General features: G+C 47.0%; 4 protein-coding genes across 8 annotated transcripts in view; 2 read left to right on the top strand and 2 right to left on the bottom strand.

Annotated features, from left to right (window-relative positions):
- col5a3a (collagen, type V, alpha 3a) overlaps nt 1-5,231 on the bottom strand; it is a 52,755-nt gene extending 47,524 nt beyond the window's left edge. Inside the window, exon 1 of the mRNA XM_061845404.1 lies at nt 4,912-5,231. Within this exon, the coding sequence (XP_061701388.1) occupies nt 4,912-4,987 (76 nt within the window). The 5' untranslated portion in view covers nt 4,988-5,231. The remainder of the gene's footprint in view (nt 1-4,911) is intronic.
- Nucleotides 1-27,102, top strand: part of rdh8a (retinol dehydrogenase 8a) — a 154,599-nt gene extending 127,497 nt beyond the window's left edge. The window contains exons 1-6 of one of the 5 annotated variants that reach the window (XM_061845444.1): nt 16,709-17,011; nt 21,312-21,473; nt 24,560-24,739; nt 24,818-24,911; nt 25,259-25,442; nt 25,532-27,098. In XM_061845444.1, coding sequence (XP_061701428.1) covers nt 16,906-17,011; nt 21,312-21,473; nt 24,560-24,739; nt 24,818-24,911; nt 25,259-25,442; nt 25,532-25,759 — 954 coding nt within the window. In that variant the 5' untranslated portion in view covers nt 16,709-16,905 and the 3' untranslated portion in view covers nt 25,760-27,098. Of the gene's footprint in view, nt 1-16,708; nt 17,012-17,752; nt 17,772-21,031; nt 21,182-21,311; nt 21,474-24,559; nt 24,740-24,817; nt 24,912-25,258; nt 25,443-25,531 lie in introns of those variants that run through there. The other 4 variants (XM_061845449.1, XM_061845448.1, XM_061845446.1 and 1 more) reach the window with 4 other exon arrangements.
- Nucleotides 27,103-75,860: 48,758 nt separating this feature from the next.
- notch3 (notch receptor 3) lies at nt 75,861-114,256 on the top strand. Its single transcript, XM_061845403.1, has 33 exons — nt 75,861-76,444; nt 77,051-77,123; nt 85,010-85,152; nt 85,238-85,573; nt 87,565-87,687; nt 87,757-87,990; nt 90,006-90,161; nt 90,273-90,458; nt 91,376-91,489; nt 93,360-93,473; nt 95,643-95,876; nt 96,532-96,642; nt 97,665-97,857; nt 97,935-98,080; nt 99,160-99,393; nt 99,484-99,636; nt 99,712-99,940; nt 101,815-102,016; nt 102,132-102,288; nt 102,369-102,553; nt 103,888-104,020; nt 104,128-104,385; nt 104,614-104,723; nt 105,492-106,021; nt 106,312-106,638; nt 107,319-107,458; nt 107,538-107,766; nt 109,116-109,206; nt 109,293-109,461; nt 109,773-110,077; nt 110,174-110,321; nt 111,256-111,353; nt 111,444-114,256. The coding sequence occupies exons 1-33, from the start codon at nt 76,384-76,386 to the stop codon at nt 112,803-112,805; spliced, it is 7,284 nt and encodes a 2,427-aa protein (XP_061701387.1). The 5' UTR covers nt 75,861-76,383; the 3' UTR covers nt 112,806-114,256.
- A 1,360-nt stretch (nt 114,257-115,616) lies between these two features.
- cntnap1 (contactin associated protein 1) lies at nt 115,617-134,995 on the bottom strand. Its single transcript, XM_061845420.1, has 24 exons — nt 134,695-134,995; nt 129,356-129,457; nt 129,073-129,266; nt 128,177-128,330; nt 127,882-128,085; nt 127,607-127,791; nt 127,393-127,542; nt 126,868-127,129; nt 126,643-126,792; nt 126,392-126,566; nt 126,216-126,322; nt 126,006-126,128; nt 125,702-125,905; nt 125,476-125,632; nt 125,272-125,399; nt 125,022-125,195; nt 124,731-124,949; nt 124,417-124,656; nt 124,094-124,333; nt 123,886-124,013; nt 123,548-123,641; nt 123,229-123,459; nt 123,104-123,148; nt 115,617-121,511 (listed from the first exon to the last, which is right to left on the bottom strand). Exons 1-24 carry the CDS (start codon nt 134,753-134,755, stop codon nt 121,312-121,314), a joined length of 3,927 nt encoding a protein of 1,308 aa, XP_061701404.1. The 5' UTR covers nt 134,756-134,995; the 3' UTR covers nt 115,617-121,311.
- Between the last annotated feature and the right edge of the window lie 8,794 nt (nt 134,996-143,789).

Raw genomic sequence — 143,789 nt, 5'->3', positions numbered from 1 at the left:
TGTGACACTGTAAGTCCTCATGATGTGACGCGGTTTCCTCTAATGGTCTTGGGTCCGTGTGACGCGAACTCTTTGTGTCCTTTGTGACGCGGAAGTCTGAAATGTTTCAAGGATTACCTATATAAGGATGAGAAAGGTTGGTTCTTGTTCCAACCTCACCGCTGCTTGGAACGCTAACTACACGGACGCCTGCCACCTTTCATTTTTGGACCAGCTGGAACTTTAGCGAACCTGGAATACCCGCCGGGATGAATATTTGCTCGTTCGGGAACACGCGTTCAACAGTGGTGACTATTCGCCGTTGTGGCTCAACTACTCTGTTCTTGAACGCCTATTTTGTGTGCGCTATTTTATCGTATTTGTGTTGTGTTGATGTGTGTGCGCTTCAGTTTCTCCGGGGTGAGATATCGACACTCGAGATCAAATCAAAAGAAATCTGGGTGCTTGACAAGAAGATGGGGGTGGGGGGGGGTATACAAACGAGTACCAGCAACCTTGGTGAAACTTTTGAGGGGTTCATAAACCGACAAAGTTTTACAATGTAAAGCAGGCAACGCAAAGACTTTGGGATTTTGGATTTTAGGGCATGTCACACCGGCTGTTGGACCCGTCAGCCTCGTGATCACAGAATCAGCCTGAGGGGGCGGAAAAGACCATCCCGGGAGCCAGATGCGCTACCGCCCATCAAGCGTTAACGCATGAGTCGGCATTAAAAGACTTGACGGAAAGATTCTGCGTGGGGACAGCTGTTTAATTTATGTTACCCAGAAGACTGACACAAAAATCCCCATTTTCCTTGTTTTAACCTGACAAACTTCCAGTTTGCTGTTTTGCTTTTCCTTTTTTTTGGCCTCTTTTCGACCACATCAAATGTGAATTGAAGTTTATGCACATTTTCCATTGTCGCGCAAGTGCAGACAGAGATGATGCAAAAACAAACGGAAACTGAACCATTTTGCTGAGTGTCTGTGCGTTCTCAAAAGAATGAGGTCAGCAAATGTTAATAAAATGGCAGCAAATTCAAAATGGCACCTTGAAATTCCGAGTACATCATGTAAAGTGTAACTCTGCTGCCATTATTCACAGAGCAGCACTTTTACGATCCCCACGGAGTTTTTCAGGGTGGAAGCGCCCTTATACGGTACTACTGGCTCCTGGACACGCATCCCTGCACCATGATTGGCTGTTGTATCCCTGTAGGACACGCCCTCCTGCTTCCAAACAGGAAGAGATGTCACCGAAGTGTGGCGGTGTTTTTTCCAACTAACCTTAACCCACGCTAATCAGAATCAGAATTAACCAGAGCAATGGAGAGTTTGGTAAGGAAGTGAAGAAACTGGTTCAAGCAGGTTGGAACAATTGGCTGAAGGTGTCTGGTGTTCTATGTGACAGAAGAGTCTCCGCTAGGATGAAGGGCAAAGTCTATAAAACAGTGGTGAGGCCGGCCGTGATGTACGGATTAGAGACGGTGGCGCTGAAGAGACAACAGGAAGCAGAACTTGAGGTGGAAGAAATGAAGATGTTGAGGTTCTCGTTCGAATACGATTAGAAATGAGCTCATTAGAGGGACAGCTGAAAGTTGGATGTTTTGGAGACAAGGTTCAAGAGAGCAGACTTAAGATGGTTTGGACATGTTCAGATGCGAGAGAGTGATTTTATTGGTAGAAGCGTGCTGAGGATCGAGCTGCCAGGGAAAAGAGGGAGAGGAAGACCAAAGAAAAGGTTTACGGATGTTGTGAGCGAGGACATGAAGACTGGAAAAAGATGACTTGCTGTGGAGACCCCTGACGGGACAAGCCGAAAGGAAAAGACGAAGAAGAAACTGCTTTCATTTCTTGAAAAACGAACTTCAATCAGTTTTTTGCACGTCTCATCTGAACGTTACTGTCAAAGTAAACAAAGAGAATCACACGATGTGGATTCAAAACAACCACATGACCGCCACCAATGCATGCATGTATGCAAACAATTTCCATCTTTGCGGCAGTGTTGTCACTCCTTTAGGAATGAATCTCTCAACGCATACAGTAGCGTGACCCGTGCGGAGAGATGATGGAATAATACCCACGGGCGTGTATTCCTTATCCTCTGCAAAGAACGAATATTTCTATCCTGAGAAACAGAGAGGGGAGCATTTTCCAGCACCGTGTATTATGCTGCCCTCATGTGGCCAAAGTGCGCATAGCATAACGAGAAGCACAATGTACATCGAAGGAGGAAGTGTGATAATAGCTTTATTTTCAATTCTATTTAATTAAGGTATTACTGTATCATTTTAAAATAATGTATAATATTGTATACTGCTACTTTTCTAATTTCTAAGACACTGCAAAAGTTGTGTTTTTGTGGGCGTCTGGAACGGAATAATGACATTTCCATCCATGGCAGTTTTGCTTGACGCTTTCAGTGGGCTCTTTATGTAATATGATTAGGAAAATCAAAAATACAAAGCCAGCTCAGACTAAACACAGACGTGTAGCACCCGCACGCCAAACGGCGCCAACGACCGCGTTATCAGTCGGCGTCACCTGAAATCCGAGCGCTACGTCCAAGTCGGCGTCACTTCGCAGGCCCTCATAAGAGAGCAGCGGCAGCTGTGAACGCGGCGACAACGCTTGGCTCGCTTCCGGCATTTGTCACGTTATTGTTTCAGCCGCTGGATGGGAATTTTTTTTTTTTTTTTTAAATGTCAAGCTATTTGAAACATTGCCATCAATGTTGTTGAAGTTGAAGGACGTGATGTGCATTTGACACCACGGACGACTGGGAAAACAAATGATGGATTATGTTTTAAATATGTTTTTAATCAGGTGGGAGGTTCTGAAGACTTGCTTTCAAAAATACTGACTGGAGCCAATGTCGCTCAACTACCCATGATGTTATTTTTGGGGGCTGAACTAGTTGTGGGAACAACAGCGCCAAATAGGGGCACTTCCACAATTTCAATGTAATACTGTATAAAGTCTTCACTGAGGTGTTATTTTGAGTCCCACTTGTATTCTAGGTGGTCCTTTATCGCCTCTTTGCAGCCGCCAGTCAAATTCCACCGGGGAATCTCATCCCTATAACTGAAGTTGAATTCATCATGAAATCGCAACTCTTCTGTGGGCTCATCAGTGCGGTCATAATGTCAGTCGTTGAATCTGTTTGCTCAGGGGTGCTCAATGCGTTGATCGACTGCGGTCTTGGTTGATCGCGTGACGGCGTGTATCAGCCAATGTTCCCTCTTAGCTGCGCGTGTGCGTAATTGCGCGCAAAACAAAAAAAATCCAATGCAAATTGAAAGTATAACATACAAATATTCAGTTTGTGGCATTTTGCAATGTGACTCAATGAGTGAGGGCTGACTGGTTGTTACATCCAATGGCACAATTCACATACGTACTGTAAAAAAATGAAAAGAAGAAGCCACTGGTTTCTTTTAGGCAGCACACGGAACTTTCTCGAACGACGGCGCTGCTTCGCCACACTCTTTTTCCTAGTTTACCTGACACCCCCCTACCCGCTCTTAAAGACATACACTCATAATTACAAATGTTACAGTACTTACGCAGCCCATCAATGTGTTTTATAATGACAGCCTCCGCTACCGCTGCTTTAGTTAGCAACACAGTCTGGGCAATGTAGAGCAAACACGACCTAGACATGCTGCTTAGGTTTACTTTTGATATTAATTGAGAAATGATGTTGTTTTAAGATGCAATGACTGTCAGAATATGTGAATAATCGAAGAAAAAGTAGTTAAACTGGACGAGATGTTCTCTTTTCGGTCTGGTCCGAAGCCAAAGTAGAAAGTGCAGGATGAGATGGTGTGTCATTTTAAAATTCCACCTTGTTGCAGCCCGATCCGGGATGAAAGCACAGACGGTACAGTGCACAAAAAGCTAATTCTGTATTTTAAATATAGGAGGCAATGTAACATTAACCTTAAAACGGTTAACTCAAGATAGATGCTAATTAGCTTTAGCATTAAGCTAGCAGGGCCTTTACTCAAGCATTTTGGCTGTTTTAAATACACGGTGTATTTTATGTCGAATATGACAATGGCATCTGATAACTTGAACCTTTTTTTTTTTTTTCTTTTTTCAAATGAGTTGTTCACTATTTGCCGAACTGCTTCCGATTATAAAATGTTGCGTTTGTCCGTGCTGGCAAGTTTGGTGCAATGACGGCTTGTATCTCAAAAGACTTGTAAATAAGGTCACTTGTCTCTGGCCACTGTATTTTGTCAGCAGCAAGTTTGTTTATGAAGAACTCCTCCGCGGGACCCCTTGGCTTAGGCCTTTGCGTTGATCCGGCCACGTTTAAACCCCTTTGAGAGCGCCACAGACGCATAAACGTGTACCAGCTGGATGACTGCGAAGCGAAAAAGCCCGACGTTGCAAAATGACTCAAAACGGTAGCCGCATAATCACTAAATGCTGTTTTGTAGCCTTTGTTTAATCGGAACATGAGGACACGGTTGAGTGACTAAGACGCCGTCTGCGATAAAACGTGCCAAATAGCCCAAAGTGAGGCAGTTTTATACAGTGTGCGAGCACACAACGGATCCATGCCAGGAATTTTAATCTACTCCCTTTAAGTCAGTTGTTGAGCTCTTTCGCAAGCCAACGCGAAACTCTTTCGCAGTCAAGCGACGGGGCTCACACGCACACGCCAGCGTGACGTCAGGCCTTTGCACCGGCGCACACCTGACCCAGACCTGCGCGAGGAACTTCTGGATTGCCATTTTCTCATTAGCTTTGCCAACGTGTGAGTGAATTTTGAACAATGATACCAATAGTTAATAAACGGCATATAAATGCGTAATTAACACTTTAATGTATTATTGGCAAAATTCATACAAAAACTCAACTTTTGTTCATTTGTTGATTTGTGCATTTACATACATTTATTTAAACTATACTTTACCAGCTTGAGCAGTAGTGAAGTGCAGCAGAATAAAAGCCAGTAGTCGTATTGTCCAATTCCTTGAAAAATGTCCCATTTTCCCAAATCTGGAGGGAGGGGGGCAACCCCTCTTCCACCAAAACTTGTTGCTGTAAAAAGTTCCACAAGTTTGAGGCGCTTATTCAGCCATGCATGTACAGAAAATGTTTAAAAATAAAAAATCTAATCCAAATGACAAGCCAGTGGGTGTTTGCACTCGCTGGACTGTTGGAGAGGTCGTTTTGTTGTGGTGGCTCCTCTCGAGATCCTCTCAGAGGCTTCTCATTCAATCTCTCCTCCTCGCCATCACTCCCTCCCTCTGCTCCCTTCCTCCTCCCCCTCCCTTCCCCCCCCCCCTCCCCTCCCCTCCCATAGGTGGGCGTCTTGGAGAAGCAGCGTGTACAATCTCAGAGGAAGACCCTGCCGTGAATCACCTTCTTTTTTTTTTTTTTCAACCGGATCCTTTGTTAGGTCTCACTTGTTTGACCAACCTAGTCTGGTTTTGCTCTGCTGTGACAAACGATAATTTGAAGTAATAACCATAATTCCGTAGGTGATACCGCATTAAGTATGCGCTCTAAAATGGGGCCTCCGTATTCAGAATATTCATTAGAAAACACTCGTGTTAATAAAAGTTATCAGAGCGCAGATCATATATCAAAAATGATACAGCTAAACCTACGCCCAGTTTATCCCCCCGGTTATGAAGCTCACATCTGAAAAATGGAAGTCATATACAGTACATAAATACGATCGACACGATGAGCCGGTAAATATTAAAAATGAGGCGATACCATAAATACGATGCAGTGGGTATGACGTGATGCAGTACGAACAAAGTGTAAATACTGCACGATGCGATGGAGACAATTCATTTTTTTGCTGAACAGCAAAATTCACAGCTAGAGTTTGATCCATAAATGGAGCAATACGCTGACGGATGGACCTTTCCGACCTGCCAATCACTCGTACAATAATAGCCAATCAGATAGCCGCATTGTCTTAACCCCTGGCTTGACACGCCCCTCTCGCCGTATTGTCCCACGACCAATGCTGGTTGCCAGTAGTGTGCGCTTGGAAAAGTTAATGTTACGAAGAAAATGGTCCTCAGATGCGCTTGGGGAACGTGCGATTCTGATGAAATGTATCCTGCAAGGGGCCCGGTTGATTCATTTTCGAAAGCTTAAAACGCAGTTGACGAAGTGTCGACGATGGATTAAGGCTAGCGGAAGAGCGCACGTACAGCTAAATGCGAACAATATCAATAAACACAAGGCTGTATGTTCGAAGGTAAGTTTGGGAGAAGTATTTTCTCTGAGTTTGATTTAAGTTTGATTTCATTGCGTCCTGCTCTGTCCAAAATCTTAATTCTGTGTACATATCTTCGAGTGAAATAGTTGAGACGTCTCTGTAGGACTCTCTTGGACAAGTCTGACGCATTTGGCAAAAAACATACCCCAATATTATCTGGAATACGCGATAGAGAATCCACCTAAAACGTGTTTTGTTCCATCGCCATTTTGGAAGCTTGCTCTTAAGAGAAGGAAATTAAATTAGAAGGATGCAGGAGGGCCTTGCGTTGATCTTTACTGAGCTTGACGCACAACATCAAAATGGATTTTAAAAAGTGTAACTTTCACTAAACCACAAACTGAAAAAGACCCAATGAACATTTTCCGACCTGTCATTCACTCGTACAGTTATAGCTAATCATATAGCCGCATTGTCTTAACCCCTGACTTGCCACGCCCCTCTCGCCATATTGTCCCACAAGCGATGCTGGTTGTCAGTAGCAGGCGCTTGGAAAAGTTAGTTACAAAGAAAATAGTCCTCAGATACGCTTGGGGAACGTGCAGTTCTGATGATGAGGTTACAAGGGGCCCGGTTGATTCATTTTCCAAAGCCTTAAACACAGATGACGAAGTGTCTACGATGGATTAAGGCTCGCGGAAGAGCACTCGTACAACTAAATGTGAACAATATCAACAAACACAAGGCTATATGATGTTCTCTGAGTTTGATTGAATTATTATCAGTGCAGGAGAACAACTATGACTTTGTTAGCGTATCACTGACCTGCTGAATGAAGTGTTTCATGCTTTATGCCGAAGAGTCGGGTTAGCGATACGTAAATGCGCCATGTCATCACATTTTTAAGACAGAGCACTGGGTTCCATTACGAGCCAAGTCAAGACGACAATGATGTTACTTGTAATCTTTCCAAGTAAAAAGTACTCACCCTGCTTTACACGCGCAGTACGATTCCACTATTTTTGGACTTCAATATGACGTTTCTGAAGCGTTTCTGAGCAGTAACCCAAAAAGCCCTCGGCAGAACCGACCAATCTCACCGGATCTATTGAGGTTGACCTGGTGCGTAAACAGACGGGGCCGGCGACCTCCCGCCGCCGTCTCGCCCCTCACAAGCAGCGAAGGCCGACCCGATCGGGAGCCGCTTGGCATTCCGAGCGGCTTTTAGCAGATAGTTACCAAAAGTCCGGCGGACCGTCTGAGCCGCCGGTGACAAATACTTGTGCTGTGTACATGAAGTCCCACTCGGGTCTGATTTATTTGTCAGGTCAACAACAAATGTGGAGCAACTGAGCGATTCGTCTGCGCCCGTGCCAGCCGCCCGTCGCGTTTCATAAATCAGACGCCCGCTGATATGATGCATCGCAACGTTCGCTGTTACGGGATGACGCTCCCGTCCCCGATCCCCAATTCAGTCGTGAGGATAATTTCAAAACAAAACCGTGCATGTGGTTAGCCGAGGTAGTGTAGTACCGTAATTGCTTTTGAAATATCGTTCACGTGGAGAATGGACAGTTCCCGTTTTTATTAGTAATCACTCAGCAGAGACCAATAAAAGCTGTTTTTGTAAGCACATGTGTTGGGAAACTTGTAATGCGAAATGATACTCATGGGTTTAATTATTTTTCGGGGGTGGGGGGGGCATTTTTATTTCCTCATATTTTACTGTATGGTAGGAACATGACACTATTTACATTGAATGTCAGAGATGGCCGTGGTTAAATATTTGACCGCCGAGTGTTGCGAAATCGTCCATCTGGCCGACGTTATTTTGGTGAGGTGCGGACTGATTTTTTTTAAGACGATCAAGCGTAGACGGTGAGTGTCTGAGAATAGGAGAAAAACGTTAGTGTCTGGGGGGGGGGGGGGGGGGGGGGCATGCAGGAACAAGACAACAGGCAAACAGCCAGGGAAAATATGCCTGTGAAGGAAGGTTCGGGGGGTGAATCAGCTGGCGCCACAGATTTAATTGGAAAATGATTCATATGCACGTGTTTGATGAGAAGCTGTGGTTGTTTTCAGACGGGCATCCCGACTTAGCCGATTTCCTCAAGATGTCGTATACGACACGATAAAAAGCGGCCCGTATGCTCTTATCGCGACTCTGAGAGTTCCTCGGCTTGTCAGCAGCAGGCGCTTGGAAAAGTTAGTTACAAATAAAATAGTCCTCAGATGCGCTTGGGGAACGTGCAGTTCTGATAATGAGGTTACAAGGGGCCCGGTTGATTCATTTTCCAAAGCCTAAAACACAGTTGACGAAGTGTCGACGATGGATTAATTGATTGCTTGATTGACATGAAAGATAATTGTGTGTTTTTTAAAGGATAACCACTCATTTGCGAAGACCTAGCTGCTTTTAATTAGATCGACTACACCAAGGAAAAGCCTCGTAATGTCAAAATGTTGCATTAGTGCCACAAAATGGATTAAACTTGAAGGAAGTGCCGAGCTAGCTAGCTAGCTAACATCGAAGGAGCAAGCATGTTCACAGAACCATCAACAAAGCGTAACTTTAGCTGTCATCAAAAGTGAAGAAAGAGTCTTTTTCAACACTTTTACTCAAAGTCAAATATCAATTCTAGTGCGTCCGAGTCCACAATTTGTTGTTGATCATGTGTCCACATTGCAGCGGTGACCAGAGCAGTCTCGAATACTCTTGAAATTTAAAGAAGCGCTCAGCTCCCCTAAAACTGTTTCAGACAAAGACTCAAAGAATTCAAAGTCTTATCACGTTCGGTAGGGTTAAAAAGTGAAGAAACTCCATTTTTAAGATATGAATCATTTCAAGAGTATGATCATCAGTACTGTAAAAGTCGCTAATACAGTCATACTACCTCATAATGAAAGAGAAAGTCAACAAATCTTTTTGAGAAGAAAATAGCACTCCAATATTTTCTTCTGGTAGAAACATATTGTAATGTAATAACATGACATATTGGAATGTTTATCAGTAAACATAAACGACATTGCTACTCCTTCCGGTAACTGCAATTTGGCCACTGGGTGGCAGTTTAATGTACTTGCGCAAATAATACACATCTCCTGTATCTAACTGGACAACTGCCATGATATTAGTCGTTCATCGCAGAGGATAAAGAATACATGCGCGCTACGTGTTGATGAATATCTATTGCCGAAAGCGCTGGTTGATGCGATCTGTCTGGCGTTTCCCAATATTGGTTAGCGTTTAGCTTGCGGATTTATGTGGACGTCAACTACATACGCGTAGTTTTGTTTTTTGTTTCGTTTTCATTTTTTTTTTTTTTTTTTTTGGGGGGGGGGGGTTCTTGAAAGTAAACTAACAAAACCGTTCAAGAGCAGAAAATCTCTCCGGGACGTGAACTGATTGCCAGTCTCCTATTGGCTCATTCAAATGAACAGGTGTACCTAATATTATGGCCCACGGATTGTTTTCCATCCTATTAACTGAAATAACCTTTTGATGAGCTTTGCTGTGCTGTTTTTTAATTTCATCTGCTGCAGCTGTAGCAACACCCCACCCCCCCACCCCACCCCTGAACACTTCCCCACCTCCTCAGACCTTTATTCTGTTTTTAAGTCCACTGGATTACTACCCCCCACCCCACCCTCTCCGAGCAAACCCAACTACTTTATCCCTCCATCTTTCTTCGCATCCACTCTCGTGAAGTTTGCATTCCACGGCTGAAAAAAGAAAAGAGGAGAAGGCGCCGCTCAACTTCTTTCTTCGCCCGTTCACACCATCACAGGCCGTCGATCATCCTTCGCTCATCCCCCAAAAACTAGATCGCATGGAGATGCTGCCCACGGGAGAGTACAAAAAGTGCGTACCGTAATTCTCGGCCTACAGAGCGCACACAAAGAGTTTAATGCTAGGGCCGCGCTAACACTAGCGTTAAACACTTTCTGTGGAACAAGGCTGACCGCTAGTATTAAGCTCTTTCTGTGTACCGAGACTTATAACCAGGTGCGCAAACGCTAGCGCCGTGCTAACGCTAGCGCCGCGCTAACACTAGCAACGTGCTAACGCTAGCGCCGCATCACCGCATAAACCGCAGGGTTGAAAGCATGTGGGGAAAAAAGTCGCGGCTTGTAGGCTGGAAATTACAGTATATCTTTTATCTGGACATAGCTGGTGAAAATTAACAAAAGTGTCAAATACTACAAGGGAATTGAGTACCACGATAATTAATCATCATTTGAGGACAGATTATGAAAAAAAAAAAAAAGACTTGAGTCCTTACCTTAACCAATCGTGTAGGTTTAAAATTCTCACGAAATGTGGGCCGGCACGTGCACACATTTACCTCAAGCACTTGCGTTTTTGCACAATTGAAAAAAATCGCCACGTAGATGTCAAAGAAAAAGATTTGATTGGTTGCTGCTGAGTGTCGCCCAATCAGCTGTTAAGTTTAGGGAGTAATTAGGTTGTTTACATTAGCCTGAATAAATAAAATCACCATTTAAAAACTATTTTATGCGTACTTGTTTGATCTTATTTGAATTAAAACAAATTAAGTGGGAAACTATGCGGTAAAATGGAAATTTAACAAGGGGCGTAGCAAATACTTTTTCGTGGTAGTCGGCCATATTATTGCAATTTATTTATTTTTTTTATTATACGATACCAATTTTGATTCTGGGACGGGCAGATCAGGCTTAGGGGAATATTTCACATTGAATCAAGAAATAGAAATGTTTTTAAAAAATGTGTATTTATTGATTTTTTTTTTTTTTTTATGTATTTTTTCATCATTATAAGAAATAACTTGGTTTTGGTAATTATTCAGAGTACTAAAAAGCCCGACTGGCTGGCTGGCCCGGAGTCAGCCGGAGGACAGCAAAACTCTGCATGTGCATCTTTGATCCCTTCACAGGAAATTGACAATAAAGCTACAAAAGAGTTCTGGGATGGGGGGGGTGGTCTGTGGAGGGGGGCGGGGGGATCGGCAGATAAGGAGCGACTTCTCTTTTGAAATAAAAGGTTACGGACGATTGGAGACCCGCAGCCTCGGGGTAAAGAAGACGCTCGCCGAAAGCCCGTCCGCAACGGTGTCTCCGTGTACTCGGACTCGCGTTATCTCCCGGTCTTTTGTCTTCCCGGCTGCTTTCCCTCGCCGTCTCCGTCCGCACCTGGCCGCTTTTTCTCGCGGCGCAAAAGTATGCGAGGAACGTCCATAATCTTCTTCAGAGTCTTATTGCGAGGTGATCTCTCGAAAGCTTGTCAAGAGTCGGGCTAGCTGTTATAATTCGTCTATTTCAGTGAATACTTTTGTTTGTTTTTGTTTTCTACTTTCAGGACTCTCTTGGAAGCTTACCGTAATTTCTTGAAAATAATTTTTTCAAAAAACATTTTCGAAAAGTTGATACTGCGCGTTATACATAGGTATGAATGAAAAATAAATATTACATTGTTTGTTGTATACAGGTGCATAGAGTGGTTTAAAAAAAAAAAAGGTATACATATACATTTCGATATGATATTCGACGTCTTATGTTACACGTTTATATTTATTACGCTAATGTGCGCCCCCGACCTGAACTCTACGACCTCCTCGGCTAGCTTGCATTTTACAATCGTTAGCGTAGCATGCTTGTTGGTACCCCGCCAAAGATCAGAAACGACTGCCCGTGAGTTTGTTTTAACTTAAACCAAGACGGAAAAAATGGCGACTACAACGGCGAGCTGTGCAGCTGCTTTTAAAAGAAACGCGTCATCGCTCGTGCCGATGACGCCGCCATCCCAGAAGCTTTTTAAATGTGCCCATTACCCTCGTTTCTCCGTAGTTTGAGCCCACGTTGCTTTGATAGCCACCTGACGCCGTAGGAAAGGTTATGCGCTGCGGAAGCAAAACTCTTGGGATTCAAAAAATGTTTCCCCACAAACGGATGGATGGCACGGAGGATGACATGCTGTGGGAGCAAGATGGGATCCCTGTTCATGAATTCAGGAGGCACCAGAACTGGACCAAGTCACCAAAAGTAGCTACGATTGATATTTTTCAAATTGGAGATGAGTCAGATGTTGCATCTGAAGTCTTGGCCAAGGATGTGCAATGTAGAGGATAAACTGCGCTACGCACAAATATTTAATGCAAAAGTGTTGAATATTTTTTAAGACTGTAATATGTGTTATCAACAGTATTAATAAAATGTTATGCCATAACTGAGCATTTATTTTAGCCGGTTGAGGGATTCTGTTCTGCTTACAGGGACCAGGACTAGCGTGTCCTGTGCCCTGTCCTGAGATTATATTACAGCTACATCAGCATGTGCACAACGATTATTATTATTATTAATGATTGTTTTTATGAAAAACAATACAAGTACAAACCTAACAAAATATAAATGCAGATAATTCCCAATATTTTGAGCATATGTAGCAGCAAATGGGGGGGTGCGCATTGTACATTGGTAGAAGGGTTTTCCTGGTCTTTGTAAGTCAACTTTGGGGGTGCGCATTATACTCGAGGAATTACAGTACTTTTTTTTTTTGCAAATGCTCGCATCCTTATCTAAATGTTTCTATTTTGGGGGTCCCCGACATGAATTCCGAAAATCATTTTGTGCTGCCTCCTGGTTGTTTCGTGACCTCAGTTTTTGTTTTCTGTTTTGCCGATTCCTCCCCCCACGAGAGAATTGCATGTTCTGTTTGCGACGACGCGAAAACCTTCCTGCAAATCCCTGCGAGCGTCGTATTGGTTTGCTCCAGACGTCAGCTTGAAGACACCACGAGAGGAAGTGAAGCTGTAGCTGCTCGTAAACTGTCAGTCGGCCTTTTGTCGTCACAATAATCGAAGCTTCGGCCCGACAGCGGTGATTCAAAACCCGCTAAATGATTTCTTTTCACATAGCAAGGCTTACATTCTTTTTTTACTCCTCCCCCCCCCCCCCCGCCAGCAGCCCGCTTCGCGTGTTGACTCTCGATGGATCCGAATGGCCGTGTGAATCTCTCCTTTCAGTCCTGATGGAAATAAGCAGCTGCTCCCCGATTTAGCGATGGGGGGGGGGGGGGCTCCTTTTCGCGTAAACATCTCTTGGCCTTCGTGCCGCAGCTCCCGCTGGCGGCGTTGTGTCCTTTGCACGGTTCCAGCTCGCCCCCGCCGCGGCCAAATGATGACCTTGACTTGACGCGTCGCAACATTTTGTTGCTCTTATGTGAAGGAAATTAAAGCAGAAGGATGCAGGAGGGCCTTGCGTTCGTCTTTACTGAGCTTTGACGCGCAACATCATCGAAATGGATTTTAAAAAAGTGTAACTTTCACCAAACCGCAAACTCTTCATCTGAAAAAGACGCAATGGAACTTTCCAACCTGTCAATCAGCGTACGATAATAGCCAATCAGATAGCCGCATTGACTTGACACGCCCCTCTCGTCATATTGTCCCACAAGCAATGCTGGTTGTCAGTAGCGGGCGCTTGGAAAAGTTAACGTTCTGAAGAAAATGGTCCTCAGATGCGCTTGGTGAAAGATATCCGGCTTGCTTGCAAAGGGGCCCGGTCGATTCATTTTCCAAAGCCTAAAACAGAGTTGACGAAGTGTCTACGATGGATTAAGGCTCGCGGAAGAGCGTGCGTACAACTAAATGCCGACAATATCAACAAACACAAGGCTGTATTTTCGAAGGTAAGTGAGGGAGAAGTATCTTCTCTGAGTTTGATTGAATTATTATCAGTCCAGGAGAACAATTTTCACTTTGTTAGCGTATCACTGACCCGCTAAATGAAGTGTGTCATGTTTTATGCCAAAGAGTCGGGGTTAGGGATACGTAAATGCGCCATGTCATGCAAGAGAAAGGTCTATTTCCCCATTTGGATCACATCGGACTTTTAGACCAAAAAAAAAAAATGGGTTCCATTACGAGCCAAGTCAAGACTACAATGATATTGCTCGTGATCTTTCCAAGTAAAAAGTACTCACCCTGCTTTACATGTGCACTATTTTATCCTGTTGGATTTCAATATAAAGTTTGTGAGGCGTCAAACTTCTTTTGCATCGATCGCCAACGTTTCGCTGCAACTCCGACAATCGCGTCCTGCTCCGTCCAAAATCTGAATTCCGTGTACGTATCCTTGCGTGAAATAGTTGAGACCTCTCTGTAGGACTCACTTGGACGAGTCTGACGCATTTGTCGAAAAAAACGTACCCCATTATTATCTGGAATACGCGATAGAGAATCGACTTCAAACGTGTTCCGTTCAGTCGCCATTTTGAAAGCTTGGGGGACACGGCTAAGGGGGCGGAGCTTAAGGTCGCCGTCGGAAAGTTCCATTGAATGCGCAGGTGTTATTTACCGTTAATTTACCAGTTTTGTTTCACGACGGCAGTAAAAGTTTGACTTTGCTCCCAATACGTTGAAGACCGTGACAAAGTGTTTTCGTTAGCATGTTTTGGGTTTTACAAGCAAGTTTTTGTAGTGCAGGTAACAAAGTTTAACTGCGGCTGAATGCGTTAAGGAAGTTGAAGGACAGCAGATCGGTGCTGGTCTTGATGTAAAATCCGGATCGTGGACAGTCCCAGACGAGACCGAGACTTTTGGGATATGAGATGCGATCTCAAGACCAGTCGAGTTTTACAACGCTGCTGTGCACTTCCGTTTTGTTTCCCGAATTTTGCTTCAGGGCTCGTTGGGACGGACGTGAGGCTGTCACCGTTTGACGGCTTTGACTTTGCACGTTTTGTTAGCGTATCCCGTCCCCCTCGCGCGACGTTTTTGCTATCGCCGACTGCAATTCAGCGTCAGTTCGAGAAGCTTTACGGCTGTCGCGCCGCTTGAATCGCGCTTTTCTCGATGCCGAGTTGCGGCGCGGCTCACCGGATAAACTTCAGCCGCCGTCGCGAGAATACCTGTTCGTCGGAGTTCACTTTTTCGTCAGCGGGTTTACAGTCGTTGTGGCGTAGTGGAGCAGTTCTGGGTTCGACACCTGACTCACAACCCTGGGAAAAAGCAATCAAGAAAACGCGTAGGTTTCCAATTACGCCATCTTGTGTGTCATTGTGGTCAGAGAGCACAGGTGATAGGTGAAGCGTGACATTTTTTTTTTCTCTCGTTAATTGATCCGATTGGTCTAAGGACTGTGGCGACGTCATTGGAAACCTATCCATTGGGGGATGACATCATAGACCCATTGGTACGCGTTTAAAACTTTAAGCAGTTTGAGAAGTAGCGCATTAAATTTGTATTACAAAATAGTGAGAGGTGGATCATCACAAGAAGGTCTTTGTATTATATACTTTCCGATTGGAGATCATTTTTGGTGAATTCACTAGTAGGCGTAGGTAAGTAAGGTGGGGTCCGTCACAGCCTGTCGCCACAAGCCAAAAAGCACGGCGGCCTTAAACGCTTTTGCACTTTGACCTCTCCCGGTAAAGGGGAAAAAAATAAAGTCCCTTAAAGGCTCTTATCCGATGCACTTTGACCCCCATTCATCATCAATCGCGATTGCAACAAAACCGAAAAAAAATTGTTACTAATAACTGCAGCGGAATTTGCTGTCAGTTGCTTTCCTCTTTTTTTTTTTTTTTTTTTTTTTTTGATTATTGTACAGTGATTTCACTTTTTGACGAGATGATTCGTCAATGCTCGGATGCATACACGGAGCTTGTAGTATTCCAAATGGCCACAAGATGGGGGCATAGCCCAACCCGTTACGTGACTTTTGGACATAAATGTGAGAATGTTTATAAATGCTGAACACGGTGAAGACATAACCGCTTGTCAAATTGTGAATTTGAGTTGAATTTGTTGAAAACGTTAATTTGGGAAAATATTCTCACGTGTCGATGAAAGGAAAAAGTTAGAATTTGGGGGGAATTGTGGATTTTGAACATTTGGAACGTTGGTAGGTTTCAATCTGTGAGGAAATTGTGGATTAAACGCGATTGTCTTTGTTTCTTTGGTTATTTTTTCCAGAAAAAAATAACGAGGGAATTGTAGGAATGTGACAAATTCACTCTTTAATAATTAAATGTTTTCTCTTTTTATTTAAATCGATTGACAATTTTGACTCTTGGCATGGCCACGAACTGAAACTTAATCTTCATGCCATTTTTTTTAATTAACCCTCTCTGAACCAAATACAATTTTGCTGATAGAAAAATCGGAAACTTTCAGAAAATAATACCATGGGCTTAAAATTTGCCATTATCATTAAACTTGTTGCAAATTGGCAACCTCTGCCCGGAAAGGGTGAATAGATGAATAATAAATAATGATAATCCAATGTATGACTCAAGTATTAGTTTATTTTCTTAAATAGTAGGTAATTTTAAAAAAGAATATACAATAATAAAAAAAAAAAATCATGCTCCCCGTGACGTAACCCGGAAGTATCAGCTGTAAACAAAACGTGTCAATACTGCGCTGCAAAAATCAAACAAAAAAAAAGTGTCAGTGACCCGCTTTGTAATCACATAAGCACTGCCCCTCTGTCACGCGCACGCACGCGCATGCACCACGCCCCCCCCCCCCCCCCCCCCCCCAAGGAATTACTGTAACTTGGATTTAATCAAGTGGAGCGTTGCGTGGGCTCGCTCGCTCGCCGCGATCCCGCTGCCTCGAGCATGTGACCGCATTTGAGGACGCTCACATGGCCGCCGCGGCGATCCGCATTTAGTCGAGGCCGAGCGAGGGACCGCAGCGAAAGCCGACCCGGACGACGAGCCGCCAAGGATCCGCGCTCATCATGGCGAACGGCGGCCAGAAAGTTGTGCTGATCACCGGCTGCTCCTCCGGCATCGGCCTGAGAATCGCCGTCACGCTGGCCAGAGATGAGAAGAAGCGTTACCATGGTAAAACCTTTTCCGTGTTATATTCGGACCCCCCACCCCCAAATACTAGAGAAGACATGTTTAGTGGAACCCCCACACCCCCCCCCAAAAAAAGACAAAAAACAATCCCGTGTTTAAATTTTTGTGTTCCCCTTGCCACCGAGGCACTTCTTGTCTCGCTTTTCACGCATTCGGTGTTGCGTCCACACGCTCATGTGGTCTCCATACTTTTTTTGTTTGTTTTTGGAAGGGGGGGGGAGGCTGGGGGGGCTTGTGAATCAGTCACCTCTCTTGTTTTGTGTTGCGCTTGAACTATTATCACGTGAAAGCAGCATCGTAAAAGAAGGAGGCTTGTCACTTCTCTTTCATGTGACCCCCCCCCCTACTTTTTTAAGTTGCCCATTGTGCGTGCTTGCATCGCCTGCTCCGTGTCTAATGGGGCTACCGTGGTGATCATAGGGCGTGGGGGGGGGGGGGTTAAAGTGTGAGACCTGTACAAGAGAGGGCTTTCATCCGTTTGAACTACACATTGGTGCGTGGGGGGGGGGGGGTCCACACCGGTGTCCCTCCCGAGTGACTCCAAGTGCTTGTCGTTATGCAATTTAAAGTGTAAAGCGTTGGCCTGGGACAGGCTGCAGCACTCCCCCGCGACCCTCGTGAGGATAAGCGGCAAAGAAAATGGAAGGATGGCTGGATAGTTGTGCACTGTTCCCGAACAGTGTCGATTGTGCGAATGGTGCACGAGATATGCAAATACCGCAGCGCTGGTGAGGCAACTACGGTGAGTGCTCGAGTCGTGTGAAATTGGCTTGGCAGAAATGTACCCACAAACCCAAGACAAAAAAAATTAAAAAAATTGGCAGCACGTCGCAGTTTGTTAATTAAATATTACTATAAAACCGTTTGGTTGTTTGCCCATGATGTGTGCAACAAAGATTGACACCTTAGTGTGTGTGTGTGTATGCATATATATTTATACATATATATCCATCCATTTTGCCGCTTATCCTCACGATGGTCGCAGGGAGTGCAGGAGCCTATCCCAGCTGTCAACGGGCAGGAGGCGAGGTACACCCTGAACTGGTCGCCAGCCAATCGCAGGGCACATCGAGACAAACAGTCGCACTCACAGTTAAACCTAGGGGCAATTTACAGGGTCCAATTGATGTTAGATGTTTTTGGGAATGTGGGAGGAAACCGGAGTGCCCAGCTGGAGAAAACCCACGCAGGCACGGGGACTTGTCAGCGCTACCTTGAGATACGAGCCGTTCAGTGGCAGTGAACTCGATTCAACTCTCTTGGCAATAAGCAGTACAAATAAAAAAAAAAAAAAGATTCCAAGTGACTGAAAGTGCCACGAACCCGGCTGAACTTTACTCTCACATGAAACATAAAACAAAAAAGGGATTACGCGTTTAAAACACCCACGGGAAGGTGCGCTTAGCTGAATGCTAATAATGCAAACACGCCGCGAGCATGCGAACAGAATCGATAGTTTTGGAAGCGTTCACACATTATTTTTAGAGCATTTGTAAAGACATTTTACATAAACTACACTATGGCTACCGTAATTTCCGGCCTACAAACCGCGACTTTTTCCACACACTTTCAACCGAAGTGACTTTTACCGCCCCGGTTAGCGCTGTGCTAGCGTGTTGCTGCTGTGTTACTGGCGTGTCTCAGTGAGATTTACCGGTAAGTTTTATTTTAACCGGGCCTGTTAGCGTTCATGCTAGCTTTACCGCAGGCTACTGGTAGCGTTAGCGCGACGCTAGCTGTAGCACTAGCGTTAGCACGGCGCTAGCGTTAGTGCCGCGCTAGAGCTAATGTTAACGGGGGTTGGCTAAAATAAAACTTACTGGTAAATATCACGGAGACACGCCAGTAACAGCAGCAACATGCTAGCACAGTGCTAACTCTTTCTGTGTATAGTCTTTGTAAATATCTCGTGTTTCAATGTGGGCACTTGCGGCTTTTACACAGCTGCGGCTGACCCCCCCCCCCCCCCCCCCCCCCGACTTTCTTTTGAGGGGTCGCCCTACGAGCAGCGGGGGTGACCCCATAAGAACCTTTGGGAAAGGAAATTAAATATTGCATCAAAGCGCCGCTTAGTTCACGAAAAACCAGGCGACCCGGCGGAAACCGCCATTGTGCGCGCGGAACGGCGCGGCTCGTACAAGAATGTTAAAGCGGCCCGGCGGTAATTCCTGCAGGACCCCCGGAGAACAATGGCCCGCTTGTTCGTCCGCCGCCCAAACGTACATTTCTCCGTTTGCCTCGCAAATTGCTCAATTAGACTGAACGCACTTCGTGACATCCGCGGTGTTTTCGAGTACTTGCAGACGGAGCAACGTCCTCGTAACCATGCAGTACAGCAAACGCCGCTAAATGACTGAAATACTGCATTTCATTTATCATCCATAATATTGTTTTATTTTTTTGGAACGTGCTATCATTTCAATTCAAAAAGAGGTGATAAATGTACCTGCAGAGAAGAAATTAATTTCTCAATTCCACTGAGCAGTTTTGACAATGCCAAATACTGCTTTCGTTACCACGACGATGAGGGGCAAAGCTAGCGAGTGGCCCCACCAAAAGAAGAAGAAAAATATGGATAAGGAACCCCAATTAGGACAGATATGATTTTCCATCATCACAGAAAATTCATCACTGCCACTAAGTCGCCAAATGACTTACGCTTTGTCAAATACTCGCAGATCTGTTCATGTGGCGCATGTCGGAAGCCGAAAACTGACCCGCGCATCCATGAGTGCTGCAGCTCTGCTTATCTTTTGTGCTTAAATATGGCCTAAAAATGTGTTCATATTTTTTGTTAGGTGCATAACAGGCAATTTACGTGGTTTAATTTCTCAATTTATGGGTGTCTGTGGAAGTTCAGAGGCGCATTTAAACATCAATTTTTCTTCATACTATGAAGTATGGATAGAGTGTGAAGCTCGGTCATCCAGGAGCGGTTCAGTGTCGAGCCGCTGCTCCTCCGCATTGAGAGGACCCAGATGAGGCGGCTGGGGCATCTGATCCGCACGCTTCCCTGGTGAGGTGTTCGGGGCGCGTCCCACCGGAAAGAGACCCCGAGGACGACCCAGGGCACGGCGGAGAGACTACGTTCTCTCGGGTGGCTTGGGAATGCCTCGGGATCCCTCCGGAAGAGCTGGAAGAAGTGGCTGGGGCATCTGATCCGGATGCCTCCCGGACACCTCCCCAGTGCGGTGTTCCGGGCGTGTCCCACGGGAAAGAGACCCCGAGGACGACCCAGGACACGCTGGAGAGACTATGTTCTCTCGGGTGGCTTGGGAACGCCTCGGTATCCCTCCGGAAGAGCTGGAAGAAGTGGCTGGGGCATCTGATCAGGATGTCTCCCGTACGCCTCACTGGTGAGATGTTCCGGGCGCGTCCCACTGGAAACAGACCCCGCGGACGACCCAGGACACGCCGGAGAGACTGTGTCTTTCAGCTGGCTTGGGAACGTCTCGGGATCCCTCCGGAAGAGCTGGAAGAAGTGGCTGGGGAAAGGGAAGTCTGGGTCGCCCTGCTGAAGCTACCTTCCTGAAATGGAAATGCGGTAGATAAGGGGTGGATGGATGGACTATGACGTATATCCTGATCAACCCGGTTTTACACAATCAGAAGGCTGAAAGCGAACCACCACTGCGGCACATTCTGATCTGACCGTTCCTCATATAGCGCAAAATTAGAAAGTAAATTAATGCGTCACCACTCCCCCCACACCCCACCCCCACCCTGACAGTTGTAAGAGACCCCCACCACAGTTTACTTTTATCTAAAAATATCAACTTTGTCTCCGGCCACCGAGGTGACGCCCGGGCTTTTATCAGCGGAGGCCGACTCCTTGTTTACCTCCGCCGAGTGGCGTTGTGCAAGGGTGTTCATCCCCGTCCACCCCGCCCCAACCCTGCCGACTCAGCAAAACACGCAAGGCCTCGCGGTCGAGTTCATAGACGCCGTTGCTCATCGCGATCTCCGTCGCGAGCGCATGTGGCGCCGCCGTGTAAACTTCAAACCCAGTCAGCTCTCGTCGCAGGGACTTGGACCAGTACAACTTTTGTACTTTTCGTGTGCGTGCTTGATGGTACGTGTCGAGGAAGTCGCATAGCGGTGGCCTCGGGGATCAAAGGGCTCAAAGTCCCCCGCGCCGACTCCGGGCTGCTGGTCAGTAGAGCGTTAACTACCCGTCCATAAAATTAGCTACGCCTGCGCCGTCTAATGAGATCCGAAAAAGGAAAGCAGAAGTCTCAAGAACTTGTGTCGATGTACTCCCCCCCCCCCCCCTCTCTGTTAGTCATCGCGACCATGCGGGACCTGAAGAAGAAGAACAAGCTGGTGGAGGCGGCGGGAGACGCCTACGGGAAGAACTTGGTGCTGCTGCCGCTGGACGTGTGCAGCGACGAATCGGTCAAGCAGTGCGTGAACAGCGTCGGCGACCGCCATATCGATATCTTGAGTAAGTGGACCGGGCCCTGCGTGACGTACCCATCCGCGCAACGTCTCGTAAAGTCATTCGGCGGTGGATTTTATGACCCGGAAGTAGATAGTCCCTGTTATCGCCCGGCACCGGCTGGAGTTTATTGACATTGTTGACATCCCACTTAACCCGAAACAACTTCAACCCCAGTGTTGAACCCCAACATACCAAAACCACATTTCCTGGTTCACAGTACAGAATCCTGCTCCCGAGCAAATTGAGAGAACGTATAACACAACATTGTGCAAATAGTATTTTTTAAAAAGTAAAATAAGAACTCTAATATTATAATAATAAAATATCTGCGATAAAGTGGGACCACAAAGCTCGAAGCTCCGTACAGCGGAGGGTTAATGTACTGTAATTTCCGGCCTATAAGCCGCGACTTTTTTCACACGCTTTCAACCCTGCGGTTGTGCATTTTTTTAACAGCCACAAGGGGGCACTTGAGCGGAAAAAGTAAGTCAGACCGGTGGAATATATGTGCCGAGGAAGTGACTTTTACCGGTCCGGCCCTGTTATCGCTGCGCTAGCGTTAGCTCGGCGGCGCTAGCATTAGCACAGGGCTCAGTCAGCAACCTTTTTTGAGGCTGAGGGCTACTTCGTGAGCACAGATTGAGCACCGCGTTGGTGACCCCTGCATTAGCGTTAGCGCGGCAGTGACTAAGTTTGTGACTAAGCCATTTTAGCACTGCGGCGCTAGTGTTAGCTCGGCGGCTCAAGTGTTAGCGTTAGCGCGGTCGCGCTAGCATTAGCGCAGGGCTCAGCAACCTTTTTGAGGCTGAGGGCTACTTCGTGAGCACGGATCGTACGAAGGGCTACGTGACCCATTTGCGGCAAATTTCAGACTCAGTTTATTACACGTACGTAGAGTATTGGCGCAGTAGCGCTAGCGTTAAACTCTCTGTGAACCTTCTTTATTTGTTTTAATGTGGGTACTTGCGCCTTTTATACAGGTGCGGCGTATGTATGTACCAAATGGTATTTCCTTTACAAATGTACTCGGTGAGGCTTATAACCAGGCGCGCTCTGTAGGCCGGGAATTACGGTACTACAATTCATGGTCCACTTGAATAAATGCACTGCAACTCAAAGTTGTTCCAGTATGTACTATTACGTACAGTATGTACTACCATAGTATTTAAATGTTTAAGGTAATGTATTTAGGAGTTTAATTAAAGGAGACTTGTATTATGCAATTATACTTTTCGTACTGTATCCGTCTTTATTCCGTGATGAAAGTCTTCCGGAGTTTCAAATTTTCATGAAAATTCCTCGGGAAAATTGAGGAAAAATTGCCTAAAATGAATCCGGATATTAGTTGACAACATTGAACAAACACGCGTGTGAGTTCGTCGTTTTGCTTTCACGAGCGTCGCCATGTTGGGGCACTAACAGTAACAGTAACAACCCCCCCCCCCCCCCCCCGCATTCTCATGACCTCGCCATATCTCGGAGATTTCGAAATTTCCCCGAGAAAATCTTATTAATCAATATGTGAATTTGTGCTATCAAGGGGAAAAAAAATCTGGGCTTGGCCCTTGGTGGAACTTCTACCCATTTTTTTTTTTTTTTTGGGTCAGGACTTTTACTTTCAATTTTTGTCTGAATTTTATTCAAAGATATCGCCAGAATGCACCACAGTCGTCCATTTTTTTCAAACATTTTACGGGGGGCGGGGGGGGGGGGGGGGCATCCCCCCGGAACCAGGAGGACTTCGCATTTGTATTTTCAGGAATATTCAGGAAAGTCCACTGGAGGTTTTTCTGTCAAAATACACCACGGACACGAATTTACAGCATACTCAGAACATCGCGCACAAATTCTTTATTTGTCCGAAATCCTGTAGCGACAACGTGATGAAATAAGGTGAAGCTGGCAGATAAATACATATTTTGGGCTTCTAAGCTCTTTAACAATCAAGTCGGATCATGTGCCGAGGCTCGAGCGCGCATATAAAGGTTCCGTTGAAGAGGCAGTTTGCGTCTTGCGCAAAGTCCAAAGCCCCTTCACCTCGTGACTCAAGACCCGCAAGGCCTTTGTCAAAACCTGCTGTTGCGTCACATTCAGTGTTGTGCTTTTACACTGACCTCTGGTGGTGGTATCCACTCAGGTCACCCCAAAAAGTCCCAATAAATTTCCGTACGTGTGCTTAGACCGAGCCAGTGAATTCACAAATTTGAATATTTTGCTTTGTGGTAGCTTGCCGGCGAGGAATTTTGTTGGAGTGAAGGGAGGAGCTTCATTTAGTCAGAAATAAAGCAGGCTTCCGCTGTACACTAAATCCTCGGTTCTCGGACGTCCCCGTTTTAGAACAAATCAGGGTGTTTTTTTTTTTATTTTCTTTTTTTTTTTTGCTTCTGTTTTTAAACAAAAATCGCTACCAGGACGCCACCGCCAAAAACCGGAAATGACATATTGAGCGCGGCCAGACCAGCTGACCAATGACGCGCTTTGTTGTGAATTTCCATGCTGCCAAAAAAAAAAAAACAGGAGATAACATAATGCGTGCGGCGCAAGCAGCTGACCCACCCACGATGCGCTTTTGTTATTGTCAATTTGAATGCCCCCCCCCCAAAATAACCCAGAAATGACATAATGGACAACCAGCGCACTTTTGTTTTTCTTCTTATCAAGGACTACCGTATTAACCCCCAATCATGGCTCCAAAGAAGGCAAGTTGCCGGTTTAAAGTCATTCTGCACTTTTGTTAATAAAAAAAAGTTTACATGGCTGGGTGCCGAGTCGCTATAGATACCGCAATGGACTCCTAGCGTACTCTACTACTAAAGCGTACATTTTAAGTAAAAAAGTAAATATATTTCTTAAAATTTTTTATCATGTAAGGTATTTAAAATATACATGTATTTCTACTATGTAGTTTATTATCAGGAAAAGCTAAAAAAAAATGCTTTAAAAAGCCAAATTTTTTGGGCTTGGAACACATTATTTCTTTTTCCATTCATTGTAATGGGAAACAGCGATTTGGTTTCCGAACAAATCGCTTCTCGAACCGTCAAGACCGATGCATCACTGTATTCCTTTTTTTTTTTTTCCCCCGACAGTCAACAACGCAGGCGTGGGCCTGCTGGGCCCCGTGGAGAGCATCAGCATCGACGAGATGAAGCGAGTGTTCGAGACCAACTTCTTCGGCGTGGTGCGGATGATCAAAGAGGTGATGCCCGACATGAAGAAGAGGCGCTCCGGGCACATCGTGGTCATGAGCAGCGTGATGGGCCTTCAGGGTAGGTGACCGACGATTTGCACGCGGCGCGAAAAAGGGGGCCTGACTCGTCGTGTTTTGCCGGTCCGGCGGGGGTCAGGAGTCGTCTTCAACGACGTTTACACGGCTTCCAAGTTCGCCATGGAGGGATTTTGCGAGAGCATGGCCGTGCAGCTGATGAAGTTCAACGTCAGGTAATGTCCGCCGAGGGTTGGGTTTGACGACTGTCTGCCTTGTCGGGTTGGGAGAAGCGAAGAACTGAGAGAGACTGATAAAGAATTTAGCAGGGACGGGAGCCGAGGGATGGTGGGTGGGTTGTTCCGACTGAACCTTTTCCCACCCAAGACCAGAACCAAATCTGTTCATCGGGGAGGGTTGATTGAACATTTTGCCAATCAATACCAATCTAACCGCAATGCGGGTCAAGCACCAATGTTGAATTGAGCCAACCGGACTCTTCGGGTGCTCAGCGGAGGAAATCCCGAGGAACGGCTTCCCGCCAGGCGGCTTCCTCTTCACGGTTCCGCCCGTCCCCCGTCAGGTTGTCGATGATCGAGCCCGGCCCGGTGCACACGGAGTTCGAGACGAAGATGATGGAGGACGTGGCCAAGATGGAGTACCCCGGCGCGGACGCCGACACGGTCCGTTACTTCAAAGACGTCTACCTGCCGTCGTCGACGGACATCTTCGAGGCCATGGGGCAGACGCCAGAGGACATCGCCAAAGTGAGTAAAGAAACCTTTTTTTTTCCCCGGATCGCGACAAAAAGTGCCGGCGCCAACCCGACGTCCCTCCCCCCCCCCCCCCCCTCCAGTGCACTAAGAAAGTGATCGAGTCGAGCAGCCCCCGCTTCAGGAATCTGACCAACAGCTTGTACACCCCCGTCGTGGCGCTGAAGTACGCCGACGAGACCGGCGGCCTGTCCGTCAACACCTTTTACAACCTGCTTTTTAATTTCGGACCGCTTATGCACATCACCATGAGCATCCTCAAGTGCCTGACGTGCAGCTGCCTGCGCCGACGCACCCTTTCGCCAAACTGAGAACCTTGCCCCCCCCCCGATCCGAAAGTGCGCGGTACACGAACAGATGCGTACAGCGTATTATTTTATTGAAAAATGAAAGAGTCGGTCGGGCCTTTGATCGTCGCCGCGAGCTGAGATGAACTTTAGGAAACGCACAAATTCCCCCAAACACTCTACGGGAAGGTGAACTCGGTTGCCGAGAGGGGCGAAGTAGTTTTAATTGTAATTCAAAAATAATAATAATAATAAAAAGATGCAATAACGGTGGCGCAGACCTCACAGTTCTGAGGTCCCGGGTTCGATTCTGGACCAGTCTGTGTCAAGTTTGCATGTTCTCCCCCGTGCCTGCGTGGCTTTTCTCCGAGTGGGGGACTCCGGGTTTCCTCCCACATCCCCAAAAACATGCAACATTAATTGGACACACTAAATTGCCCGTAGGTGTGATCGTGAGTGCGGCTGTTTGTCTCTACGTGCCCTGCGATTGGCTGGCGACCAGTTCAGGGTGTACCCCGGCCTCCCGCCCTGTTGACAGCTGGGATAGGCTCCGGCGCTCCCCGCGACCCTCGTGAGGATAAGCGGTGAAGAAAATGGATGGATCTAATAATGCTAACGCTTAGCCTAGCAGAGGTAAAATGCATCAGGAAGAAGAACTCTTATCACGTGGCGCCCTCTAATGTCACGTTTGTCATAACTGCTGTGGAATCATAATTTTGATGAATTTTAATCTTGTTGCTTTTCATAGTGATTTTTCCAATCAAATTCAAATCTGATTCCCATTTACTTTTGAGAGGAAGTCTCATGTTTTTTTGATTTTGCCCACGTGACATTTAGCCTCGCTGTGATGCTCCTCTCTGAGCGACAGATGGCGACATTTCCCAGGAAAATCGCCAAGGATCGTTTGTGAGCGGACAGATTTCATTCGCAACTCCTGCAATGAGACCAATAAGAAGTCATGTCCGATAAATTGTATCATTATGATTTTTTTTTTTTTTGGTGCCCTTCAGGGCACACAAGGACACCGTACAATGCTAACAAAGACTACAGGAATAATAATAATAATACTTTCAAAGCTATCATGCGATTAATGTTCAATTAAAGTGATGAGTAACTGTTAGACAAAAGTTGCGTGTATATAAAATGCAATAAACTGGAATGTGTGCATAAAACCAGGTGAGTGCAAATAATTTTGTAATTAGTGAATTTATCTCCATTGCATTTGCTGTTATTATTATTATGATATTAAATAGCAGTCCTGATTTCAGAACTCTTAAGTTTGACTTTCCAAACTTAACTAAGTTGTGAATTCAGTTTAACGATGACTTGCATAAACAATTGTGACGGGTGGATGGTGTCGAGTAAATGTTATATTCAGATAAAAGGCCTCGTGCAGAAATATTTTTTTTTTGGGGGGGGTGGATTTGCATTTGTCCGTGCGCACATGCCCATCAGCATGTGTGTGTGTGAATGCGTTTTATGTGCACGACCGTGGGCCGAGTTAGTGATCTGTTGATGGATATAAAGAGGTCATGGCCTGCTACCCATCAAAAAAAAAAAACCTCCCTCGGACCCCTCTTGGGCATGCACCCCCCCCCCCCCCCTTTGTGCTGTGTTAGAGAATGTGACCTGGTTCCCATCCCCGAGGAGGGGTTGCGCCCTAACGACGGCCTCTTCAGACGCTCCGCCGAGCCCCGGGCACCGAGGCTCCCCTCGGGAGCCGGCCGCCTTTAGCACCGCCGAGACCGGGATCTCGTTCGGGGGTGGGGGTGGCTTCCTGTCCTGATGGCGACACCCCCGCCGGTGTCCAGATCGGTGCACACATGGACGAGAGGACCACGCAACCGGTTGCCGGCCTGTTGTTTCAGCGTGCTGTTGCAATGAGGTCCTCGCCTCTTGTGTTTGCGTCTTCATCAGAGGCGACAGCTCCCCACAATGGAACAAAGACACTGTCAATCACAATCAAATGGTTGTGTGTGTGTGGGGGGGGGGGGTCTGCAGGGGTAGGGAGTTGGGGGGGGGGGTTGGAGGGGGAAGGGGGCGTTTGCCCTGAGTGTTCTGAGGATGCCAATGTTGGGACGCTGAAGGCGAAGGGCAGGGTCCCATTGGGGCAGCGAGGAGGGGTTAGATTTGGATTTTGGGAAAATGGGAATTTTGGGGGGGGGCGCCTGAATGGAGGAGCTGTTTACTAATTGAATGAAGACGGGAGCCGCAGAGGTGTCTCATTGAAACAGGGCCGCTCATCGAGCGCGTTGTTTCGCCATCCCGGGCCTAATTGCGGCATAATGAGGGCGGCGTGTCATGTCGGGGTCGCTTCGTCGTGACACCCCCCCCCCCACACACCCCCCACCCCGTCACATGCGCGGAAGCGCTGAACTCGCACAGCTGAACGTGAGCTTGTTTACCGGCCCGGCCGCGCAACGAAGAGCGCCGCGCCTCCCGTGTTTATCTTCGGCACGACGACGGAACGTGTAATCCGCGTTCCGGCATCCTCGTTTTTCCCGTTGTCGCGATACGGGAGCACCTCGCATAAATCTCGTTCGGATGCGGACGACACAGATTGGATGTCCTGGCAACAAAGAGGTCAGGAAATTGCGAGAACTGGGCTCAGATAACTCGGACCCAGACGAGGGGAAGAAAATGCTCGTAATGTATGAGATGCCGGCTTTAAAAGGAAGGAGTGGCTGTCTAGACGGCGTGCTTGAGACTGATCTTCAATTTTTATTTATTTTTTATCATATATTGAATCCCTTTTGACTCAACTGCATGCAGAAATAAAAGTAGTCCGGTCTTGGAGATCTTATCTTTCAGAAAATCCAGGACGCCCTCCTCACAGTTCTGAAGTCGACTGAATAAAAAAAAAAAAAAAAAAAAAAGGGTAATTTTTGCCTCCACTTTCTGCTCCTCTTCCAGGTTCTATAAATGATTTGGAAAAAAAGTGAAAAAGCTTCTGAAATATTGCAAAATTCCTTATTTTCCGCACTATAAGGCGCACTGAACTATAAGGCACACGTTCAAGGATTGGCCTAGTTTAAAACTTTTTTTCATATATTATACCGCAGTCGAGGTTGGGGTTACGTTATGCATCCATTAGATGGCGCTGCGCTAAAGGCTCAATAGTGATCCATGTATAAGGCGCACCTGATTATAAGGCGCACCGTCTGCTTTTGAGAAAATTAAAGGCCTTATTAAAATACGGTAAATTTGGTTATGAAGGTTGAGATTAACTCAATGCAGGGGCGGGTCTATTCAGGTGGGCTACAGGGCTGCAGGTCACTCCGTTGATTGCCTTTTCACCTTGAACAGGAAGTGGTGGTTTAGTTGTTTAAAAAAAAAAAATCATAACTTTATAAATGCTTGATAGGATTGGTTTTATTGTATCAAATGTGAAGAAATATAAAGTGGGCTTTGCATCATTCGATTTTTTTGAAACCTCTGACCTTCATGCGACAAAGGTATCTTGAAAAAGATCATATTTCCATATTTATACGCGACACAATGTTGAAATTGCAATTTTAAAGGGCCACTGTCATGAAATGCAGGAGTAACGTAGTATGTTACTAATGAAAAAACAGCAGCCGGTATGCGTTATTTCACCACATGACTTTGACGTTTATGGCTTTTTGTTACTCCGACCATGAAAATCCTCTCGAGGGATTTGTTTTCGGCAAGAAGCAGGAAGTGACGTACAGGGCAGTAGCGCACTCAAGCGGTCTCAGTTGTTTATACTAGTTCTACCTGCTGGAAGGTAGCTCGTTGTTCCTTCGTGTTAGCCAAAATGCCGGCTCGTTGTATTGCTGGATATAGCTCGAAAACTCGGGAGGACAGATTTACCCTTCATAAGTTTCCAAAAGACCCGGTTCGTCATGAAAAATGGATTGTGCGGGTGCAAAGGACGAGCACTTCATGGGTTCCAAATTACAGGTAGGTGTGTATACAGCTACTAAAAAAACAAATAGTTTAGGGCGGACCATGAAATCCGTTTCTCATAATGTGACAAAAGATCCGCGTACGTATGACAGGGGTGCTAAATGTGTCGACGTGCGCGTCGGACGGGTTCCACCTTCGCCGGCTTCGGCTGGGGTGGCTCATCCTTTACGGTGTTGTCATCGCACGCGGCTGAGTGCGCCATTGCCGACAGGATTGTTCATAGCCGTCGTCCGCGATGAACAACACCGCCGATGGCAGCAGCGATAAACAATTGTTGATAACGTAACAAAAGATCTGCGTACGTATGACGGGTGCTAGATGTGTCAATCTCCCCATGGGCACCGTGTCTGCCGATCACTGCTTCAGCCGGGGTGGCTCATCTTTGCCAGGTGGATCCGACGGGGAGGTGGTTTTGCCCCATGCGGTTTGGCTGTGATCCGCATATCATCTAAATGTGATGAAACGATAGGGTAATATTGCCCCGGTCACTTCACTCGATTGTGAGATGTTCTCTTCGCTCTCTGGTTCTGACTTGGCTTGTTTGCGAGCTCATTTGAGGCCATATATCAAAAGCGACGAGTCATGCGCGATGTTTGTCCGACTCCTTGTGGCGAGCGTGACGCGATCATCTCGCTCGCCTTCTCCTCAGACCAGAACGTAAACAATCTGAGCGAGTCCGGTCTCAGATCCCGCGGCTCCGTTGATTGCGCGAGGCGATGTCGTCATCCCCACCGCAAGAACATCACAGGTAATTGTGCAAGGCTGGGAAGCAAAGTCACCTGATAGCAGGTCATGTGATCCTTCACTTTTATTTTCAACAATGACGTAATATGGGTGTAATATTGCACCTGATACTCTTGTCGGAGTTAAAAAAAAAAAAAAAAAAAAGAAAAGCAGGACAACGAGGAAAACGACAAACATGTTCAATGTTGAAATGAAATGTCAGTCTGCAATTAAAAAAAGAATAAAAATATTTTTTATATTTGAACATTTTATTTTAGTATTTATTTGTATTTTTATATTTATATTTGAATTTTATCCTTTTTTTTTTATTTTAAGCCATGGATTAATATCAATAAGAGACTTTTCTGACAGTTCTGAGGTCCCGGGTTCAATCCCGGCCCCGCCTATGTGGAGTTTGCGTGTTCTCCCCGTCGTGGCATTTTATTTTCAATATTTCCTTCCACTCGGCTTTGAGACGTTTTGTTCCGCCGTCCGAAGGTTCAGCGAGCTGCGAGGCCCTGCGGAGCAATGAAAATGTTTTTGGCGCACGCTGCGCGGCCGGCGTGGATATTTTGATCACGGCCTCCGCTGCAAGCGGGCTGAAGGGAATCTTTGTGTGCGGGGGGCCATTGATTTACCCCATCCCCCCTCCTTACCCCCGTCCCCTCATCAAAACAAAAGAATGCCTCCGTCTATTGACCGTGAAAAGATGTTCGTCGATTTGTCCCCAGTTGAAGAGACGTCTTTGTTGGTTATCTCCATTGGTGAGCCGCCTCCATTTGGCTGGGCCTAATCAGAAGACAAACACTCCTCTGTCGTTTGGCCGCTCTCCCTCTCACCCCTTATCTCTCACCCCCCCCCCCCCCCACCTCGCGTCTGTCTTTTTAACTGCGGCAAATTAGATTACACTCGTTTTTGCTTCTATTTTTCCACCCTTCACTCGTCGGAATGCGGCGCAACCTCGATTTGTTTATCATCTTGTTTTATTCCGTCCCCTCGTTAACCGTGACGTAAAAGCTCTCCTCCCGCCGCAAATCCCGCGCAGGGTTCGCGACGCCAACGCCTCCTCAGAGGAAGCGGCGCGACGTAAGGAGGATATTTGACTCGGCGTCTCGAAGCGGTTCGAGATGGTTCGATAAAAGGAAGCGGAGTCAAAAGTCGCATCTGCGGCTGCAATACGGCGTCATCCGAAGGCGGATAAAAGGGGGTCGGGTTATCGGACGTGGGAAATAATGAAGTGGCGAAGAGAACGTGCAGGCGACACATTTTAAGGAGGATCTTTATGATTTATGTATATATTATATAATATATATACTATTATTATATAATATCTAATATATATTCATATAATATATATTCATATATATCTAATATATATAAATATAATACATATTATATTTATAAATTATGATTTATATTTATTTATTTACTTTATGCTTTATCTTTATGCTCTCAGAGTAACAAAATTGTTGCCGATAAATATAAATAAAGTTGGGCGGGGGCATGGCCATGTAAAATGAAACATCCCGTAATTCACCGGCCTACAGAGCGCACCTGGTTATCAGCCTCACCCGGTACATTTGTAAAGGAAATACCATTTGGTACATATACAAGCCGCAGCTGTGTAAAAGCCGCAAATGCCCACATTGAAACACGAGATATTTACAAAGACGCTACACAGAGAGTTTAACGCTAGTGCCGCTGCGCTAATGCTAACGCTAGCGCAGCGCTAACAAGGCCAGTTAAAAAAAAAAAAAAACATACCGGTAAAAATCACTGAGACACGACAGTAACACGCTAGCCCAGTGTAGCGCCGAAGAAAAGGAGTCGGAGGCGGAGTGTCGAACACAGGAACAAACCTTGGCAGACATCAACAGACTAAACGCATTGCGACGGGAACTCTTCACTAACTCTCACGCCGGAAGTCAAACCGACAAAACAGTCCGTGCGGAACCCCGCAACCCAACTCGAGGTCCCGCAGGTGAATTATGTAAACGCCACAGCTGCGCTAACAGGGCCGGAGCGGGAAAAGTCACTTCCTCGGCACATATATTCCACCGGTCTCACTCTTACCTTTTCCGCTCGAGTGCCCCCCTTGCGGCCGTTAAAAAAAAAATGCACAAATTAGCCGCATCACGGCATAAACCGCATTGTTGAAAGCGTGTGAAAAAAGTTGCGGCTCATAGGCCGGAAATTACGGTAATTCTGTTTGGACATAATTCTGCCATTACACTTAATGATTGTAATTTAGTTCCAATTCATTTGTTTATTTAACTGTTGTTGGGTGATATCAGCGTTTTCTACTATTTGAGTAACACAAATGTTACAGATACTTTCCATTTTGTATTTTTGTCTTCATTTAATAGTCTGTTTTATATTTGAAATTGTAAACATGAAGTATTTAAATTTTAAAAGCCCCCACAAAAGCGTTTCACATGTCCGGTGCCAAATATTTCCAGTGGAATCAAAGCCAAGAGTTTGTATTCCACATTAGCGGGCCTGATCCCTTTTTCTCCCACGTCCAGGCCTGGCTGCCTTTTTCCCCTGACCCTCGCAGAATAGCCGAGCTGTTGGCATGCGCCAGAGGTCAGGTTCGGCCGTGAGGGCCGTGCGGGACCCCTCGCTCGTGATCACCCACTCCCCTGTACGTAGGCCAGAAGAGAACACAGCGGCGTGTTTGCTCGACGGTGGGAAAAGCGTCCCCTGGAATGTGACTTTGCGAGGAATTGTGTGGGTCCTCGTTTCTCGCCCTCCCCTCTTACGGCGGCGGGAAGGGCAAAGGGCGCCGGGTGAGTGGAGTACCCACACTCTGCGGCGCGTAAAAACCTAAGGCCGACGCGGGAGTCCCCCCAGGGCAGCAGTGAAAACAACTGTCTACACATGCGCCGCCACCTCCTCTGGTGTGGCGAATACTTTGTGAAGTGTCAGAGACAGAGCGAGTTATGGGAAATGGGGTGGGGATTTCGTCCGGGGAAGATACCTCAACAGCTGGCTTCTCGGTCCTGCGCAACAAGATCCTTTTAAAGTTGGAAACGTCAAGCTTGGATTGTCATAGACACATTGTTTCGATTTTTCTTCGTTTGTTTCCTGTTGTATAAGAATCTTAAAGCCTTCGGATCGCAACAGATTCCGCGCCATGCTCATTAGCAGGGAGACTGCAACTACGTGAAATGGGGACCACCCATCACGATAATCGCACCAATTTTGCTTTCTCGCCTTCCGATCGACGTCAGCAGAGCGGCGGCAGTTGCCAGATGTTTAGGAAAGATTATCCCGAGTGATTATCCCGTGGTGTGGGACGCGTTGAGAGCGATGTTCCTCACTGATCCGCTTTAAGACAGTCGGTCGGGGCTGACAAACGGATACGGAAAAGCTATTAAAGGGGAATTCCGGTGGTTTGCTTAAAAAATGTATCCAATAGGTCACGTAATATGTACTCTTATCTTTTGAGAAGATTTTTATTGACAATTAGGAATTTTCAGGGCGCTGCGATTTTCACATTTCGCCGTCACATGATCTACGTGGGCATATGTGACGTGTACTGCGCCGTTCCAAACGCTGGATTACATGGGACACCGTGATACCCAGTGCCGATTTCTCGGATTTATGCTCATCTGATGAAGAAATAACAGTTTCGGTTGATCGGGAAGACGGAGGAATACTTCCATCCAGATTTGAACCTGCGGCTGTAATTAAAGTTGAATATCCGGATGGTTCTTCGGACAGGAATGACGCAGAGTCCGACGAGCGAGCTCCGGCGGCGGCCGCAAGCCGATGTTCCAGGTGGCGGAGCCTGTTAGCCCCGGACGCCGAAGCTGCTGAAAGCGTGGCACGAGCCCCGTCGCAACCCGAGCTTCAACGTCCGGGGAGGCCTTTAGCCAAGCTTCGGTGGCGGCGGAGGCCTTTATTCTAGCTTCGGCGTCTTGGGCTAACGAAGTGGACGGCTGCGGGCCACGAGCCGAGCTCCCAGGCGGCGGAGGCACCGTGAAATCGCCGCTAACCGAAACAGGAGCCAATTAGCAAGTTTGTCTCACTTCTTCTGTTGTTTTTGTTAGTATGAGAAGAAATCAGGCTTTGGCAGAGGAGACCCCGCAGCTCGTATTTCGATCTGGCCAAAGCTAGGATAAAGGCCTCCGCCGCCACCGAAGACGGGCCACGAGCAGCACCGCGAGCCAAGCTTCAACGTCCGGGGAGGTCTTTAGCCGAGCTTCGGTGGCGGCGGAGGCCTTTATTCTAGCTTCGGCGTCTTGGGCTAACGAAGTGGACGGCTGCGGGCCACGAGCCGAGCTCCCAGACGGCGGAGGCACCGTGAAATCGCCGCTAACCAAAACAGGAGCCAATTAGCAAGTTTGTCTCACTTCTTCTGTTGTTTTTGTTAGTATGAGAAGAAATCAGGCTTTGGCAGAGGAGACCCCGCAGCTCGTATTTCGATCTGGCCAAATCTAGGATAAAGGCCTCCGCCGCCACCGAAGACGGGCCACGAGCAGCACCGCGAGCCAAGCTTCAACGTCCGGGGAGGTCTTTAGCCGAGCTTCGGTGGCGGCGGAGGTCTTTAGCCTAGCTTCGGCGTCCGGGGCTAACGAAGTTGGCGGCAACAAGCCACGAGCCGAGCTCCCAGGTCGGCGGAGGCGCCGTGAAATCGCCGCAAACCGGAACAAGAGCCAATTAGCAAGTTTGTCTCACTTCTACTGTTGTTTTTGTTAATATGAGAAGAAGTCAGGCTTTGGCAGAGGAGGCTTGCAATTATCGATCGCAATACGTGTAGGGCTTGACATAAACACCCGCCAACACACCAAATATGGGTGAATTTCAGCCACTTTGTCAGCTTGTCTTTCGATCTGGAACGGTTACGTGTGTTGTGTGCCACACATCTTGAGTACATAAGAGAAGCAAGAGCACACGTAGCATATTTCCTCCTCATCATATGTAAAGTCTTTGTAAAAAATCGGGGTGAAGTGTTTAAAATGTGTGTTTACATTTACGTCACGGAAAACATCTCGTGGAGGTCCAAGTAAACAACAGCGTGGATTTGGTTACTTCTCTCAGCAAACTATAATAGCTTCCACTCTTCTGGGAAGATATTGGCATCCCTGGGAAATCTGTCCCTTTATGGCGCGCTGGAACTGAAAAGGGACCTTCCCACAAACGTGTGGCGGAAGCGTTCGCCGTCCAGTCCTTCACAAAGCTGAATTTGCTACTAATGTGATTGATTGGGAGGCTTATTTTTACGTACTCCTGGGCATAATCACTTGGAAAACCAGTAAGGCCCTGCAGTGCGAATTGAAACCCAGTTCCCATCAAACCCAACGCACGGTTTCCTTTTCCAAACCTATCGAGTCAATCTCCAGAGGGGCCTGTCAACGAAACATGGGAGACGATTCCCTCAAACCTGACCTCTTCTCCCACTTCCTCGTAAAGGCACAAGCCTGCACAGGAAAATAATAAACAGATGAGCAGGATGGGAATGACTTGCAGCAGGAGCCGCCACGCTCCGAGGCAAGCCGTCAGCCTCCGGTGCCTTTTTTATTTTAGTTCTCAAGGCCAGAGAAGAAAAGAGAAGAAGAAAAAGACCCAACAGGCCTCAACTTGACTCTCCTTGCATCAGGAGTAAAACTTGAAAAACTCGACAGATACTACCGTTGGCTGTCACTTTCCTCCCACAGCTCACGGGTGGCTCCGCACCGCTCGGCGCAAGTCTGGACACAAAAACCTGAGAGTGCGGATAATATTTCGATTATAGACATCTTGCGGCTCATTTGTTTCAGGGGTGTTGTTTTACGTCCGCTTCAGCGGGTTCGCTGTTTGTGTGCTTAGAAAATCGGGTACTCGTTATGGTGTGATGTACAGGCAGTCGACGCCTCATTTCCTGCCCCTTGACACTAACGCCCACCGACTGAAACGTAAACACTGCTGACGGTTTTTCCACGGAATAGCTCAATAAAGGTTTACGTTCCCTCCTTTTTCTGTCACAAAACCTGGACTGAATAGTACCGGCTCCAATTCTCTCTCCTTCTTTCTGCTTTCTTCCCGAGAGTTCTTGCAAGGCCCTTTTGCAAATTAAATCCAGAGTTCCCTCCCTTGGACGCTGGTCTGACAGCTCCAGAGACGTGCCAACACTACTAAACGTCCGCAGATTAGAAGGTCGAGGAACTCTGGATTATGGCCCTCTTGTGCCAACCGACTATTTTGCTTGGCCCCGACTCCGAATGCTTTTGTATCGCTGGGTCGCATCTGCTCCGGATCGGATCCCCCGGAGAGAACCTCGTCACAGAGAGGGGCTGATTGTTTTTCTATCGGCTCAAGTAATGATTACGATTCTGTGGGATCCATCGGTCTTGGTAAAGAATGGAAATGTGCTCGGGCAAATTCAAAAACCTCAGCATGGACTCTCGTCCAGAACGCAGAACAGTTTTTTATGAACAAAGGGCTAAAGGGAACTTGTGTTATTGATGTTTCCGCTGGACAAGAGGGAGCACCGGATGAAATGTAACAGAAGAAAGTGGAGATGAAAGCTTTAGAAACCGCTCCAGTGGGCAGCAGTGACACCGCGGCCAGATAAAGGCGACGAAAGAGATTGCGTCTGGACTCGATCAGCGCGTGCTTGTGAGTCATTCGATTGTCTGCTAGCTCTGCCGCGTGGGAGTCGTTTGGGTGGTTCAGACCACCCCTCCGGTCACTCCTTAATTAACAAGATTGAACAATCCGATGTTTGCGAATCTCAGACGGCGTGTTGAAAAGGAAACGTTCCGATGTCTACCGGCGGGTCAGGAGATCCGGTGCAAAGGAAGTGCCGATTAAATTAGATTTGTTATTGTGCTTTGAAAACTGCGCTACGTCACCCGATGGAGAGCTGTTTGCAATATGTACTTTTTTGGGGCAAATGTATAGGGACGCATTGCCATTATTCCGTCAGGAAGCTGCAACAGATGAAAGACTGGCATTGGCTCTGCTCCAATCATTAACGTACCCTAATGAGGCCCCGCCCCTTAATCTTATCCTGCTGGGCAAATGGTGAGCCTGGCTTTCATACCGTGACGACTGATACGAATACGTGAACAGCCACAAAGACAATGGGGAAATAGATAGGGTTAGAAGCTCGGTCATCAGGGAGGGGCTCAGTGTCGAGCCGCTACTCCTCCGCATTGAGAGGAGCCAGATGAGGTGGCTGGGGCATCTGATTCGGATGCCTCCCTGGTGAGGTGTTTTGGGTATGTCCCACCGAAAAGATACCCCGGGGACGACCCAGGACACACCGGAGAGACTGCTTGGGAACGCCTCGAGATCCCTCTGAGCTGGAAGAAGTGGCTGGGGAAAGGGAAGTCCGGGTATCCATGCTGAAGCTACTTCCCCCGCGACCCGACCCGGAAAAGCGGTAGATAATGGATGGATGGAGGCGGCATGTCAGCCACGACACCGGGGGTCACCAAGATGGCGTCCACTAGCACGGACCGCATGAGTTCCTGCGGGACTGTTTTAAAAACGGCTTTGTGACAGATCATTACGGGATCAGTGTCCTTACATAAATGAATAGCATTCATTGCTAACAACTGATAATAAAAAGTGATTTGAGTAAATGTTTCAGAAGGGCGGCAGCTGGAAAAGCGTTGGCCTCACAGTTCTGAGGTCACAGGTTGAATCCCGGACCCGCCTGTGTGGGGTTTACATGTTCTCCCGGTGCCTGCGTGGGTTTCCTCCTGGCGCTCCGGTTTCCTCCCACATCCCAAAACATGCAACATTAATTGGACACTCTTAATTGCCCGTAGGTGTGACTGTGAGTGTGGTTGTTTGTCTCGATGTGCCCTGCGATCGGGTGGCCACCAGTTCAGGGTGTACCCCGCCTCCTGCCTGTTGACAGCTGGGATAGGCTCCGGCACTCCCCGTGACTCTCGTGAGGATAAGCGGCTAAGAAAATAGATGGACGTTTCAGAAGAATCCCACCGGTCCAAAGAGCAGCTGTCAGTTTCACAAACATCGGTGACCCAGGCGCAACACCGCATTTAATCATCCAATATAAATTCATCGCTTGTATTCATTAGATGAGATTTTCGCGTCTGGTGAATTATTTGAAAAGCGAATAAATAAACAACAACACAGTTGAGTTGTCGTGGCCTGAGCGCGGTCAGTTTTATTGGCGGTCGAAGCCCGTGCGCCACAGAACAGGACCTTGTATGGTGAAAGGATGCAGGCCGTCATTCCGGCTGCCTGACCAAAAGACTATTTTTGGGGCATTTTGAACTCTCCCACACAACAATTTGAGGGTTACTTCATGTATTTATTTTTTGTGTGTTCCCCCCCCCCCCCCTCTCAATCATTAAAGCCCAAGAGAGGGTCTTGCGCAGTTGTTTTTGGCCTTTGAGTGTGACTGTTGGTGGGGTGGGGGCTGGGGGGGGGGGACTTAAGCCTGTACAATCATTGAATCCGACATTCTTCCATTCTAAAATTGTTGCAACTAACCTTTTAGGTTAATAGCGATAAGTGTGTATGCAACATTCCCCCCCCCCCCAACCCAACCCACTCCCCACACAAACCTGCACATGCTCGCGGAGCATTACGATGGTGGGCGGGGGCGTGGGATAGATCCCGGGGGTAGAAACTCCGCTCTCACAACCCCGCTGCAGGAGGGCCAAGAATGAGATTGTAATTTGTATTCTTGGTTTTTTTTTCTTCTCTCTACGCTCTGATTGTGGGTGTGACACCGAAACTAACGTGCACAAACAAGTCGAGTACATTTTACTCCAAGTGCCATTGAGTTTCACTCTAATGAATGACTCGCCCGCCAAAATCAACAAGCGCTCATGGAATTGCGCGCGAAGCCCAAATCCAGCATTTAATGAAGAGGAACCGTCTATCGTTCAAATGTGCTTAAAGTAGAGAAGTAGCGTGTTTAGCAATACGCTTGGGGGCGTCTTGCTGAGACCCTGGTGCGAATTTGCGGGCAGAAGAAGTTTTCGGGCCAGGAGCTTGTAAGAGCTTGTCAGTGACACTGGTGGCACTTGTGGCGCTTGCTGCAGGTCCTGACAAGATGCTGGAAAATGAACTTTGTCGCCCTTGAGTCACCCCATTATTGAACGTTCTGTACTTTATCTTGGAATATTGCAGTAATTCTTACGTCACCTGTTTTGTCACAGTGACATGAATAGTAAACCTTGCTTTTGGAATACATCGAGATGCGTCGTAGGGCAAAGGTAGAGGTGGCGAAAGCTAAACAAGAGGCAGATGACGACATGTACTCCAGGTTGGATACGAAAGAAGGAGAAAAGGAGCTCTACAGGTTGGCCAGACAGAGGGATGGAGATGGGAAGGATGTGCAGAAGGTTAGGGTGATTAAGGATGGCGATGGAAATATATTGACTGGTCCCAGTACTGTACTAAGGAGTTGGAAAGAGTACTTTGAGAGGTTAATGAATGAAGAAAATGGGAGAGAAGGGAGAGTAGAAGAGGCAAACGTGAATGACAGGGAAGTAAGTCCCTTTGATCAGTAAGGGAGAAGTTACAAAGGCAGGGAACAGAATGAAAAATGGAAAGACAGTTGGTCCCGATGACGTACCAGCGGAGGTATGGAAGCAATTTGGTGAGGTGGTTGTGGCGTTTTTGACCAACTTATTCAATAGAATACTAGCGGGAGAGAAGATCCCTGAAGAATGGAGGAAAAGTGTGCCAGTCCCCATTTTTAAGAACAAAGGGAATGTTCAGAGCTGTGGGAACTACAGAGGTAGAAAGATGATGAGCCACACAATGAAGTTGTGGGAAAGAGTAGTGGAGGCGAGACTCAGGAAAGAAGGAAGTATCTGCGAGCAACAGTATGGTTTCATGCCTAGAAAGAGTACCGTAGATGCACTATTTGCCTTGAGAATGCTCGTGGAAAACTACAGAGAAGGTCAGAAGGAGCTACATTATGTCTTTGTAGACTTAGAGAAGGCCTATGACAGAGTACCAAGAGAGGAACTGTGGTACTGCATGCGCAAGTCTGGTGTGGCGGAGAAATATGTTCGAATAGTACAGGACATGTATGAGGGCAGCAGAACAGCGGTGAGGTGTGCCGTTGGTGTGTCAGAAGAATTTAAGGTGGAGGTGGGACTGCATCAGGGATCCGCGCTGAGCCCTTTCCTGTTTGCGGTAGTAATGGATAGGCTGACAGATGAGGTTAGACTTGAATCCCCCTGGACTATTATGTTCGCTGATGATATTGTGGTATGCTGTGACAGCAGGGAGCAGGCGGAGGAACAATTAGAAAGATGGAGGCACGCACTGGAAAGGAGAGGAATGAAGATTAGCCAAAGTAAAACAGAATATTTGTGTATGAATGTGAGGGGCGGAGGAGGAGGAGTGAGGAAACAACAGGAAGCAGAACTGGGAGGTGGCAGAAATGAAGATGTTGAGGAGCTCACTCGGAGTGAGCAGGTTGGATGGGATTAGACATGAGTTCAATAGAGGAACAGCCAAAGTTGGATGTTTTGGAGAGAGCAGATTTCGATGGTTTGGACATGCCCAGAGGCGAGAGAGAGAGTATATTGGTAGGAGGACGGTAAGGATGGAGCTACCAAGGAAGAGAGCGAGAGGAAGACCAAAGAAAAGGTTGATGGATGTTGCGAGGGAGGATAGATGATGCACGAAATAGGCCTAGATGGAAAAAGATGACACGCCAACGGGACAAGCCGAAAGGAAAAGAAGAAGATTTTGGCAAACTGAACAATTCATCAAGCTGTTTGTTGCTACTTACAGTTGTCATTTACAGTCAAACAAAAACAGAATTGCATGTGGTATTGAAAACATCACGTCTGTTTTGCTTAATGCTAACAAATAATGCAAATTGCTATGGACAGGCTAGCATAAAACACCGAGGTCATGATGTTATAAACCTTTTAAGCAAAAGCAAGCAAGCAAAGGAGCAGCACAATATCCACTGAATTGGGGAAAATGTTTAATTTTTTTTGGTTTTTGTAACCAATTCAACTCATATCTGGTAGTACATTAAAAAAAATAACAAGGCTACATTATTTGTCAAATAAGGCCGTGGTCCCCAACCTTTTATCACTGCGTTCTGGTCAATGGTTGAGAATTTTTACCGCAGACCGTGGGGGGGCGTTACATGGTTTGTTTGTATTGAAAATTGTTTGCATTGTATATCGAATACAATACACGTGATAATGAATAATAAAATAAGAATATAAAAATGAGATAACATACATTTGAAAAATACACATGGAAAAATGAACAAGAGCCAAAAATCAAAATTTCTTTGTTTTATCTAATATACCGTTCAGTTCCACTTTTTTTTTTTTTTTTTTTGGATTATGAAACACTCCACGAATGTTATTTTTCAACAGCTGAAATAAATTTGTCAGTTTGAACCGGTTCCCTCTGTTGGCGACCGCGGCCCGAGCACTCTCTTAACTGGTCGCTGGAGTAACGTTTGAACGAGCCTTCAAAATAAGACGCCACGAAAATGAATTGAGAGTGGGTGAAAATTTCAACTCAGCATGACGTCACAGAAAAGCCCGATCCACAGAATTGTGCCAAATGAGACACATCTCGTAATTTAAACACTTGTGAGCGATTTCCCCCCTGGATAACCTTAATCTTAATCCCGCGTATAAGAGAAGCATCTGCGTCCATCTCTTCACAAAGCTCCTCAAAAAGCCGCGAGTTGGTTGTCGGCTCTTCTTGGATCTCTTCACTGGGCCTTTTCCCGATCCAAAAGAAATTTTCCCAAAGATGTGTTTTGGGTTTTTTTTCTTGCTTGTGGGGGTAAATTTGGCGCTCAAGTGACCGTGATGTAACCCAGAGAATCCGGTCATTTTTCAAAACAAAAGATTTTTCAGACTCGGATAATGAATACAACGGAAGTAATTAATTATTACTTCGGAGGCCCGGAACCATTTGATCCATGGACGTGGTTGGGGACTACGGAAATAAGGCCCTCAAATTTAACATTCTGTATGTTTTGCTTCTGTCATACAAGCGTTTTTTTGTGTGTCAAATTAATTAGCTAACGTCCGTCTCAGTCAAATTTAAGACCCAAGCGTCCCACACGGTGTCACCGACTTTAGCTAGCAAGCCTGAATGCAGTGTGTACGCTATCAAGGTGGCTTGAGCCATCTTTTTCGTAATTACACTATAAATACGTTACGCATACCGGGGCATAAATTACGACGGGGAGCACTTCCCCGGTCATCTCCCGAATGAAGAGACGCGGCGCGTCCAAATGTTTACGCCGCGCCAAGCGCTCGGAGGCAGCTGTTTTGGGCCGCGTCGGCAAAACCGCATCTGAGATTTTGCGAAAGCTCGTAATTAGACGAGCTCCTACGAAACCAGCAACATTTATCCAGCTGTATTCTGGCCCTGACGTCTCATCTGTCACGTTGACCAAAGATGTCTTTTTCTGGCCCTGATCCCTTTACACATAAAAGCGTGCGTCCACACGCACACACATACATAAGCCCTCATGTGGGCCTTCTCCACGGCGCTGCAGATAAGACGTGCGGTTATCGTGTCGTCTTTCTAATGTCGAGTTTATCACTGAGGCCCCTTGAATGTGCCGGCATAGTTTGGATGAAAGTGTAACAATAACACACCTACTGTATGACACACATGCAACACACACAAGCACACACTGCCGGGATGAGTGTGAAGGATAAACTGTCAAACTATCTCACACAGATCAAGTTCCATACCGCTACGTAAAAATATATATATCTAAATAAATCCTCCTGGGTAAGATAAAACTTTCAGTGTAACGCTATGAAACGATAACTCATGTTATTCTTTTTCTAATTATGCCACCACAAAGATTATTACTTTCTCGGACAACTGCACAGATGCGAGAGAGACGTTTGTGGTGGTTTCATGGTTAGTTCGCAGGATTACATGAAACCATGGCAACCGCTCTCTATGAAAATGTGCAGAGGGGGTGGCACGTGCAGCGAAATTAAAAAAAAATAAAAACTTTCAACGTTGCCACGAATCTGGATGAAAATTTCTTTTTGCACTTTTGGTCATGACGGACCTTTCCGACCTGTCAATCACTCGTACAATAATAGCCAATCGGATAGCCGCATTGTCTTGACACGCCCCTCTCGCCGTATTGTCCCACAAGCAATGCTGGTTGCCAGTAGCGTGCGCTTGGAAAAGTTAATATTACGAAGAAAATGGTCCTCAGATGTGCTTGGGGAACGTGCAATTCTGATGAAAGATATCCTGGGGCCCGCTTGATTTTCCAAAGCCTAAAACACAGTTGACGAAGTGTCTACGATGGATTAAAGGTCGCGGAAGAGCGCACGTACAACTAAATGCGAACAATATCGACAAATGCAAGGCTGTTTGTTCGAAGGTAAGTAGTATCTTCTCTGAGTTTGATTGAATTATTATCAGTGCAGGAGAACAACTTTCACTTTGTTAGCGTATCACTGACCTGCTGTATGAAGTGCGTCGTGTTTTACGCCGAAGAGTCGGGTTCGTGATACGTAAATGCGCCATGTCACGCGAGAGAAATGTCGATTTGCCTATTTGTATCACATCGGACTTTTTAGACAGAGCACTGGGTTCCATTCCGAGCCAAGTCAAGACTGTTATAATGTTACCCGTGATCTTTCCAAATAAAAAGTACTTACCGTGCTTTCCATGAGCAGTACGACTCCGTTATTTTATCCAGTTGGATTTCAATATGAAGTTTGGGAGGTGTCAAACTTTTTTTGCATCGATCGCCAACTTTTCACTGTAACTTTCTTAATTCCGTTTACATATCCTTGCGTGAAATAGTTGAGACCTCTCTGTAGAACTCTCTTGGAAAAGTCTGACGCATTTGGCAAAAAACATACCCCAATATTATTCGGAATACGCGATCGAGAATCGACTTCAAACATGTTCTGTTCAGTCGCCGTTTTCGAAGCTTGTGGGACGTGGCGAAGGGGGCGGAGCTTAAGATCGCCATCGGAAAGGTCCATCGAAGGGTTCCCTCCTGCCCTGGATTGGTACAGTCCTTTCCATCTAATCTTATTTCATCAACCACTTACAAGAGAGTATACCCTGCTAACTTAGAATGTCAGGAATGCCGAGAAAAATATTTCAAATTTGGATTTTTCTTTTTGCTGTTTGAGTTACTCTGGAACAGAAATGGTTCTGTTGTTTTAAGACCACGCAGGCCCTGATGGAGGGCTGCACTTGACCGCCCACTCTTCAAGTTTGCGTCCTCTGCTTCCTCCACTGTTTCCCAAACCTCACCATCCCGCCGACGCCGAGAGGAAACGATTCGGCAGAACGTTCCACGGGGCCGCGACCTTTGAGCTTCCCCCTTTTTTTGGGGGGGGGGGGGGGGGGCGTGCCTCTGCGCCACATGAACTGGATAAAACCAAATTTGAACTGCGTCGACGACAGAACTCTTCCCAGCGTACGAGACCCCGTTCTAATTGAAAGAGCGTGGGAGGAGGGGAAACTTATGGTTGCAATTTGAAGATGCTTTTTTTAGCAACTCTTAAATGTGGGAAGTCAAAGTCGTGGAAGCTCGGGCGCCGTCGGGAAGGCGAGCTCGAGAGAGAGGAAAGTTTACATCCACTTGTGGAATTCTCTCACTTTCATGTTTGTTGAAGGTTACGCTTGCTTATTTACATTAGATTGATTCAGTCTGTGACGGCGGAGGAGCGAGGCGTGCAAAGTCAATCTGCAGGAAACGGAACGTGCAGCCCTCGCTGCGCGCCGCTCCCCTCTCATGTGGGAATCCCGCACCACATGGCGCTGTAATTTTGGGGGGCTGGTGGGGGGGGGGGAGGGGTGAGTAGGCCTGGAACAGAGCCGCTGATTATATTGACGATTCGGGGTGATCTGCTGTGTTTTTGTCTGTTTCAAAGAAATGAGAGAGAGAGGCAAAGGAACAGAGAGAAATGGATCAAGAGGGGGAGGTCAGGGGAGGGGGCAAGACCATGCAAAGGCTTGTAATGGTCCAAAGTGCATCTTAGCTCTCTTTGCCGGTTCCCAGACTTGGAGCCAGCTGGATGGTAACCGTTGTGACTGCACAGCTGCCCTCCAAATGGACACTGGAGAACTCTCATCAAACCGTCGTTCAAATAAATAATACGTATAGTTGTGTTTTCAGTGAGTTCGATTCATGAATCAACAAGTCACATGGCCTTGACTTCCCCTCTAATCCGTGACCGTTAGTTGTTTGTGTCTTGCAGAAAATTGTGGCAAGGCAACCAGTAGGCAACAAGTTCGCTGAAGAAGAAGAACGTGCACTAGCTACGGGAGATTGGAGTCCCGGACCCGCCTGTGTGGAGTTTCCATGTTTTCCCCGTGCCTGCGTTGGTTCTCTCCGGGCACTCCGGTTTCCTCCCACATCCCAAAAAACATGCAACATTAATTGGACACTCTAAATTGCCCCTAGGTGTGATAGCGAGTCCAGCCCTTTGTCTCGATGTGCCCTGCGATTGGCCGGCAACCGGTTCAGGGTGTACCCCGCCTCCTGCCCGTCGACAGCTTGTGAGGATAAGCGGCTAAGAAAATGGATGAATAGATGGATGGATGGAGGCCACCAGCTCCCTGCCGAATTCACCTGGGAACGAAATAAAATGGATGGATGAATTGTGTGGAATTTAAAGAGGGTAAAATAATGTGCACTACTTGGATGGCATCACCAATCTCAACTCCATCCGAAGAAGAAGAACTTGACCCTCGGGCCAATATCCAGAGATCAACTCGTTGCACAATGAAATGACACATCAGAACGATAACACGGCAATTTAGCTATCTCATTAGAAACAATAATAAATCCATGTTCATAACTTTGGGAAATATAGACAAATGTCTATCTTCATCCAATATAGCGTTTCTGAATGAATACCATCTGGAATTGTACACAAAGATTTTCTCTGTGAAATATAATGCAGCCTCTCTCTGCTGCATCTTGCTTGAATCCGAGTTCAAAGCAACACGGTTGACAGATGTGACCGTCGACCACCGTCGCCGCCGTAATGTATCCGGACGTGTGCGTGTCTGAAACGTAAACCCCCCCCCCCCACATCTGTACGGGATCCTCAGCAGTCGGTCTTCGCTGTGGCGGATCGCGGCGACCGGCGTGTTAATTTGCAGTAAATCCTCTCAAAGGACTGAGTTCCTTCCTGTCCCTCAGCTCATGTTCAGAGGTTACCACTTCCACAGCGCCTCAAAATGAGGAATGAAAACGTGGCTGAGGTGGACCTAAAAACCTCAAATGGCCTTTCGAAGACCGGGGGGTATCATGACGACAGAGCTCGTGTTGGTTTGGGTAAACATATGGCTGGAGTGACCTTCTTCTTTTCCTTTCGGCTTGTCCCGTTAGGGGTCGCCACACCGTGTCTTTTTTTCCTGTCCCTCTAACGAGCTCGTTTGTAATCCTATCCAACCTGCAAGAACCTCAACGTCTTCATTTCTGTCATCTCCAGTTCCGCTTCCTGTTGTTTCTTCAGCGCCACCGTCTCTAATCCGTACATCATGGCCGGCCTCACCAGTTTTATAACCTTTGTCCGTCATCCTGTCGGATACTTTTCTGTCACATAGAACACCAGACACCTTCCGCCAACTGTTCCACCCCGCTTGGACCCGTTTCTTCACTTCCTTACCACACTCTCCATTGCTCTGTATTGTTGACCCCAACAATTTGAAGTCATCCACCCTCGCCATCTCTTCTCCCTGGATCTTCACTCTTCCCCCTCCCCCCTCTCATTCACACATATATTCTGTTTTACTTCGGCTAATCTTCATTCCTCTCCTTTCCAGTGCGTGCCACCATCTTTCTAATTCCTCCTCCGTCTGCTCCCTGCAGATCACAATATCATCTGCAAACATCATAGTCCCAGGGGATTCCAGGCTAACCCTATCTGTCAACCTATCCATTACTACCACAAACAGGAAGGGGCTCAGAGCGGATCCCTGATGCAGTCCCACCTCCACCCTAAATTCTTCCGATGTAGATGTTAAATGATCTTGCGGTGTAGAAAACAAACTCTATGTATGCTAATGATAGCAGGTGCTCCAGTGATACATTTAGTACAAAAGGGGAAATAAATTCAGGTTTACAACAGAGTTCTGTTGCTATGGCATTGACGGAGTTTGAAGAAGATATCACAGCAGTTTACATTACATTTACATTTAGTTACATTTATCAAATCTGATTAGTTTGCTTAATAAGCATCAACATCTTTTTGGTCATGCCAAAACGTTATCACATCGTTTTTATTTCAGACAAGATTATCCTTTGCTTGGGTTAAAATATGTTGAGTGGCGGTGTTGCGGTTACAGCCAAAATGTCCGACTTTCCAAATCTCTCCAAGGCTCTCATGGTCTAGATCGGAGTTCAGATCCTACGATGGTGGTGTAATCTGAATTTGTGGGCAAGTCAGAACGCGCCGTAGTCTATCATTACCCTACGCTGATACAGTAAACGTAATAATTACAGCAAATATTAGTTTGAAAAAGATTTCTCAGGCATAATTACAAAACCATCAAGTAACAAACCAAATGAGACAATAACTGTGGGCCTTCATGTGCTGCGTATTCTTAGCTAACTGACCAAACTAATTCATGCTAACCTCAACATTTTTTGTTGGGACAGGCGAAAAGTGAGGCCACGTTATATTTCAAAAGGGAGTTTGTCGAAATAATTATTGCCCAAGTCACAGCCGTTGGTGGCTATTGCAATCCGCAAGCAACAACTAAACGCCAAAGCACTAGCTTAAAAAACAGGAAGTTTCTGTCATGCTACGTTTGTTGCTAGTAGCTTTTTCTTTTCTAGAACAAGCGGCAAGAAAAGGGCTCGAAAAAAAAAGATCCAGCAACAAGATTTACATCAATTTACATCAACAACAAATATAAGTTAACAAAGGTTGAAGTAAGTCATAAGTAAGTTTTATTCATCTTCAAGTTTCAAGCAAGTCCAGGGTGCTGTGCAAAAATAAAATCAACCAATTCGGGTCCCCGCAAAACACTAGCGTGTTTGCTATTAAATTGTCTTCTTAATTAAAAACTTAAAGGAAATGAAGCCGAGTCAGATTTTCAAATGTAAACAGGAATTGTCAAGTCATGTACAGTAGAAGTCGAGGTCTCATGAATACCAAGTCCAAATAAAATCTTTTTATTTTTTTTAAGTTTAAGCTAATCAAATCCCTAAAAGTCCCAAAACTGTCAACTTAAGTCGAACTCAACTTTTTGTCCTGTGACTCAATTTCTTGGGTGTAGAAATATGAATCATACCACGGCTCACTCTTCTCCGGCAGTTGAGTTGCTCAAGACTCGAAGCAAAATAACCAAAGCCTGTTTCCAGCTTTTACGCCGCCATCGGCATGCGTGGCTAGCTTCAAGTCGGCTAATCAGATTGAAGAGCCGGTCAGGCTGTGTTATCTGGCCACGGTCCACCGGTCCGCCCATTCTCTGTGTTCCTTGCGGGGGTGCGCTTTTCCATGCGGTCACGAAGGAGAAGTCGCGTTTGGCCTCCTGCAGCACTGTGGGAAAGTGCGACTCCTGCTTCCTTTGCTTATTTGAACCCATCGGGTTATAAATGGACATTTGCGAGGACTGCCCGCGGGCCTGAAGTCGCATCGCATGCAGTATTCTCTCGAGGTTTCTGAGGGAGAGGTGCCGGGGGGAATAAATACATGGGGATTGTTGAGTTGAAATGAACCATTTGTTTACATCACAACCAAGTTTAATTTTTCTTGTGTACTCCAAATGATCCGTGGCCACAAGAATTATAATAATCTTTGTAAATGAGCAATCCGGAAGCGCCATCAGGACAAATGTGCGGCAAATGCATGTTTGCATTTGAAGGCCGTCATGTAAACAACAAAAATAATCTTTAAAAAAACGGTTCAAAGACTTCCACATAGAACGGTCCCCTTAACTTACATTGTTTTACATCAAAAACAAATTAGCATTAGCTTTGTTTGTTGAAGCCGCTGTAAAATTTGAAAAACAGAGTTGGTTTTACTGTTTGTTTAAAGACATTTATGACACCTCAAATTGCTACTCGCTCCGAAATGTTTATGAATCTATTACCCTTGCGCAAGTCGCATTCCTGGGCCGGCCACAGTCGTGTTCCGTATCGCTTGATTACAGGCTCCGCTGAGGTCAGAGTACCCGCAGAGCAGCTCCATTGTTACGCGAGCTATTAAAGCGGGGGCCAGAAAGAGGGGATAAGACGACGGACCGTCTTGGCCGAGGTTGAGATCGGCGGCGCAGCTGCACAGACAGCGGTTCTGCAGAATCCAGAGGCCCGACAGGTGCTGCTTTAAAACCTCTCTCAAACCAACCCCCCCCCCACCACGCTTAGCGCTGATCCCTTCTTTCCAGACACTCACGGAATGCCACTTTCATGACGTGTTGTTCAAACCGAGGCTGATCTGTGACCAAAACATCAAACCTCCTCGCGGTCCCTTTTAAAGGACGCATTAAGAAGCGAGCTTGATCCGAGGGTCACACTGATGACCGGAATTTTCACCGCCCTTCGTGTTGACCCTCCCAGCGTCACCGTCTTGTATTTTCGCGACAGAAAGCAACAAAACATCCGTCTAAGTAGAAATGACAAGGGGATAAAAACACTGGTCTTCTGGGGGAAGTTCACGCGTTCCTAAAATCCACGAGTTGGATGCAGTAGCTGCAGCTGTCCCCGTTCCTCTTACCGGGCCGCCGCACAATGGCATTGCACTTGTAATGAGTGATTAGTGTCAAATATCTGGCTCTGGCTGCTTGCTGTACAGTCCCAACTGTGGGAAATAGCTGCGTCGGTCGCACCCGATCCAAAGGCTCGGTTTAGGGTTTCCTTCAAACCGAAGCGGAACACCCGGGTCTTCAAGACTTTGGAATATGGACTCAGCAATCCGGTATTTCATTAAGAGAACCCCCGGGTCTGACGCTCAGCTGGAGCCTTTCCAACCAGAAGATGTTCGTTCAATACAAATGAAGCAATCGTTCTGCGTTTAAACAGCATGGGTCGGAGATGCATAATGGGAAATCCACGGGGTTCACTGGGGGCGAATAATCCCACAGTGAATACTTTTTATGCGCAAAGGAACCATGCTTGTGGTTCGCTTGATCTTCTTTAGGTAACATAAGAAGTGTCGCAAAACAGAGGTCTTCAGACGCCCGTCAAACACGTGGGACAGACTCCAGCGTTCAGTGGGAACAGTTAAGTCAGGGGTCTCGGTCTGCCGGGTAAAAGTTGAGCCGTGCCGCGGACTCCTTGGTCGCGACGTCAAGCCGAACAATAGGCAAACACGAAGCAGCCGCAAACTTGCGTTTCCCGGACACAAATAGAGGATCAACTGATTTTGCTGTTTGTGTAACGCATCTCGTAAGTTATTAACCACAAGAAAAATGACGAGAAATTGGCCTGTAACCAAAATGCAGTTAGCAGATAAGCCAGCAGTTAGCCTAGCCGAGCGCCTTCCATTTCTATTTTCCAGCAGTCCCGATGCCTTCGGGCACCGTGCTGTCTCTCACAAGGCAGTCTTGGTACTTCGGCTGACATCTGGTTTAGGGGGCTCGCAATCATCGGTGGAGATAAGCTTATCTAAGCGAGTTGCTCAACATGAGCGCGCCGCACGCTGGAAGACGGTACGCAATCGTGTTGGATTCTGGTCTCTCGGCGTGTTGCTTTATTCGGGTAACTGCTACTGCGAACGTGCGGTGACTGACGCAAGAGGCTGAAGTAGATTTTGGACATTTTTTCCTCGCATTAACTGGATTATGTTTTCTCCATTTACGGCGCGTTGTATTTTGCAACACTGTGAACTCTCGGACAACCGGTTCGTGGGGCGGGCGATGCGTTTCACCGCACCGTGAATCAGTAGCCGATCACCAGCACGTTGCGCAAGCGCCTCACGCAGCTGTTTTGGCGAATAAAAACAAAGTCCCAAGTTAGCATTCGCCACAGTCGAAGCGACGTTCGGCTGACTTTTGACGATTTGCTGCACGGTTTTGTGCCCTCGGCCACGTGGCGAGCCGATAAGACGGCGGTTTCTGTGAAGGCGGCTATGACAAAATGGGGTGCGGCGGGATCAAATAAGCCTTGTTTATTGGAGCGCCGCGTCTTTCGCGCTGCTGTCATCCGTCTGAGAGTAAAAATCTGCTCTCTCCTCCGGCAAACGGGCCACACACAGTTGCCCACTTCAAACGCCACAAAGGCCACCGAGAGCAGTTGCAGAAGCTTATGAGTTGACTCTGCACATGGCGCTGGCTGTTTTCATCTTGGCTTCGTTTGGCATCCGCGTTGATTCGAAACAGACGCCGCCGTTTCCTCTTCTCCGTCCACAGCGTCCCTCCGCTGGCTCTCTTTCGGTTTATTTCTTTGTGCCCTTACACACACATGCAGCAATGTCGTGCTGCTTAACCATGGTGCCACCTCCGGTATGCGTTATATATATTTGCACAAAAACACGACGGCATGCGGGGACCTCGGTTACTGTTTGATAAGATGGGACACGAAATGCCGAGGTTGAGGGCCAGCATTCCGGTTCTTGAGCAGCCTTCGCATACCGTGTACTGACGAAAGTCTTGGGACACACCCTTTCTTCTTCTTTTCCTTTCGGCTTGTCCCGTTAGCGTGTCATCTTTTTCCATCTAAGCCCATCTCGTGCATCTTCCACTGTCCTCGTGTCCTCGCTCACGACATCCATCCACCTTTTCTTTGGTCTTCCTCTCGCTCTTTTGCTTGGCATCCTCACCACTTTTCTACCAATATACTCACTCTCTCGTCTCTGGACATGTCCAAACCATCAAAGTCTGCTCTCTCGAATTTGTCTCCAAAACATCCAACTTTGGCTGTTCCTCGAATGAGCTCATTTCTAATCCTGTCCAACCTGTTCACTCCGAACGAGAACCTCAACATCTTCATTTCTGCCACCTCCAGTTCTGCTTCCTGTCGTCTCTTCAGTGCCACCGTTTCTAATCCGTACTCACCGCTGTTTTATAGACTTTGCCCTTCATCCTCGCGGAAACTCTTCTGTCACATAGAACACCAGACACCTTCCGCCAACTGTTCCACCCGTTTCCTCGCTTCCTTCCCACACTCTCCATTGCTCTATATTGTTGACCCCAAGTATTTGAAGTCATCCACCCTCGCCATCTCTTCTCCCTGGAGCTTCACTCCTCCTCCTCCGCCCCTCACATTCACGCTCATATTTTGTGCTCAAGAAACGATATGTGGCGATTCGAAATGAACTCCATTATTTTCATAACAGAAGGAGTGTGGAGTAGTTTGAAATTTGGCTTCAGAATCCTACAAAATGTGACCCCCAAGTATTTGAAGTCATCCGCCCTCGCTAACTCTTCTCCCTGGAGCTTCACTCCTCCTCCTCCTCCACCCCTCACATTCATGCACATGTATTCTGTTTTTCTTCGGCTAATCTTCATTCCTCTCCTTTCCAGTGCGTGCCTCCATCTTTCTAATTGTTCCTGCTCTTTGCTTTCACTGCAGATCACAATATCATCTGCGAACATCGTAGTCCAAGGGGATTCCAGTCTAACCTCGTCTGTCAGCGTATCCATTACTACCGCAAACAGGAAGGGGCTCAGCGCGGATCCCTGGGTCACACCCTTTAATCAATAAAATGATCAATCAGGGCTTGTACTGACTAGGCCGTCTATGGAATTGATTCTGGACATCCATCCTACTGATTCTGAGGGGAAGTTTGTCATTTATATACTGCCAGAACAGATCTTAAAAGCAAATCTGTCGAAAAAGATTGTGGGGAAAAAATAGAAGGGAGCCAGCGTGATATTTTCTTCCATTTTCACTTCCTGTACGAATATTTCTGTCCATATATTGTCTGTGCAGTTCAGCTCCGTCCGGTTAAATCTTAACACAACATGACAGTAGGCTAGCATGGACGGCGGTTTATTGCCGCTCGAGTAAGTGATAGTGATCATGTTGACATGGCTCAGTTGGAGGATTTACGTAGGTGGAAGATCATCTTATCCCTCCATCTCCTGATGATTCCTGAAACTCACTTTGGAACACACATGCGTGCGCGCACACAAGTGTTAATCGCCCACACACCCCTTTTTTTTTTTTTTTTTTTCTTGTTTTTAACCGACTGGTCGCTCCGATGCTCCCACATTCCCTCCTATCTTTGCCCTTGATTCCCACACCAAGTCCTGGTGGGAACAGTCCAAAAACGACTGGGAAGGGCTAAAAATTCACAATTCGTGTGGTTTGTCGAGATTTTTCTCAGAGGACAAAAAGTAGACGGGGCGCAAGAGAGAGACTTTCCTGATCGTATTCTGTCATTGAAAAGCGGCAGTCTGTCCAGCCATTTTCTGAGCCGCTCATCCTCACGAGGGTTGCGAGAGTGCTGGAGCCAATTCTAGCTGTCATCGGGTAGGAGGCACCCTGAACTGGTTGCTAGCCAATTGCAGGGCACATATAGACAGACAACAGTCGTACTCACAATCACACCTAGGGGCAATTTACAGTCTCCAATTATCGTCGCATGTCTTTGGGATGTGGGAGGAAACCGGAGTGCCCGGAGGAAGCCCACGCAGAGAACATGCAAACTCCACACAGGCAGGGAGCCGGGATTTGAACCCCGGTCCTCAGAACTGCGAGGCCAACGCTCCACAGCTGTGCCACCGTGCCGCCCAGCACGCAGTCATTTCCATTTTTAAAATTAACGGTGCACAAATAAGCATGAACCGACAATTCAGATCTCATTGGTTTCGAGAGCAAACTACAAGTGACCTTATTGTAAGATTTTGGCATTAATTTTCCCTACTTCAAAATAGTTTTCCACTTCAGGCCTGTTTTTATTTTCCTCTAAGTAAATGAAGGAAATATAAAAAAAAAAAAAAATGCTTCTTGTAAGCATGCCAAAAGAACACGACTAGAAGCTATTTTAAGTGTGGGAAGATGCAAATAATCAATTTCAGGCTAGTGTTACACTGCTGAAGGCAGAATGTTTGCTTTTCTTATGTTTGGATTCGATCTGTAATGTTTTGTGTGCTTCACTTTCAAGGTCGCGTGTTGTTTATTCCAAGTCTGCAGCAGGTAAGCGAACACTTCCTCTTAACTGCCGCGGGGCGCCACATTAGTGGAAAACGCTTGTTTTAATTGCTCCGCACCTTTGACCCTCACTCCCTTTTTTTTTTGTTTGTTTTTTTTTTTTTGGGGGGGGGGGGCTTGTTTCAGGGGTGACCTCGCCGCTGCTCATTTTGTCGGCGAAAACGAGGAAGTTCTCACACAACAAATAAAAAAGGATTTCCACGCACGTCGGCCAAGGTCGGTGGACGCCGCTATCTCCCGTGCATCGATCCGGGCTCACGACGAGAACTTTTTCCCACACACGGCCTCCCCTCACTCAGGGCCGACGGGCTGTTTTTGTGACCATAAAAACTACATTTGATGGTCTGTCATGTGGGGACATGCCTGAGGGTACGTGGGGAGGTCCCCCCCGACATGGAAATCATTACCACGGGCAACATGCCAAAGCCAAAACCGGCGGTTGGCATCTTTGTGTTGTATCGCTCTGGGCGGGGGAGGGGGCATTTCTTTATGTTTGGAACCAACTATTCCACCTTAACTCAGTGAACGAATGAAACGGGGTTTCCTGAAGCTAGATGCTAACGCTATGGGGTTACACTAGATGCGTCTGTTTTGAGACGAATGGCCATTAATGTACGCAGGAATGTGAAACTGGAATCCGTCATTTACAGCGGCAAAAACTTTGCACTCTGGTTAGTTCTTGTCGGATGTGACAGAGGGTCTGCTGGTGCACAAGCACTACGCTAGTTCCCCACAAAGGTTTTCTCATGGGATTCTTCAAAATCCATGCAAACATGACTTTATGGACCTTGCTTTGTGCACTGGGAACACACAAAAGGTCGACTGGGACAAACTGTTCCCACAAAGCTGGAAGCATTCAGTTCTCATAAATGTCTTCCTCGAGCCTTACAAATCGATTCATAATCGATTGTTTTAAAGTAAGAGACAAACAGATTATCGTACACAATCTCTCCTCCCAAAAACAGATCTACGTCGTAGTTCCAATATCTTGTGAGCGGCAGCACAGGGTATCCAGACTGCTGGAAAGTACAAAGTTGTTGTATTGGTAGAAGGGGAATGTCGTAATGAAGCTAGGCTCATCTGTTCACGACAACCAGGTAGCTATCGCTCTAGTTCCAGTCGCAATCAGTCGGTAGCTCGGCCGAACTTGGTGGTAACATCCAGATAGCTATCCCTCTAGTTCCAGTCACAATCAGTCCGTGGTTCGGCCGAACTTGTTGGCAACAACCAGGTAGCTATCGCTCTAGTCCCCATCCCAATCAGTCCGTGGCTCAGCCGAACTTGGTGGCAACAACCAGATAGCTATCGCTCGAGTTCCAGTCGCAATCAGTCGGTAGCTCGGCCAACTTGGTGGTAACATCCGGATAGCTATCGCTCTAGTTTCAGTCGCAATCAGTCCGTGGTTCGGCCGAACTTGTTGGCAACAACCAGGTAGCTATCGCTCTAGTCCCCATCCCAATCAGTCCGTGGCTCAGCCGAACTTGGTGGCAACAACCAGATAGCTATCGCTCGAGTTCCAGTCGCAATCAGTCGGTAGCTCGGCCGAACTTGGTGGTAACATCCGGATAGCTATCGCTCTAGTTTCAGTCGCAATCAGTCCGTGGTTCGGCCGAACTTGTTGGCAACAACCAGGTAGCTATCGCTCTAGTTCCCATCCCAATCAGTCCGTGGCTCAGCCGAACTTGGTGGCAACGACCAGATAGCTATCGCTCGAGTTCCAGTCGCAATCAGTCAGTGGTTCGGCCGAACTTGGTGGCAACAACCAGATAGCTATCGCTCTAGTTCCCGCCACAATCAGTCCGTGGACCGGCCGAAGTTAGTGGCAACCGCGCGACGTTAGCATTTGTTATTGCGAACGTTGGACCGCTTCAACACTTCAGTTGTGACGTACAACACCACCCCAGGGGGCGCAGCTGAAGGGGACCCTTCAGGTTTCTCAAGACCTGTCACCGGCTTGATCATTAACGTTAAATCGTTAACACACAGACACCATATACGTCCTCATCTGTTGTTATTTTTTTGTCTTGCGTGCTCCAAATGAGAGGGACTGAAAACTGATTTGAGTAGAAACCACAAATCATTCAGACCCCATCCGAGGGAGAGGAATTCCCCGGTAAATGAGAGGGTGTGGGCTCGATTTGCGAACCCCCTCGCTCCCGCGCCTCACGCGATTGCGTCGACCGGCTTCCTCCTCGGCCTCCTCTTATTGGATCAATATGGAAGCCCGGTGTTTCCGCTCGCCTGTTTGTCCTCCAGAGGCTCGGAGAGCGAGGCGGAATTAGAACAAGCTGTCGAAACAGCACGTCCATGGGAGTGCGGGTCAAAGAGACCCCCAAAGTGTTGTATATGTGGGAAATCTGACCTCCAGAGTCCAAAAATTCACACCATTACAAGACTGACATGTCCTGATAACAGAAAAAAACATAACAATGGGAAGTGTTTGGGATGCACAAGTGCAAACAATTCCTGCATTTATGAAGTCAGGAAAAAAAATGAATGAATGAATTTTTGTGTTCTTGTAGTAGCGTATGGGTGGGGTGGGGTGGGGGGGTCGAATGCATGCGGAACAGAGACAGCAGAGGCCAAATAAATCAAGCGTCATCCATCCGCCGGTTTGCGTTAGCCCAGCCATTCCTTGTACTGTAATTAGCTCCCACAACAGAGTCCACGGTGTAATTAGGGGGGTTGGCACGGGGTAGAATACGGACCACATCTGGGATCCCGCAGGGTCTTCTTGTCTTAACGCGTCCTCCGCCAACACCAGTGTGAGAACCTCAAACCGTAAACGTCGCTGCGTGCAAAACACTCACCCGGCAGCAACCCTGCATCGCCTAGTAGAGATTTAAATCCCGTTTCGTCGGGTTACACCCGCAGAGTACGAGGAGATGGATCAAAATTGCTTTTCAATGATAGTAATTCTTATTTTGTGTTCGATTTTCCGGTGAGAATATGTACACTGGAGTGTAGAGACTGAGTGCTAATAATTTCATTTGAATTTTATAATAATTTATAATCCAGGAGTTTCAAGGATTTTTTTTGCATGTCTCTTCCATTTGACATCTGCAGAGGAGGAGGTGAGGAAGTTTGGTGTGAGAAGGCAAATCGTCGCTCAGCTTTCGCTGAACGGACGCAAAACAAAAACAAGCGACAGGTGACTCGGGGCCCGGTTTCCTCCTCAAAAGGAACAGGTGCCAGCCGACCGGGTGGAATGCTCCAAGCCGGACCTGGACTGGGACCGTTTTGTCAAGATTCGATTTGAGAAATTCTGCTCGACTTCATCGCTCGCGACGGAAAGTCAAATTCTCCGAGCGGGTCGGCGCTGTTCTGTTGAACTCTCACAGGTGGCGGGAATGCCGATTTGAAGCTCTTGATACCCGTAAAAACAAATCCAGAGCAAAACGGTATGATGATTTGATGCAAAATTCTTGTGACATTTTTGTAATGCTGATATCACAGTACAGCTATTACATAATAATAGATGTCGCTAACATTTTTTTTTTTTAAGCTTACTTCTTGGGTACCTTAATGCGAAAATGTATTTGATGGACATTTCTGAAGCAACACATTTCCTCGATTTACCTTTGATTTTATGTTGCACCTAACAATGAATTATATTAATTTTTTTTACAATAGATCTTTTTCCTTTCAGGCTTGTCCCATTTAGCGGTCGCCACGGCGTGTCATCTTAGTTAAACACATATTATTTTTTTTTGCCACAGTTTTACGCCGGATGGCTTTCTGACGCCACCGCTCTGCATCTAGCCGGGGGAGAGAAGCTTAAAGAACCTGGTCTTCCCAGGCGGTCTCCCATCCAAGTACTAACCAGGGCCAAACCCGCTTTAGCTTCCGAGATCTGACGAGATCGTGCGTTCTCCATGTAAGCCTTTTTACAATAGATCATGATTTAATCAATTGAGAAACAGATCAATATCACCACTTTTCTATAAATCTTCTAATGTTGATTTCACTTCTCGAACATTCCTAGAAAATCACAAAGTTGGAGCTATTTTGAGAACAGGCCCACGAGCTATTCTTGTGGTCCTCGGGTGGTACGTGGAGCCTTCCGGTACCATGTCGGGGACCCCTGCTGTTGGCATTTTGTGAAATAGACCAAATTTGATCATCCACTTGGTAGGTAGGTAGGTAACTTTTAAAACATATACTGAACATATATAACATATATATATATATATATAAAGGATTTATTAAAATGACGAGCAGCGAGGACCTTGTAATCTTGCCTCCATCCTGACTGTCACAGGTGCCACGTCCAGAGTCAGTACGTCACGCTAAGAAATTGGGTTGCTCTTCGTGACCCCCTCCCCCTCGCCCTCATCCTCACTCGGCTTCGATGGTTGAGGATTTGCTGCGCTTAAATTAGAGGGCACGAGAGGACGCGAGGGCATGCGGGAATGTCTGGATTGTCTCCGTGGCCTTTCTCTTCCAGGGGGCGTCGAATACTGAAGTGCGCTGGGGCACGGCGCATTCCTGAACTTAGATATTCACAGCGCTTTTCAGAAATGCCTGCTTGGGGAAAAAAAACATGGGATAATATGATGGACATGGAAAAAAAATGCAATTTTTTGGGCCATCCTGGGGGTAAGGCCTCATCCTCTCTGCGGCACGATCCCACTTCCTGCATTAGTTGCCACGGAGACTGTGACCAGGTCACTGGGGAGGGGTCGGAGCGGCCAGGGGCCCGGTTGTAAAGTTGCTCCGACAATAAAGTCCTCCATTGAAGGAGAGATTAGCACCGCCCGAGCCTTTGAGGATCCGCGCAAGGGGACAGATAAGACAACCTGAAGCCGCAGGATACCGCACAAAAAGAGGGAGGGGCGCCACAGAGGTCTCCGTGTGGAAACATCTGTGGGGTTTGTTGCGAATCCAGGATGGGGAAGAACCAAAGAGGAAATGGAGAACAAAACCTGACATCATTGTGGAACTTTAGACTTGTAGCCTATTCAGTTTTGCCAGTCACTAAAGTCACGAGAATTGTAATCTGACAAACGGCGACCCGAATCCCGTTTATTCGGAGTCCGATAATCACCCCTGTGGGGTGTAGCTCATGGGCAGCACGGGGCCCTAATGTTTCGCACAATTGCCTCGTAGTGGCGAGGTACTGGGTTCTAATCTTGGCTGGCTTGGTTGTGTTGATTCCCCAAAACGTGCATCTCTGGCTCAATATTCAAATTTGTCCATAGATGAATATGAGTGTGAATGCTTGTTGGTCTGGACTCTCTGCGCCCAGTCCCGGATGTGTCCCGCCTCTCGCCCAAAAGTCATCTGCGATAGGCCGCGACTCAAATGCGAACGAGGACAAGCTCCCAACTGTGCTTTTCGCGTGGCTCTAGCTTGCCGTCATGCTGATTTTCACTTCCTGCCGCCATAGACCGGCTGGCTGTTTTTCCCCCTTTGTGTTTTAATAAAAGTGGAATTACGACAAGTCCTCCCCTCTCCTCGGGCCAGGGGCTGGAATGTCTGCCACTATCAGCCCACCCCTCCCGCGCCCGTGCCACCCCTCCTCCTTTCACCGCGACAGAGTCTTTCTTAAGAGCGCTGCTACCTCGCTCCAAACACGCACTTGACCTTTTCTGGCCCGCTTCTGAGAAGCTAAATATTAATAGCAACGGGGCTAAACGCGGTTAACGTTTCAGTCCACGCGAAACGACGAATTAACCACGTCGGCTTTGCGCCAAAGACGTCGCATCCAGATATTCTATCAGTTCTCGCGGAACGTGGCTTTTTCGAATAGTCTACATGCGCGGCGGTCGGCGATCCTTTTCCATCCATTTCCTTTTTAGCCCTCAGGCGGACGGCACTTAAACCGTGTCAACCACCAACACTTCCCCGTCGTCCCAGCCCGTCTTATTCCATTACGGCTCGCCTTATCACTCAAGTGGGCTTCTGGACCGCAGGCAGGAATGCCAAACCAGTCAACCTTGCAACTACAGAATTTATTTAGCTTATTTACCTCATCCTTGTTTTTGCTCACTGTGCTGGTCCTTGAGTGTCGTCCATTTTTTTTATTTTTTTTTTTAATGTCTTGAATGAGGACCCACAGCTGCGGTGACATGTTAACTGCCGATAAGATGCCTCAGGCTCGACTTAGCATTGGCTACAATGAAGTAGGGATTAGAATCGCACGTGTAATTTCACACCGCTTCAACGGACAATGAAAGCAGCCAGCTGCCACGTTGTATTTCCTGAATCAGAAACTGCTCGGTTGCCAGGAACCTGTTGAATGTTGTCATGAAATAAGTCATTTCGTGAGTCTTTTAAAATTTACCCATGTGTGAGGAAGACCATAAATTTTGTCACATTTTTTTTCTTTTTTTTTTTTTTGGACAACAGATGTCCACCAAGAGCTTGACTCCCTGACTCAAAAAAAGATGAACCATGCCTGGACAGGTTTTTCGGGGGGCACTGGGACTCTTCCACTGGAGCTTGACGAGCTTAACCAGGGCAGGTGACGATGGACCTTTCCGACTGGCGATCTTGAGCTCCGCCTCCTCAGCTAACAGTTGCCGTGTCCCACAGGCTTCCAAAATGGCGACCAAACAGAAGTGGTTTGAAGTCGATTCTCCATCGCGTGTTCCAAATAATATTGCGGTATGTTTTTTGCCAAAATGCGTCAAACTTGTCCATTCAGCCGCAGTTAAACTTTGTTACCTGCACTACAAAAACTTGCTTGTAAAACCCAAAACATGCTAACGAAAACACTTTGTCACGGTTTTCAACTTATTGGGAGCAAAGTCAAACTTTTACTAGCGTCATGGCACAAAACAGGTAAATTAACTGTAAATAACATCTGCGCATTCAATGGACATTTCCGATGGCGACCTTAAGCTCCGCCCCCTTAGCCATGTCCCACAAGCTTCCAAAATGGCGACCGAACAGAACAGGTTTGAAGTCGATTCTCTATCGCGTATTCCAGATAATAATGGGGTACGTTTTTTTTGACAAATGCGTCAGACTCGTCCGAGTGAGTCCTACAGAGAGGTCTCAACTATTTCACGCAAGGATACGTACACGGAATTAAGATTTTGGACGGAGCGGGATGCAACGTCAGAGTGACAGCGAAACGTCGGCGATCGAATCAAAACAGTTTGACGCCTCACAAATTTCATATTGAAATCCAACAGGATAAAAGAGTGGAATCGTACTGCGCATGTAAAGCAGGGTGAGTACTTTTTACTTGGAAAGATCACGAGTGATATCATTGTAGTCTTTATAAGTGAGTGGGTGTATTCATTTGATTTGGCTCGTAATCGAACCAAAGTGCTCTGTCTTAAAAGTCCGATGTGATCCAAATAGGGAAATATAGACATTTCTCTTGCGTGACATGGCGCATTTACCTATCTTAACCCGACTCTTCGGGATAAAACATTACACACTTCATTCATCAGGTCAGTGATACGCGAACAAAGTGAAAGTTATTCTCCTGCAATGTGTAAAGCACTGATAATAATTCAATCACACTCAGAGAAGATACTTCTCGCTCACTTTCCTTCGAACATACAGCCTCGTTTTTGTTGATATGGTCCACATTTAGTTGTACGCGCGCTCTTCCGCAAGCCTTAATCCATCGTAGACACTTCGTCAACTGTGTTTTAGGCTTTGGAAAATGAATCAAACCTAGCAAGATATCTTTCATCAGAACTACACGTTCCCCAAGCGCATCTGAGGACCATTTTCTTCGTAACATTAACTTTTCCAAGCGCACGCTACTAACAATCAGCATTGCTCTTGGGACAATATAGCGAGAGGGGCGAGGCAAGCCAGGAGTTAAGACAATCCGGCTATCTGATTGGCTATTATTGTACGAGTGATCAGAATTGCACGTCCCCCAAGCGCATCTGAGGACCATTTTCTCCGTAACATTAACTTTTCCAAGCGCACGCTACTGACAACCAGCATTGCTTGTGGGACAGTACGGCGAGAGGGGCGTGTCAAGCCAGGAGTTAAGACAATCCGGCTATCTGATTGGCTGTTATTGTACAAGTGATTGACACGTTGGAAAGGTCCATTAGGTGGGCAGAATTTTAGCAACTTTCACAGTCTCCCCTGGAACCTGTCAAGGAACGTACTCTTGCTATAGTCAATTTTATTTGTGTACCCCTTAATCAGAAAAGGATCTTGAAGGGCTTCACAGGCCCGCAGTCGGCAATACTTTGGACCTCGGTCTGGTGCTTGATAAGCTTACCCAGAGTAGATGAACCTTCCACAGGGATGGAGAACCTTGACTGTGTAGTGAACCACCCTTTGTCACCACCACCTTTGGCTCCCATACCCCTGAGCAAGGCACCTACAGTACAGTCAGCTCCATAAATATTGGGATATTGACACAATTTGTATCTTTTTGGCTCGAAACACCACCCCAATTGATTTGAATTGAAACGAACAAGATTGCGGACGCTAGCACCAAACTTGAGACAGAAATCACTTTGATTGGAAACATGCAAAAAATATAAAACATAAGGGGATGGGGGCAAACATATTTTCAAACCACCAAAGTTATTCATCAAATTGTTGTATGGATTTAATTAAATGAGATGATAATTCACTTTTTTTATGGGTTTGCCGTTATAACTACGATGTGGCCTGCGACAAAAATGAGTTTGACACCCGTGTACAGATGGGATGCGTCGTTAAAATTAATATCTGAGCAGTGCTCTTGCATCGAGACTCGCTGGAAGTTGTTTGGATTGCACGCAAGACAGGTTTAGTGTTGCTTTTTTTCCTTCCCTCCTTCTTAATGACGGACGATCCCGGTTCAGATGAGCTCTGCCGAGGCACGTAAAAGACGCAGGTGGGGGCCGGGTGGGCGCAGCCTCGCTCACCTCACTACCGTTTAAGTGTGGGAACCACGCCGCTGCCAGCAGCGCATGAGTAAGTACCCCAAGGGACTATGTTGTAATCTCCTCTAACGCCTCACCCCTCCCGCTCTTCTTCGCAGAGAACACACAAGCACCGACGGAAGACCGCACACTCATGTGTTTGTGTCAATCAGCACGCATTCGCAAGCCGCAGTTTACTCAAAAAACGACGAGGGCATACTTGCGTGGTGAATGCGATGCGGCGGCAGTCGAGAAAATAAGAGCTTGCCGTGGAGTTAGTTTGGGGTTAGTTTTAAAAGTTTCTTTTATGATCCCGATGTTGAAATTAAACTGAAAATGCGGCGGAGCGACGATGTCCCGCGTAGCGCACGAGTGCTGGTGGGGTTTTTATCGAAAACGTTTTTTTGAGTGGTAAGGAAGTGAAGAAACGGGTTCAAGCGGGGCGGAACAGTTGGCGGAAGGTGTCTGGTGTTCTATGTGGCAGAAGAGTCTCCGATAGGATTAGGGGCAAAATTTATAAAACAGTGGTGAGGCCGGATTAGAGACGGTGGGACTGAAGAGACGACAGGAAGCGGAACTGGGAGGTGGCAGAAATGAAGATGTTGAGGTTCTTGGTTGGAGTCAGCAGGTTGGAAAGGATTAGAAATGAGCTCATTAGAGGGACAGCCAAAGTTGGATGTTTTGGAGACAAGATTTGAGAGAGCAGACTTCGATGGTTTGGACATGTCCAGAGGCGAGAGAGAGAGAGTATATTGGTAGGAGGACGGTAAGGATGGAGCTACCAAGGAAGAGAGCGAGAGGAAGACCAAAGAAAAAGTTGATGGATGTTGCGAGGGAGGACACGAGGACTGTGGGCGTTAGAGAGGATGATGCACGAGATGGGTTTAGATGGAAAAAGATGACACGCTGTGGCGACCCCTAATTGGGACAAGCCGAAAGGAAAAGAAGAAGTAAATGTACACTTTACCGGAGAAGTAGTAAAATGTCAAAGACAAGTACAAGTAAGACGTTGCGCCGCTCTGCACAGGCAGCGGGAGTTCAGTTCCCACTCACTGACGCGTTTGCATATGAGTTGAAATGATTTCCAGCCTCTGTACGTCCCCTGGAACGGATCGGTGACCAGTCACGGGTGTACGTCTGTTTTATGATTTTAAAAAATATTTTGAGGTACGAGGGTGGCGCGGTGGAGCAGCTGGTAAAGCGTTTGCCTCACTGTTCTGAGGTCCCGGGTTCAATCCCGGCCTCGCCTGTGTAGAGTTTGCATGTTCTCCCCGTGCCTGCGTGGGTTTTCTCCGGGTGGGTTTCCTCCCACTTCCCAAAAACATGCAACATTAATTGCACACTCTAAATTGCTCCTAAGTGTGATTGTGAGTGTTTGTCTCGATCTGGCCTGTGATTGGCTGGCGACCAGTTCAGGGTGTACCCCGTCTCTTACCTGTTGACAGCTGGGATAGCCTCCAGCACTCCCCGCAACCCTCGTGAGGTTAAGCGGCGAAGAAAATGGATAGATGGATTTTGAAGTATGAAAATATTTAAGTATTAACCAATGCTAGGCTATTTCTACAAAAGAATTTCCAGAAGAACATTTAGACACTGGGAAAATTTGAGTTATGACGGGAAAACGAAAGAATAGAATAAAATAAAAATAATATGAATAATAATTGCAAAATTGCCTGTTCAGGGCCCTGGCAAGCATGATTCGTTGCAAACTGGGTGCTGCACAAAACCAAACAAAAAACACAATTTCACAGTAAACGAGCTAAAGAAGTGCAAATGATCGAGGATGATGTGTGCGGCCGCCATCTTTGTGAGGCGAAGCAAAGGAATGTTCTAATACGGGATTCATAGAGTAGTGCGCGCGCGGGGGGGGGTTTGAAGAGGGTGGTGGAGGTGGGTGAGGGGGGGTTTGGGGCCAGTGGGCTGGCAGCTGTTGCCGCTGCCCGGGGGCCCTCGGGTCCCGGGCCGACCCTAATGGCCGGACCAGCTGTCCGAATCCAGTCTGCAGGGGCGTGGGGCTTCGGGAGGCGGGGAGGGCATGAGAACTCCCACCCCCGCCTTTGCTCCGGGGGGCGGGTCCCTCCCTTGTCTGCCCTCCTCTGAAGCCGGGTGATTGATGGCGCGGGGTTGACACCGCGCTTCCCCAACAATCGACCCAGGAGGGACCCCGCGAACGGGGCGCCCGGGTCCCCTCCGTGTCTTTCTGCGAGCGTTTTCACAGGCAAATGCGGGATCACTCGCAGTCGTAATTCAGTCATTTTTCTCAATATGTCTTTTATTTGACGTCGTGACCGGAGCATATGCCGCTCCGAGGAGCCTTCGAGGCTGTCGGTGCAATCGCGGCTCAACTTAACTCGCGTGCTCTTCTGTTTTATTTGTCGCATTACATGCTTCGAACTTCTTTTTTTTAAATATTCTTCATGACTGCCACTGGCTTTTGTCAACATAAATCCTCTGGCTTTAGCCCCCGTCCAGCTCCCGTCTTCCTGATCCAAACAGGAAGTGCGTGGTCCGTCATGGGTGTCCGGCAGCTGATCCTCGAGCGTGTGTTGGGTCATCGGCATCAGGGCCTTACTTACACACAAGTGACCTTTAGCGCTAAACCCCGCACTCCTCCCTGGATCCCTTTCAGCAAGTCGCCGGCACCTTCGTTCTCCCTCAAGATTTACGGGCCCTCCAAGGGGCAAGCGGGAGGGAGGTGGTAGTGGGGGCGGGGGGTGGAAGGGGGCCCACATTGGGCACTGTCCAGCAGCTGTTCACAATGGCCTTAAGCGTCTATTTTGCACGGAAACGCAGTCGTGGATTTCAAAATTCCTCCAGCTGGCCGATCTCTAGCTCTGTCTGCGATACATTCCTAAGCAGGGATGTCTAGTCCGTGCCCCCACCCCCAATTCTCACTATAGTGGCAATCCAAACTCCCGCTGACCTTCCAGCAAGTACACTCAGTACACAGTCAACACCCCCCTACCCGCTTTTGCTAAATTATCTCCGGACCCGAAGCGGACGAATTATTCCCCCATTTGAATTTGCGGACCTCCATTCCGCTGATTGATATCATTCCAAGCTTTTGTGTCGTGACGAACAAGCCCACAAAAGCCCCAAATTCCAAATAGGTAAAGCATTTGTTCGCCCCCACCCCCCACCCCACCACCCCCACCCCTTTCTCGCTTCAAGCCCGTCCCTGGACGTGTGTACACATTGAGGATTTAATAGCCGTTTAGAGGGCTTGTGTGAAAGTCAAACACATTTTCCCACAATCCGAAAGAAGATTCATCATTCGCACGTGTTTACTTTTAGTCAAAAAGCCCCCGTCGCATTGTGTATGTGTGTGCCCAGAGTGAGTGTGTGGGTGGTGTGCGTGTGTGTGTGAGGTGGGGGGGGGGGGGGGCACGGAGAAGAGGATACAAAAGTTTAACTCTTGTTGCTGCGCTTCGTGTCCAAGATGGCAAATGTATTCATGTTGGACTGAAAGAAAAAAAAAGAAGATTAACTTCATGTTCTGTACAAATCCATAACAACACTAGACACTTTAATAGGCACACCTGCACCATATCAAATATGATATTTATCATTCTTTTGGGAGGGGTGTTCATTCACATTAAAAAAAAAATCACTTTTGTATTTCACTTTTGGAATCAGGCGGCACGGTGGGATCAGCTGGTAAAGTGTTGGCCTCACAGTTCTGAGGACCCGGGTTTGATCCCGGCCCTGCCTGTGTGTGTGTTGAGTTTGCATGTTCTCCCCGTGCCTGCGTGGGTTTTCTCCGGGTGGGCACTCCGGTTTCCTCCCACATCCCAAAAACATGCAACAAAATTGCCCCTAGGTGTGATTGTGAGTGCGGCTGTTTGTCTCGATGCGCCCTGCGATTGGCTGGCGACCAGTTCAGGGTGTACCCAACCTCCTGCCCGTTGACAGCTGGGTGGGCTCCAGCGCTCCCAGCGACCCTTGTGAGGATAGGGGGCAAAAGAAAATGGATCGATGGACTTTTGGAATCATAAAGGTTTCCTGAATTTTAAACCATTCGTGGGCAGCGTCCCATTTTTGGGACATCATGATTTTCACGCATTATATCCTTCGGTATATCAAAATACTGAAGTGTTTTAATCTGAAGCCATAATTTGGTATCAGGAGAGGATAACTCATCGGTCAAAGTTAGCACAGAGAAGAAAGGGAGAAAAGTCAGTCTGCAACCAAGTTTGTCTTCAAAATGCTAATCCATCAGTATTATTAATGTGTAAGTGTCATTCTAGAATAACAATTCATTAATAAACATATATCTAGTACGTACCACTTCACAGAAATGATAACATACCCATCCCAGTTTTGGGACGCTGCCCGCGAGAGGGTGCATCTTTTTTTGCCCTTTGTTTTATGCGTTAAATGAAAAAGAAGTGTTATTTCCTTGATTGTGGCCCGTTAGGAGACTTTTATCTCAATAAGGCAAAAAAATTGTTTCCAATATTTTTGAGCATATCTTGTAGCAAAAGGAAGGATCCCGAACCATCTTCCTGCACTTCCGCATGATGTTTGTCTGCATTGCATTCCACAGTATATTTAATACCCTGGAAATATTTTGTAATCTTCCCCCGAGTGATACTTTTGAATAATAATGCAGCGTAAGATCACTCTAGACATGGCTCGTGCTGTAAATTGGGACATAAAATTGTCAAGGAAAGCCTACTAGAACATCCGAGCTTCATTTGGGTTTAATAGACTGCATTGAAGAATGGTGTTTAGACTTTTTATAACCACCGAATATGTCTAAATTATTGCTGGAATAATTCCTATTTGAGGCATTTAAGGATGATGTCAGTTTTCCCAGCAGCATCGAAAATGTCCTCTTGTAATTTACAGCCCATAATCCCGCAACACTTGACGCTCGAGTACTTCCCAAGCGGAGCGCTGGCCAAAATTGCGAACGATCACCAAAGATCACCGTCTGCTGCGCTCCGATTGGCCGCGACGTGTGGCCGCGGGGGGTCCCGCGCACCGCCATTGGCCCGTGACCGCTTTTTTTTATTAGGCGGTGGGTTTCTAATCCTCTCTGCGGGTGCTCCCGCGGTTTATGATCATAAATCAGTCTGGCTTGGGTGGTAAAGTCATCACGTCTACGACACACACCAACACGTTGCCTGTTAACACGTTGACAACCGAGCAAAAAGAAGAGGATGATGGATGATTAAAAATGAGTAGCTTCTGACCTTCTGTTTGTTATTTGGAGAATATGCTACTAGCGCGAATTATGTAGACCACACATGCAAAATATTGCATCATGAGCCTAAATCACAGATTATTAAGTATTGGCTTGTCTACTTGTAATAGCTTGGCTTCCTCTGAGAAGACTTGCTACAAAATTTTAGGGAGCATCCGTGGAACTTTTTTGCCCGTTCACCCATTAAACTAAGGCTGTGTTAAACTCGAGGCCTGGGGGCCGGATCTGGCCCACCACATCGTATTTTGTGGTCCGTCAAAGCAAATTCTGTGCACATACGTCATATTTTTTTACTAAAATCTTTTGAGAACTAGAATTCCATTGCTGGTATTTTTGCAGGACAGCGGTTCAAACTTTCAGGGTTGCGATTAAATACAGGGGGGATAACACTTTCTTTCGGCTTGTCCTGTTAGGGGTCGCCACAGGGTGTCATATTTGTTTGGGACAGTGTTTACGCCGGATGCCAGCGGGGATTATAATATGGTGAATTTTTATGGCAATGATTCCGTCTTCTAGATCAGGGGTATCGAACTCATTTTTGTTGCGGGCCACATTGTAGTTAGATTTTCCCTCAGAGGGCTGTTATGAATGTGAAGCCATGAAAATCTACAGATGAAATTTCTGAGGTGATTTTCTAATCACAGACCAAGGGTAATGGCTTTTTGAACTATTGCTGCTGTTTGGGCACAGAATATTGATTGCGATATCTCAATGTTGTCATTTATAATATGACAATTTGAAACTTTAGTACAGATTTTTTTTTTTAAATCATAGAAGTTGATACTCATAATTTGCCTCCGCGGGCCACATAAAATAAGGCAGCAGGCTGAATTTGGCCCCGGGCCTTGGTTTGACACCTGTGTTCTAGCTACTTTTCACAGAAATTGTGGTTTTGCTCAGATCGAAAATATTCACCTGAAAGTTCTCTTTTCCATATTAATTTCTGCACTACTCATAATTTGCCTCCACGGGCCACATAAAATCATGCGGCAGGCCAGATTTGACCCCCGGGCTTTGGTTTGACACCTGTGTTCTAGATACTTTTCACGGAAATTGTGGTTTTGCTCAGATCTATAGTATCCACCTGAAAGTTATCTCTTTTCTATATTAATTTCTGCACTTACATTAACTTAGAAATTACATGGTAAAAACAAGCTAAAATTGCAAATCATTGTCACGTTTATATCGTTGACACATTGCTGGCACGTTTTTGTTGTATTATGTTGCCTAAGGCGGCACGGTGGCCCCGCTGGAAAGCGTTGGCCTCACAGTTCTGAGGTCCCGGGTTCTCCCCGTGCCTACGTGGGTTTTCTCCGGCACTCCGGTTTCCTCCCACATCCCAAAAACACGCAAGATTAATCGGACACTCTAAATTGGCCCTGGGTGTGATTGTAAGTTCCGCTGTTTGTCTCGATGTGCCCTGCGATTGCCTGGCAACCGGTTCCCGTTGACAGCTGGGATAGGCTCCCGCACTCCTGCGACCCTCGTGAGGATAAGCGGCTTAGAAAATAGATAGATGGATATTGCATAATTACCACAGCGGATACTGTATGGACTATCGTTGGGTTTGCCATCACGTAATAAAAATGCGCCGTCAATCGAATCGCCGCCATTTCTGCAGACGAGCTAGGCGTGGCGACATCACCATGGCAACGTCCACAGACCCATGTGGATGCTGCGAGCGGCGGATATTTTCTGCCTACTTTAAGTCACTCGATGATGTCGCCAAAGCTAGATACGTACAAAAGATCAAACTCTGTGAAGATATCGATCCGTATACTCTCCATAACGACGTACTTTCAAAGGATCTGAAAGACTTACCTGAAGTCGGATATCCGGACACGAGAAATACACTTTTACAAAATGATCAGAAGAGACTTTCAAATCACCATTTGCCTCGCGTACTCGAACTTCGTTCAGATCTTCGCGTCGTATATTTGCAATCCACTTTTGTTGCCGTTTTTTTTTTTCTTCCGATAACTCCATTGTATCTTCTCCTTCACGCAATCTAATCTTTGGAACACTGAAAAATCGCTTCCTAATATCTCTGTTTCTGCGAGTTCCCCATCCGTGGACGTAACAAAAATGTGGCGTGATGACGATGGACAGCTGACAATGGCGGTCAAGTTCCCGGATGAACAAGCGCGACGTCGCGTGCAACCCAGCCATAGGGGAATGTCTAAAAACAACTTGGTCTCCTGGAAAGACATTTGGTGTGTTTCTGCAGTGCTTATTCCCACTTGATCCATTAAAAAGAATTTATCAGGTGTGTGTGGTTGGGTTCTTCCCCACCAAAATCATCCAGTCAAGTCTTTTTGGATCTTGCTTTTGTGTACTGGGAAGAGAAAAGGGCCTTCCCCAAAAACTTCCCACAACGTTGGAAGCGTGAGGTTGTCATTGCACTGCTTTTCTCTGTTTTTCTCACAAAGTAGGTTGGCCCAAGTCCATTTTGCCGTGTCTGTAAATGTAGGCATGTTGAAGGATGACCATCACAGCCAATGTTTTGGTTTAACCCAACTTGACCACAATCTACAATAGCATGTGTTGTTCTGGCTGAGGAAAAGCCCTTCTGTTGGCGGCGAATGTTATAATAAGGCGTTATCATAACATATCGAATGTTTAACCGAGGCAATTCGAGTGCGTTAAGCCAATTCGCAGGGAAGAAAACGGAAGGAGGCCGGAGGAAAGGAGCGAGGACGCGTTAAGATGTTGCCTCCCGTCACGTTCAAGGTAAGACTTGGTGAGAAGAACCGCGGATCGTCTCTCCAGCAGAGAACAGAGTTATAAATCGCCAAGCCGTCTGACGCCATCGCGGGGACGGCGGGGATCCTCCGCGAGTGGGGCGCGAGAACTTTGCCGCCGGGGCTTCCGCTCTCGCGCCCTGGCCGCAATCCAAACAAAAACCCCGACGCTTGTTTGTTTGTGCGCGCGTGAGAGAGGAGGGAGCGCAAATAAATAACCACGTGAGATGTCATTGGATTTCCATTGAAATGACTGTTTGCTGGCTGTACTCCTTGAAGGAAAAAGAATGGAGGCCGTCCCGGCTGCCGCCGTTCACACGTGATTTAGTTCCATGTTTTCAAGTCGGAGAACAATACGACAATGCGGGCCGGATCGCGTTTCCGCAGGGAAGGCTCGGCTCCTTTTTCTGTCCGTGACATCAGAGGAGCGAGTGAAATTTTCAGATTCGGCGGTAAATCAGTGCAGTCCTTGCGTTTAGAAAATACCTTAAAGAGGTCTGACGCCGGGTTCGTTCTCACAAGAGGGCAGAATGATAGATAGATAGATGGATGGATGGATGGATGGATGGATGGATGGATGGATAGATAGATAGATAGATAGATAGATAGATAGATAGATAGATAGATAGATAGATAGATAGATAGATATAGATAGATAGATAGATAGATAGATAGATAGATAGATAGATAGATAGATAGATAGATAGATAGATAGATAGATATCTGAGTTGGATTCTACTATCTATAGATAGAGTTGGATTCTAGTAATATAGTAGAGAAGAATCCAACTCTACAAGAATGATAGAATCCAACTGTATCTATAGATAGGTAGAATCCAACTCGACTAGAATCCAATTCTACTAGAATCCATCCATTCATCTATCTATCTGAGTTGGATTCTATCTACTATCTATTGATAGTATCTATTAATAGGATCTAGTAGAGAAGAATCAACTCTACTAGAATACTAGAATCCAACTCTTATCGATAGATAGAATAGATAGAATCCAACTCAGATAGATAGATAGATATTTAATGTCCACCACAAATTCTGCTATCCACCGTGTCACATCCACATCTGTATCACAGGCTCCGGAAGTCCAACGTTGGAACGCCTGCCGTAATCTTTGACGATAGCGTCTCGCATTAGCATAGCAGCATTAGCACATAGCGAGAATGTGACAGAAGTTTAATTCACGATTGTGATCTGTATGAGGTTACGAGTATTTACATTTTCTGTGCCATATCTGAATTTTCAGTCAGAGTCCCTTCCAAATGTAACAGGATCCTCGATCCGACAGCTCCAGTCTGAAAATCGGGAAACAATTGAAGATTAAAGCTACAACGAGTCAAGAACGGGCCCCTCGTCCCTTTTTGCATGCCAAACACTCGAAACGAGCGTCAACCCTCGTTGGGGGGGAAAAAAATCTTTGCAAGTTACCATCGGACATCTGTCAAGGATAGTTCAGACTTCCGATTGGAGCTCATTTGGGAGGATTACCGAGCACCACATTTGAGTTCTGGAATTCTGGAATTAGGTACATTTTCACCTGGATTGATGCACTGGCCAAAAAGACACTAAAAGGACAATTTTGACAAGAAAAGCATTGAAAAATTACTGGCAAAGTACTTTAAAAAACTGATTACACGAGTGTTTGCCTAACCAAGAACCATCATTTCTTCAAATCAGAACATCAATGGTGGATTATCACCAGTAAAACACCAACAAGCGTGACCTTTTTTGACCAAACTACTGGAAAAATGAAACTTTGAAGATGAAAGTTACCGTTTGACGATCGTGAACGGTATAGAGCTCGTGCACGTGACGTCACAGTTTGCATGGCGCCATATTGCCGGTCAAACCTAGCTGCTCTGGAGAAGACTTTTCAAATTGCCCAAGACCTTTTGTGCTGTCGGTTGTCAGAACAGACGAGACAGATATTCAAAGAGGTCATTCTATGGAATACCAGATGAAAAGACCGGAAAATATCGATGGATTTCGGCAATGAAACGTGATGGATGGTGCCCGACCAAAATAAACACCAGTGTCGCGATCGCTTCATTTCAGGTAGGAATTATTATTCTCATTCTCAAATTACCGAGAAATATTTATAATGCCAAGTTAGCTCATTTGAGAACAATGCATAGTAAAAAAAAACTGTCGCAGAGGTTTACGGAGGTTAAGTGTGGCCGCAATCGCTTCCGTGTACGTTCCGTGGAAACGACTCCGTCCTTTTTTCTCCCCAATCATAGTTAATGAATGCGAGTTTCTGTAAAACCAGGGGTTATTTATTTAAATGCTGGTATTTGTATTGAATACGAGCCGAAAAGATCGATGGATTCCGGCAAAGGTTAACGTGTGGCCGAACACGCTTCCGCGTTCACGAGCCGTCAAAACCGTCACTATGTGCGATTTATTCCTGATGAAAACAGATCCAGCAACAAAGTATTCATATGCGTCCAGACTTTTATACGCTTTCAAACTTTTCCGTGTAAATCTCGACGACTTACTCACCAGATCCATGTGTAGATCCAGTTGTCCAAGACAAGCGGAAGCGAATTAACAGTGCAATTTCTTATCAGCGAAAACATCGACTTCTGCATTAAATGTGGGTGATCTGTGCTAATTTTAATTGAATTATTCCACGTACCTTCGTTTATTTTCACTTTCTAAATGTCTAACGGTATCGGACAAGACTCTGGGGGTTGTGCTATAAGACGTATTTTCGTCTCCATCCGACTTAGCATTGAATCATGCTTTGCTAGACCAGCAATATGGCGAGGTAAACAAAAGTCACGTGATTTTTATGACGTAGGTGCACAAGCTCTATAGCGCTTGCCGTGCCTGTGACGCTATCGATCTGGCCTTACCCAGGGTATTTTATCCATGATCGATCACGTGTTCTTGAATACCCTTGGTCAGCATGTCTGCCTGCAGTTCTGAGGTGAAGAGTTTGTACATTTTCCCTTTCTTAGTTCATTGAAGATTCACAGTTTTCCATAGATGGTAATGTTGGTGTGTATGCTTGTTTATCAACGTGAGGACAAGAAAATGGATGGCTAGTTTAATCCCTTTTACAGGTTTTGATCCAAATAACTAATCCAAATAACAACTAACTTTACTGCACCTTCTGCCATGTCTGCTTTTCTCGTTTGCTTGTAGGAGACTGCCCAAAACATACACACGCGTGAGATTTTCCCGAAGTAAACACGGTAAGAATCCCTTCCTACCATTGAAAATGCGATCCATCTTTGATCTCAAGCAGCGCGACAAAGGAGGCAGGTGTCTTTTTCACCCGATGACATCACTGCGCTAACGAACTTCGCTCCCACCCGTCCTGCCGCATTCACGGCCTTAGCCCACGCCTTGCAATTTATTCAAGGCCAGCTCTGGGTGCAGTGACGGTGGGACGGTGGCATCAGGGCAGCGCGTTTGAATATTGGTGTGCCCGCCGCCCTCCCCTGTGGGGAGAAACTGTGTCATAATGCTGGACTCCTTTTATGATTCAAATCAAGGCTATTGTCTCTGGAAGAGTGCGGCTCCGCGCTGGCCGCCGAACAACCGAGGCTCTATAAACAAGGTGCAAGCTGATGTGAGGTGCATGCTGGGAGTGCATTGAGGGGGGGCTTGGCTTTCTTTCTTTTTTTTATATTTGGCAACCACATAAATACAGACATGGACAAACTGTAAACACACAAACAAACAAGACAGTATACATGCGCAGGACTCGACGTGTTCCAGTTTAATGCTGTGTGACATCAATCACAGCTCCAAAACAAAAGCTTACTTTCACTCATTCAGTCACTTTGTCCGTCTGCAAATGTACTCCCCAGCGGGAAGTAGTCCCAGACATTTACGTTGTACGTCAATGTCGTCGCACAGCGGCTCCGTGTTGTTGTTCTGACGTTTACGCTTGCTGTGGCGTTTGCACTTGTTCTGGCCTATCTCGGCCACCGTACTTATCTCTATTAGGAAGAAGTGGGAAATAAATTAAGCTTAAAAACTGCGAATGACTTCTGTTGTCCACTGTGATGAAATGCTGGATTGCTGTTTGCTAATCGACTGCGACGTAGTTGGGGAATACCCAAATAAGTGATTGGGTGATACAGTACACTTGTCACATGTAAATCGAGTTAAAACCGCATTATATCATATAGTACCAACTTTGATGAGCAAATAAGTGCCTTAGTAATGCTCTTGAAATAAAATTAAAAATGTCAACTCGGACAAATGTGGACACATAGTTGTGTGGATTTCTATTGTTATATACCGCTGCATAGCCTAAGTCTAGCCCCGCCCATCTCATAGTTTTAAGTTTTTATTCAGTTTTGAAAGACGGGGTGGGGTGATTGAATCTCATCAAGAAGTATTTACGATATGATTAGTTTTTCCTACGGAAATCCTAAATAATGTTTAGCTAGCTTTTCACCGTTTGGGGAAGAAGGCCCACCCATTGCTAGGCCCAATGCGTCATTTCCGGGATTTTTTAAATAATGCCTCCAGATGATTCGAAATATAAAAGAGAAAATACTCAAAAATGGGAATGAGTGATTTTTATATATATAATTTTACTACATCAGCTGTTATGCTTAGTCACCATTGTGTCGTTTCATTTGGAAGTGCCTTGGCTAGTAGGACTCTTTTTTTTTTTTTTTTTTTAACCCCAAAAAGTTCCACACTAGTACTTAGCATTAAACGAAAAGGAATTGTATAGGCTACAGCTCAGCCGCGACCCTCGTGGGGATACACGGCACAGAATATGAATGGATAATTGATAATGGGACCAATAAAACTTAGTTTTCCAGTAAGCGCGGTGGGGGTCGAGAGAGAGCGAGAGAGAGCAAAGGAGAGAGTAGAAGGGAGGCGGAGTGTGTTCAGTGTGCTGCTGCCGTCTCCCACCGTGCAGCCAAAGTTTTCCAAGGAATCTCAGTCGAGGACGAACCGCGGTGGCTGAGCTGCGGAGGAGGACTTTTTCTTTCTTTTTCTCTCGTTCTCTCTCCTCTCTCTTTTACGGGACTTAACGCGACTCCCTTCCCGGTCGACTTTATGACAAAAGTTCGCATCGCGGCCACCGCACTCCGGAGCTTTTTCGCCTCAATTTGAATCCCCCGAAGGATGTATTTGGACTGAAAGAGCACCACTAAGTGCTGGGAAGTTTGTTTGTTTTTTGTTTTTTTCCACCGAAATGGAAGGGAATATTCCGTGGATTATTTTGTCTTTTTTATTGTTCATGCATCTTTGTGAAGGTAAATAATGTTTTTATGGTCATCGCGCAATATGGCGTTTTCCTGGACACCTGAGGGTCCCTTTTCATCCATCCTAAATGTACAAAATTTATTCAATGAGGTTTCAAATTTGTATTATAAACGATATAATGTGTAGTAGAAGTAAAATCATATAGTTCGAATCCTAATTAGTGAACCTGTTTATTGTCCTGCTTGTGCATGTAGAAATCCCCTTTTATTGTGGAAATTTCAGAAATATTTTTAAAATTGTGGGTGCACCAATGAAGACTGTTGCACAATTGTGTTTAAAAAAGATGTTTAGTGTAAAACTGGACGTTTAATTAATTGAACACCCAATTTCCTCCCTCATTGAAACATAAATATATATAAATAACATCTTTGCATGACAGGTATGCTGCAGAAGACAATTGAATACTTATAAAGTGCATCAGAAAGTGGACAAAAAAAACTGCAGGATGGCAACAAGTTGCATGGCTGAACTGAGATTAGAGGAGGAGTTGGGTGGGGGTCACATCAGTTAGTTTTCATGTTGCAGTAGTGGGTCCTCAGTGCTTGAAGTTTTACTGGATCTATTACGATATAACTAATTTCTCCCATTTCCCGCAGGTTTTCGTTGCATTGATAAATACAGGCCGTGTGAAAACGGAGGGACATGCATAGAATCACCCTCCCGATGCATGTAAGTGCAAACTTATTTGACTGTGAAAGTGTCATTAAATTCACTCAACACTTGCTTTTTTTTTGTAGCTCTTTCCCAATCACGGTGTCACATTTTATTCCGACATGTATCGTCGTCTTTGGCAAGCGACGTACGCATTTCTGCTTTTCATTGCCTTCACGTGAAAGTCGCTGCAATCGTGAGCAAGCCTCCGCACGCCTCTTTTTGCACCTGTTAAATGTCGAAACAGAAATGATTACACACAGGTGGTTTAATATGATTCCCCTTAAGTGTCCTCATTTTCCGCTTGCCCTGAAGCGTCTTTTGACACTGATAAGGCTTTTGTTTTACAAATCGCTGAGGGTGGCGGGGGCGGGTGCGGTGGAGGAGAAGGTTTGTGTGGGAAAAGGAGCGACAATGGTCCAGTGAAATAGCCTACAGTGGTTTGCCCCGGAGGTGGGAGGTGTGAGGGGGGTCGCTCGTCCCTTTTTAAAACCCTCTTGTGGCTTTTTCGATGCGGACCACGAGTGTCGCGCCAAGGAGATCCGTCTCCTCCACCTGCTTCCCTCCGAAAGGCCCCCCATGTTTGTAGGATTGAGAGGTCAGGCGACACATCAGGAATAGATAAAATGAGAAATAATCCCCCTTTTTTTTATTGCATAAATCTCACAACGCGAGGCAGACATAACAAGACTCAGCAATGTGTAGCTCGGCCGCGTGCCGAACCGCGTTGGCAGCGACCCCCGTCCACGTTTTATCAATCATTTGCTGTTGGGATGTGGCCTGAATGCTCTTAAGTCAATGTATAATTTCATGCAGCCAGTTATTTTTTTTTTTCTTCTTTGGGTCTTTTTTTCCCTTTAAAAGTGCAGCAGGAAAACAGAAAATGAACAGTGGAGCGTTTCATGTTGATTTAATGAGACCAAGGCACTTCCAGAAGAATGAGGAGGAATGCGCCCAGTGCAAATATTAAAGATCAGAGTTGTCGGACCAGTTGTGTGCCGAGGTGACGACCCAACCCCGCTAACCCAGGAGAAAGGAACAAAGATGTACAAGAGTAGAAAAGATCCTTTCTTCCTGCAGATACCTGATACAGAGTACGCAAAGTGGGCACGGGGAGGAAAAAGGCTACAGAAACTGAGTTGAATTTGGATGTTTGCGCACAAAATGCAGTTTCTGGGGGGCCTGTACTTGTAGCGCAAAGAATTTCTTCATCTGAAACTTTTTGTGTTTAGTTTTACGGCCTTTTCAAAAGAGATGCGTAATTTATGTACGGCAGCCGCCTTTGTTACAGCCCCAGATAGGCGTGGATCTCATGTCCTATACACCCGTCATAGCGGCGGCACATCAAAAAAAAAAAAAAAAAACTGTATGACTTGCAAGCGTTCCGACTTCCTGCACATGGGAGTCGCTGAAGGCCGCAGGTCAGAGTCCAAGTGTTACAGTCCAGTATTTTTAACGGCAAGATGCATCGCATGTATTACGCGTTTAATGGCACGGTAAAACGAAGAAAGAAAATAGCGATTGAATTTGACAATGGGGCGCTGGATTGTGTCACAGTTTTGGCAGCTTTTGGAGGTGCGCTGACAGCAGGTCCCCATTTTGACTAGCTTGGTAAATGCGTAGAAAGGATCTAATCAGAGAAAAAAAGACCAGGGATTGAAGAAAAACAGTCAAACTAGTCATAAACTGAACTTTAGCTCATTTGTCAAGAAATAACACTCCACGGAGTTCATGTATGGTATAATAATAATGTTACAATTCCATTATTAAAGCCACATATACACATTTAAAACAGCTAATCGGATTGAACCAGTATGGGGGGGGGGTCCCCACAAGCAGTGGTAAACCAGAAGCCTCTATGATGCTATGATTTCAATACTAGATCGTTTAAGATGGTGACATTAACAATAAATTATCAGAGCAGATGATCATCATGTTGTTTTACAGCTTATCTTGCAGCCAGAGCTGATTTCTCTTGCGTTATAAATCAAAATACTTCAATGAAAGGAAACAATTTCGACCGGCGGTGAGTGGGAATAACTCGCCGTCTGGATAGGGCGGCGGCGGTATGATCGCAGGAGCGATAATTAGGCAGATTGAAAGAGTGTCACTCGGAGAGGATCCAGCTGGAGGAGCTGGACTTTTGCAGGGGCGGGAGTGTTGTCGGTGCACAAGTAGCGGGGGTCTGGCTCGGAAGAGGAGGGTGGGTGGGTGGGGAGGCCGCAGCGCAGGAGACAGCTGGTGGATGTTGTGATGGTAATCCGGCGAAGTCAGATCTCAACAAAGGGACAGCGCAGGGCCAGGTGCTGCCATTGAGTGGGACGCCGGCAGACGAACTCGCGGTAGAGTGGGCTAGCCCCCTAGCACGTGTTAGTTGTCTCGCGTAGCGACTCTCTATCGCCGCGTGTTGACGACTTCCACCTCGACCATTGCTTGAATTCGATCGTTGTCGGAAAATAAATATGGCTCAGCAACCGCCTAGCACGAAAACTTCATCTCCTTTTGCACTATATGCCCTGGCAACTATTAAGAATACATCGCAACACTTCTCATGTAGAATTTTACCTCGGTAGCAGTTTCAAAGTTCATTCTACTCCATCCTAAAAAAAAAAAACGACGGTGCTTTTCCAATGGATAAAGAGCCAAGAGGAACAGGAAGTCAGACATTAAAGATTGTATTGAATACAGTACTGTACTGTATTAAATATAAAAAGATGAATTAGCTAGAAATATAAACAGCAGTGTGGCTCCGATGTGCGAGCACTGGCTGGTAGTGCCTTTTTATTTATGAACGTGCTGCCTTTCGCCTCAGTTGCCAAGTCTGCGTATAAATTGAGTGTTGCGCCGTGACCCCGCAGCTACTCCCAGGCCCTCAAGACACGATGAAAGGAGATTTGTATTTAGATAGCGCGGAAACATCCCGCCCGGCGGTACGGGCGCTCGTCTCGTAAAATGTTAATAGCTTCTTTTGAAAATAACGAGCCGATTTGTTTGAGTGAAATAAGAGCGTGTTGATATTGTTGCGGTCTTTGTATGGAACTCTTCCACTGCGATATGTATCTCATGTTCCTGTCTGGGGGAGAGCGACCGGGTCTTTGTCCACGGCACCGGCTGGCGACTCCGTGTTTTCTTCGGGCATCTTCACGGCAGATTAGAAAAGAAATGCCGGCTAAGGTTTCTTCCCTTCCCTCTGGAAGTTCCAGGTTATTGTCCATAGCCGCCATTCATTCACCCTGGAAGCCCATTGAGGAATGCGCTTGACAATACAGTCTCATTGAGGTTCCTGATCTTTGGAATGTTTGACTTTACAATTACTTGGCGAGTCGTGCCATGAGGGATCGCGGAAAGGTTGGGTTAAATGGTTTAAAAGGAAGCTCGTCGCTCATATATGACTCTTTAAACTGTTATGTGGAGGATGATATTTGTCTGTAATTGCAAACTGGGGAGCTGTGGTTCCCAGGCCCTGCCACAGGAAGTTCTGCCTTTTGACCTTTGTGCTCCACACATCCTGTCTAATCACAGTGGCTGACTCAAGCACCAGGTTCAGTTCATCTTGGGATGAAGTATAAGAATTGATTATGGTATCTGTTTTTAATGGTATTCATTTTGTTGTACCACAACAGTTACAGTGGCTGATATTCTCTTTGTTCAATACCTGAAAGAATCCAAGTGTTCCTCTTGGACTCTTTCCTTGCACCTCATTTCATCTTTTCACGAGTATCATAATAAGGTCATGTCAGGACTGTGTTTTCATCCTCACCTTTCAGTCGAGGTGCAATTCGAGTTAAACCGCCATCAAAGCATTCAGAAGTTCAGATGATCTCCCTGCTATGTTGCCGATGTGGTGAGGAGGTCCGAGGAATTCTAGACAGAGCCTTGTCTTTCATGTTTCGGTGGGTGGGGGATGAATTAAGTTCTGATTTGAATTTCAAAGTTTTTGCAGAAATCTGTTTCGGCTTTGGCGGTCGGAAGGGGAGGGCTGTGGTTGTGTCTGATGCAGAATGTTTGGAAAGACCTTGGCCTTGGAACGCATGTCACGTGGTTATCGCTGCGATTCGAAAAATGTCAGGCAGCCCGGCTCCCAAAAAATCTATTGACACTTGGAGCAAATTTGAACGACTGCCGTAGGAATTAATTGCACTGGACGTCGCGCGCGGCAGGATGTTTGCGGCGTGATGTTCGTGCATTACACAATAGGATGGTCCCGGGTGTGTTCGTCGGCATAATTTGTTCCGACGAAACTTCCTTGTGACGAAAGGGATGCGCACGGGAAGGAACTCAATTACGAGAAGCCAGCGGTCGTGTGTCGCGAGTTCGCCGCACATGCAGCGGTCGTTCCTCCGAAGTGCTCAAACTGTCCTCGCAAAACCCGCGTTCCCAGCACCCCTGTTCTCCCCCGCTAAGGCTCCCTCTCTCCATGGGATACTGTTGCCAAGCGACAGCCCCCAGGCCTGTTGATCCATGGCAGCCCAGACCTGAAAGACTAGCTGCTTGGGTCACTGCTCCCCCTTGCCTCCCCCCCCCCCCCACCCCGCCCTCCTTCCAACCTGTTCATACAAAGGACTTCTGACTACTTTAGCTCTTTTATTTGGGGGGCCACAAAACACTCCGTGCCCCCCCACCCCCACCCCACCCCCCAATGTGGCTGATTGCTGAGAAAGGGAGAGCCAAGAGCTGCTTGGAGGGAGGGGGGGGTGTGGATCGGCTCAAGTTGGCAGCGATGTGTCACTGTGGACTTCAATGGGAGAATGGACTTGGGTCTTGCTCATATTAAAGAATAGTTTGGGGTTTTTGTTTCCACAAAATTAAAACGAAGCTAAAGTCTATTGTTGGTGCTTTCCTTCTCCGTCGCTCTTTGGGGAAACGACCTCAGCGTCACAGAAAGATATTGTAGATATAAATACACCCGTTGCGCTGTGGTCCTTGACTTGAGAGCACGAGCAGCGCCGCAGATTACTTTGTTCACAGGTGAGTCGCCCTCTGACCTGTCGCGGACTATCTGCTATTGTCTGCGGTGCGACGGGCTCGGGTTACCCGCGCTTCAGTGAGCCAGAGAGCAGGAAAAGCGGCGTTGGGTTCCACCGGTGACGGGCGCTCGGTCCCATAAATCAAATGTCTATACCGCTGAGATATTTCAAACGAAAACCTATTTGTTAAAAAAATCTTTCTTCTTCTTCTTTCCTTTACAATTCTCCGTTTGGATGTCATTCTACCACCCTGGTTGTAAGTTTAACCTTTTTGTGTTCAGGCATGTGGTTGTTTGCATGTTGTGTTGCAGTGGTGACTTTGTGTGAAGAGAATGTGTGCTGAGGGGGATTGTTAATGCATGTTTAATGTAGGATGATGTATTTCTTCAGTCAAGTGAAGTGGTTTTCGTGTTTGTGTGCATGTGTGCGCAGTTGTTATTTTGTCTCTGAGTGTTAGACAGTCGGTGGTGCAATGACAGATGTGGACAGATGCGCGATCCCGGGGGCCGCAGCTGGCAAAACCCCTCACGTTTGAACGCCGGGGGAGATTAGCCACACTCTCTCGCCATCTTTGCACCGCACCACTCCAACACTCCTCTCCCTCGTCGTCATGTGGTGTCTTCTTCCTCAGAGGTCAGAAGTCGGCACCCTGGAGGGGGGGGGGCACAGGCCTGCACCTGCCCCTTCACATGCGTCTAAAAAAAAAAAGCATAAGCACACTTGCCGGCCTTTTCGCTTTCCCAGAAGCCGCGCAATCCGTAATCCGGTCAAATAAATTTTTTGGGTGGAACTGGACCAAACGTCTGCGCCGGTATCAGTCGACTTTGCGTGTTATGGGAGAAGCGCGCTGGCCGTGAGTCAAGTCTAGACAAAAGAATGTCCCTTGGCAGCTGAGCTCAATAAACATTTGAAACTGAGGAAAACAAATTTATCAGGCGTTCGCACTAGTTTGGTCCTTACACATTAACTCTGCTTGATGCAGTTCCACCTCGGAGCTGACGGATACCAGGTCTCGAGCGACAGTGGGTCTGTAAATCGAGGGATTCAACCATGTCTTTTGTATTTTTTTTTTTTTTTGGCATTATAGTTATCTTTGCTCTTGGGCCCTGGCCGAGTCGCCTTCTATGTGCCACGTTTCATTTTTCTCCAGATCCCCCCCTCCAGATTCCAGACATAGTTAATTTCCCTCTAAATAAACCCAGCCAAGCCATGACAAATAGCCGTTGGTACCAAGGGGCTGGCGGGTGATTGGTCGAGTGTCAGGCTTGATCTTTTCGTCTGCCCTGTTGCCATGGTGACGGAGCGGAGCGGTGTGTTTTCAGAGCGGTGGACAAGGGATTACAGGAAATATGACATGGCATTCCCTCTGGACCAGAACCCCCCCCTTTCCCAAACACACACACACACCGTCACTCCCTCTTAGTCCACCGGTTGCAACCTTCGGAGGCAATCTCTCCTGCTGCGTGGCCCCACCTCCCGCCCTGTAGCCTGAGTGACATTATCATCACAATCAGATGGGGGACCTCTGACATTTGACCTCCGAGCGGCGAGAGGAGGGGCGGGGTTCAAGCTGGCGTTTTTGTGAGGGGTGGGAGGTAGTAGCGGAGCCAACTTCAGCTTGTATGGTCAGAGCCTCTGCTGCTGACATTCGACGGTGAATTGTTCGATGTTGGCTCCCGACTTGGGTAAATGTTTTGGCGGAGCGTTGGAACTGTAAAGCAGTGCCTCACATCGATTATTTTCAAGCAGAGCCTTTTAAATCAGTGTGATCGACTGGCAATCAGTCTAGCGTGCAGTCCGCTTGATGAGCTCGACTATTAAATGGTGACTGTTACTGCGCTTCTCCCTCATCTTTCTTTCTTGTGGCTACGCCTTCGCGCCCCTTTGTACCAAGCCCTGTGGTTTCTCTTTCTTCTATTGTCTTTGTAACGCCGCACTGCGAGCCAAACAAAGCCAGATCAAAACAGTCCGGTTGCAGAAGAGCCGGCCCGCTCCCAAACGAGAGTTTGTTTTGTCGGAGAGTGCAGAAAAATCAAGAGAAAATTACGCTTTGACAAAGGCAGACTGAGGGAAATCCATTGTTGATTACGCCCAGGGTGTTCGTCTCCAGTGAAAGAAAAGACAGAGCCTCGGGGTGAACCAAAACCCGGCCGTCACTGCTCTGTCATCGGCATCAAACGGGGTGTTTGAAGAGGGGGCTTGTCCCCAGACATAGGCTCCACTCTGGGTGTCGGGTTTCTAACTCAAACGAACTTCCTCAGTTAGCACATACCTTGTCTCAACCCTCATCGGCCCGTAGACCGCAATCAGATACTCCTGTTCCTCTGTTGATATGTTTAGGTGAAAGGCAAAAACAAATACTTTCTCCTGAAGCGTACAGGGAGTCTTAGCCAAATATCGCAGCTGCCTTTTCCTATTTACTCAACATGTGCTCAGAGTCGACCGCCGTTTTTCTCATGTCGGCACCGGGGTGGAATCGTTTAGGTTTCCTGGCAGCCGTCGCTGGGTGTGTTCATATATTCTTTCGAGCCGACCTGCGGAAAAAGCCGTAACGACGGAGGAATGTTAGCTGACACTGACAAAATGGGTCGGTCCAGCTGGAGCGGACGCAAATTGCGCGTTTGGTAAATCCTGTCCTTCAGGATATGGCCTGGCTCGCTTCGGGAGTGCATCACTGATTCCGCAAAACCGCGTTGGACTTTTGAAGGAACCGGCAGTTAATATGAAATAATTCCAGGGCGTCGACGCCAGTCTCACACCACAGTATGAGTCAGTTATTGGGCATCACGGGGTCCTGAATTCCAGATGCGGTATTTTAATGAACATAATGGGAATCGGTTGGATCTTAAGGTTCGCTTCTCGAGGTTTTTTTCCTTGTTACCTGTTTTGCCGTCCAGCCCGAAGACTTAGCGCTCAAGTGTGAATTATTTTATCCAGATGTCGTCCAGGATTCATCGGTCCGCTGTGTCAGCACCAGGATCCCTGCCATCGATCACCGTGTCTTAACGGGGCCGCTTGCAAGAGCCAAGTGGTCAACGGTATCCCGCAGTACAGCTGCGTGTGCCAGAGGGGGTTCAGAGGTATGCCCATCACAACTGGCACGGAGAAGAAATCTCTCGGTTCTCAGGTCTCGGTTAACGTCTGAACGCACCTTTTGAATTGCAGGCCAAGACTGCTCGCTCATCGACGCCTGCGCCACGAGTCCGTGTGCCAATGGCGCCCGCTGCGCCAACTGGAATAACCACTACAACTGCTCCTGCCCGCCCGGGTTCCAGGGAAAGAATTGCCGCAGCGACGTGGACGAGTGCCGCAAGCCCGGCGCTTGCCTCAACGCCGGCCTCTGCGTCAACACCCACGGCTCCTTCCGCTGCCAGTGCCCGCCCAGCTACAGCGGGCGCAATTGTGAGGTGTCCACCCAGCCCTGCGCCCCCTCGCAGTGCCTCAACGGCGGGACCTGTCGCCAGATCAGCGACCATTCCTACGAATGTGCATGTCTGCCTGGTAGGTGAAAAACTGACATCCTGTGGTATTGAGGTGCATCTCAATAAATTGGGATGTCATGGAAAATGTCTCCCGCCACCCTTATGAGGATAAGTGGCTAAGAAAATGGATGGATGGATGGATGGATGGATGGATGGATGGATGGATGATGGATGGATGGATGGATGAAAAATATCATTTGTATCACCATTGTGCAATTCCAAAAAATGAATCTCATGTATTGTATATATTATATGTTTCATAAATTTGATTTATTGGGGTGCTCAGAAAGTCACTGTGGATTTTTCTCATTTCATATTTATAGTTGTCATTTTATGACCCTCCTCTGTTCTATATTGAAACATCCATCGATCCATTTTCTGAGCCGCTTATCCTCACGAGGGTCGCGGGGAGCGCTGGACCCTATCCCAGCTGTCAACGAGCAGGAAGCGGGGTACACCCTGAACCGGTCGCCAGCCAATCGCAGTGCACATGGAGGCAAACAGCCGCACTCACAATCACACCTACGGACAATTTAATGTTGCATGTTTTGGGGATGTGGGAGGAAACCGGAGTGCCCACCCGGAGAAAACCCACGCAGGCACGGGGAGAACATGCAAACTCCACACTGCTGGGGCAGGGATCGAACCCGAGTAATCAGAACTGTGAGGCCAACGCTTTCCAGCTGATCCCACCGTGCCGCCCTATATTGAAACATGTCTTTTAATAAAAAAAAAAAAATGTCACTCTATATCTTATAGCTGACAAAACCACAAATTCGCCATTTCCCAAAATTACATTACATGAAAACCATTCATGTTTATCATTTGAATTCGTATGAATGTATTGATGAATATTTGCACGGTCAATATTTGAAATAGCCACCAAAGTTTCATTTTTGGCATCCTTCTGTAAAGGTAGTGGCTGCATTTTTACATTGCGATATGCTTGCAGTATTTTCCTTTGAATCAAAAATGACGAACAAAAGTGCGAAAAATTATCCAGTATCACTTAGTTCATTCAATCATTTTTTTTTACTCCAAATAATCTTCGTTTATTTATTTATGCAAAATTCATACATTCGTAGCCGGTGCATCTGCGGCGTGGGAAAATTGTGACATTTGTGTTAAGATGTTGCGCCCTGAGATTTTTCAAATATAAAATACTTTGTGTGCTTTGGCTCAGTCAGGGCCGGGAAACGGTACTGCTGGAAAAGTCCGTTTTCAAAAGTGTCCATTCTGACGGAGGGCTATAAAAAGCTTTTTGCTCTCCTTTTTTACATCAGAAATTGAGTTTTATGTACAGTAAGTTTGATATCACACTATCTACATAGCTGACGCCCTGAATTGCGTCAAGCCTAATGGAATTGTCCCCCACAGGCGGGGGGGGGGCTTTGCACACATGCAAACCATCACTATCACGGCGCGAAGGCCCACTGTTTTCCCAAGACTGAAGATTTTTTTTCCCAGGGCCGATGACGCAGTTTTGAGCGCCGCTGCTGGGATTCACTCGCGCGTCGCAGGTCAGCGTCCCGCCTGCTATTTATAGCCCCCGATGAGAAACAGGGTGCCGGCGGTTGTGAGAAGTCGGAGGAGGCCACCCGCCCGCGCTCCCCTGCTCCGCTACGTCCACAACAGAAGGAATTTACTTTATGGACCTTCTGGTTTGCCGCTGGGGAGCCGACAGGAAATGTCTCTTTGCCAGAAAGGAAGTCATTGAAACTGAGAGATTATAAAACAAGCAAACACCGCGGGGGGAAGGCGCGGGCCTCCGAGGCGGCAATCGCGGGGAGCGGAGGACCTCCGAAACAGCCGCCGCGGCTCTTGCCGGCATCGTGTGGGAACTCAAACAGTCGGACACCCGCTCAATTCTTTTTAATGCCTCACTTCGCCCGTGGCGTGGAAAACGTCGCTTGCGGTTATGAGGGAAATTGATTCCGTTGCGAAACGCAAGGGGGGGTTTGTCAGCATGATGTTTTTTTGTCGTAACAATTTTCTCTCCATCTGCTCCAGGCTTTGAGGGGCACAACTGCGAGAGTAATGTGGACGACTGCCTGGCCCACAAGTGCATGAATGGAGGCAAATGCGTGGATGGAGTCAACACGTACAATTGCCAGTGTCCACCCGAATGGACAGGTAAATCATATTTCAATAAAGCGTGACTTTTTAGACGTGTGAGCTGACGAGACCCCCTCCCCGCGGCAGGCCAGTACTGCGCCGAGGACGTCAACGAGTGTCTCATGCAGCCAAACGCCTGCCACAACGGCGGGACCTGCTTCAACACCATCGGGGGTCACACGTGCGTCTGCGTCAACGGCTGGACGGGCGACGACTGCAGCGAGAACATCGACGACTGCGCCATCGCCGTTTGCTTCAACGGGGCCACGTGCCACGACCGAGTGGCGTCCTTCTTCTGCGAGTGCCCGGTCGGAAAGACGGGTAAGCAAAAGGCATCGCGCGGGTGACCTTCTTGTGACCTTTGAGTAGGGCTGGGAAAACCTTGGTGCTCAACCCTCTGGAAATGTGCCCAGACAACAGCTGCACTCACAATCACACCTCGGGGCAATTTTAGAGTGTCCAATTAATGTTGCATGTTTTTGGGAGGTGGGAGGAAACCGTAGTACCCGGAGAAAAGCCACATAGGCATGGGGGAGAACATGCAAAACCCACACAGGCGTGAACCTGGGACCTCAGAACTGTGAAGCCAACGCTTTAGCAGCTGATCCACCGGGGCACATTTCATTTTTGAAAAATGTGGATAAAATGTGTAAAATTAATTTTAATCATGCAATAATAATTCAATTTTTCCATTTTATTATTTAGCATTAATTTAACTACAATAAATGAAGTATTTAATGCATTTGATTATGAAAAGTGTAAAGCCTACTGCCAGTAATTTTATAAATATTTGTAAAATAATTATAAAACAAATAATGTTTATTTATTATAAATAATTATTCTTTATGTTTAGTACAGTGGTTTTCTGGAGATATGGCATTTACATTAATTTTAATGGCAAAAGATTGTTTCAGGCACAAGCGTGGTAAGAGGACAGATTCAACTTGTATTTGAAACTGTCACTATATTCACAATAAACATAAATAAATACACATTTAAATCGTCCGTAGTTACGATACACTAATTTCGCACCGTGACAAGTGGCTGCCATCTTTGGAATTTTCCAAAAAAATGGAATGAGCACTTCAAATGCCTCTAATTTCCTCCATAACAAATTCGCACAAAAACAAATAATTGATGACTAAATCACATGACTTATATTACCCACACTGCTATTGAAATTGAGCATTTTAGGTCAAGTGACACAATTGGTACAGTCCATCACGTTTATTTCGAGGGGTCAGCTTGGAAAATACTTCCAAATTTTGGTCCTTATGAGTTTAATGGTGGATGCTTTTTAATTGAAACTGAAATTGTGAAGGTTTTTAATGTTTTTTTTAATAATCCTCCACTTTTACTTTTCATGTACTGTATCTAAAGCGCAGTTCAGTTGTATTTAGTTAATTGTTTAGTAAATGTGCTTTTTCTAACTATGGTCCCTTTTTTTATTTAATTTAGTGTTTTTAAATTTTTTTATTGTTAGTCATTATGGTGCGACCGCCAGAGTGGAAAATTTTTATTTTTTAAATTGTCTTGGTATCGAAGTTTAAAGGAGGACTTTGTCTAAAATTTCTATGTACTATAAATCCTGCAATCTGAAGTAATATTTTTATTACATATATTTTGGACATTAATTGCAAAAAAATAAAATAAAATAAAGAAAATTTTTTTAAATCCACGCAATATGTGGATATGTGCCAGCTTTCACAGCCAGACCCGGAAGAAACGTCCTCGACCCCGCCCCGTGACATCACTGGTGCTTAGCATTCCAGACCGTTCTTTGTAGCTAGACCAAGATGCCGACATGTTGTGCCCCAAACTGTAACAACAATGAGAAAACGCACCCAAATTTGTCGTTCTTTAACCTCCCGTGGTGTCATTTAATAATAATAATAGTAATTACATTTTTCATATAATATTTTTATTTCGTTTGTAATTATTTTTCACAAAAATCGGCCACAAAATGCCAGATAGCGGGCATCCTCTGTTCGGTGAAACCGTATCCACGGGCAACGGGGTCAGAACAGGAAGCACTGTAGACGTGGCAAACGCTGATTGGCTGTCAGTTTTCCAGCCGGGGTCATCAGAACGTCTGAGCGAGAGAAGAATTTCGCTAATAATTCTCAAAATTTAGAGATGTTTCTAGGAGAAATCTGTGGATAATTTTGGCATTAAAGGTAACATTGAACCCTCATCTACGAATATTAATGGGTGCTCACATAATTTTTTTTCGACAAAGTCCTCCTTTAAGAGCCACTGGTCAAAGTGTTCTACTTCCAATATAACGCAACCTTAGCGTATGAATCGGCGTTATTTGCTCTTTCCACCTCCCTCAGGTTTGCTGTGCCACCTGGAGGACGCGTGCGTCAGCAACCCCTGCAACGAGGGAGCCGTGTGCGACACCAACCCCCTGAACGGCCGCGCCATTTGCACCTGCCCCGCCGGCTTTGTGGGAGGCGCCTGTAACCAGGACATGGACGAGTGCGGCATCGGTATGTCGCCTTCACGTCGCCTGTCAATGGTCTATAAGCCGTGACTGTACCGCAGGCCCCGCAGCCCCCCCCCCCATGGGTTTAGCTAAAATCCCCGTTTTTGTCTCGCAGGTGCGAACCCGTGCGAGCACTCTGGGAAGTGCGCCAACACCGTGGGCTCGTTCCAGTGCGAATGCGGGCGAGGATACGCGGGGCCGCGTTGCGAGATCGACATCAACGAATGCCTGTCCATGCCCTGTCAAAACGACGCCACTTGCCTCGACCGCATCGGGGAGTTCACCTGCATCTGCATGCCAGGTATCGGGACCGAGAACCCGAACGTCCGAGGAGGAACGACCTCCGCCGTCGCCGCGCGGCCTGGCGGGGTGGGCTGTTATGTAACAGAGTGCCATTGCCGTCGGAGGCCGGGCCGGGGGGGCACTCGCCCGTTCTCAGCGCACTGTACGGCCAGACTTGAGAGGGTATTAGCCCAGACAAAGTGATGGTTTGGACTCCGGGTGACAAAAACCAGAGCGAAACTCTCACGCACGGTCCTACATGCATCCCGGGGTTTTGGGAACTATACAAATTAGAGCTGGGAGTGGACTCTATAGGGCTGGATGTGAGAGAGGGCGAGCAGTTAGGGGGAGCGCTGTGCCGTGAATAGTAATCAGTCGTGGAGTGGTGGGAATGGAACGGAACAATAGGGCCCCTCTGTGCTCCACTTTGCACCCTCATACACACAGAGAGGGAAAGGAGGCCTTTTCCCAGAGCCTCCCTCTTGCCCTCCCCGCCCCCCACCCCCATTTTTCTGCTTTCCAGAGACAGGCCCTTCCTCCTCGCCTTCCTCATCCTCACCCGGCCCCCGACGAAACTCGCGCGGAGCCGCCGATTATTTTTGGATTCCGCGCCAGCCCGCTCCGCGGGTTTCCGCAAACGGATTCGCCTCGACGGAGGGAGACTTAGTAGGTTCGCTGAGGACAAATGTGTGACATGCGAACGGGACGCTGGCCCGGGGGGGGTGCGGCGATGTCCGCGGACGGGTGATGTGCTAAGATTTCAGCTCAGCGGATCCTGGCGTTCAGTGCGCTGCCCCCCTTTCGGAAAAATAGAAAAGAACAGAATTGTTTTCCCATGGTGGAGCCCGTGCACAAATGCATTCACACACACATATATTAAAAGACACTTGTTGGAACGTGCAAGTGCGTCCTCACGTGCAAACTCTCGTCTCGCAGGCTACATGGGGACCTACTGTGAGACCGACATAGACGACTGCGAGAGCAACCCGTGTGTGAACGACGGAATCTGTCGGGACATGGTCAACGGCTTCACGTGCACCTGCCAACCCGGTGAGATGAGCGTCTGTCGTCATTTTCAATACGCGGGTTGAAAAATTGTCAAATTCGAATGCTGTGGTCGCGCATATTTGGACGTTTTTGAGGAACATTTTTGCAGGCAACAAAACTGGGAAAGCGCTTTCTGGAATAAAAGTGCATGTTAGATCAACAGGTGGTTCTGTCTTCCGTAAACCTAGAATAATCACGCAATAATGGAATTTTAGCAAATCCGAAACTTTTCATTTGTCATGACTCCTCAATCTTACAATTGCATATCGATTATAGTGACTAAGTTTCTTTCGGCTTATTATATATATTTATATATATTTGTTTGGCACAGTTTTTAACGCCAGATGCCCTTCCTGACGGAACCCCTCTCGAGGGGGGGGTAAGTGGGATACGAACTGAGCAATGTTGCATATCGATATGATTTTTTTGGATTAAATCAAATTCTAATTCTGGGATAACACGTGGATAACAATAAACACTGGCAAGATTAGACCAAGTTTGGAAAATAGTTCATATGTACCGTATTTTCTGCACTACAAGGTGCACCTAAAAGCTTGTAATTTTCTCAAAAGCCGACGGTGCGCCTTATAATCTGGTGCGCCTTATATATGGATCAATATTACACCTTTAGTGCAACACCATCTAATGGATGGATAGCATAACTCCAGCCTCTACTGTAGCTTCTATTTTATGTGCCTTATAATCCGGTACGCCTTATATATGGGGAAAAAAGTCTTAAAATAGGCCATTCATTGAAGGTTTGCGTTATATATGGATAAATATTGAGCCTTTAGTGCAACACCATCTAATGGATGCATAACATAACTCCAGCCTCTAGTGTAGCGTCTATTTTATGCGCCTTATAATGCGGTGCGCCCTATATATGGAAAAAAAAGTCTTAGAATAGGCCATGCATTGAAGGTGTGCCTTATAATGTGGTGGGTCTTATAGTGCGGAAAATATGGTATATACCTGTGTGTGTGTGTGTGTGTATATATATATGTGTGTGTTATATCCTTGTTTGTGTGGACATGACTTTGAATGTCGCCATAATCCGAGACGGGCCAGCCTGCAGAGTTTGGAACCTCCAGTTATTAAAAAAAAAAAAAAAAAAAAGGCTGCCTATCCTCTTGCCTAAACAAAGACACTATTGTGACTGCCAGACCCCTCCCATTTTGCAATGTAGAAGGGGCAGCAGTCTCAATCAACCTGCCCTGGTTGTTTTTGGTCGTGCTGGTAAATGGGGGTGGGTGGGGGGGGGGGGGGTGAACAGCAGTCCTGCTAATGAGATTCTTTTCCAGGTTCGCAATTTACATCTGGGACAGACGTCTCACCCCCGCAACCCCTCCCCATCTCGCTATTGAGGCAGTGGAGCTGATGTAGGAAAGAGGAGGAGGGTTTTTTTTTTTTTTTTTTTTTTTTTTTGGAGGGTGGTTTACCCAAAAGAGAAAACAATCCCACTGTCTCCTCTGCTCACCCCCCCCCTCCATCCCCACCCCCATCAGCACCACACACAGCCCATCCTCTCATTGTTAATCAACAGAGCAGCGTGCTACCAAGGCAGCAATTCACCCCCCGCCCCCTCCAACCCTAATCTGGGCACTTTGCCCACCAATTTCAAGGCTGTGAACTTTCTCAAGCCTTCACAGGACCGAAGTCTTATTAATATTTCGGATTATTGGCAAATTCAAGGGACTATGTGGTCCTTTCCATGACCTTGAAGTGCCATCAAGGTCACGGGAGTTCCATCAGCACCCAGATGTCGCACCTTTAACCAGTCTGCGCCGGGCCTCGCTGGCCACGCCGGAGACCTTTGTCCCCCCCCACAAAGACCGCCCTCTGACCCGTCCCCCTCTGTGTTTGACTGTCCCAGGCTTCAAGGGCACCATGTGCCAGATCGACGTCGACGAGTGTGCCAGTACGCCCTGCCAGAACGGCGCCAAGTGCTACGACCGCCCCAACGGCTTCGAGTGCCACTGTGCCGAAGGTGAGTTTGTCGGACACATTTCAATTGCTGAACCATTGCTGTGGGTATTTTTTTTGGGGGGGTGGGGGTCGTCAATACCTCCACAAAGTGACTTGAGGCCGCTAATCCCCCGACCCCCGCCGCCGCTCTCAAGATCACAGGGTCATCGAGAATCAGTATTCGCCAAGAAAAGAACTTTGGTCATCACCCCGACATCTGTTCATTTGTTCATCTGCCCCCCTCCCATGTCCACACCCCCTCCCCCACCACACATCCACACACACCACCTTATGGTGTCTATCTCTCACATTCCTTCACATGTATCATACCTTGCAGTTTTATTCAGCCCTAAAAAAATGCAGCAGAACAGCAACGTTCGTTAACGCTGTGTTTTGATGCCGAGCTTTTTTTTGGGGGGGGTGGGGGGGCTTTTGCCTATCAACGGGTCGGCTTCATTGTTTCAAATGCCAGCTGCTTGGTATTCCCTGCATCGGTTCCCCCCCCCCACCCCCGTTGTCCTCCCTCCTCTGCACGGTGAAGTGCATGCTGAATGTTTGACGTGCTGCGGCCCGCCATTGTTCCCTCCGCCGCCGAGAACAAAAGTGGGCCTGGGGGGCCTTGTGCCCCAACTCAGCAGCGCGCCGTCCGCACGGCAAACAAACCAACTCTTGTCTGAAACACAGACGACCGGTTGCCACGGAAACCAGGGAGATCACTACCCCGAAGCCGCAAGGACCCCTTGTTTTTCGAGGAAAAACCCGGCAAACGGGGAAAAGTTTGCTGTAATTACAAATTAATTCATTAAAGGTCAAATGTCATGCCTAGAAACATTCGAAAATAGATATTGTAATGAAAAATACATATAACATTGTTCACTCCAATGTCCATCGATAAAATAAATATGAGCAGAAAGCGTGTCATCCATGTGCAAAGTTTCAGAAATCTCATTCGACATCCAAGTGGTCGCCATATTGCCTGCAACGTCTGTCCATTACGTCACACCGCGACATTTGCCGTTGAAGACACGCTGTGCCGCCTACTATGGGACACGGAAGCTCTTTTCAAAGAAGAGAACGTCAAACAATCGAGTGAAGTCACCGGGGTAATACTACCCTATCGTTTCGAGCCATATTTAGATGATATGCGGATCACTTCTAACTAACAACAGACTCCCAGACAGTATGTATGGGCCAGCCCATCCGAAGCCACCCGCCACGGACGAGGCGCCGCGGAAGCCGTTCACCGTGGACACAATCGCGTGAAGTGACCGGGGCGATATTACCCTATCGTTTCGTTTCGAGCCATATTTAGATGACTTTAGATCATATTTAGATCACTTCTAACTAACAACAGACTCCCATATTTTCTGTATGAGCCACCCAGGCCAAAGCCGTGCCCCTCGTCCGAAGCCCCCTTGACTTACATACACGGATCTTTTGTTACATTCTGAGAGGATTACACCCCCCCCCCCTTACCCCAAAGTATTATTTTTTTTTTAGTAGCTGTATACACACCAACCTGTCATTTGGAACCCACAAAGCTCTCGTCCTTTGCACCTGTGCAATCCATTTTTCACGACCAACCGGGTCTTTTGGAAAAGTATGAAGACCAAATCCATCCTCACGAGTGTTCGAACAATATCCAGCAATACAACGAGCCGGCATTTTGGCTAACTCGAAGGAAGAACGAGCTACCTTCCAGCAGGTAAAACTAGTAGAAACATACGAGACCGCCTGAGTGGGCGTCTGCTACTAACGTCACTTCCTGCTTCTTCTCGAAAACAAATCCATCGAGAGGATTTTTGTGGCAGGAGTTACAAAAAGCCATACACGTCAAAATCATGTTTTGTGGTGAAAAAGACGGATGGGCCCATTGCGGCTGCCTTTTTTTCCATTAATAACATGCTAAAAATCATGCATTTCATGACAGTGGACCTTTAAGTAGACATTCATTGGGAATCAGAATATTGAGAAATAGAATTGTGAAGTAATTTACAAGTCTGCCTCGGTTGTAAGGTTCTGGATTCATATCTTGCACAAAAGAAATGAACGAAACGTGCAGACACTGCGCCAAGGATCGGTAATCGGACAAAATTTCGTAAATTCGTATATTGAATTGTTCAAACCTTGACCTAGGTTAAGATGTGGAATACATCTCAAACGCACCTATAATCCGTTGTCCTCTCGCTAGGATACGAGGGCACACTCTGCGAGAGCAACATCAACAACTGCCAGCCCGACCCGTGCCACCACGGCACGTGCGTGGACGGCATCGCCAGTTACACGTGCAACTGCGACGCCGGCTACACGGGCTACCGCTGCGAGAACCAGCTCAACGAGTGCCACAGCAACCCTTGCCAGAACGGCGGCAAGTGCGTGGACCTGGTCAACAAGTACATCTGCCAGTGCCAGCACGGCACGTCAGGTACGAGACGAAGCGTGGCGTGGATGCTGCATCTACTCGCAAAATATTGGCAAGTTTAAATCTGAAAAAAAAAAAAATAATAATAATAATCCTTTTATTCACCATAAAATATTTTAAAGTTTTTGTTTGCGAGCTTGCTCGAAGTACATGGGAAGTACTGTGATTTCATTTTGCCACTAGGTTAAAATACTGGACTATTTTCCAACTTCCATCCTTCCATTTTCTTTGCCGCTTATCCTCACGAGGGTGTCAGGGAGTGCTAGAGCCTATCCGAGCTGTCAACGGGCAGGAGGCGGGGTACACCCCGAACGGTTCGCCAGCCAATCGCAGGGCTCATAGAGACAAACAGTCGCACTCGCAATCACATCTACAGGCAATTTAGAGTGTCCAGTTAATGTTGCATGTTTTTGGGGATGTGGGAGGAAACCGGAGTCCCCGGAGAAAACCCACGCAGGCACGGGGAGAACATGTAAACTCCACACAGTTGGGGCCAGCATTGAACCCGGGTCCTCAGAACTGTGAGGCCAACGCTTTACCAGCCGTCCCGCCTATTTTCCAACTTATAGGGAAAATTTTGAAATTCGCTTTCAACATCTTGCACGACATCATCATTGTGTGAAAGCCCTTCGATTGCAAAAATTTTCTATCGCAACAGGCACCAACTGCGAGATCAATTTTGACGACTGCGCCAGCAACCCGTGCGATTTCGGCATCTGCAAAGACGGCATCAACCGCTACGACTGCGTTTGCAAGCCCGGCTTCACCGGTAAGCCCTTTTGAGTGTCAGCGTAAAATCAGGATTGTCCAAAGTTTGTGCTGATTTCTAATTATGGATGAGAAAACGACCTGTGAGAAGATTACAAGAAAACATTAAAAAGTTGAAAGACATCACACACTTTTTCTTTTAATGAACATTGAAGGAAAATTCCGGTGGTTTGCATTAACAATGTATCTCATAGGTCATGTAAAATGTACTCTATCTTGATCATGTAATGTCAAATCTTCTCTCATTTTATAGTGTTTTGAGGAAAATTTTATCGACAATTAGGAATTTTCCGGTGTGCCGCCATTTTCGCGAGTCACATGACCTACGTGAGCGAATGTGACGTGTTACGTGGGGTTCCTAACACTCGATTACATGGGACACCAGCGCTGATTTGTCAGATTTATCCTCACCTTGATGAAGAAATAGCGGCGGAGCTCGCTCGTCAGACTCCCGCGTCATTCCGCCCGAAGAACCATCTGAATATTTAACATGATTTACAGCCACAAGTTCAAATCTGTATGGAAGTATTCCTCTGTCTTCCCGAGACTGATATTTCTTCATCAGATGGGGATAAATCCGAGAAATCAGCGCTGGTGTCCCATGTAATCGAGTGTTAGGAACCCCACGTAACACGTCACATTCGCTCACGTAGGTCATGTGACTCGCAAAAATGGCGGCGCACCTGAAAATTTTGAATTCTCAGTTAAAAATCTTCTCAAAACACTAGAAAATGAGAGAGGATTTAACATCACATGATCAAGATAGCGTACATATTACGTGACGCATTGGATACACGTCACATTTGCGCACGTAGGTCATGTGACTCGCGAAAATGGCGGCGCACCTGAAAATTCTCGATAAAAATCTTCTCAAAACACTATTAAATAAGAGAGAATTTAACATCATATTTTCAAGATCGAGTACATATTACATGACTTATTGGATGCATTGTTACTCCAAACCACCGGAATGTTCCTTTCACAACCCTGACATGCACGTTTAAATTTCTTCTATCGTGTCAGGTCCCAAGTGCAACGTGGAGATAGACGAGTGCGCGTCGAGCCCCTGTCGCAACGGCGGGACCTGCGTGGACGAGGAGAACGGCTTCCACTGCCAGTGCCCCGAGGGATTCAAGCCCCCGTACTGTTACTCGCAGGTGGACGAGTGCGGCAGCAGCCCCTGCGTCCACGGCGCGTGCAGGGATGACCTCAACGGGTGCGCGCCGGAGGACGGCGGATGGCGCCTTTGGCTCGTTTTGCCCCCAAAATTGATTGCTTTTTGCGTCTTTGCAGTTACCGCTGTGACTGCGAGCCAGGCTGGGTGGGAAAGAACTGCGACCTGGACAGGAACGACTGTTTGCCGAGCCCCTGCCAGAACGCCGGAACCTGCATCGACCAGCTCAACGGCTTCACCTGCAAGTGTCGCCAGGGCTTCAGAGGTAAGCCGATGGAGATTAACCATCTAAAGCCATTAAATCGTCCATCCGTCCATTTTCTTCACCGCTTATCCTCACAAGGGTCGCGGGGAGTGCTGGAGTCTATCCCAGCTGTCAACGGGCAAGAGGCGGGGTACACCTGGAACTGGTTGTCAGCTAATCGCAGGGGACATAGAGACAAACACTCGCAATCACACCAAGGAGCAATTTAGAATCTCCAATTAATGTTGCATGTTTTTGGGATGTGGGAGGAAACCGGAGTGCCCGGAGAAAACCCACGCAGGCACGGGGGGAACGTGTAAACTCCACACAGGCGGGTCTGGGATTGAACCCGGGACCTCAGAACTGTAAGGGCAACGCTTTACCATCTGAGCCACCGTGCTGCCCAGCCATTAAATCATTGGCTAAAAAAAATGTAATCTCTTTGAAAGTGAAACCTTTATTGGTATTTCTGAATAGAAATCAAATCAATTTGCATATATAGTCCAACTTTCAATTTGTGTCATATTGTGTGTGCCTTGCTTTACGGCGGTGGTGTCAAATACACGGCCCGTGGGCCAGATCCAGCCCGCCGCATGATTTTATGTGGCCCGCAAAGGCGAATCATATGTATTAGCTTTCATGATTTTTGTTCAAATCTGTACCAAAATTTCAAATTGTCATATCATGAATGATAACGTTGAGATATTACATGTATTTTTGTGTTACCAAAGAAGAATAGTCGGAAAAACCCATTACTCTCGATTTTGGATTCCAAAACCAGTCCATAAATTTCATATGTAAATTTGATGAGGGGGTTAAAGATTCTTACGGTTTCACAGTCATAACAGACCTCCGAGGGGAACCGTAAGAGGAATGTGGCCCGCGAAAAAATGAGCTTGGGTTTAATTCTGAGCTAGAAACTCAAATAACCTCCAAATGTAAGTCCTATCGTAAACATTTGTTTGGGGGGTATTTTTGGAGGGGGATAGGGGGGTGTTTAACACTGCTTTTCACAGAAAAAGGTCACATTGACAATGAAGCGGTTTGCATGCGTTCCATTTGGCGTTTGATTTCCAAGCAATCCGTCGTTCCCCCGTTAGGTAACCTCTGCCAGGTGAACATCAACGAGTGCGCGTCCAGCCCTTGCCTGAATAAAGGCACCTGCGTGGACGGCGTGGCCAGCTTCACCTGCCTGTGCGAGCTTCCCTACAGCGGACCCACGTGCGCCGAAGTGCTCACCCCGTGCTCCCCCAACCCTTGCGCCAATCAGGCCGTCTGCACCCACACGCCGGATTACCTGGGCTACCAGTGCAAGTGCCAGCCCGGTTGGCAAGGTGGGCGCCTCGGAAGGACGCGACAGGAAGCGTTCGTATCCATGGAACGTGAGCCAAACGCAATTTTTTGTTGTTGTTTTTGTTCTGCAGGGCAAGTGTGCAACAGAGATGTGAACGAGTGCCTCTCCAATCCGTGCAAGAACCGCGGAACCTGCGCCAACACACTCGGGTCCTTTGCGTGCTCCTGCAGGCCCGGCTTCACGGGCCCCACCTGCGACACGGACATCGACGACTGCTCCCCGAGTGAGCGTCCGCGAGAACGGGGACGGGTGGGGTGGTCAATCGCAAATGCCTGACGCTCTCCCCCTCCCCGCAAAGATCCGTGCCTGAGCGGAGGATCGTGTACGGACAGCGTCAACTCCTTCCACTGTAGCTGCCTGCCGGGCTTCACCGGGCCCCGCTGCGCCCTGGAGATCAACGAGTGCCAGAGCCTGCCCTGCAAGAACGGCGGCACGTGCACGGACTACGTCAACTCCTACACGTGCACCTGCAGGCCCGGCTTCACCGGCATCCACTGCGAAACCAACGTACCGGATTGCACGGAAAGGTCGGTGGGTTAGGAACCCTTCACGAGAGCCAACAAGTGACGTCTCGAAAAGATTAGAAAGGGGACACGGAATGGAAATAAATAGAATTCATCGTCCTAATTTGGATCAGCTTCAGTATTCTGGTTTTCATTTGGTTTCACGTTGAGGCTGAAGATGGAGGAAAAAATGTATTGTTGCACTGACCTCATCATCGCTCTCGGAGTTTGTTGTTGTGCGAAACCGTTGCCTATTACAGGGGTCGGAAACCTACGGCTCGCGAGCCTCACCTGGCTCTTTTGGTGGTTGCGTATGGCTCGCAGCAGAGCCCTCATCACGACATGCTGTATGCAGCGGGGGTGCGCAATGTGTTAAACGCAATCGATCGCGAGGAAGTTCATCTTTTTTTGTGAACATTTTGGCACCACGCGTAACTTTCTCTTAACAACGACGTCCTGCACGGCCTCAAAGGACGGCCACACGCTCTTCTTCCTCGTTTACCTTGCACCGCCCCCCTCCGCCCTTAAAGGGGTACACTCATGATTACAAATGTTTACAGTCCTGACGCAGCCTATCGATGTGGTTTATAATGACAGCGTCCACCAACGCTGCTTTAGTTAGCAACACAGTCCGGGCAACGTAGAGCAAAGACAAGCTAGACATGCTGCTCATGTTTACTTTGGATATTAATGGCGAAAGTTAAAAAAGAAAAGTGCTTATGCGTTGCCCACCACTGGAATTCTTTTTTTTTTTTTTTTTACCTGTGTTGGCAAAGATCGTTGGCGAGCGCACAGAAGTGGGGAGAATTGATAATAATTCAACCTGCAGACCAGCTGATTGTGAAAACTTGGAACGCACTTCGCGTCACATACCACACACTACGGTGTGTGTGTGTGTGTGTGTGTGTGTGTGTGTGGTGTGTGTGTGTGTGTGGTGTGTGTGTGTGTGTGTGTGTGAATATTGCTGTACTGACAATGTTTTGGTTATAACTTTGCATACATTAAAAAAAAAACATTAAGACCAACCTACGTTCGCAAATAACGGATGGAAGTCTCAAAGGCTGCGTGAAATGTAATTTAATTAAATTTTTTGCCTTATTGAGATAAAAGTCTCCCAACAGACCACAATCAAGGAAGAAATAACACTTCTTTTTCATTTATGGTTAAGTTATATGATAACTCATTTATAATCTCGTCCCAAAAATGGGACGCTGCCCGCGAGAGGCTACTTGAGTTTTCCTAATAGATCGTCCCAAAAAAACAAAAAATATTTTGATATACTGAAGGATATAATGCGTGAAAATCACAATGTGCCAAAAAATGGGACGCTGCCCACGAATGGGTTAAAGTGTTGGTCTTATGTAAAATGCGCGAATATGCTTGTGTTTGGTTTTTAAAATATTGGATAAAATTATCAACATTTTAGGATGGCTCTTTTAGAATTATATTTTGAAATATTTGCCGTTTATGGCTCCCTCAGCCTAAAAGGTTCCCGACCCCTTGTCTATCATGATAAGAGCCATTTGTAATATTTGTGTCCCTCTGCTAAAAAATAGTATAAACACCTCAAAGTATGATATTATCCACTTCAACTAAATAAATACAGCAGCATTTATTTAAGCCATTGACACATCACGATGGGCAAAATTATGAAACGTTCTTCCACTATATGGTAAAAGTTATGATTAACCTATGCTATAAAAATAAATATGTGAATCATTATTGAAAATACTTTCAATATACTTTTTGTTCTATTTTCATGTCCATTTCTGCAGTAATTATTTTTTTTAATCATAGAACATCCGTTTGCGCTACAAATTTCAGATTTCATCGTGCATGCGCACCTCGCGAAATGACTTTTAATACGTTGCTAAAATGCGGTCTTTCCGCGTCCGCAGCTCGTGCTTCAACGGGGGGACGTGCACAGACAAGATCAACGGCTACTCGTGCACGTGCCGCTCGGGCTTCACCGGCTCGCACTGCCAGTACGAGGTCAACGAGTGCGACTCGCAGCCTTGCCTCAACGGGGGTCTCTGCCAGGATGCCCTGGAGTCCTTCCGCTGCACCTGCCCCAAAGGCTACGCCGGCACGCGCTGTCAGGTACGCCTTCAAAACAAAATCAAAGCCGGAAGACCATCCGTTTTCGTAGCTGCTTATCCTCACAAGTGGCGAGTGTTATTTTAAAGCAATTGTTGGTGTTGTTCTGCGCTCCTAGACACCGGTTGACTGGTGCAGGCGCTCGTCTCCCTGCCAGAACGGCGGACGCTGCCGTCAAAAAGACTCGTCGTACGTCTGCGAGTGCGCTCACGGCTGGTCCGGACGTTACTGCGACATTCCCACCGTCTCCTGCGAGACGGCGGCTCGCCAAAGAGGTAGACAATCACCCCACCCCCCCACGATTTGCCGCGCGGCAGAGTCGCTCACACGTCTCCTGCTCCCCCGCCGTCGCCAGGGCTCCAGACGGACGAGCTCTGCCACCACGGCGGCCATTGCGTCAACGCGGGCAACGCGCACTACTGCAAGTGTCCCGGCGACTACACGGGCAGCTACTGCGAGAGTCAAGTGGACCAATGCGAAGACAAACCCTGCCGGAATGGCGCCACCTGCAGGGGATATGTCGGAGGATATCAGTGCGACGTGAGTTCAAAACTTCATTTTATAGTTCTAATTTTGTTCCCATTTAATAAGGGGTAAAATGATTTTTTTTTTATAGATAATGCAACAAAAGGAAATCATCTATTTAAAATATTTTGTATGGGTTTGACGTTTTTTCATTTGTTCTCTTATATGATTGGTTAATTCATCCCAATTTACAAAAAATACAGAAAAATAATGTTTGAAATGTTTCATTTATTTGGCTACTAATAATTTACATTCATTTTTGCTGCTGTTTTTGCAACTTTTATCTTGGCCAAGTGGGAGTCACCACAGTTGGTAACAAGCCTTTTTTTTTTTTTTTTTTTTTAAATCTGTGGCTTGGTGTTTATTTATTATTATTTTTTTTTAATCTGTGGTATTGGTGTACTAGCCTTGAATTCATACTGTCTGCAAAAAAGGCAGTAGTGTAACTACCACTACACTACCAGTGGTAAAATAATAATAACAATAGTACCGTAATTCCCGGCCTACAGAGCGCAACTGGTTATAAGTTCCCACCCAGTACATTTGTAACGGAAATACCATTTGGTACATACATACGCCGCAGCTGTATAAAAGCCGCAAGTGCCCACATTGAAACCCGCATTGAAACACGAGTTTAACGCAGGGGTCACCAACGCAGTGCCGATGGGCAAATGGTAGCCCCCGAGGACCATATAAGGCGCCCGCGAGGTATGTTCTAAAAATACCGTCGGCCACAAATTGTTATTATTATTTGTGCTTTAAATTCTGAATCTGACTTGCTTACGTGAATTTAAAATTTAAAACACATGTAATGTCATTTACTACAATAAATTAAAACAAAAATATTTTATGTACGTGTAATGAACTGAGTCTGAAATTTGCCGCAAACGGGTCACGTAGCCCTTCATACGTTCGGTGCTCACAAAGTAGCCCTCAGCCTCAAAAAGGTTTAACGCTAGCGCTAATGCTAACAGGGCCGGTTAAAATAAATCTTACCAGTAAATGTCGCTGAGACATGCCAGTAACACAGCAGCAACGCCCTAGCATAGCGCTAACGTAAAAGTACCTTCCTCGGCACATATATTCCACCGGTCTCGCTCTTACCTTTTTCCGCTCGAGTCGTCCCTTGCGGCCGTAGGGAAAAAAATGCACAAATTAACCGCACCGCCGCATAAACCGCAGGGTTAAAAGCGTGTGGAAAAAAATTACGGCTTGTATATCGGAAATTACGATATATATCGACTTTATTTTTACCCCCAGTCCAGATGTTAGCTTCACCACATCCATTTGAAAAAGTCTTGGGCAGCCCTGACGATCTCCCCAACTAATAATGCTGTTTTTCCTTCCAGTGCATGCCAGGCTTTACCGGTCGGAACTGCGAACTGGAAATCAACGAGTGCCAGTCTCACCCTTGCCAGAATGGAGGCACGTGCATCGACCTCGTCGGGCATTACATCTGCTCCTGTCCTCCCGGCACTTTAGGTATGCACGGGCGAGGCCTAAAAATTTCTCTCTTTACATTGTGGACTGTAAAACATCTGACTGTGATGGTATTAATAATTCCCCCACCGATATCATCGCCCTTGTAGGCGTCCTCTGCGAGATCAACGAAGACGACTGCGCTCCACCCATGAGGCTTCGCGGCGGCCCCTCCAAGTGCCTCAACAACGGCACCTGCGTGGACCGGGTGGGGGGCTACCGCTGCAACTGCCCTCCCGGGTTTACCGGCGAGCGGTGCGAGGGGGACATCAACGAGTGTCTCTCCAACCCCTGCAGCCCCTCCAACAGCTTGGACTGCATCCAGATGCCCAACGACTACCAGTGCGTCTGCAAGGCCGGCTTCACAGGTCAGATCGGCCTCTGTCTCTCTTTCGGGTTTTTTGTTTCTGACGCTTTTGGGATCAGTAAATAAAGTAGTCCAAAAGGGCCAAGTCCCTTTTCTGGTTGCCTTTTCCTGCTAGTCCATTGTAAGGGGACAGCTTGCTTGATTCAGAATTGAAGATAAAAAGGTTTTTCCAAGGTCTGGGATTGTGGCTAATCTTTACATTTTTGTGTGTCTTTATTCCATATTTTAGGTCGAAGGTGCCAAAACCGGTTCAGCGCTTGTGAGTCTCAGCCTTGTCAGAACGGAGGGGCGTGCTCCGCATCCAGTTCTGTCCTTGGCTACACGTGTACATGTCAGCTAGTAAGTTTTGGCGCATTGGTTTGATTATCCTAAATATTAAAACGGTGAACCCAAACTGAGCGGGGACAAGGGGGGAACCCCTGCCACAAATAGCAAAATTCCGTTAATAATTCATAATTTAACCACCATCACATGCGGCTAGCATATTAGCCTAAATAACATCCGTCTATTTTCTTCGCTGCTTATCCTCGCAAGGGTCGCGGGGAGTGCCGGAGCCTATCCCAGCGGTCAACGGGCTGAATTGGTCGCCAGCCAATCGCAGGGCACATAGAGACAAACGGCCGCACTCACGATCACACCTTGGGGCAATTTAGAGTGTCCAATCAATTTTGCGTGTTTTTGGGAATGTGGGAGGAAAGCGGAGTGCCCACCCGGAGAAAACCCACGGAGGCACGGGGGAGAACATGCAAACTCCACACAGGCGGGGCCGGGATCGAACCTGGGTCCTCAGAACTGTGAGGCCACGGCTTTTCCAGCTGATCCACCGTGCCGCCCACCTGCATAACATGCTTGCACACATTTACATGATATCAGACATAGACAGGCATTCGATTCATCTTTTGGAAAAATAATAAATGTAAGGAAATACTGTGCAGATAAATGTCATGGCTTAATTATTATTATTATATAATTAGCAAAACTGTGAATATGCAAGGGTTTACGTCTCAATTTACATTCCGTACTACCAGAGTGACTCTGCAACCAGACACCAATTCCTCGTGTTTTTTTGACATACTTGGCCAGTAAATATGAAATTTTCATCTGCAGGGTTACACAGGGCCCAACTGCGAGCGAAGCATGTCCTGCCGCGAGCTGTCTTGCTACAACGGCGGAAGCTGCACCCTCACCACGCGGGGGGCTCGCTGCACCTGCCCGCCCGGTTACGGCGGTCCGCAGTGCGCCCACCGCAGCAACGAGGGCTGCTCCTCGCAGCCCTGCCGCAACGGCGGCCTGTGCACCGAGGAGACGGCGTTCCCGTTCTTCCACTGTCAGTGCCACAGCGGCTGGACGGGCAAACGGTGCGAGCAAGCCGGCCGCGTCAACGAGAGCCCGGCCCTGGCGTGCCCGCTGGCCGACTGCCACGGCAAGGCCAACGACGGCGTGTGCGACAAAGAGTGCAGCACGCTGGCTTGCCGCTGGGACGGCGGCGACTGTTCTTTGGCGGTCAACCCGTGGGCCCGGTGTTCGGACTCTCGCTGCTGGCGGGTCTTTAACAACAGCCAGTGCGACGAGTCGTGCAACAACGCTGACTGTCTCTATGACAACTTTGACTGCAAAAGCAAGGAGAAAGTTTGCAAGTGAGTTTTTTTGTTTGACCCAAAATCCAAATTCATTTGCTTGTCGTCATGATCCAGATCAAAATTAGCAAAATGTGAACAGATGTAAACACAAACCAGGTGGATTTAACTCTAAAATCTGGAAACTAGTAAGTTTCTTTCGGCTTGTCCGACTGATCTCGATTAAATTTCGTCTGTAACTTCGAAATGAAAACCATGAAATGAATCCTGGATACTAAGTGACATCATGAATGAGGATCTGGATCAAATTTCGAACCCAGAACATGCCGCTTTTTTTCTGGTTCCTTCAGTCCCATCTATGAGACCTACTGCATCGACCACTACGCCGACGGCCTTTGCGACCAAGGCTGCAACACGGAGGAGTGCGGCTGGGACGGCCTGGACTGCGCTCAAAAGGTTCCGGAAGACATCGTGGACGGTGCCTTGGTTCTGGTGGTGCTGCTGCCCCCGGAGGAGCTGCTGCGCACCAGCACCGCCTTCCTCCTCAAGCTGAGCGCCATCCTCCACACCACGCTGCGCTTCCGGCTGGACCACAACGGCGAGGCCATGATCCGCCCCTACACCCGACGGGAGGCCCGCCTCAAGCGGGAGCTGCAGCCACAGCAGGAGGTCATCGGGTGAGTCGCCCACGCTGATGGAGAATATTTGGGAAAGGTTTTAATAATCATAATGGATTTAAATTCAAAATATATTGTGCATAAAAAGTTCAAATGTTTTTTTTTTCTTGAAGATTAAATGCCAATGTACAAAAAGTAGAAAGTTGCCTTGAGATAAGACATATTTAAAACAACTAGTTTAATGCTAACATTAAATGTATGTGGCTGCCCTTTGCCCCTTTAAGCAGGAGGTGAAACACAAACAATGGAGCAACACATGAAGGCAGACAATACAAAAGCACTTGCTAATAATTATCTTATCCTGACGAACGACTAATATTAGTACCGTACTGATGAGTTCAGAGGAGTTAGACAGCTCAATGAACAGTATATCTTTCCCTGTCTTGTACTGCCCTCATGTGGCCAAAGGGGAGACCAGAGAGGCAACATCTCTTTAATCTATAATCTCATTTAACGGGCGTCTGGAACCGATTAATTACGTTTTCATTCATTTAACTGCGAAAAGATGATTTTGGAGTGTATTGATGTAAAATTTGTGTCTCGAGCCACTCACTATACAGCACAACTATATTTTCGCAATGATTCTTTCATGTGGCACTGGCGTAAGGCCTCATATCGCTCATGATACCCTTTTCGAGAAGTCAGACCACTGACATCGGTCTCTCCTTTGACTCCGACAGCTCCATAGTGTACCTGGAAATAGACAACCGCTTGTGCACCAACGACTGCTTCCCGTCGGCCGAGAGCGCCGCGGACTACCTGGGGGCCTTGTCGGCCGTCGAAATGCTCCGCTTCCCGTACCCCCTCAAAGAAGTCCGAGGTGGGTAAAGGCGCACTTGAGCGGCGCAGCCGGAACCACGCGCAAGATCCCTGTACTCACTTCGTCTGTGCCCGAGCAGGAGAAAAGATTGTGGACGCGGAGGACCCGATTCCCCAATGGGGGAAGCTGATGCTGGTGGGCATAGCCTCGCTTTTCCTGCTGGTCATCATGGTGTTCGGCATGCTGATTTCCCGGAGGAAGCGGGAGCACAGCACCCTCTGGTTCCCCGAGGGCTTCTTCCTGAAGAAGGATCCCAGCAGCAACAAGAACCGCAGGGAGCCCGTGGGCCAGGACGCTCTCGGAATGAAGTGAGTTATGAGGAATTCGGGAATATTTGCGAGTCATTCGTCGGCTGTGACAGGCCCCCAACAATAGAGACTGAAGATAAAAAAATCTGGCATTCAGTACCGCGCACACAAAGATTCTGTTCCGTCTCCGGTCTCAACATCTCGCGTGTTCACACGTGACCTCAAAAAAACGAAGAAGAGACCCATCAGGTTTTGCGCAGAACTTTGCCAGTTGGCCGGAGCTCGTAATCTTGTAAAATGGGGATGTCCTCAAAAAACATCTTGCCGTCTGAGGAGGGGGACCCACTTTTATAGAAATACGCAAACGCTAGCGCCGCAGTGCTAACAGTGCCGGTTAAAAAAAAAAAAAAACATTGGTAAAAATCACTGAGACACGGCAGTAACACGCTAGCGCAGCGCTAACAGGGCCGGACCGGTAAAAGTCACTTCCTCGGCACATGTATTCCACCGTTCTCACTCTTGCCTTTTCTGCTCGAGTGCCCCCTTGAGGCCGTTAGAAAAAAAATGCACAAATTAGCCGCATCACCGCATAAAAACGTGGGAAAAAAAGTCGCGGCTTATAGTACAGAAATTATGGTACATATAATTTTTTTTTCTGTATTTACAACAGACAACATGAGGGGCGACAGGGCCGCCGCCAATGCTAATGCTAACACCACGTCAAGGCTAGTGCCGCGCTAACAGGGCCGGTTGAAAGAAAAACATACCGGTAAAAATCACTGAGACGCGGCAGTAACACGCTAGCGCAGCGCTAACAGGGCCGGAGAGGTAAAAGTCACTTCCTCGGCACATATATTCCACCGGTCTCACTCTTACCTTTTCCGCTCGAGTGACCCCTTGCGGCCATCAGAGAGAATAAGCACAAATTAGCTGCATCACCGCATAAACCGCAGGGTTGAAAGCGTGTGGAAAAAAAAGTCGCGTCTTATAGGCCGGAAATTACGGTAGACATAATTTTTTTTTTTCTGTATTTACAACAGACAACATGAGGGGCGACAGGCCCGCCGCCAGTGCTAACGCTAGCGCTACGCCAAGGCTAGCGCTGCACTAACAGGGCCGGTTAAAAAAAAACATACCGGTAAAAATCACTGAGAAACAACTGCAACACGCTAGCGCAGCGCTAACAGGGCCGGACCGGTATAACTCACTTCCTCGGCACATGTATTCCAAAGGTCTCACTCTTGCCTTTTCCGCTCGAGTGCCCCCTTGCGACCGTTAGGAAAAAATGCACAAATTAGCCTCATCGCTGAATAAACCGGAGGGTTGAAAGTGTGTGGGGAAAAAGTCGCGTCTTATAGGCCGTAAATTATAGATTAAGATATAATTTTTTTTTTTTGTATTTACAACAGACATATGCCCAAAACTGTTGAAGAGTCTCTTCTTGGAGATCACAGCGACCAGTGGATGGACACCGAATGCCCGGAGCCTAAAAGACTGAAGGTCAGTCCGTGCTACATCCACACGCGCACACAAATCAAATGCACAGTGGTTGAGTTTGATTTATTGATTCATTTTTTTTCTTCAAGATGGAGGAACCAAGCATGCTATCAGACGGCGACGACGCCGTGGACTGCCGGCAGTGGACGCAGCACCACCTGGCGGCGGCCGACATCCGCGTGCCGCCCACCATGGCGCTCACGCCGCCGCAAGGGGAGTTCGAAAGCGACTGCATGGACGTGAACGTCCGAGGACCAGGTTTGTGGCGAGAACCGGTCTGATTTTGAGAACTGGATTTATTTAAAAAGCAATACATATCATATACAGGGCGCTGCAAAAAAAAAAAATCTACTATGCCATTAATTATGTCAATATAGTTAATGTTGCTCCAGTTAAAGCGAATAATTTTGAATGAAATGTTTTATACACTGGTTATATAATTTCATCATTGTATGTCATTGTCATTAATATACTTCCCAAATATTATTTTTTTACCGAGTATAGAAACCATCATGCAACAGCTTTATCCATCTAATTTAATGAATATTATCTAATTATTGTTTTACTAGACGGTTTCACTCCACTGATGCTGGCGTCCTTCTGCGGCGGCGGCCTGGAGCCCGAAATTCCCGAGGACGACGAGAGCGAGGAGTGCTCGGCCAACATCATCTCGGACCTCATCTACCAGGGCGCGTCGCTCGCCGCCCAAACGGACCGCACGGGCGAGACGGCGCTCCACCTGGCCGCCCGCTACGCCCGCGCCGACGCCGCCAAGAGGCTCCTGGACGCCGGGGCGGACGCCAACGCTCAGGACAACACCGGGCGGTCGCCCCTGCACGCCGCCGTGGCTGCGGACGCTCAGGGAGTGTTCCAGGTATACAAACGTCTTTAAAAAAAAAAAAAAAAGTTATATCATAATTGAGGGGGAAAAAAAGGATCAAAAACGTAACCGTCTTTCTCCCCCTGGCAGATCCTGATCCGAAACAGGGCCACAGATCTTGACTCGCGCATGTACGACGGCTCCACCGCGCTCATCCTGGCGGCCCGGCTGGCGGTGGAGGGAATGGTCGAAGAACTCATCACTTGCCACGCGGATGTCAATGCAGTTGACGAACTGGGTGAGCGACCGCTCGCTTGTCTTATTTGAAATAGCGTCATTTCCGGCCTACGAGCCCTGCTAGCGTTAGCGCTGTGTTACTGTCGTGTCTCAGTGATATTTACCGCTAAGTTTTATTTTAACCGCCCATGATAGCGTTAGTCCTGGTGTTAGCATTTGTGCTACCGCGGTGCTAGTGTTACAATTAGTGCTAGTGTTAGCGCTAGCGTTAGCGCCAGCGCAGCGCTAGTGTTGCTAACGCCAAATATCACTGAGACATGACAGTAACACAGCAGCAACACGCTACCACAGCGTTAGTGTTGCGCTGGCGCTAACGCTAACACTAGCGCTGTGGTAGCGTGTTGCTGCTGTGTTACTGTCGTGTCTCAGTGATATTTACTGCTAAGTTTTCTTTTAACCGTCCATGATAGCGTTAGTGCTGGTGTTAGCATTAGCGCTAGCGCGGTGCTAGTGTTAGAATTAGTGCCAGTGTTAGCATTACCGCTAGCGCGGCGCTAGTGTTAGCGTTGGCGCAGCGCTAGTTTTAGCATTAGCGCCAGCGCAACACTAGTGTTAGCTAGTGCTAGCCCTGCTAGCGTTAGCGCTGTGGTAGCGTGTTGCTGCTGTGTTACTGTCATGTCTCAGTCATATTTACTGCAAAGTTTTATTTTAACCGCCCATGTTAGCGCTAACGTTAAACTCTGTCTTTGTAAATATACACAGCTGCGGCGTACGTATGTACCAAACGGTATTTCCTTTACAAATGTAAGGTGCGCTCCGTAGGGCGGGAATTACGGTATTTCATTTTTTTGATCATTCGTTTTATGAACGATCACAATTGATAAAACTATAGTGACTACCGGGCCCACGTTAAGTTGAGGCAGGATTGGAACAAGTTGTACTCGCCTCCATGTCGCGAAGCAAATGTTGACTCGGAGTTTGCGTTTGCCCGTCAGGTAAATCCGCCTTACACTGGGCCGCCGCCGTCAACAACGTGGACGCGACTGTTGCCTTGCTCAAGAACGGCGCCAACAAAGACATGCAAGACCTTAAGGTGGGTCCCGCGTCGGCGCTCGTGCTCCGGCGGCCGCGCGACCGGCGGGTTTCTAACTTCGCGGCGCGCGTGTCGGTTGTTTTCGTCCAGGAGGAGACGCCGCTCTTCCTCGCGGCCCGCGAGGGAAGCTGCGAGGCCGTCAAAGTTCTGCTGGCTCACTTTGCCAACCGGGAGATTACGGACCACATGGATCGGCTGCCCAGGGACATCGCGCAAGAGCGCATGCACCACGACATCGTGCAGCTCCTGGACGAGTACAACACCGTGCGGAGCCCCCAGGGCCACGGCGGAGCCGGACTTCACCTCTCCAGCGGGCACACCCTGTCGCCGCTCATGTGCCCGCCCAGTGCCTTTCTGCCCAGCCTGAAGACCACCCCGCAGGGCAAGAAGAACCGCCGGCCGGGGGCGAAGGGCTCCGGCCTGGGAGGCCAGCACGCCGCCGGTCTGAAGGACTCGGTCAAGGCCCGCAACAAGAAGCTGAGCTTGGACATGCAGAGCGCCTTGCTGGAGAGCTCGGTCACCCTCTCCCCGGTGGACTCGCTGGACTCGCCTCACGGCGGCGCCAGCAACGCCGGCTACATCACCAACCCGACGTCCCCGGCGGCCATGCCGTCGCCGGGGCTCTTCCACTCGTCCATGTCGGTGCCGAGCACGCCCATGGTGCACGCCGGCCTGCTGGACGGCGGCGGCCCCTTCGCCGTGTCCCTGGCGCAGCTCAACGACCTGGGCAACGGAGGCCTGTCCCTGCAGGGCCGCGTCTCCGTGCCGCCCGACGTCAGCCGCGGCTACGTGCTGAGCTCGTCCGGCCAGATGGGGCTGAACGTGGGCCTGGTGAGCCCGGTCAGCGTGCCCTTCGACTGGCAGGCCCGGTTGCCCGCCTCCCAGTGCGGCCAGCAGGTGGTCAACCTGGTGCACCCGCCGCAGCAGAGCATGCTGATGCACCAGCAGCACATGTACCGCGGCGCCATGCTGCAACCGACGCCCGTCACCTCCACGCCCAGCGTCAGCCCGGTCAAGCTGCCCTCCATCGCCGAGCAGCAGATCATGAGCCACCCCATGAGCGGGCAGCAGAGTCTGGCCCGCATGGCCTCGTCCACGCCGCCCACGCCGCAAACGTCGCAAGCCCCGCTGCCTTTCTTCCAGCAGCCCCCGCCGGGCGTCGCCCAACCCGCGGCCCCGCAGCCCGGCCCCGCCGAGGATTACCCCACCCCGCCCTCGCAGCACAGCTACACGTCGGCGCTCGACGCCACGCCCAAGCATTACCTGCACCTGCCCGCCGAGCACCCCTACCTGACCCCCTCGCCCGAGTCGCCCGAGCCCTGGTCCAGCCCCTCCCCCCAGTGCGTGTCCGACTGGTCGGACTCCACGCCCAGCCCGGCCGTCGCCGGCTCCGCCCAGACCCAGATTCCCAAAAACCCCGAGGCCAACAAAAAGATGCAGGTGTTTTCTTGAAGATGCCGTTTTGCGTCCGCCTGTTTCCAAGATTTTATATTGGATTTTCGATTGACTTGTTATTAACGCCGAGGACCGCCCGCCCGGGCGGGCGTCTCTCGGGTCACTGTAAAAGGGAAAAACGTGTGTTGTCTGGGAAAAAACAGCAGACAATTGAATGAAGTAATTCTGTCACAGATGGACTTTATTATTAAAAAAAAAAGAAAAAAAAAATGTATATGAAGCCAACCAAGTCTTTTATTTGAAAAGACTTTGGGGTACTCGCCTGAAAACTAACCAACATTTAAAAAGTAGATCAAATCTGAAGGGGAATCGTTTATTTTTATTTATTGTTTGTATTTTTTGTAGCTATTTTTTTTGTCCTAGTTTCACACGAAAAAAAAAAAAACCCGAAAAGCGCCAACTTCTTAACTAATTTAATTTATCCGTTCCGTCGCTCTGCCAGCGTGGCGACGCCCCCCTCCCCCAACCCCCCCCCCCCCCCCCGATTGGATACATTTATGCTTTTTTCGTTAGCGTTATTAAGAATGTAGACGAATTTTGTCCGAAGCACTTCAAGTGGTGACTGGCCAAATGAACCACACGGCGGATATTTATATGACGGGAGTGGAATTGAATTTTTTTTTTTTTTTTTAAATGATGGCCTCTTTAAAAAAAACAAAAAATTCCACCTCTGATTCATTTTTATGTAGTTTTTCTCGTCATCATTTCAACTTTTCGCCTTTAAAATCAGCCTCTCACTGCCTTTTTTTTTTTTTTATAAAAATGCTTGTTTCATTTTTTTTAATACATTCCTTATCCTAGTTTCACCTCAGATTTACTAAAATATGCTCGCCAGCTGCTATTTTTTTTTCCTCCATCATTCCACACGGCAAGTTTCAATATATACATATTTTTTTAATTTCCTGCCGTTTATCGAGCATCTACCGTGCTGAACGTACATTCTTAGAGGATTGTCGCGAGGGACGCTACCGTGTAGTGCTGCACCTTTTCGCTCCCCAAGATGGACGACGCGCTCGCTTTGAGATTCGATCAAAAATGAAAAAAATGACAGTTTCATAATCGCCGTAACCGTATTGTGAACGCGAGTGGCACGCCACACCTGTAGAAACTACTACTTCTGCTACTACTAGTCGTTGTTTATCGTTGTCTCCCGTTCACGTTTGTTCACGAGTTCCGCTGCGACTCGACCGAAAACTTTTGTTTCGGTTCGATTCATTTTTTTGGACATGTTTTATAAATATATATATGGCGTGACTTACCTGCCGGTTTTCCCCTCCCAGGTCGCACTGAGTGTTTGTACATTTCGACTTTTTAACGTTTTCTGTGTGTACATACAGTATGTTTTGTTCCTGGGTAGTTCTTTTTTTTGCTTGAAAAGTCTGATGTTTCTAAAATGGCTATGTACTAAAAAAAAAAGACAAAAATAAAATGTACTTCATTTAGCATAAGCGGGAGCGTTTGATTTTTTTTTTTCCAGGTCTTTGTTTAATTACCGTAATTTCTCGAGTATCATGCGTCCTGAAGTATAATGCGCACCCCCAAAGTTGACCTAAAAAAAAAAATCAGGAAAAACGTTTCTTCCAATGTACAACGCGCACCACTAATTTGCTGCTATCCGTATGCACAAAATATTAGCAATTATCTATTTTTATTTTGCACAAGCGGGAACGTTTGAGTTTGTTTTTTCCAGGTCTTTGTTTAATTACCGTAATTTCTCGAGTATAATGTGCACACCCCCAAAGTTGACCTAAAAAAATCCCAAAAATCCTTCTATCAATGTACAACGCGCACCACTAATTTGCTGCTATCCATATGCTCAAAATATTAGCAATTATCTATTTCTATTGTGCATCAGTGGGAGCGTTTGATTTTTTTTTTTCAAGCTCTTTAATTACCGTAATTTCTCGAGTATAATGTGCGCACCCCCAAAGTTGTCCTAAAAAAAATCCCAAAAATCCTTCTACCAATGTACAATGCGCACCACTAATTTGCTGCTATCCGTATGCTCAAAATATTAGCAATTATCTATTTCTATTGTGCATAAGTGGGAGCGTTTGATTTTTTTTTTTCAAGGTCTTTGTTTAATTACCGTAATTTCTCGAGTATAATGTGCGCACCCCCAAAGTTGACCTAAAAAAATCCCCAAAATCCTTCTACCAATGTACAACGCGCACCACTAATTTGCTGCTATCCGTATGCTCAAAATATTAGCAATTATCTATTTCGATTTTGCATAAGTGGGAGCGTTTGATTTTTTTTTCCAGGTCTTTGTTTAATTACCGTAATTTCTCGAGTATCATGCGTCCTGAAGTGTAATGCCCACCCCCAAAGTTGCCCTAAAAAAAAATCAGGAAACCCCTTCTACCAATGTACAACGCGCATCACTAATTTGCTGCTATCCATATGCTCAAAATATTAGCAATTATCTATTTTTATTTTGTACAAGTGGGAGTGTTTGATTTTTTTCAGGTCTTCGTTTAATTACCATACTTTTTCCAAGTATAATGCGTCTATTTATATATTATTTTCCAGAAATTGTGCTTCTCATCTACCCCTCAATAGACCTCATGTTAAACTTTTTTTTTTTAAAAGTCATCCCTCTTTATTTATTTATTACAAATCCAATGTTTAAATAATTATTGTTGATTACATATTTGGCATTTTTCAGTTATAAGTTTGTTTTTCTAACATACAAAATGGCCTCCTTTGCTCCATAAAGGTCGGGCGCATCTCCGAGGTTCCGCGAACGCGACACCACGTGGGCTCCTTCACACTGTTTTTTTTTTTTTTTAATTTATTGAGGTGAGTTTGGTCTGACTTTGATCTATACAATAAGAATAACGACAATGGGCATTTACAGTGACAATATCACAAAAACATAAACAAAAAAAAAAAAGTGAAAAACAAAATATGGTCGGTGTGTAACCACAAACAACTGCTAAGCATCATTTCACTTGAGACAACTGTCACTTGTGGACACTTCGTTAGGTACACCGAGTTGTTCGTCATAATTGTATTGTAGCCGAGTGGTAGTAGTAGTAGTAGTCGAGTAAACTATTAATAATTTTAGAAGGGGGATTGGTAACAAGAAGTGCTCGCAATACCGAAATGTTCTTCAAATTTCCAGTTTTTGGTAATTTGGCAAGAAACATGAATTGCTTTCACGGGCCACGTGAAAGGACGAGTCGGGCCAAATGTGGCCCCCTGACCTCGGCTTTGACACCGTGGTGTCCCTAATGAGGTGGCCGGTGGCAGATGTCACCTTAAGGCTCCGCACAGCGTTCAACGCACCCGCTGACGTTCGCTCGGCACGCTATCGCTCTTGTCTAAGTGAATGCAGTGGCGCCTTGAGATAAGAGTGGTCCAACTTGCAACTTGCTTGTCTTAAATTTATGAAAGACTCGGGTTGACCCGGACTCGACATTAATAAGACTTGACTTAAAATATGTCACTAAATCAGTCATACTATCGATATAGTGTGCTTTTTTTTGGGGGGGGGGGGGTAGAACGGAACTTTCTGACTGGCGATCTTAAGCTCCGCCCCCTTAGCCACCGTTGCCATCTTCCACACGCTTCCAAAATGGCAACCGAACTACAACAGGTTTGAAGTCGATTCTCTATCGCGTATTCCAGATAATATTGCGGTATGTTTTTGTTGCCAAATGCGTCGGACTTCGGCTATTTCACGCGAGGATATGTACACGGAATTAGGATTTTGGACGGAGCAGAACGCCATCCAGCAGGATAAAAAAGTGGAATGTACTGCGCATGTAAAGCAAGATGAGTACTTTTTACTTGGAAAGATCACGAGTACCATCATTGTAGTCTTGACTTGGCTCGTAATCGAAGCCGGTGCTCTTTCTTGAAAGTCTGATGTGATTTAAAAAATGGGCAAATAGACATTTCTCTTGCGTGAAACCGCGCATTTACGCATCACTATCCCTGACTCTCCGGCATAAAACATTACAAACTTGGAATATCAATCAACCGGGTCCCTGGTCACCTCGCAGGATATCTTTTATCAAAATTACATGTCCCCTAAGCGCATCTGAGGACCATTTCCTTCGGAATGGTAACTTTTTCAAGCGCACGCTACTGACAACCAGTATTGGTTGTGGGACAACATGGCGGCAGGGGCGTGTCAAGCCAATGCGGCTATCTGATTGGCTATGACTGTACGAGTGATTGACAGGTCGGAAAGGTCCATTATTATTATTATTGCTGCTTGTGTCTGCTTGCCGCCAATCTGGCAACCCTGAGGCGGTCAGCAGATGATGGGGCTGAACTAGGTTGCCATGTTTAGCGAAAATCACGGAAGTAACGTTCAGATTGACGATGGATTATCTTTTTTTTTTTTTATGAAGTCAGGGGAAAGAAAAGAGCAACATGCGCGGTTTGCAACTCCAAGATTAAAGACACCACGTGAACGAGAAGTGGCTTAATTGCTCAGACGCAGGTAAGATAGCTTCAATTCACAGTTTAGCTCGCTAATATTTGAACAAAAATGTACTAAACTTAACGTCAGCTATCCACTTAAGTGAGACACAAAACAATAAAGATAATATGGAGACTCGTGTATGGAAACGATATCGTTACCCAAAAAAAAGGGAGATCGCAATTTTACCATAGACTTATACAGAATTTACTCATGACCGGCTTGTCGCTCAGCCGTGTGTACGCCATATTGGATGTGGCGGATCTGTCTCGGTAAAGTAATGCAAGTAAACGGGCTGAACGTCAGAATGCGACAACCTGCACAAATTTAATGCCTCTCATTCACCCATAGACTAATACATATTCAGGAAAAGATTAGCACAATTTTTTTCAGTGAATTTATTAACATTATTTTATTTTTTAATTATTATATATTAATATTAATATAAGTATATAAAATATAATATTCTATATAATAATATATTGTTTTTTTATTATTTTATTTTTGGATTATTTTTGTAATTAAAATTATTTAAAATTACAAATTTTCAAATTACACATTCACCCTCAACCAATATTTTCAACAGTGTTCGATATCTTAGTAGCTGTAAACACTCTTGCGTGTTAGAAAAATATTATTCCAAATTGTAGCATATATATAAATCATAATAAAATAAATTTATTACATTAAATTTGTTTTGTATGCTCATTTAATTTTTGTGAGGCGAAAATAATCTCTTTTTTTGGGGTTATGATCATTAAAAAAAAAATCACTGCAATATATGCTGCCACTGAGCACGATTGTATGACTCGATTTACGAGCAAACGAATCAAACTCGTATCTCAAGACGCCACTTGTTACTTTACCGGTACCGGTGCACTACATACAGTCGTGAGTTGTTGGCATCAGTGCACAGGTCCGCTTGTTTATTGTCGTCTCTTGGTGGGCAAATAGTGAACACACACACACACACAACCATACACATGCACACACAAACACACTTGGGGGACCACGTATGGTGAGTGAGATGACGCCACTACGTTGAGGAGCTAGTCACTGACTAATAGAGCGACTTGTAATGCTAACATACACACTCCCGCGTACTAGCAACCCTGTCGTTTACATTCACGTTTTCTGGCGCACTCTTAAAAATAGCGCCTTTAATTGCTCTCTGTACATTTGCATACATTAGCGATATCTCGTCGTTGCACAACCCAACCAACATGTCCGCGTTGGCGGCTTGTTGCAGCTAAAAGGAGCGAGTACAGGGAGTCCTCGGTCTAAGACTGAGATCCGTTCCTAGAGTAGCGACTTAACTCGGATTTCGAATTAAGTCGGATTCCGCCGTTAAAGTCGGAATTTACATCAAAATACTTTGTATAAAAAACAAAGACATTGAAATAAACAAGATGACGTACTTAGTTAGCATGACTGCTGAGAGGTGGATGGAGAAGAAGAAGCGGAACCTGGTCCTCAATCCTCTCCATCTCGACAAGTATCAGAGAACCTTGTTTTGTGATCATTGTATCCAACGTAGGAACGGAACCGTTCTTCACAAGCGCTAAAAAACAGGGTTTGTCTTTAATAATTCGGCCGATCGGACCGAACGTCTCTCCTTTCTCCAATCTTTTTATGATCTTGAGATTTGTTTCCATGGTCATGGTTTGTTTCTTTTGGCTGCAGAAGCATTGCTAAAAGACACAGCTTTCTTCTTTGGCGCGATAATGTAAAGATACTCCCGGCGCGGACAAGCATTAGCCAGGCAAAATGGCGGACGGGGCACGGGTGTTGTAAAGTCGAAACGTCTTAGGTCTAGACCGTCTTAAATCCTACGGACTCCCTGTCATGTTCGCATCCTTTGTCCTGAGCAAAGCAGTACGTCGTCACATTCAAAAAGTTGCTTTCGACGCCTCGCTGTTGTGCACCTGCAGGCTGAACTATAACTAAGAAACATGTCGCGTGTTCATGCTTGGCTACGTGCGTCTTTTCACATTCATATTAGCCGCTAGCGAAGAGCGATAATGACGCTGGTCGGCTTTCCCGCTACCTACCGAGCTACGACGTGGCGCGTAAATCTACCCGGCAAATGTGTGTGAATTGAACGGGAAAATTCGGCATTTTACACCATCATGGTCCTCTGCGCATGTACTTTGTGATTCAGGGCGCTTTCACACGCTACGAAGTCGGGATGGATGGATTCGATCTGGTGCCGTCCAATTTTAACCGATAGATTGTCAAAAACTGTTTTTCTTTGGGTATTTTTTATTTTTACCGTGTTCAAGTATGCAGCCTTTCCATTGGAGAAAGAAGAAATGGACACATTTCACAAAAACGCCAAGTGAATTTTTAAACCAAATTGCACGTGTGAAAGCACCCTAGAGTGTGTGTGTTTGTGTGTATGTTTATTTGTTAGCGTCTCCACCTGATCGTTGTTGGGGGGTTTTTTTTTTCGGACAAAAGCGAACGAGCAATACAGATGTAACCTGTATGGAATATCTCAGAATAAATCATCATCACGATCCTCTGAAGCCCCGCGCTAAATAACCGCGGTACTGCAATCTACTACTAATACTGTACAGTACGGCCTCTCTGAACTGCGTTTACATCTCATTCTGTATAGTTAATGCACTGTTTAACTGTAGCTTTTACGCGTAGAATACACAATACAAACCTCAGCACCGCTTGCAATCGTTATAGTTTTGCTTTTTCCGACAACGTGTCACTCGGGTCGTCTTATTTTTATGAACACGCTGCGTTTTTTTTTTTTTTGGGGGGGGGCGGGGGGCGCGGACGCATTTCGAGTGGTGATGTCATCAGATTGTCGACCGAAGGTGCGGGTTTTGACACGGTCCGTACGGTGGGTTATCGGCAGGATCCGAACGACTTCTGATGAAGCTTTTGTGGTTACTGGAAGTTTGGGGTTGGGGGTGGGGGCATTATTGGCATGGGGGCTCGCTCAGATGAGGCACTTCATTATTTCACCCTCCAGGTCGGTCTTAAAATTCACAAAATACAAACTTTGTACAGCACCAGGCGTTGCGGCTCACCCAGTCGGGGCTGAAAAAAAATGTTTAACGACAAAATAAGCGATGAAGGAATTGGAAAACCTAAGCCAGGTGACTCTGGTGGTAATTTGGCTTTCTTCCTCTGAGGTTATTGCTTGTGGGTTGAAGTTACTCTGATACTTTCACCCAAGAGTCCTGCATGGTAGTTAACGGACTTGATTTGGTATATACAGTATATGATATGATGGATTAAATCATATATTTTATGAGATGAGCTTGGACTCCTTCCTCATTTTCCTTGACTTCTTCTCCGCTACGTAGAACTCACAAAGTTTTGGTCGGCCAATTGCCTTTCCTAGATCATCCATCCATTATCTGAGCCGCGTATCCTCACAAGGGTTGCAGGAGTCCTGGACCGTATCCCAGCTGTCATGGGGCAGGAGGCGGGGTACACCCTGAACCGGTTGCCAGGCAATCGCAGGACACATCAGCCGCACTGACAATCACACCTAGGGGCAATTTAGAGTCTTCAATGACTGCATGTTTTTTGGGATGTGGGAGGAAACCGGAGTGCCCGGAGAAAATCCACGCAGGTGGGGCCTCGATTTTAACCACAGTCCTCAGAACAGTGTCCTCACTGTTCTGCTTTTCCCGGATCAATTCAGATGATCGTAAATTATTTCTGTTCGCTTGTCAAGCGTATACGCCGTAGGGACCAACTTTGTTGCGGTTTTCTAGTAACAGGTACTTCGACCCACCAAAATGAATTCCAGACAAATTAATATCTCTATTTTGGGGGTTAGAGTAAGTGACGAGGTATCCTCAGACCACTTCTCCGGTCATAGCCATCCGGACTAGTTATCAAGCTGGCGTTGTTATGTAGATCTCTTTGACTTGTCCAGTTTTTGGCCCATAGATAGTAATATTAGCTAAACCCAAAAGTAATTGCCTCAGAGGAACCGCCAATATAAGCAAAAGAATCGATGCGAAGTCATGTAACTTATTTCCCGTAAGTCCTTCCCAAAGTCACTCTCCCGTTGGTCCCACCGTGCGGGTTATTAGCTTAGCCGCTCCTGAACTCCTCGTCTATTTCGGGGAGGATCTTCTTTTCCCGTCGCAGCGTCTCGGTGAGCGGCCGGGAGCTGCTGGGCGACTCCAGGTGTTTGGGCTCGTTGGTGCGGTAGGTGCCCTTCTGCTGGTACGCGTACACGTAAATGCTGTACAGGCCCGCCAGCAGAAGAAGCAACGCCAGGATGACAATGACTGTGGGATAAAAAAATAGCAGATAAGCGTCACTCGGCGAAGAGGTGCGCTTGTGAGGGGGGACAGTACGTACTTTTTTTTTTACATAACTGCACTTTTGATCAGCCAAAATGTGTTTTTTTGACGATTTCACTTACTGTATATGCCCTCTCTTTAGTTACCTCTAATCTAATGTTCAATACATCAGACAACAGTGTGATTGCATTTCACATCCTTTTTTTTTTTGTCTTTGTTCTCTTTATAGTATTTGTCATCCATTGTGTCCATACTATGACACAATGGATGACTCGATAGATAGATAGATAGATAGATCGATCGATGGGTAGGTGGATAGATAGATAGATAGATAGATAGATAGATAGATAGATAGATAGATAGATAGATAGATAGATAGATAGATAGATAGATAGATAGATAGATAGATAGATAGATAGATAGATAGATAGATCTTTAATGTCCACCACAAATTCTGCTACCCTGTCCAACTACAGAACCACCCACCGTGTCACATCCACATCTGTATCACAGACTCAGGAAGTCCAATGTTGGTACGCCTGACGTCATCTCTGACGATAACGTCTCGCATTAGCACAATACCTCTCAATCTGACCGTCGGTGACGTATTAATCCACAACGTCTATCCGCTAGCGGCCGTAAGACGATGAGCCGTAAAATAGGCCCAGAGCAGACTAAAAACAGAGATGATCCGGTAAAGGTCTCAGATGCGGAACGAGTGGGCGGGTCGGTACAGACTGTCCCTGCATCCGTAATATGATGATTGAAGGCGGTCATTTTCAAAGGTAAAAGAAGCTTATATTTGGAGCTGATTTTGTTCTGATCATAAAACATGATGTTTTGAAGAAGATCATTTGGACATGAGGAGAATGTGGAAAACTGTGGCTTGACATCAATTTCTGGCCAATTACTGTTTTTATAGCCTTTAATCCCTTTGAAACAAATCATAAAATTGTCATCAATTTAAGGACGTTATTTTTGTCACATTTTTAAAACACCATATATGAATGTGTTTGCTCAAAGGTCCCCTATTTTGGCATTTTAGACCCCGTAAATTGACTATCTAACATGGACTTGGTATCAAATGTTTTAATATGAAAGTTTTAATGTCATTTGGAAAAAAAACCCCACCTTGATTTTGTCATACGAGTATCCAGAAAATGGCCCTTCTGAGAGTTACTTCTGTTTGACCCAGTTTCGTATCCGCATTCTCCGTATATGGCTAAGACTTCCTCCTTTTATCGAGTTGGTTGAATTTATGTCGACGACCCACTTGTGGGTGTACGCATTTATGTTATGTTGACAACCCTGGCTAAGGGGGGGCGGGTAGGGTGCCGGAGATCTTCACTAGTGATGTAGCTCAGTTTTAGAAATTTGAATGAACTGATTTCAGGTCTTACGGCAGAAAAACCCCTCAAAACATGAGGATGGTTTTCATTCATATTTCACATTTACCAAGGCGTTCTATTGCATCCCAAATACTAGAAAAAGTTGTTTTGGTAAAATATGGCACCTTTAATTAATTTGGAAACACAGATAATCATGATGATCAATACCTATGAGTGTGAAGGACTCACCTATTATCCAGAATAGGCCAAGGTCGTCATGGATGTAAATATAATCTGAAAGGTAAATATGCACAATAAGAATAGAAATACCGTGTTTACTGTTTACATCTGTATTTGCGTGTGAACTGGCACACCTATGGTGGTAAACCAGGGATCCACCTCCCACGGGACGTAACCCAGGACAGGAGGGAAGGCGCCGCAGTTGGACTCCGAGACGTAACCATGGGTCGTCACCGGGGGGTCCGTTTCGTTTGGCCGGAAGAGAGCCTTTAGAGGTGCGTAAACATTGTACCTCACACCGGAGATGCAGCCGATGAAGCCCGGAGCGTTATGCCTCTGGATTTCGTAGTCGATATCGCCGACCTCTGAGAGACAGACGGCGTGGTCAAAATACGGTCCGTTAAAACAAACAAACAAACAAACGTGTTTTCTGGACAGCAATAGAAAAATTACCCATCACTCTGCCCATGAACATGGACTTTGGAGAGTCAAATCTTGCGTCCTCCACTAAAGTTATCTTTTCAACGATGGGCTCCATATAATCCACCTGTACCGACAGAGAGATTGATTTATCGTTTTGTTCTGCATTTGAAACTACGCCGTGAGCAAGGATTTGGTTCGTACAAACAAAGATCTGGATTTCGTCCGTTGTGGAAACTTAGTGGTAAATTGAAGTAAAACCTCTTTGCCATTACAGCAAACTATCGAAGGGTCTTGGGAATGACAAAAGATCCAAGGTGGTACTGTTTTTGTCTAAGTGTATACAGGGCGGGAGGAACCGGAGCAGTGACCTGTGTTTTGATGGTCCTGTTGTGTCTGGTAATGTTGATGTAATGCGGGTATCCATCAGCCAGGTTTCGTCGCGTCAACTCGTATTTGTGCGTGATGAGTCCTAGTTTATACCTCAGGTCTACGCTGCCTGTGTGAAGAAAGTCGACAGGAGGCATTGACAAGTGCGTACAGCGCACAGTGAATTTCCTTTTGTCACGCGGTCCCTACCGTCAGTCTTGAGTACGACGGCAATGTAGTCGTGGACGAAGGAGCTGATGTAGAGCAGCACGGCCGGGGTGTAGACGGTGCTGAAGCTGAATTCAATGTCGTCTGCCGTGTCGTTGTAGCCCAGGCTGAAGTTATCATAATGCGGGTCAATCCAGTTGGCCCAAGCTGCTTCGTCGGATATGGGTTTCTTCCGTACGTTGTACTTCAGCCAGGAGCCAAGCTCAAAGTAGGCTCCGATGTCTTAAACGAGACCAACGGAAGAGCCAAATCAGCTTTGAATCCTTCCTCATTTTCAGCATAGACAAATTTTCCCAAGAACTCACCTTTATGGCAGTAGAACCCATCGAATGCAGTGTTGTTGCAGTCACAGGTGTAGGAGGCATAGCCCTCAATACATTGCCCGCTATTCCGGCAAGGTATGGTAGCGTTGAGACACTGGCCGGTACAGTTCCTCCGTATACCTTTTTCTTCATCGACTTTCCCTTCCAAATCCAGAGGAACACCGTTCAGCCGCAACCCCCGGAGACAACCCAAGAAGGGTTTTTGGGTGCGGTTGCGTGAACCTATTACATAGGACAATGGTTATGCGATGTCCTTCCAGGGTCCTTAGTCCTAAGTCATTCTTCGGGTGACCTACCGACAACAAGCGGATTGGTGAAGTTCATCGTGACAAAAGTCTGACTTGGGAAACGTTTGACAGTCCAAGGCTGGTAATCAACCTTGATCCGAGCCAATTTCACATTAATCTCAGCCTGGACAAAGTGCCACTCATTATCGTTGAGTGGCACGGGGGAGCGGAGCGTCACATTCTGGATCCCATCCCCCACCATAAAGACGAAAACAAGATTATGGGTGGCTGGAAGGAAGAAAGAGTTACAAAAATTTGTCAATCCAATGAAAAGAAAAGCTCGGTGCTGGTTGGACTCACTGTTGAGCTCCAGTCGGATAAAGTTTCTCAGGTGGTCGTCCGAATTTTCCAAGAAGACTGAGTCGTATCTGTATGTCTTGAAGTGGAATGAGATGTCAGCGCTGGAGCCTGGCTTGAAGGTGGGGAAGGTTATGTTGGCAGGTTTGGTGAACGATATGGTGTTCCAGATGTTTCCTGCAGACAGCGGAACCCGAGGAAGGGTACTCAACTGAAAGACCTTGAAATCATAAAACACAAACTTTGAGCTCACTATCGCCGTGGCAGCGGAGAGGTCCAACGGTGAACTGTGCTTCTGAGCCAGTCCTGTTGGTGTCACCTACCACCACCCTTCTGACAGGAAGATGGTCTCTAAAGTCCAAGTAACCCTTATCGGAGTACCTGACGGTTAACAAAGACCATGCTTATCCCTTCAAGTCAGTCTAACAGACCATAAAACTGCATGTCCTTATCTCACCATTGTCTGTAGTCGGCATCACAGTTGCATTGATACTTAGGGTCAACGCAGGTCTGGTTGATTGCGCAGCCACACTTTTGGACCTCTCTGAACGTTCCCCCCCAGTAATAGTGACTTTCGTTATTGCGACCAATCCAGTAACCAAAAGGTCTTCCGCCTGAAGCAAAGAGAGTCTCACTATACTAGTCCTTGCCTTTCATCGCCGCATTTGAACGGACAGACTCACCGGGAGTGTTGAGGAAACGGGATTTGTAGCAAGAGTAGTCTACCCACTGCTCGCAGTACAGGGAGGTGTTGGCCAGGGCGGTGACTTCATCCCAAGATGCATTCCAGTAGTTGACATTGCCGATGTACGGCTTGTCAATTGAACTCCCCGTTACCTTGGTGCCGTCCACGCGGTCGTGCAAGATCACAGTCCAAGCTTTGTACGCTGGAAGGGTTCGAAACAGTACGAGGAATAGGAAGGTGATGAGTAGACGAGGCTAGAAAGCAACGTACGTAATTAGGTCATTCGTGAGAGTCTTACTCACACTTCATTTTGCAGTATACTTCAAATGGCTTTAGCGGTCCACTCAAATCGGGATCAATGGTGTAGTTCCCGGACCAGTACTTTCCGCTGAGTCTGTAGGCCTCACACGACTCTTTATACACGGCTGCGAGGATGAAAACGATTCACTTCCTATGACACGAGACGGCTCTATCTTCGGAAACGGGATGAAATGAAAGCGTTTATGACTTACACATGTGACACACTTCCCCTTTGTAACCCGTGTTTTCACAGAGACAGATGAAGTCGTCCCATGACTGGATGCATCTGCCTTCGTGCTCGCACGGATTTGGGGTGCATCTATAAAACGCAAAATGCAATATTTGCCAAACATCAGCGGTGACTAAACATTGAGGGCTAACTTCCCACCTGTCAGTGATGCCGCACGTTCCCAACAAGAGCTCAGCGTAGCGCCCCCACTGTCGTTGCAAGATAATGTCGATGTCGAGCTGTTCGTTGTCGATGAAAATGTGCTGCATGCAACCGTGGAAGCGGTTCAGCTTCGTTTCACATTTCCTGACGGTGTTGTTGGTTTTCGGACAGCCTGGGCAGAGAAACATCAACGGGTGAATGATCGAGTGTAGACTTTGTTTTTGAGGCCGTCTCGGTTAGCACTTCACCTCCAAAAAAGTAGCGGTCCCCAGTGCGTATCGTGAAGGGGTTGGTGATCTTCAGCGGAGAACCTTCCTCCTCGTCAATTGTGAGGGTGAGGAGGTTATCTCTGGCTGCCAAATCCACTGAATGCCAGTAACCGTCATTCAGCCTGTAACCTAGACACATGAGAAAAAACTATTAGCTAAGGAATTCTCATCACAAACTCTGCCCGATCATTGCGCTAAGTCCACCTGCGGCAAATTGTAGTTTCTTCTTGCCGGGCTGAAAAATGGTGACATTGATCTGGCCCTCACTCAGGCCGAGCTCCAAGGCGCCCAGGTCGTCGGCAAAGCGTGTAAACATGAGCAGCCCCGTGTAGTCCCACGAGCGGAACTTGAACTTTACGAACATGCGCGGCTTTCTGAAGAAGCCCGGCACTTGCAGGTAGTTGTTGGGTCCGGCAAAGGTCATCGGTTTGAGAAGAATATCCCGGCAGGCAAAGTGCATCTTTTTCTGTCATGAAAATATTAGAAACATTTCAATTGTTGATGCCCTTGGAAAACTCATCAATGGACGTGGGGGGTCGGGGGGGGGGGGGTTTGTATGGAGGTTTTCCTACCTAGTAAACCAATGTGCGAGAAGGGGTACAGGTTTTGGGCAGTTCTCAAAAACGCTTGGCTGGAAAAATGTCTCTGGGGACCGCTGTTCCCCACCCCCTTTTGCACCCCACTCATCACGACTCTCTCCCATGTTGATTGAAACGCTCGACAGAATACCTTTCTTGGTATGACGATGTCCTCTTCTTCCCGCTTAGCCTTGTAAATGATGTTGATGTCATTGATGAAAATGTTTTCAAGGCAGCCACGGAAATTCGGGGTGGTGGGGAGATGAGGCATTTTTGGCTCGATCACACCACCGACATACAACTAGAAGACAGACCCAGATAATCAAAAGAGGGGCATCTTGGAATGCTGACTGTCTTAAATGTACCTTATTGTCCAGATCCAGGTGAGTAAACTCTCCGTTGCAGATGCCCGTCACCGTCTGGCTGTCCACGGTGAAGTTCACCTGACGACCCGAGCGCTTGATGGTGACATAGTGCCAGTGTAGGTTGTCGAGAAGGCTGCCAGCTACCAAAGTAGTCTGACCGTCTGTTTTGTGTATGACGCTACTTCCTGAAACAGGCAAAGAAAATGGATTCTTGATCACCTCCCTACAACAAGAGGGTCGGTAAACTCTACTTTAATCTGTATCTCGGGGTGTACCCAGGCTAATGTGCAGGTAGAGTCGCCCTCTCTTGAGCTCGAGGGTGAATCGGTCTCCCTGAACTCCATCACTATGTAATAGCACACCATCCTGCTCCAGGGTTTTGAAGTTTATGGCAATGTGGTCGTTGAGGGTGCGGGACCTCTTCCCGGGGTACATATAAACCACTGAGTCGTCCCCGTTGTATTGCAGCACATAGGAATCTGAGGGGAATGGGGCAGATTTTAAAAATACAGATTAAAAACAGTCCAAAAAGTGACCACGCTGGATTATTATTATTTTTTTTTTTTTTACCATAATGGCATCCAAACAACTCCAACCTCACACCGATCTTCCCTCCGTTCTCCGTGTTCCACGCCAGAGGCAGCAGGCGAATGTGTTTAGCGGTAAAGGCGTAATGAAAGACGTTCCTCTTCACCTGGTAGTAGTTCCAGTTCCCGGGCAGAGTCTGCAAACAGACAAAGGGCGGGGGGGGGGGGGGGGGGGGCGTTATTGAGTCGCAGCCCTGTTAATACACTGGAGTGATAAAGCGGTGATGAGATTAGCTTTGTTGGTGTTTGAGATCATGTACTTTTTTTCAGTCCGGTACGTTTAACAATGAACACAATTGAAGTCCCGCTGAATGCAAGACTGACTATACTGTACTGAGTATCCAGTAAATGGAATGCAGGTACTTGAGTTCACAAGTGATCCTTGGCCTTTGGTATTGCAGGAACCTCACTTATAGCTCTGATGGAAGCCTCACTCTTGGGAGAATGTTGAATGCTCAGATCAAAAAAATCGGATTTCCCTTGCGTCTGCAGTGATACATTTACTTTCCTGCACTGCTGAGGTAAAAAGACAGTCATGCCAAACCCAAACTCCGACTTTAGTTCCGAGTCACAAGTTGTGAAAAAAGGTTACGGCTAAGTGTCAAGAAGTTTGAAAGTTCTTTCAGCAGACCACAATGGAGGGGACAAGACCTGGGTATGCCCAGGGTGCACTCCTGGTCAAACAACTCTAGATGAGCTTTTCCTGAAATAGGGATCCCTGCTTGGGAGGACACAGAACCGGACAGATAAATAGATAAATTAGTAGATATGACTTAGGATATGTGTCTACACAATGAGACTGTGAAAACCTCCAGTCTTGTCCCTCCAATCGTCCCACTAAGGGACCAAAACCAAAACCTTCCCTCCTAGAACACTCACCGAGTTTCCTCCTTTCATAATATACGGCGTCCAAGAGTCCGGCCGGTCTCCGTATAGGAGGGTGTACTTGGTGACCCAGTCGTACGAGTTGAAGGTGCCCTGGGTGGCGATGGCCCTCAGGCGGTACTTCCTGCCCAGGTCCACCTGCAACCACGGCTGCCGATCCCTGGGGGAGGGCGACCACCCGCTGCTGCCTAGGAGGAATAACAAGACGTGTTTTGCAGATAGTTCCAATGCCCTAAGATTCATCTCGCTAGCTACGTATCATTTGTTGTGAACCTACCGTACAATTTGGCAAAATTGGCAGAGTACAGGAAGTTATATCTGGAGGAGGCCAGGAAGGAAGAAGCATAGAGGCCGGACACCAGCGGATCCACACATTCTTCTATGGGCAAATGCGTGGAGAAGAAAATGAAGGGGGGAAAAACAGTAAAAATGAGTTTGAATAAAGCACAAATCGATCCGACAATACATTAGAAACGAAATCACAACAAAGAAAGAAGAAAACAACAAGATGAGGAGAACTTTTGTTAGTTGCAAACAAAATGGAGTCTCGCCTTACAAACAAAAAAACGAATGCATACCCTCAGTAGTTGCGTTATATTTTCAAAGGAAATGCAAAATTGCCCGGTATTATTTCATCAAAATCTCTTTCACTTTTGTGTCAAGGTCAGTTGCTTGTCCGACTATTAAAAGCCGCAGTCCTTCTCGTTTGTCTCGCTTGTGTCACGGTGGGTGGATAGAAGTCCCGGCACCCTGAGAGCCCAGAACGGGAGTCCAAAAAAAAAAAGGAAGGATGCTAGCGTAGCTCAGCGTCACTCCTTTCAAGGGCACAACCAGGTGGACGAGTCGTCGCCAGGAAGGTTAATGTGACCTTCCTGCTGCCTCTGCATCCTCTGACAGACCTCGTACTAGTTCGCAACCTGAGCTAGAACCGGAATATTCTGCATTGCTCCCGATGGAAGACATGTTGATTGGCTTCAGTACCTCCAGAAGTAACAAAAGCGAGGCACTGACTGTATTTCCTTCGCCACGTCCCAGTAGACGGCGTTGTCAAGTTGCAAACCTGAGGCCCGAGTGCACAATTCAAGGTGCCCCCCCGAGCTGCCATCTCTATCCCCTGCACCGATTACAAATTCATCAGTAAGCGTCTGCGGCGCGGAAACACTGCGGCCGCATTTAGAACGCCGGCTCCATTTGTGCTGACTCATCAGTGTTCTGCGTGAGAGTGGGACGGGCCCGGCGAGCTGACATGTCCGTCCCGCAGCGGCGTTGTGCAGAGAGCGGTCGGAGGACGAGGAGGCGGAGGGTGGGCGGGTACCTTCCCCCCGCTGCATCCAAACCGTGACGCTGCTGTCACTATTGTTACTGTTGACAGCCTCATAGTCGCTATGTGGACTTTATGCAGCTTTTCTAGCACTGTAGACTCTACGGGCAGCCTTTTCTGTTTGCTACAGTATCTACAGTGAAGAAAATAAGATAACACCATCCCGACGGTTAAATGAGACCAAAATTGAACTTTTTGTTCTAATTCCATTAACCGTGTTTGGAGGAAGACGACTGATGAGTTCCATCCCAAGAACACCATCCCTACTGTGAAGCATGAGGGTGGTGGCATCATGCTTCGGGGGTGTTTTTCTGCACACGGGGCTGGACGACTGCGCTGTATTAAGGAGAGGATGACCGCGGCCATTGTGCCATTGTGAAATTTTGGGGAACAACCACTTGAAGATGGGTCGCGGCTGGATCTTTCAACATGACAATGACCCGAAGAACACAGCCGGGAAACTCAAGGAGTGGCTCCTCAAGAAGCATATCAAGGCAGTTTCCAGACCTAAACCCAAGAAAAATATTTGGAGGGAGCTAAAATAGGTGTTTCTCGGCGACAGCCCAGAAACCCGTCTGTTCTAGAGAAGATCTGTGTGGAGGAGTGGGCCAAAATCCCTCCTGCAGTGTGTGCAAACCTGGTGAACAACTACAGGAAACGTTTGACCTCATTCATTGCAAACAAAGGCTAACATTGGTTTTCTCAGGTTTTCAAATACTTATTTGCAGCTGTATCACACGAATAAATCGTTACAAAAATCATACATTGCGATTTCTGGATTTTTCTGTTTAGATTCTCTCTCTCACAGCGGACAAGCACCTACAATGAAAATTTCAGACCGCTCCATGATTTCTAAGTGGGAGCACTTGCAATATAGCGGGGTGTTCAAATACTTAATTTCTTCACTTTATGACCGATGTTCCAAATCATTATCGACACCACACATAATGGATTACTCTCGACTCACAATAAGCGTGACAGGGAGTTCTTTTGGTCGTGTGTGCGATTTCACTACGAATTCGACAATTAGCGGATGTTTTTTTTCTGTCCTTCATTTTTTTCCTTGAAAGGGGGCAAACTGACTTAATTTCAACAGGCCACAGCCCTGTCTAATAGAAAAGTAGTGCTTTGTTTGCACCTTGTGGACTCGATAGGGAATTACAAACCGAAATGGGCATTTTATCCAAACTTTCTAGTTACTACTGGCACTACAGGCAGCCTATCCATGTACTACGGACCGCGATTTCACTGGCCCAGATACTAGTTCGGGACATGATGGTTATTGGAGTCACCACATCTGCACGACGTCTCCTGCAGACTGGCAAGGGAGTCACGGTGAAATCCAGCACTCAATTTATATTCTCAACGTAGTTTCATGTCACAGAACTGCAATCAATTGTCACCAAAATTTATGTGAACATCTCAACTTATGGCCATGTCACGGAACAATTGCCCTAATACTTTATGCTTTCTACTTTTTTTTAATATTTTATGATTTTATCAACATAGACTTTTCCTCTTATCTAGAAAAAAGCTCAATGTCACCAAACTGCAATCGTGAATAAGATATATATATGGACTTGTCGACTTCGGCCCACTTTAGCCTGTGATAATGTCAAAACCATTGCCCCGATATTTTGAATTTTATGGACATTAAACCATTTTTTAAAGCATAATCACAATGTGAACGTTTGCTAGCCGTTCTACTTCCAACAGTTAGCCTTCGTGGTCACTACGGACAGCCTACAAATTTGACATATCTGCAACCTAGCGAGTTACTTTGGCACGCCATAATTTTTATTCTTACAACAGGCAATTTGGGTATTAAACTATTGGCAGCCTTTTTGTCTTGATACCGGGAGCATAGCCAGTTTTTTTTTTTTGGTAGCGCATAGCACAAAATCCAGCCTTTCTAATCACCATCGTCGCGAAACCACTGGTCCTCTCGCTCATTTCCCAGGTATTTTATCTAGTTGAGTCGTAGACATCCGATGCTGTATTTCTTGAGCACCGCAACTTTCTCAGTGCATATAAGACACATCGGGGTACCCGACGGGTTCCTGACAAGCGTCGCCGGTGTCTTTGTGACGGGTTTTGAGAAAGACCCGACTGGGACTGGGTGGCGGCGTACATTTTCCCTTCAGAATTACATTTCAACCAAGGGACCCGATTTGGGAATTGACTTTGGCGACTTGTCGATGAAATTCACCGTGAGCCTGCGCTATGGTGGCTCAGAAGTGTAAGCGGGTTTCAAAATATAGTCTCCCGGGCCTAAATTGGCCCCTCGGACTGCGATTTTGAGAGTCCCGCACTATAGGCAGCTTCTCTAGTCACTGCGAGCCTTTCTAGACTCGATGGGTGGCCTCTCTAGTCACTGTCAGCACTATAGGTGGTTTTTCTAGACACTAATGGACTCAACTTTTGTAATTACTTCTAGGCACTCTCCTCGTCACGATGGCACGGTCGACGACGGCCTTTCTTTATTACTGTGGGCACTTGAAACCCCTTTCTCGGTTGCTGCGGGCACCGTATGGAGCCTTCCTTATTACTGTTAGCTTTATAAGCACTTTATTGGCCGCTTATAGAGAGCCTATAATAACAATAAAGCGGTCCATTTTCCATTTTCATCTGACCCATCTCCACTGTACACATTCAGCATACGGTAGTTGGCCCACAAAATGGGGGCCTCCACTTAGCGTTTGCTCAACTTCCACTTCATTCAAGATTAGCCATTTGAAAAGTAAGATGGCTCCTTACAGTTCTGAGGACCGGGGTTCAAATCCCGGCCCTCGCCTGTGTGGAGTTTGCATGTTCTCCCTGTTCCTGCGTGGGTTCCCTCCAGGTGGGCACTCCGGTTTCCTCCCACATCCCAAAAACACGCAACATTAATTGGACACTCTAAATTGCCCCTAGGTGTGATTATGAAGTGCGACTGTTTGACTCTATGTGCCCTGCGATTGGCTGGCAACCAGTTGAGGCTGTCCTCCGCCTTCTGCCTGATGACAGCTAGGATAGCACTCCCTGCGACCCTCGTGAGGATAAGCGCCAAAGAAAATGGATGAATGTATATATATATACCAAACTAGGGAGCTGTACAGCGTTGGTCTTGCAGTTCTGAGGACCGGGATTCAAATCCTGGCCCCCGCCCGTGTGGATTTTGCATGTTCTCCCCTGCGTGGGTTTTCTCCGGGGCACTCCGGTTTCCTCTAAGTTGCCCCTAGGTATGATTGTGAGTGCGACTGTTTGTCTCTATGTTCCGTGCGATTGGCTGGCAACCAGTTCAGGGTGTACCCCGCCTCCTGCCCGTTGACAGCTGGCATAGGCTCCAGCACTCCCCGCGACCGTCTTGAGGATAAGCAGCTCAAAAATAAAAATGGATGGGCCACGTGACTAATTGCCCAACCCTCCTCCCTCTCCCGCTGCAGAACTACTGAGTCATGACCGGCATGCTGCATCGTTAAAACTTCATGGAATGCGGGATTTCACCCTCACTTTCACACTTATTGGATGTAAATAAGATTAATAAACCATATCATACAGAAAATTGCACTCATCTTAAAATCGCGTCATTTTGCAGCCAGTTTAAGCATGACGTAATATCTGAGTAAAGGGGGACCCTTGCCCCCTCCAAAGTACAGTGCGTGGAGGTTATTTGATTGACAGGTAATGGCCCTACCCCCCACCCCCGCCCTCACTCCCACCCCAAAAAATGCTGCAGTGGGCTGGTCCCACCAGGGACTCAGAGCCGCGGTCTCAAGCTTTTCATCCGCCATCCCCGCGACTCCCCAAACCGCGCTATGCGCCCGCGAGGCGTTCGACGCTGCCGCATCGACTCTGCGGCGTTGTCCCGGCGGCGCAAGTTGAGGCTGCGCCGGGCACAAACTTGCGTGCGGAGTGAAAGCACTGCAATGCAGACGCAGTCCACCCCCCCCCCCCCCCCCGCGCCGCTCACCTTAATTCCGCGGGACTGACGCTGCTCCCCGCTTGCGGGTGTGCGTGCAACGCAAGCAGCACGAAACGATTGACGGCAACCCCTAGCATCGCATTCACTAATAATAATTAAAAAAAAAATCATAATAATAACACATTTATACCGAGAAGGCGCGCTGTCGGGATTACAATATGCCCTTCCGGATCACAACGCAGAAACAGTATCCCCTTCCTTCGCAGATTCTTTTTGCATGCAACTTTTTCCACACACACACACAAAAAAAAAAAAACCGGCAAGAAAATGGCTGTAAACAAACAAACAAAAAACAAAAATACCGCACATTTTATTGTATGACAAGACTCACGTGACGAGCAGCGCCGCACAGCCAAACACAAGAGGCATAAAGTCAATATTTTGCAAGTCATCCTTCACTTTCGGGCGTCTTTCCCCCGCATCGGAAATGTTAATTAGACGGGTAGAATCTCTCCGCAGCGTGCTCTTCTCTTCTCATCGCATCTTTTCTTTTTTTTTTTTTTCCCTCCCACCCGGAGCAAACTTTAACTCCTCCAACTCCTCTTCTTCCCCGGGCAGGCTCTGCCGGTGCGGGCACGCGCATCGGATGCTGGTCCTGATGCTGCCACCGGCCGAGAGCGCGCAGCTCCCCCCCCCCCCCGCCCTCCTCCACTCAATACTTTAAATCGTTGAATGTTGTGATGCTAATGCATATTTGGTAAAATCACAGCGGCCGTTTGCATGCAAGTGAAGTCGGGGAGGGGGGGGGGGGTCTCGTTGTTTGCTGCGGAATATATCTGAATATTTCCCAGAATAGCTTCTCCCAAAAAAAAAAAAGTGTTCTTTGGGGGACTTTTAACGATCACACAAACAAAAAAAATCCCGCTAAAAATAATCCGTCGAGTCTCTTCATCCTATCGCCGGGCAAATTGCTGCCCTCGCGGCTCGTCTGATATTACATATTCCATTTTGGCACAATTCCCGCTTTTAAGATGAGCAGATAGCTTTGTCGGGTCCGTCTCGGAACTGGTCTCGGAAAATCGGCTCGGGACGCGGGAAACCTCCCACGGTGACCTCGTCCAGGTCCACTATCCAGCGGCGAGTGTTCCGGAACAGGTTCCAGGGTAATGATGATGATGGTGATGCCAGCTGCCGTGCCCGAAATATGGACGAGCGAGCCGGGTCGGGAGGGGGGCAGGGTGATATTTAGTCAGAGGGGATTTACGGTGATGCGGTGCCCGCAAAATAGGACTAACAAAAAAAAATAAAAAATAAAAACAGATTTGGGATTAAGAAGTGGGTTTGTGGGACAGCAGGAGTGCCTGCGAGATTGAAGGCCAGCGTGTGTGGATTTACTCTTTTTTTTTTTTTTTTTCAATCAAATCAGATTGTTTATAATCTCCCCAAATTCCCGTATTGGCAAACCAGTACGGACCAGTACTATCTGGAAGGGCATAAACAATGAAATACTTGAATGCAAACATTAATAACAACACAATCATTTGAAAAATCACTCCGGGACTTGCGTACGCAGTTGATGAGTCGGGGGCCGCCATCTGTCCCACCTTCAACTCTTGACCTTTCCGAACCGCAGATCCCAGTCTATGTGATCTGCGTGGGCCATGGGGGGGGGGGGGGGGGGCTTAAATCGCTCATCTGTGTGCTAAAAGGATTCACGGTGGAACCCTTGAACGAGACGCGGATGTATTTTAAGTCAAATGATGTCATGCATATTTCAAAATGCATATGAATAGCTCAGTTTCATCCAAAAACGCCCTTCTTTGGGGTACACAAATGGTATTGGGTCAGCATCAATTTTCAGTATTGATGGAGTATCAACCAGTATAGAAACACCCCCCCCACCTACCCCCCAAAAATAGGTGTCAAACTCAAGGCCCGTGGGCCACATCTGGCCCTCCACATGATTTGTATGTGGCCTGCGAAGCCAAATCTTGAGGGTCAATTTCCACGATTCCTGTAAAAAATCTGTACCGAAATTTCAAATTGTCATATGTCATAAATGATAAAGTTGAGATATTACAAGCATTTTTTGGTTACCCAACACGAATAGTTGGTAAAGACACTACCCTTGAGTTGTGATTCCAAAACTAGTTCATAAATTGATTAGGTAAATATGATGAGATGACTAAATGACAGTCATACCGGCCCTCTGAGGGAAACCGGAATGACAATGTGGCCCACGAGAAAAGGAGTTTGACACCCATGTTGCAAGGACTTTGGCTTTGATACTGCACGATAAATAGTTGGAATCCCAAATGTGGACGAAATATATGAAAGGAAGTGTGTTGTTGTTTGCTGCTTGCCTGCTTCCTGACTGCTGTCTGACTTCCTCGCATCACTGCACATTTGTGGCGTGAATTGCAAATATATATTTAATAGACTGTCATTTGAATTCCTCCTTAATTAATTATAATCATCCATCCATCCATCCATCCATTTTCTTCCCCGCTTATTCTCACGAGGGTCGCGGGGAGTGCTGGAGCCTATCCTAGCTGTTAACGGGAGGAGGCGAGGGACACCCTGGACTGGTTGCCAGCCAATTGCAGGGCACATAGACACAAAGAGCAACACTCACAATCACACCTAGGGGCAATTTACAGTGTCCAATTAATGTTGCATGTTTTTGGGATTGGCGGCACGGTGACTCAGCTGGTAAAGGGTTGGCCTCACAGTTCTGAGGTCCTGGGTTCGATCCCGACCCACCTGTGTGGAGTTTGCATGTTCTCCCCATGCTTGTGTGGGTTTCCTCCGGGCACTCCGGTTTCCTCCCACATCCCAAAAACATGGAACATTGATTGGATACTCGAAATTGCCCCTAGGTGTGATTGTGATTTGCGACTGTTTGACTCTATGTGCCCTGCGATTGGCTGGCAACCAGTTCGGGGTATCCCCTGCGTCCTGCCCGTTGATATTTGGGATAGGCTCCAGCACTCCACGAGACCCTCGTGAGGATAAGCGGCTAAGAAAATGGATGTGGGGAGTAAGTTACTCTTGTCTTTTTTTGTTGTTAACATGGCCCTTTTGTGTCCATCCATTCACCTATCCATTTTCCATGCCGCTTATCCTCACAAGGGTCACAGGGAGTGCTGGAGCCTATCCCAGCCAGTTCAGGGTGTACCCCGCCTCATCCTTGTTGACAGCTGGGATAGGCTCCAGCACTCTCTGTGACCCTTTGTGAGGATAAGCGGCAAAGAAAATGGATGGAAAATGGATTATACATCTATTCTCATGGTTGATTCACAACATCCCTCATAAACCGTTCAAACGTCTCATTTTTGAAAAATAGAAAAAAAGTGTATCCTACAATAAATGACCACTAGATGTCTCCCTCGCCTCTCCTTAATTCCCGTTTTTGGTGCCAGTTCAGACAAACTTAGTGTCCTGCAAGTCCCAACATTTTTAGTAACAATTCAAAAAAAAAAAAATGAAAGACATTTTTCAACTTGTCAGGCGGTCACGTGCGCTTCGACGGGCCCGCTTATTTTGCACACAAACACAAACGCAGCTTGTTTCTCACCAGATAGCGCTTCGGTCCGCCCGTATTCCAGTCGTGTGCGTTTTCCATCGGGGGTTGTGCACTTGTGCGACACACGGCGCACCTCGGCGTAGAACCGAGGCCACCGCCTGCGGGTCAAAACTCGTGCCCAGATGTTTCCGTGCGATAGTTCTGCTGATCTGTTTATCGCGGATCAGCGCTACTTGTCATGAAGATGGATGGACGAACCTCCGTGTGTGTGGGATCAACTCAAAACACCGGCAGATAACGGCTGAGGGAGGCCTGTCGGGAAACTCAAGAATTCAGCAGGGTTCTCGCCGGCTCCCACGAGAACCTGCTGTCCCGGGCCTCTCGCCGGGGTAGCCGGGATCCGTGCTTGCAGTCCCCCCCCCCCCCAAGGTTGGCTCGACTTGTGCGTCAGCTGTTTGACCTCTCACAATTGGAATGCGACAATCCTACGGAATTTCGTTGGAATTTAACGCGGATCCGGTACCGTATCGTGTCACAGTTCTGGTCCAATTCAGACTTTCTGCGTGCATTCTTCATGTCCGGGGTTGTACTTCCTAGTAAGATGAGATTGTCGGCGTACAGTCGAAGATTGTATCAGTTTCCTAGGAACTGTACCTTTTCCAGGACCAGAATAGTTCAGGATTGTTCCCAAGAACTGTAAAAGTCAAGGTGACAAAAGCCAAAACTTTTGCAACGCGACAAAAAAAAAAAACATCTAGCGCATCAAGTAAAATGATCAGGACCGTGATGGTGTCACTTCTGACACAATTTTTCACCAAAGTCCAGGTAGTAACTGAAAAAAACTGTACGCTGACCACAAAGGCACGAAGAACTGGGCTTTTTGGCATGTTGACCAGCAGTCATACACACCGATAGCAAATACTTGCTGCCTAGCACGGCCCCCTCCCATCAGGGATGGCCTGATTCTGGACCATCCCACTTCTGACACCATTTCTAATAGGATTCAGAGCAGTAGCACCTTCGACCCAGATCCGTTGACCGAAAGACAACCGAGAGACAGGTTCTTTGGCATGGAAACACACTATGACCCACTTCTGACACCATTTGTCATGGGACTCAGAGCAGTAGGACCTTCGACCCAGATCTGTTGACCTAAAGACCACTAGAGACAGGTTCTCTGGCACAAAAACACACTATGCCCCACTTCTGACACCATTTGTCAAAGGACTCAGAGCAGTAGCAGCTTGGACCCAGATCCGTTGACCGAAAGACCACCGAGAGCCAGGTTCTTTGGCATGGAAACACACTGTGCCCCACTTCTGACACCACTCGTTACAGAATTCAGGGATGTAGTATTCCAAACACCTACGCATTTTAACCATATTTCATACCAGATTGAATACGCAACCCTAATGATAGCATGCGGCGCCGCATTACCTCCTCCCACTTCTGACACCGTTTGCGACAGAACTGCGCATATTGCCTTCACACCAACAGAATGCTGCACAAGCCAGTTGCCCATATTATATTCATATTTTCATGACTTTATTTCACAATATTAGGAGTTAGTTGGCAGCACGGTGGATCAGCTGGTAAAAGCGTTGGCCTTACAGTTCTAAGGTTCCGGTTTCAATCCCGGACCCGCCTGCGTGGAGTTTGCATGTTCTCCCCCGTGCCTGCGTGGGTTTTCTCCAGGCACTCCGGTTTCCTCCCACTTCCCAAAAAACATGCAACATTAATTGGACACTCTAACTGCGGTTGTTTGTCTCAATGTGCTCTGCGATCAGCTGGCAACCAGTTCGGGGTGTCTCCCGCATCCTGCCCGTTGACAGCTGGGACAGGCTCCAGCACGCCACGCGACCCTTGTGAGGATAAGCGGCTAAGAACATGGATGTGGGGAGTTAGTTACTCTAGTCTTTTGTTGTTGTTGTTAATATGGGACTTTTGTGTCCATCCATTCACCGATCCATTTTCCATGCCGCTTATCCTCACAAGGGTCGCGGGGAGTGCTGGAGCCGATCCCAGCTGTCAACGGGCAGGAGGGGGCGGGGTACACCCTGAAGTGGTCGCCAGCCAATTGGAGGGCACATCGAGACAAACAGCCGCACTCACGATCACACCTAGGGGCAATTTAGAGTGTCGAACCCGGGTCCTCAGACTTGACCAACTGCTCCACCGTGCCTCCGCCTTTTGTGTCCATAAAAGCGGCAGTTGTCGAAACAGAGATATCACCGTCGTCGGCCACACATACTGCTCGTTAACACAAAATGTCAAACCGGACATATTCAAGCTAAGCGCGCGACGACAGCTCGACAAAGACCGCAGCGCACGCAAACACCTGCATCAAGTTTAAATACCAGCAACAGCTGTGCGGCCCGCCGCATACGAATGGTGACGGGACACTTTTGTTCCCATTGTGCGCTATTTGGAAGACGCGCGTACACAAAGGCAACGCCACGACCGCACAAACACACAAATGCACAGGCCGCCGCTGTTATATAGTCGGCCTCCGAGTCCGTTTGAGAAGTGAGGAGGAGGGGAGAGAGAAGAAGCGAGATGACCGGGAATTCATTTTTGCAATAACGTTATGCGCAAAATCAGTATCGCCGTCGTCCGAACCAAACAAAAGGCTCACTTTTTGATCACGAATCTGCATTGCCACACAGGGAAAGTGCGTTAAAACGATCAACCGCGTGTTTAAGGTTGTGTTTTATAAACATTCTAAAATAGATATTGTCATGAAAAATACATATAAGATTATTCTCTTCAACGTCTATATGGAAAAAATAAATATGAGCGGAGAGCGCGTCATCCATGCGCAAAGTTGCCCAAACCGCCTCCCTGTCCGATCCACTTCTGCGGCGGAGATGAGCCACGCCCGGCTCGGCGTTGTCGGCCGTTGTGGCTCAATTACGGCACAGAGGTGGCTTATCGCGGCGCCGAGCCGGGCCGCTTTACGGCGTTGTCGTTGTTCGCAGCTGAGTGCGCCATAAGCAATTATTTATCGCTGCCGACATCGCGGACGACGGCGGCGGCTATGAACAACCCTGTCAGCAATGGCGCACTCAGCCGCGTGCGATGACAACACCGTAAAGCGGCCCGACTCGGCGCCGTGGTGGCTTATCACGAAGATTAGCCACCCCAGCCGAAGCCGTGGCTGGCGGACGCGGAACCTATCCGACGCGCACATCGACACATTTAGCACCCCTGTCATTCGTAAGCGAATCTTTCGTTAAATTATGAGAGACGGATTACGTGGTCCGCCCCAAACTTATTTTTTTTAGTAGCCGTACACACACCTACCTGTCATTTGGAACCCACGAAGGTCTCGTCCTTTGCACCCGTGCAATCCATTTTTCACGACGAACCGGGTCTCTTGCAAACTTATGAAGGGTAAATCCATCCTCCCGAGTGTTCGAACAATTTCTAGCAATACAACAAGCCGGTATTTTGGCTAACACGAAGGAACAACGAGCTAACTTCCAGCAGGGAAAACATACGAGACGGATTGAGTGGGCTGCTACTAACGTCACTTCCTGCTTCTTGTCGAAAACAAATCCCTCGACAGGATTTTCAAGGCGGGAGTTACAAAAAGCCGAATACGACAAAATCATGTTTTGGGTCCATGTCGGCTGGCGTTTTTTTTCCATTAATAACATACTAAAAATCATGCATTTCATGACAGTGGCAACTTTAAGCTGTGGGAAAGAGAATACAGGCCTTCTCCTTGCAGGGTGTCCCGTCCGCATCGGCGAATGTGTTGCTTTTGGAGGTCACGGCACCTAGCAACAGCCTGGATCGAGTCCTGGGGGTGGGGGGTCGGTGGGCGTAACATGAGACAACACACCCGCACACGGATTACAGTCTTCCAGAAAGAAGTTTTAAAAGCTATTTCACTGAGTTGCACAGTATTTTAGAATGTGTGTGTGTGTGTGGTTTTTTTTTTTTTTTTTTGCATGCATATCCAAAACAACATATAAACAAATCGGTATCCACTCATTCTGCACAAACATTGGTCACAGCAGCTCTCCGTGGTGACCACGACCAGATTCGTGATTTATTTTATTTTTTTTTAGTCTCATGTAAAAGTTCTCCGCTAATCCGTCCCAGGTTGACGTTTTGGCACCGTGTCATCGGTTCTTCATTCTGTCCAGCTTTTACTGCAGTCAGCAGGCTAAAAATAGCCCAATGGCCGGCTGGCGCTCTGCGCTGCCCGGCCGGCCTATCTGTCAATAAGTTATCTTCAGCCTCGCCGCAATCATTAGCGGCGTACGCGTTAGCTGTTTGTATAGTAATCACTGCCGCTAAAGGATTGCGTTACAAATGTGTTTCACTTTGTGGTGTTATACCGCTATATTGGATAAAAATGTGGATTTAAGACACCAATTATTGTCAGATGAGGCACCCCACTAAACGCGAACGGTACGGTCGACATGAACAGGAAGTACCCTAATTGCTAACCTGTAAAATAATGCTACGGTGTTGTTTTCCTGGTACCTTCTCTACTTATAAGTAGAAGTAGCCTGCTAGCTAAAGGATTAAAAAAATGTTACAATCCTTTCAGCATGTTGCCTAATCACAAAAATGCTTTATATCTCCATGAAGTAGACAGTAACCTACAAGTAAAATGGTACAGCCCTGTTGTCTTCTTTCGCCCTAAACCAGGAAGTAGTCTGCTTGCTAATGAACAAAAAAAAAAATGGTGAGTTTCTGCTGTTTTAGTTCTTTTTTCCCGAGCTAGGGTGTGGCGTGCTAGCTTGTGCAAACGGTGCTGCAGTCCTGCTATCAACTTTTTTTTTTTACTAGGAAGTAGCGTGCTAGCTGAAGCATAAAAAATGTTACGGTCCTTTCAGCTTGTTTCCAAATGCACAAAAATGTTTTATTTCTCCATGAAGTAGACTGCAACCAGTCAACTAACGTAGAAATAAAATGGTACAGCCCTGTTGTCTTCTTTCGCCGTAAACCAGGAAGTAGTCTGCTTGCTAATGAACCAAAAATGGTGAGTTTCTGCTGTCGTAGTTCTTTTTTCCCAATCTAGGAAGTAGCAAGCTAGCTTGTGCAAAAGGTGCCACGGTCCTGCTAACCAGTTTTTTCCATTTACCAGGAAGTAGCCTGCTAAGCTAAAGCATAAAAAATGTTACGGTCCTCTCAGCTTGTTGCCTAATGCACAAAAATACTTTATATCTCCATGAAGTAGATAGCAACCCATGAACTAACTCACTCATAAAATGGTACAGCCCTGTTGTCTTCTTTCGACGTAAACCAGGAAGTAGTCTGCTTGCTAATGAACTAAAAATGATGAGTTTCTGCTGTTTTAGTTATTTTTTTTTCGAGCCAGGTAGTAGCCTGCTAGCTTGTGCAAAAGGTGCCGCGGTCCTGCTATCAACTTTTTGCATTTACCGGGAAGTATCCTGTAAACTAATGTTTGACAACAGAAAAGCTCTATGGTCTTCTTTCTCCATGAGCTAAGTAGGATGCTAACTAACGTAAATAAAAGGGTATGGTCCTGTTGTCTTACATTTTTCCATATGAACCTGTTACTACCCTGCTAGCTAAAGTGTAAAGTGTTTTTCTCAACACAAGTTACTGACATCTCTCTGGTTTAAAAGAGGCAGAGTGCAGGCTCGTTCCAGGATTTCAGGAGAAGTTGATAAACCGATTGCTAGCATACAGAATCGTTTCTGTCCTTCCATGATGTAAAATCAGTTTCTGTGTCTCCTCGGCAGGTTGTCGTCACAGCCCTGCTCTGGCATTTTATCTGCTGCTTTTTTACACCCCCTTCCCCTCCTCCCTATCTTTGTCTCCATGATCCCGGTACAACGGCCATAAGCTTGCCTGGTTGATGACAGTTGAAGATAACGACAAAGTGTGCTATTATGTCTTCTCTCGTTTTCATGCGTGCCGTCCGCCGCCACGGAATGTCATGTTTTACAATTCCAGGAACGGGTGAATTATGGAGC

Source organism: Syngnathoides biaculeatus, chromosome 16, assembly GCF_019802595.1.
Source record: "Syngnathoides biaculeatus isolate LvHL_M chromosome 16, ASM1980259v1, whole genome shotgun sequence".
Taxonomy (NCBI): Eukaryota; Metazoa; Chordata; class Actinopteri; order Syngnathiformes; family Syngnathidae; genus Syngnathoides; species Syngnathoides biaculeatus.
The sequence above is the reverse complement of the archived record's forward strand: the minus strand, read 5'-3'. Positions and strand labels throughout refer to the sequence as shown.

Bases quoted from the DNA above. Each gene is read 5' to 3' on its own strand.
- notch3 (XM_061845403.1), top strand. From the start codon at position 76,384: ATGGAAGGGAATATTCCGTGGATTATTTTGTCTTTTTTATTGTTCATG. The intron at 97,858-97,934 runs GTGCGCGCCGGA...GCGTCTTTGCAG, and splicing joins TGCAGGGATGACCTCAACGG to TTACCGCTGTGACTGCGAGC. The intron at 107,459-107,537 runs GTGGGTAAAGGC...GTGCCCGAGCAG, and splicing joins CCCCCTCAAAGAAGTCCGAG to GAGAAAAGATTGTGGACGCG.
- cntnap1 (XM_061845420.1), bottom strand. From the start codon at position 134,755: ATGACTTGCAAAATATTGACTTTATGCCTCTTGTGTTTGGCTGTGCGG. The intron at 129,267-129,355 runs GTAGGTTCACAA...TATTCCTCCTAG, and splicing joins CAATTTTGCCAAATTGTACG to GCAGCAGCGGGTGGTCGCCC. The intron at 125,400-125,475 runs GTGAGATAAGGA...GTTAACCGTCAG, and splicing joins GATGCCGACTACAGACAATG to GTACTCCGATAAGGGTTACT.